This window comes from Amblyomma americanum, chromosome 8 (assembly GCF_052857255.1).
Source record: "Amblyomma americanum isolate KBUSLIRL-KWMA chromosome 8, ASM5285725v1, whole genome shotgun sequence".
Classification (NCBI taxonomy): Eukaryota; Metazoa; Arthropoda; class Arachnida; order Ixodida; family Ixodidae; genus Amblyomma; species Amblyomma americanum.
The window spans coordinates 90,132,457-90,276,635 of NC_135504.1; the positions used below are offsets into that span (position 1 = coordinate 90,132,457).

Here is a 144,179-nt window from a genome sequence, read left to right on the forward strand (position 1 = left end):
AATGGTAGCTGCATCAGAATCGTCGGCCTGCGCAGTACGCAGATCCGTCAAAGACGTCACTGGCAAGAGAAAATCCTGATGGGCGGAGCCGCAGCGATCCACGATGGTGAAATCGTAATCTTGTAGCTGGAGTGTCCTGAGCACGAACTTCGCATTCAAATGCGTGGAGGACTGGATCCAAGTCAGAGCGCAATTGCCCGGGACTATTGTTAAGTGGCTACCTTATAAGCATGGACGGAACTTAGCAGCCATCCAGACAACGGCGAGGCACTGAAGCTCCGACGAGCTGCGGCGGCGCTCAACATCCGACAGTTGGCAGCTGGCATAAGCCAGGACACGCTGGTCGCTAGACTCGTCATACTATATAAGGACAGCTACGAGTCAATCTTGGCTGACGTCCGTTTGTAAGATGTCTGGAGTGGACTCGTCGTAGTGGGCCAAAGTAGGGGATCGAGGACGGCGTGCTTGATGTTGACTAACCCTCGCTGTTGGCCACGGTCAAATTCCACTTTGAGTTCTTTTTCAGCAGGGCGGTTAATGACATGTTCCACTAGGCGAAGTCTGCAATGAAATGACATAAAAGGGCGCAAATCCACGAAAACTTTTGAAGCCAAAAATTCACTACGGGACCTCGTGCTTCGATCGCCGGGTGCCTAGTTTTCCCGTTCAGCTAAGTTAGTAGTCAACCATGAAGAACGTAAAAAAATTGAATCAATACCCATGACTGGGAGTCGAACCCGCGGCTGCGCGAGCAGATCTCGTTTAAGGGCCGCTCTGCGAGACCACTAGGCTATCGCCGAAGAGCGGGACAAGCGATGCGCCACGGCGGTAAGTGCCTCGAGAACACTGACGCTCTTGAAAAGTGGCTGCGTAGACAGTCATGTAATCTAAGCATACCAGCGCCATGATCCAATTCTTGTGGCCCAACAGGTGGGTCATGAGAGGCTGGAACGAGGTTGGGGCGCTAGAGAGGGCGAAGAGCATTCGGTTACAGTAGTAGAGCCCATCGAAGGTCACAAAAGGCGGTTTTTTCGCGTCTTCAGGATGGAGTGCTACGGCCAGTATCTCGAAAGGAGGACAAAGGCGTTTGGTTATTGGTACCGCTTCAATTGGTCGAGCCCGTCGTCAAGGTCAGGTAACGCATAGACGTAGTTTTTATGGTAGCCCAAGAAGAAGCGGTTTGCCCCGTCTTTCTCCCACATAAGGACAACGCGAGATAACCACGGTCTACACACATGTCTAGCAATTTGAGAAAAAAAAATTAAAATTGGAAAATCGTAAGATAATTGTAGGGTAAATTGAGGGTAATATTCTACTGATATGTAGCAAAATACTTCCTTTAAAATGTTTCTATCGGGCGCATCGAACGGTTAAGACTTTTATAAAAATCCAATGGGGAACGCTTTTTACGATAGCAAGAACGTTAACACAAGAAGAATTCAAGACTGCCGTCGGGTGATCTGCAGATATAATTATTTTTATAGTGAAATCTTACATTGTTGAAAACGCTGCGTTCATAAATGGTTTTCTTCTCAAAAATGACTTTGTCCAAAATTGCTTGGTGTAGAAGGGGAAATGGTTTGGTCGTGTATGTAGGCCACGTGTTGCTGGAAAACCCGCTGTTCAGCCGGTGCGATGAGACCAGGTTGGTGGAAAATGGGGCCGTGAATTGAGGTGTCGATGCGGTAGTGTGCCCAGGAAGTACCCCTGAGTTCACTGGCACAGAGAGTGAGACTACCGCGGTGTTGCTGCAGTCAGGCCTTCTGTACGGCGAACTGAGCGGAGGTCAGATTGGGGCCGAAATTGAATGGCTCCCTTGGTAGGCCTTCTGGTGTTGGGGGGAAGGTGCCGGAGACGCAGGCTGCACGAGGGCAACCGGTAAGCATGGGTCCAAAACGTGCTCTGTGCCCAGGGGTAACCCGTGACGCAGTACGAGAGGGTGGCCCCCGAGATTAAGTACGAGGAGGTCGGCCTTTCCTTTCGTGACCGATAGAAGGCTCCGAGGTGAGGTCCTCTCGTGGGCTCGTGCCGCACATCGAGCAGGCTCGAAGAGCACGTCGGCTGTTATCTTGCCCCCCAGCTGAGTTCGTACCCAAGTTGCCGCTCTCGGTGATATGGTCACGTAAGCAGCCGTCTACATTGTACACACGTCATACGTCCCTAAGGCGGTGCTCAGGTACGCCCCTGGCAAAGGTACGCCCCTGGACAAGTCCTGTAATTATGAAATGGCACACAGCGTGAGTTTCCAGCTAAAAAGGCTGACCAGTGCTGGTTTCCATGGGGAGTGAATCACCTCTGTGCTAGAGGCCCTTGCCAGTGAAGCCAAGGGCGTACCTGAGCACCGCCGTAGGGAAGAAGCGCAACGCAAAAGACCCGTTGCCATCCCATACTACCACAAGACCTCGCATCGCTTGAAAAAAGTGGCTCAGAAGGGCGACGTGCCGGTGCTCTTCACCGCACCCCAAAAACTGGCCGGCCTATGCAACAAGGTGCAGGGAAAGCACAAAGAAGAATGCGGTATCAAGCACTCAGAAAGATTTGTCACGTGCAAAAGGGGGGTTGTTTACCGTATACCACTGTCCTGTGGCAAAAGCTACATCGGACAAACTGGACGTTGTATAAAGGTCAGACTCCAGGAGCACCACGCAGGAGTAGGCGCATTGGTGGGGGGAGGGCATGTGGCCGACCTTTGTCGCCACTGCCGTGGTTGCACGCCTCGGTTCCGCGATACCACTATCCTCAAAAAGTTCGGGTCGAAACTAAGCAGAGAAGTGTATGAGGCCTACTGCATCAAGAAGGAATCCGGCTCGTGTGTCAGCAAAACCTCGGTTAACCTTTCCGATAAAGAGTGTTCATATCTAGATTGAATGATGTCTCGTACACGCCCGCGCACAAGTGTTACGTGATGATCGTTTGTCATGTTCTCACGTGATTACGATGATTGTATAATTGTGACGCACTGTTGTAATAAACCAGTTGAAGTTCCGCGCTCTCTCCTGTTGGTTTCTTCCTCGTCCCTTGTCCTTTTTTGCGCGGTTTCAAGATGCACTATACTAATAGTCACCAACTAGTCCGTCTCTCTCTATTAAGCGATATATACCCAAGGGAACGCCCACTGAATATAAACATAAAAAATATAAAAAGATAAAAACAGTAGCAAGGTTCTGCGCATGCTCAGCCACCAAGGAATCTAATCTCTTTTCTTTTCAGCGTTAAAGAGGGCGCGCAGACACAGGTTTTCCCTCTGCAATGAATAAGATAGGCTTCATGCATTTCGCGCACACGCTGATGCTTGTACTTTCTTAGAACCTTGCTTATGTCAATGTTTGCCGTGCGCTTGCATGTGGCCACGTGATCAGGTAAGTTTTTCTTGCGCCTTCTTTTAAGTGTTTGTTATGCTCCCGTAGCCTATCGTTCAGGCAACGTCCTATTGTACCAATGTTAGATGACCCACATGATAGTGGTATCTTATACACGACTTCCTTTTTGCAGTCAGCGAACTTTTCACTTTTATTTTCGCATTGTTTCGACGATGGGCGATCCTTGTTTACTAGCTTGCAAAGCTTTTCCAGCTTGTTGGGGGCAGAAAGGACGATCTTCACGTTGGCCCGGCCCATGACCTTTTTTAAAGGATGGTTTACCCCATTCATGTAGCGAATCACAACAGTGCTTGCTTGGTCTTCTTGCTGGTGGTTTACTATGCATGCTCGACTTAAATCTTTTAACATCTTGTCGCACACGCAGCGCGATGGAGGTGTCCATTTACCAAGTGGACCAGTTACACTTGCTACTCAGTGGCTTAACAAACATACAAATACAACACCGTTGAAACCCGGGGAGTGCGGCTAGAATTCCTTTCGCGATAGAAACGGAAGTTGCTGAGCTAGCAAAGCGACCTATATTCTAATCTGAAACCTGATCCGCCTTCTCGCGGACTTGGTGGAATATGTAGCACCCCATAAAACAATCTCTGTTCTTGTAAAAGTCCCGCAGATGTACCCAACACTTAACAGCGATAGCTTTTAGGCGCCCGTCCCTGGGTTTCGCGTCGTAGTCGTGCGCCGTCGGCGTAGCGGATGGATGCTGGCGCACCGACCTGTAGCGCCGCCGGTCAACTTTGTTCGCATAAGCATACGCGTGGCTCTGTTTGGGACAGCCGCCTGCCAGTGCAGGGGTGCATCACTTGACTACTACATCAGTGCGCCAGGAACACATCCCCAAAACTAAACACCTCAACAGCTATCGCTGAATCTCGCGTTACAGAGCCGGAACTGTGCTGAGGGTTTTTTTTTATATAAACCTCACCAATTCGGCAGAAATTTTTGCGGTGGTGTGTCCATTCCTAATCAACAGGATCAGATACTCGGATCAAACTGTGGCTAAAGCTTATCATCGGCAAAAAAATAAACGGCACCCACCAAAGGACCAATGAAAAGATGTCTTGGTTCCCTCACAGAACCCTTGCTCACTGTGAAGGCCAAAAAAAATGACATTGTTTTGGTTGTTGTCCATGATGGAGCCCGTGATATCGTGCGTTCACTAGTGGAATGTTCGCACATGCGCTGGTATACGCGATCAACGACCGGAGATAGAGCGTTATTTCCAGTTCTTTTCCTTGGAAAGCGCCCATGCGTGTGTCCAGCCAAGACTGTGGCGTGAAGTTATGGTGTCATGGTTTTTGTAACAGCCAGAACACGAGGACAACAAAGGAGAGGAAGAGAATGATTTTTTTTAATAGAGAACCTGGTTTTGAGAGTGGCGTGAGTATATCAGATGGGTGCAGTCCTTATTCTAGAAATTCAGGGGCCCGAGCTGCTTCACGAACCTTGTATCAGATGCTTAGCTGATCTTCCCAGCATACGTTAGACACTTGTGCCTCCCACTCTTCGTAAGACTTATGTGCTGTCTTTAAAGGTTCAGCCTTTCCCGCACGCCTCCACGAAACGTGCAAAAGTGTGAGACTTTCATCACACTTGGAACAGGTGTCAGGGTATTAACACATATTTTACTGCATTCATGCAGGTTTCGAGACGAGTTTGTATTTGCCGTCAGGCTCAGAATCTGCTGTGCTTAGCTTTTAGCGGGTTTACGGTGTCTCCTGAGGTTGACACGCAGTTTTGGTTTACGCGAGTTTAACGTCACAAAGCGGCTCAGACTATGAGGGACGCCGTAGTGAAGGGCTCTGGAAATTTCGACCACCTGGGCCTTTTTAACGTCCACTGACATCGCACAGTACGCGGACCTCTAGAATTCCGGCTCCATCGAAATTCGACCGCCGCGGCCAGGATCGAATCGGCGTCTTTCAGAACTCAGTACACGCGCTGCTATATACGTTGAGCGGATATTTTATCTTTCTCACTCGGTCTTACACGTCTGAACTTGCGCGTCGGCGCATACGCAGCATACATGTCATAGGAGGTCTATATAGTACGAATTTGCGAATAACACTATTACGCTTTCTCGGATGTGACGCCCTTCTTGAAATGAGCGCCAGAAAGCAGACTAATACCCCGGTCACACGGGCACGCTAAAGGCACTTTGAACTAATGCTCCTTTACGCTCCCAAAGGAGCACTACTTCAAGGGAGTTCGTCCGTGCTACACGGTCGCGGAACGACCTTCGCTAGAAGTTTTTAGCGCCCTCATCGGCGAAAAGCGTTATTGAAATTGCAAACCTCACTGTACATGTAAATACAGAAATGTCGCATTTTTTTTTAGTAAATTAGTTTTATAACCGTATTATGTTAAAGCAACGCAATTTTAACTGCAATAATGACATGATTTTCCAAGTACAGAGCATAACATCACAGTGCTGGCCACACTGAGCCGTGGCTACCGTGACGCTCGTATATCTGGAACGAGAGTATGGCGTGGTGAGACTGCCACAAAACAAATGATTTTATATTTTAAAACACCACTAATCTTATGAAGTGAATTTATAAAATTAAAATTGAACGTTTCTTTTCTCAATTTATTTATGCTGTTAACTCGCTGGGAGAGAGAGTACTCCCTTGAAGCCTCAAAGGACGAACTCGAGCTGCCTTGTTTCGAAGCTCCTTTGAGCTAGGTGTCCTTTGGCGCCTCCGTGTGGCAGCGCGCGTTCGTCCTTAGAGTAATGGAGCATTAGTTCAAAGTACCTTTACTGTGTCCGTGTGACAGGGGTATAATACGCGACAGCGTATACAGCTCTTTCGGTCGAAAAGGCATGGGCTTAGTGTACGGCACCGCGTGTCGGAAATAATCGGGGGCTGCGTAAACAAAAATCGGCTAGCTCTCTGCGATTTGTGGTTCTAGAGACTGATGATTGATCGATGTGTAACAGGCTATGAGGAGTTAATGAAATCATTGTAATTAACTCAGTAATTAAAGACATGAAAAAAATTGAAAAAAGGGGTTCAAAGGCGTCAATATGATCACAATCCAATTCTAATACTTGATTATGCTATATAAGAGAATTTAGCGTGTGTAATTGATTTATTCATTAATTGAGACAATGTAAAAAAAATGAAAAATGCATTCAAAAGGCGTGAAACTGCTCAGAATGGAAAGCATAACCCACTCCAATGTCCTCTCCATTTTGTTTCACAATAACGCAGTAGTTTTCCGGCACACAGATTGAGTCATCAGTGTGTTACCACGGAGCGACTCGGCTAGTTCTCTGCGAGAGTTGCCGCATGTGCACGAATGACTAGCAAGGGCGACCCGGTCTGTGGCGCGGCTCCTTGAGATGCGCGCAGCTCCGATTCTCTCCACCGCTTATCGCATTGCTTGGTATACCCGGCGGCGACCCTCCAGTGAGGACAAGTGAAACCAGCTTGGAGAAGGAGGTCCAGTGTTCTGCAAAGAACCTCGCTATCTACATTACTCTTTCTTGTTATATGAAAAGTTCGCCGACACAGCAATGCACGCGCAAGAAAACGAAAGGTAGCATAAGAGTCTTGTCTTCTAACTCAGATAGAGAAACGTATTGCTCTTCGAGATCTTTTTTCTCAAGCCTCTTCTTTACTTGCTTAATGTTGTAATGGAAAAACAAGCATCTGTTGCCAAGGTGGGCCAGAACCGTTTCGTAATCAGATGAAAACAAAACAAAGACAGTAGAAACGCTGATTGCGATATTAGTTCGTGAAACATTGAGCGTGATGACAGCAGCTGATGACACGAGGCTTGTGCTTTGAATTAGTCGCGCGTATGCCTAGCAGTGCGTTAAAAAACAAAAAAGAAAACAATCAGATGCTTCGCATGGCTTCAGGAAGTCTTGGCGGTCGTACAGGGCTGTGCTTGCGGTCCGTGCGGCAACTCTCGCCGATTCTGCCAATACCCTCTGCCAAAGGCACTGATGAAGTGAAAAGCCAAAGCTCACGTGGTATAGGAAAAAAACAGAAAAGTGTACGTATTCAGTTTTTACTTCTGAATACCAAACCTAACCTGACCCAACCTAACGTAAATATTTTCGCAGTTTTAGTTCATTTTGTGTCATTCAATATAAAGCTCATAGGTGGTCACTCAGACAGCCTACTTGTTATATTTTTTATTCGAGGTTTATACTAGTAGGGAAGATTTACCTAGTTAACGGACGATGGTACCTCACAACATATGGCTAAGAACTTTTTTCTGTACCTCAGGTTTTGTGATGACAAAGATGAATCTTGCCCGGTTGTTTGGTGTATTAATTAGCACTCAAAACGTCAAGTTCTAATTAAAACAATATGACCATATGAAGTTAAAAAATAACAATAATCATGCAGTGGCACTTTGAGAAAGGTAGATTTACATAATAACCATCGCCGTCAGAACCCCATAAATCGACATCAATCTTCTATAATATGTATAGTGTAATAGAACCAACCGCCAGACATTCAGGCGGCACAGCGAAGAGGTAGACGAAGAGCAGTTGAGGTCCTGAGTGACGCCAGTGGGTGTGTCCGTGGTTACGATCTTCGACCAACGACCCCCAGCCTGCGCTTCGCTTAAATACCTTTACACTTGGTGGAGGTGACTCGATCCCCTTTCCGGCCCTCATCCTGTCCTCAACTTCAGAGCCGAACGTTACTCGCCCCGGCCACTATTCCAGACAGCTACGAGCCAACCATCGCCGCCCATTGCTGCCACCGTCCTCTGTTCCGGGATGGACCTCCAGCATGACCCTTCTCTCATCAGTGGCAGCGACGACCATGACGTCGACGATTGGCTGGCCTCCTACGAGCGCGGCAGCAGTTACAATCGGTTGGACGATTCTGTTAAACTGAGTAACGTCCTATTCTTCCTCACGGACTTTGCTAACCTATGAGTTCGTAATAATGAAACCGACCTTCCCACCTTGTCCTCATTAAAGACGAGCTTCGCCGATGTTTTCGGCCGTCCCACCGTGCGGAAACTACCCGCTGAGCAACGTCTTCGTGCTCGAACTCAGCTACCGTCCGAAACCTTCGCTAGTTATTTTGAGGACATCGTTTGCCTATACAAACATTTAAACCAATCTATGCCCAATACTGACAAAAGTAATCCCACCCATAAAGGGATCGCCGATGACGCTTTCCATATGCTCCTGGCGAGAGACCCCCCGTTCCATCGCTACTGTCATTTTCTTGCCCGTCGTCTCGTCGTCTCCTTTTCGGTGAATGCCTTGGCTGTATTGAAGAACTGGACCTTGCTTTTGCTTAAGCGCTCTCCTATCAAAGTACCTGTCTCCAGGTTGCTGTAATAGCCTGTTGTGCGACTGCGCCCAATCCGCTTTCCGTCGGCGGCTTTCCTCGCGTCATCGCTACCGACCCTCCGCCCGCTCAAGGTGACCAGATATTGGCACTTCTCCAAAGCTATTTCTCGTCTTTTATGAGCTTTCCTCGAGCCCCGTGTTGGCGGTCTCTGACGAAATTGATACCGGCACGTATGCCCCTTCCCTGAGCCCACTGAGCGCCGCGTCGACCGTTACAATGTCGACGACATGCTCGGCGCCATACAGCCCCCTCGCAGCCACTGGGTGTCTCCTGTGTTCCTGGTGACGAAAAAATATGGCTCACTCAGGTTGTGTGTTGAATGCCACCGCCTCAGCATGATCACCCGCAAGGGTGTTTATCCTATACCTAGAATCAACGATTCACTGGAATACTTGCAGGGACCGGAATATTTTTAGACCTCATACTTAGGTTTCGGCTATTGGCGAATCCCGATGGCTGCCTCTGACCAGCCGAAAACATCCTTCATCAACCCAGTCGGTTTCAATGAATTCAATCTTATACCATTATATCTGAGCAATATCTCTGCCATACTTGAGAGAATTATGCCTAATATTGTCATGTAGGCTATTTAAGTAGGTACCATTATTCACGTAGGTAGTATTTACGTGATACCATTATGCCTGTGCAATACCTAAGCCGGATTTGAGAGAATTATGCATAATTTTGTCATGTAGGCTATTTATGTAGGTACCATTATTGACGTAGGTATTATTTACGTGATACCATTATGCATGTGCAATACCTCAGCCAGATTTGAGAGAATGTGCAAAATATTGCCATGTAGGCTATTTATCTGGGTATCATTATTTACGTTGGTATTATTTGCGTGATACCTTTGTGCATATGCAATACCTCAGCCAGATTTGAGAGAATTATGCATTATATTGTCATGTAGGCTATTTATGTAAATACCATTATTTACGTAGGTACTATTTACGTGATATCATTTTGCATGCGCAATACTTCAGCCAGATTTCCGAGAATTATGCATAATATTGTCATGTAGGCTAATTATGTCGGCACCATTATTTACGTAGGTACTATATACGTGACACCATTATGCTTGTGCAATACCTCAGCCAGATTTGAGAGAATTATGCATAATAGTGTCATGTAGGCTATTTATGTAGATAAATTGCCTTTCGTGTGGATCAAGCACGAAGCCCGAAGTATTAGGCCCCACAGCGGTCAGAAAGAACGGCCGAGAAGAGAACGCGAGCCGTACACTGCTTACGAAATCTTCGTCGCCCTCTTCAGCGCTAGTGGAATTAGCCCCCTCCCCCCCCCCCCCCCCCACCCCCGTTCGGGAAATATCGACCCGATGCTTCCCACTCTCTACACACACGACACCAGGTCAGTGCGTCCTAGTGTGATAAGCCTTGAGGCGGACCACGTGGACCACCTCGGAGCGATTGCGTCGTCGGGTTTCGGGTGTCTCGTGAGGGAAAACCTCATAGTTGATCTCGCCGACACGACGGAGGACTCTACAAAAACCGAAATAACGGCGCAGGAGTTTTTCCCTCAGTCCATGGAGTTGCATCGGGTATCAAACCCAGAGAAGTTCGCCTGCCAGCGGCTATATTCTCAGCGGGTTCGCATGTCAAACTTGTTTATGTTATTTTCCCTTCCCATCTACTGCGTCTTCAGCACGCACTCACATGCCTTACTGAAGCCGGGCTACAACTAAACTCGAAAAAATCTATATTCGATGCTACGAAGCTATGAATGATATTAGTGCATGTTAGGTTTTATTTTCCTTCATTTAATTATCTGTGCAAAAACAAAAGGCACAACAAAAAAGTCAGTGCGATGAAGAGACGACATGGAAGTTGCACGCCATTTCCCAATTAATTAAAAAATGAAAAAATGAAGTGCGTTTTGGGCCTCTCCTGGCACAGGCATGGCTGCAGTGCCAGCGGACGGGGCAAGAAAATCAGTTTCTCGAGAAAAAGCGTGAACAGCCTTTAAATTCTCACAGCTTTTCAGGGCTCACAGATGGCTCAAAATTTTTGAGAGACGATCCTAATGCCCTAAACTCAGCAATGGACTTAACTATTCAATATATCAAAACCTGGTCAGGGAGTTTTAAAATTACTTTCCGCGTCCAGAGTATTAAGTTAGCGGCTAATGCATCCAAGGGCAGGATATGTAAATGCGTCTTCAACAATTCCTTTCTTTTTTTTTCTTAAAACACAAGTGCACTTCCCATTTTTAATCAGCAGTACGATGACAGACACGGTGCTGTCAGCATTAGTTTATTCGTTGAAACAAAGTAAAAGAAGCATGTTTATTGTGATGCAGACTCTCCACTAGGTCTATAATTGACACAGCGAGTGGCATGAATGCAGGGTATTTCAACAAGTTACCATACTTCGGAGAAAGTGCTCATTTAATGTATTGACAACAGAAATTGCTCACAAATACATCACTCCCTTCAAAATGCCTGGCTGTATCTCTAAATAAAAATCAAAATAAAGACGACTGGATGCACGTCGAGGTGGTATATTTTAGGGCCCCAACCGGCCATGCATTTTGCTTGCTGTCATGGTCCACAAGAACCGGCTGGTGCGTGACATCGGCGCGAGGCTCGAGGTGAGTTTATAGCTGCACTTAGCTGTAGTCGGCTGCATGAGACAGCGTATGTCGCTACAAATTATGAAAGGGCCGGCTAAGAGAGCAATTTCTCTAAATGTATTGTTGTTCACAGCTTGAAAACCTGCGGTCCTATTGAAATTTTTAGTTCCAAGCACGAGGAGGCTATGCAGAGCTATAGAACGAGGTTTCATTTTTGCTATGTCGTACTGAGAGTAAATATCTCAAGACGCTCAAGCTTAGCATGAGAGCTTGCTGAGTATATAATTGGAAGACTGATATGTTTCTGTGGACTGTACATAAACATTTTACGCAATTGTAGCCCATCTTTGCAACTTTCGCAAAAGTGGACCTTGTACACAAGACGGCCCTAGTTCAAATGTTTTAAATACTAGCGGCGAGGAAGCAGTTCATACCGAAAACTATTGTAGAATACAAGAGGGAAAGAAAATATAAACAAATCAATTAGAGCCGCCAAGCAACTTTGGCACGGAAAGCGAAGCTATAAGCAATTTCCTCCCAACTCTGGCTCGCGAAGAGAAAGGATAAGGGCATTTTTTATGCATTCATGTTATTCCTGATTCTTGCATTCATTCATTCACACCATTGCATTGCGTCACACATCACGCCCTTCGACATCACGCTTTTTATGATAACAAGGAAGCCAAGAACAATGACACTTTCCCCTCTTGACAACATCGCTGCAAGAGGGCGCGACTGTGTTCTTCCCCAGAACAGTGCCGCAAACATTTAATGCTGCAGATTTGGGAGATAGTAATCCATAACGAGGTTTTTCAAGAGCAGTACACAGGAGTACATAGAAAAAGGAGAGACATATGGCGCTGACAAGGTTTTGACACAAACAAAGTATCCGATGTGCAGTCGGGAGTAAAAAATATTTCCACTCGTGACGTGCCACCAGAGCGGCTGATAGCAATGCTAGGCCCTGCGGGTGCGAACACGGCGGCAACAAAGGTGCCAGATATGTTCACAAAGCATGGCGCCATGCCCCAGCCGCGCGCTGAGATTTTCATTACTGCGCTGACGTCATTGTGCGAATCTTGTTTACTGGCGACTCTACAAGTATGGCATAATGGGTGAGTTGGGGATCCATAACGTTAAGACTGCATCATTATCTGAACGCAAAGAATGAAAATGGTAAAACTGCATTATTATCATCATTCATTTCATTACAGTATAGCGCGGCGGCCATTCCAGGCTGCGTCAACAATAACAGTCGCCACCGCGGTGGCTCAGTGGTTATAGCTCTCGACTGCTGACCCGAACGGCGCGGGTTCAATCCCGGGCCTGGCGATGACTGTGCATGTTAAAGAACCCCACGTGGTCGGAATTTTCGGAGCCCTCCACTACGGAGTACCTGATAGCCTGAGTCACGTTGGTACTTTAAACCCCCTAAGTCAAAGCCAACAATCTCAGTCCAGCCTCCACAAAGTGCGCGAGGGGAACAGCAACTACAACTGGAAACTACAACAGCAGGAACTGCAACTGTGGTCACTTCAGAAAGTGATGCGCTTCTGTGGTGTGTGCTATTCGCCATGCCCTCTCCTTGGCCATTTTTTGCAGTTAGGTAACAGCCGCAAGCGGCTTCCGGGCGTACACAAGTCGGGGAGACGGATAAGTTAACCCACTCTCTATCTCCAAGCGCGCCGCTGCGATAAGACGGCTGGGCTGATAACGAAAGGCCCCGGGAACACTGATTCCTGTCAATTATTTTTATCTCAGTCCTTTTGTTATTTCTACCTCTCGATGACCTTGCGTTTCTTCTTTCGCCAAACGGGTGAATTATAACATGCAGAAGGTGCCCACTACTAATTCATTTGTCGAAGACGGTGATCGCAGGCAACCAGCGTATTCTGCGATAAAACGTTCCCGACAACTTGAGCAGGATATGTCTAGGAACGTATCAGTGATCCTAGTCATCATTAAGACGTGATGGGGACCTGTGATATACGTAATAGCGGCTACAGCCCAGTGTTGCTGCCGCATCGCCCCCAGTCACTGGTTTTCCCTTTCATTTTAACGCGATAGCGTTAAGGGCCCGGTGTCGCAGAAAAGCTGGTGTAGGCGGTGCCGGCGGCGTTAGCCGTGGCTGGCGGTGGCCGGAAGCATTAAAAAGTAGAACAGAGCTGGAAATTTGTCCAGTTCGGGAATCGAGCCAGGCCCTCCAATGTGCGAGACGAGCACGCAAACCACTCCGCCACTCCAGCTCGACCGTTTGGAGTGAACAAAGGCGCGTCTAGTGAATACGGTGTTGTCTTAGAAGGGTGCTTTTCCTTCATTTACGGCGCGGTTTGGGAGTCCACAGAGATATATGAGACAGGCGTCATTTCCTTTCCTTAAAACCAATGTTATTTTAATTTTTCTTGCCTTAGCGCGGTTCGGGTGTCCTCCAAGATGTTTCCTTTCCTTAAACTGTCCGGGAAAGGAGTCGCGCCGAACGAACGATGGCCTTCCGTGGATACCTTGGCAACACACTGTCGCGTCCTGCTCCTATAGACGAAGCTTAAGCGTCCTCCAATTTTTTCACCACAGTTTCGCTTAACAAGTCGTTCATTTTATTTCTGTGCCATTCTTCTTCAGTAAGCTTATTCTCTGCCGGTTGTCATCGTCACATAGTAGTATAATATGAAAGTTTATAAAAAAGCATTCAGCGTTCCAAAAGCCATCGGATATTGCGAAATAAAATAAAGAGAGCATGTGAAATGGTTCTAATTTTGCAAATTATGTATTTAGAGGGTGATAAAGCTGCAAAGCTCCTAGTACCAGCGCGTCATCGACAATCCCCAAAGATTCTTATAATCCCCAAGCGAAAGTATTATGCAGCTTTATGTATGTCTAGTAGGGTATACTAGGTACACTAGATTAGACTACACTTGGTTACACTTGAGCATACTAGAGTGTACTGAGTGTGCGGGGATTTTCTTTCAAATGTGGGAAAAGGCGCGTCGCTAGAAGCCTTGCATGTGAATTGTTTCGAAAAGTGGATATTAGTTTCATAGTGCACCTCAAATAACACGATTACTTTTATAAAATAAATAATAGGCCAATTACTGTGGTTTTACGGCTCAATATTATATTGCGAAATTTAACGCCGCCAATATCGAAACTGAGCCTGTATTTTTTTTTTCAATTTTCAGAATCGCCAGCACAGCACCCAATAGAACGTGAAAAAAATATGAGTTGAAGCGGTCTGGAAGTTACCTTTTAATATTGCCCATTCATAGTTTGGCATCGGTGCACTCGTTGTCGTTCAGGAAATGTCATTTTTTGCATCATAAAACATGTGAAGTGCCTAAGGATCTCCTGCATCAAAAAATGGAGCGCCAGCATTTTTAATAAAATGCGTAGGAAAACAAACCGAAAGAGTTTTCAGAAGCTTGTTTCTCACGCTCTATATTTCAGAGCAGCGAATAGTCCGCCATTTTAAAAACTGAGCTCGCTTTCGATATTGCTGGCCTTCCATATCACAATATCAATGTGTGGTCTGAGACAAATACTTAAAAGTTTATGACGCATATATATGTAAATTATAGATATTTTAATTCCACTCCTTCACGTAAATATCGCCCGTCTTGCCAGGCAACCTACCTACACTGAAAGCACCGGAGTGTGTTTCATGCATTCAAAATAACAATATGTATTGAGTAATTTGAATCACCAACTATATAAACTTAAGCAATGTTGAAATGAAAGAGATGGCGTGTTCTGTGTCTTGGCCACTGCCCGCGTTCAAACCGACCCTGCACTGTTTTGGTGTGGCATTTTAAATGCCAAAGCTTGTCAAGTAAGCAATGCAGAACATAAGAAAAGAAAATAAACGTAGCAATCAAGCTACAGGCTTCTCACGTTTATTTAAAAGCATGTACTGGCGACGCGCCCTTCACTGACCCAAATACTTGGAGTGAAAGCCCCTTTTGGGGCCCACTTTCACACCTCACATGCGTACTCCTCATTAGATGCTCTAATAGATATACCGATACTATTCAAATTGGCAATATTCTCAGTGAGTGTCACATGAAAGCAGAACGCTGAGGCTGAAACTTTTATGGCCGATTCATTTCCGCGGGATATACATCACCACCGCGATAGCTGCCAGTTCGAACTCGGGCTCCGTTATTATTCTTAGTAATGTTGCTACTGCAGGCTCTCTGCAAAGACGTAATATGCGAGTTGGTTTGGTTTGGTTTTTTTGGGGAAAGTAAATGGCGGAGTATCTGTCTTATATATCGTTGGACACCTGAACCGCGCCGTAAGAGAAAGAATAAAGGAGGAAGTGAAAGAAGAAAGGAAGAACGAGGTGCCGTAGTGGAGGGCTCCGGAGTAATTTCCACCACCTGGGGATCTTTAACGTGCACTGACATATCACAGCATACAAGGCGCACAAGTAACCAAAACGCTGGTTACAAGACTCTGTACGGTATATTGGGCACTTCATTAGAAAGTCGTAGTCAAAGACTGTTCAGCGCGCGATTGCGCCGTGTCGTCAGCGACGCTCATTATCCTCTCGTCGCATTTTGAACAGGCGTGCAATAATTCCGCCTGTATTTAACGCCACGGATCTGGGGTTGGCACTGATAGAATATGTGCGGCGCATGCCGCTCGGCTTGAGAAAGGAAGCGCCAACCACTGCTTCCAGCGCGACTGCTGGGTGGCACCGCTTCATTGCCAATAGTAACTAGCTGGTGCTCGTCCGTCGGAAATAAGTTAAAGGCTGCGGACATAGGCACGGACAGCTGGACTCACTTCTGATGGTTCAGTAACCAGAATGCTTTGCCGATAATAGAAAAATTTTATTGTCAGTGGGTCTTCATAAGCTCTGCCTCTGAACTGTGGGGGCGTGTAACGCATAGGCGCATCTCTGTGGTAGGACAGTAACCAAACCAAACGCCGTGTGCATGATTATCACTACAAATGTGCGTACTTGAGGTGATGTGCATATGCACGAAGAATATTTTTTCAGAAGTAAAAATAAATTAATTAGTTTAATTCGGCATGGCACAACAGAGGCCGACAGAGCTCTTCTTGCCAGTGGTTATTAGTCAATAAAATAAAATAAAAAAGACAATATGCCAAAATCCACGAGTATTGCTGTCTAAAATCTTAAGCACACCAGCAGCGGCCGGCGGGAATAAAAGCGAGGGACAGAGGATACCGATGTCCAGTACCGAAGGAAATATAGTGAGACATGAGGAGTTACGTTGCGCTATATATACAAAACATAAAGTGTTGTGTTAGAAGTTTTCTGCTGTGTTGTGCTCTCTGTTGCGTCGCCGTTTCGTTATTTTGTCCGTAAAACGTTTACCGCGTTTCACCGCGATGAACAACCATCTATATAGGCCCAATTCTCACACTTGTAGCAATAAAAAGTAAAGTTGTCGCCGCTCGTGCGCCAGTGTCCAGCCACAGTTTGCATAGCAAAGCGGACGAGCGAAGACAGCAAGTAATTAGTATAATATGCCGTAAGGCGCCACTGGCGCCTTGACATCCCGGTCTGATGTCCAGGCGTTGGGCAGTGGAACACTTGTACTCATTATTACCGATGGCTGTCCCCGATTGCTCAGCTGTCAGTGTCTGTTCGTCTTTTGTCGCCATGGGTGTTTTACCGCTGTCTATGAATTTTAAACCAAATCTGTATAGTTTGAGAAAAAGCGTTCTCTCTGAAGCCGTTGTGCCATCGTGTTTTTTCTTCGTCCTGTGTTTGTGCACTGTTTTTCCTTCTAGACGCCTCGCTTGGTCAAGAAGGCCCTGCAGGTAAGTAATAAGTACATGAAGAAGAGGCTGAATATTATTTTTTTCTCTTCTGTCGTCCGTTCTGTATGGCACGTACCTCTAAAAAGCGGCGGAAAGAAATATTGCTGCATCTTCCTTTTCAATTTGTACTCGCGCCTTTGATGTAAGCTGGCCTGTACCCCAAGTTAACACGCGCATACATTTTTAATGTATCACACGTGCATATTAAAGGACTTGTTTGATCGACCTTCCCAATGCGTGCCGCTTTTTCACAAGGCCTATTGCGCAACAAGCTACTACAAATGTGCTATATTTCTCTTTCCAACATGGGATTTCGTGTTTTTTTCACACGGGCATCGCAGGCATTGTGCTACAAAAGTAGAGACAGCTGCAGCTACAAAAATCCTTCTCTAGAAAGCAATAGCATCACTTATGTGGAAAAACACCCATGGCGACAAAACACGAACACACACTGACAGCTGAGCAATCAGGGACAGCCATCGGTGAGGAATTGTCGTTAGTATTGAGTCCTCCTTAGAATTATTTCGCTTCGCAAACTGCAGGCGTTGCTTCTTTAGAGCAAGCGGGATTGAGAATCATGTAAGATTCAAAAAGACGAAGCCTGTAATGAATATTCCTGCTCTTGTCACGCTTCCCTAATTCCACCTCAACCTCGGTGTACTGAAGGAGAAACAAGATTGTCGCAGGAAAAATGTTACGAACGGACACATCTGCGTCAACTCTATCAAGCGTGGCCTAAATGTGTTAATAGCGCATATCTAGTCTTCGCCTTGTCTCCCAAGTCGTTTCCCGTCATTTAAGCTGTGCCAGCTGAGCCACACATTTGTGCGCTTGTCGTCCTCTGCCTGCTGCGTGTCTCCCCAAGCCTCAGAGTGGCTGCTGTCCGGGACCATCACGCGCTTGTGGCACCGCCCCTCAGCAATCAGCCGGCGGCGCGATATAGACTATCGGTGCTGGCAGCAATCCCGGGGCATTCGCTTTCTTGGCTCTAGACGCAGCGGCCTCCGAGTGAGTACTGCCGCTTGTTTCACGCTTTGGCTCACTTTTGTAGCCCGTTTAACTGCGGGTCCATCAGGCTCCAAGCATGTGCTGCATGCAGCAAAATATAGACACTGCTGAGGGACGTTTCTTTCTTAGTACTCCTAATTGGTCTAATTTTTAAAACCCACCCAAGGTGTCGCATTTTAGTCTAACCGTAATTTCTGTTAGCTCACCTTAAGTTTTCTAAATTGGTAGGCGAGTCTGCTCTGCAGCCAACGACCAGTGCATGTACTGTATCTGCTCAGTGTTTACTATGGGCACACAATTTAATATTCTACGAGAAGAACGAGAGCAGTGATGCATCCCAAATAAAATCGCACATGCTGCATATAGCAACCTTAGAACTGCCAACTGCAGACGCATATACATAACGCAAGGAGCACATTGACTGCCGAGAAATGGCGCGAATAGTAAAGCCTATGTGCAAAGCGGGTAAGAGTGCCAGGGAAACGGTCAGTGGAAAATCGTCATTATTAGCTTGAACGTGAACGACGATGAAACGCTGAAACACTTCCCCGAAGATGTACACTTCTCAATGAAGGCTAAAAAAATGTCGCACTGTGTGATGACAGACGAAGCGACTACAAGCAAAGCAGGCCTGAAACTGCCGAGACACACTTCCAAGGTATGTGTGCTGTAAGCCTTTCACTGAACCATTTCAGGCACCAAGATGAAACATCGAAGATGACAAACCATCATGCTTTAAGTAATACACTTGAACAAACGCAGATGGCAATGTGTCTTCTAGTGGCATCTCGCAGTGCAAAGAATATAAAGTCACCACTTAACTATGTGTTAAAGAGAAATGTCAACTAATAGCCAATAACCTGTAGCATATTATGTGAATGATGGGCGTCGCATCGTTTTTCTGTCCCGGAAAAATCTAGCAGCCTTCAGTGCGGTGGGAATTATTGGAGAAAGTGATTTCATTTTATTTCATTTCATTGTGGCGCGACATATTTGGACATCACAACCCACATAAGTGGTGCTATTGCTTTCTAGAGAAGGATTTTTGTAGCTGCAGCTGTCTCTACTTTTTTAGCACAATGCCTGTGATGCCTGTGTGAAAAAACACGAAATCCCACGTTGGAAAGAGAAATATAGCACATTTGTAGTGGCTTGTTGCGCAATGGGGCTTGTGAATCAATTCAGTCTTCTGGCTCGGACGATGCAGTGTGCTGGCGATAAAACATTCTTTTGAAGGTAATCAACTTGTCCCTCCCTGGTAGATAAAGTCCTTGGACGTTATAGTTCTTAACTGGCACTTTAGAGAAACAACGCGTTCACGGCCTTGCTACTCAACCCAAGAGTGCTTTAGGAGTTATTTCACGGTCCTACTCTGTGTCTTGCGTTTGATATGATTCCTGTGTAGAGCGGGCGCGTAAAATCTTCTGTCCAGGGTACGGGTCACTCATTCGCCGTATTTACTCCTCTAACCAGTAAATGAACACTTTGCTATGGTGAGTGGCATCGATCATGCAGAATGCAAGGTTGAATACACTGCGTAGCTGCTGCAAGTATAAAGAGAAATGAAAATGAAAATTGGTTTTTGAGGAAAGGAAACGACGCCGCAACCGTCTGACATCTCGGTGGACACCGTAAGCACGCCGTAAGGGAAGGAATGAAGAGTAACTGAGAGAAGAAAGGAAGAAAGAGGTGCCGTAGTGAAGGGCTATGGAAACTTTTCGACCAGCTGGGGATCTTTAACGTGCACTGACATCGCACAGCACACGGGCGTCTTTTTTTGCGTATCGCCACCATCGAAACGTGGTCACAGCGGTCGGGTTCAAACCACGGTACTCCGGCTCAGTAGACGAGCACCTTAACCACTGCGCCATTTGACGTGATTTTGAAACACGAGCAGTGTAAACGAATTATCAGCATTGTTTAATTCCTTCGCAACATCATCCTGAATCCAGGAAGAATACGGTGCCTCGGTGTTCGTTTAATTCTATAGGATTCAAAAATAGGGTAGCGAGCAAATTATTGAAATAAGTGTAGCTGCGTTCGGATCTCCGTTCTATATGGACAAAATTGCATAGATTTCACAGCACCGAACAGAATTATATTACTTCTGTGACGCATTGTGTGCTGGAATCTGTTGGGTTGGGGTGGATGGAGTTGCACTGCTACAAGTTATTATAAACGCTTTTACATCTGCACTAGTGCTCATGTCTACGCTTGCGTTTTTTCCACCACTGAAACTCGTGCCGCACTAACCCACACCTCTCTGTCACCTCCTGAAGAAAAGAGAGGCAATACGTGTGGAACTGTACTCTTCAGGTAGCACACAGGTCCTAAATGAAGCCGATAAATAACTTTATAGGACACTAAACCACTTTGTTACGCTGCTGCGGATGTGATTCCGTCGCCTTGTGTATTGCACAAATCTTCTATTGTCAGGTATAGGGAGGATATATACTTGTAGTGTCGATCTGCGACTGGTATTTTCAGCGTTTCTTTTTTTTTATGCTGCAAAAGATCCGCCTCGGCATTCAGTTCGCAAGCATTCTTCGTGTCGACTTCGAATCAACACTTCCGCCTTCTCTTCAAAACCAGCCAATCAAGCATGCTCGTCTATCGCTCCAGAAACAAGAACGCCTGTCTTACTGTGTCACCCTGGTTTCATGCTCCTTCGCTGGGGCTTCATTGCCTTTTGCAAAAAGGAGGCGCTGGCGCGTCGTTATGTTGCTCACTGGAATGTTCTGCCCACTCGTCGTAAGTACACAGCAGCAGGTAGGCAGAGCTTCAGGCAGGTGTTCACGACAATCCAAAGAGCACACTTTTTGACCCTTTCGTGCAAACAGTGCAAGCGCCCTTTAGAGTGAAGTTGCCATTTCATTGAACGCTTCGGTAACTGCAGTGAAAAAATTTTCAGCTGGAAGATGTTGGGTTTCTTGGTGAGTTCTTTTCGAAATAACGAAGAAAAACATGCACATGAAGTCAGGGATAAGGAAGAACAGATGCACGGAGTGCTATTCTGGAATTAAATTGATAGCGCAGTGTGTTTCTTACCTTGTTTGTCACCGTCTTTATGAGCGCTGTTTACTTTCCAGGTGGTCAGCTGCTTTTCCGATGTATTGTACTCCACTTGTTTCCTTGCTTTTTTCTAATTCCTAAGTATGGAGGGCAGGCTGACAGTCTGCAGCCCTGCTCTTCCAGTGCTCCAGCACATGCAGTCTGCACTGCCTGCATCCTCTCTGCGCACATTGTCCCTTGCTTTTGCGGAAACCCCACAAGAGCGCTTCAGTTGACATTTCCGCTATGTATGTCGGTATCACGCCGTGGAAGATTGTGAACATAGTTAGGTCTCATTTATTCTTAAGTCGGTAGTGCATTATTTGCCTTCTCGCACTTTTCGCGGCTGCAAAAAGGCGTTGCGATTAAGCCGCAGCGACACTATCTCTAATTCGTAACACAACACGGCATCATGCCAGGTGTCTCTATTCTTCTTTATTCTTCATTCAATGATTACCCCGCTTAGTCCGAGGGCGATACGGCAGTAAGATTGTTTAAAGCAGAAGTTTGCCACACATCTGTCACTTTAATAGACATAACGTTATTGTGATATGTGTTACTGACTGCGAGTGGCGCTGAAGTTAGGGCGCTCTGTGTAGGGTCCTGCACCAGAGGCCAAGTGCTAACATCTGTTGGGAGCGTAACAAAGGTCAGAGAAGTGCACAAGAGATATACTTCATCCCATATCTAACTTGCAGGGCAACCAAAGGCAGAGGCCTCCACAGCCAACCAGAAGAGCGGGTAATGTGTGTTTTTCCGCACCTTGTCTGCATGTCGCCTTCTCGCGGCATACGCAGATGTGGTTAGAAAAAAGTATATATACGCGCTGTCTACGTACCATAAGCATAAGCACGCTTACATACGCTGAACGCAAGCATTTTACGGGACGTTACACCATTTGTCACATTCGCACTTTAACTTCAGTCTATGTGAAGAGAGACGCCACGATAAGCTCCGCCTAGTGATACCACTTGGTTGCAAAAACGCAAAACATTTTTATCAAGAAACCGATTCTTCTACTTAGTACTACAAGTGTCAGAACCGTCACACAAACAAAAAAAAATAAAGCAAATTTATCGCTCATACGTTTTGTTAGAGGTGAGATGAGACGAAACGAAAGCTTGGTGCCCCATTTGTTGCCAGTGAACGTACTGAAAAAGGCACCAACAACCACGAATTTATTTCGGGGCGAGAGTTCCTGCTTCGAAGAGCATTGCCATTTTTAAAACGATAAGTAGAGCAAGCAACAGTCGCGCACGCTAAACTATGTAAGTATGTAACGCTGATATGTAATGCGAGCGTACGTTAAGGCACAATATGAAATAGCGTTTGGCGCATGCCCACATTAAAGAATGCTATCCCATTGCCCGTATGCTTGCTTTTACTGGAACTAGGTTCCCCAGCGTCAGAACGTTGCCTGTGCACTCATCGCAGAATTGGTGGTGCTGCGAGTAAGTGCTGGGCTGGAGTATAGTCGAGAGTGGTACCTGGTGTTATAGAGGGGCTTTGGTCCCAGCCAAAGGTTTTTAAAGAGAAATCGCGACGTATCGAGAGCCTGCTCAAGGGCGACTTATTACCTAGCAGGCAGCAGAATATGCTTCCCTGCGGTCGCGTGACAGATGCCATTCACGTAGGCAGATGGCAGAGACGAGGGGTCAGGCCATGCTTCCTTTTATGTTTTGTATGTGTGCCTAGGGTGCCCTGCTAATTGCTGTTCTATGCACTTGTTCTTGTCGGCCGTTTTTTGGTGAGCCATCGAGCTCAGCATGCTGCGATATCGGTGGTCATGAGTTTTATTTGGGCCTTCGGAACGAGTGCAACGAAGGGCAGGGAGCGTGTCAAATGTGTCCTTGTGCTTATTTTTTATGAAGGCTTTTTATGAAAGCCGTTCGTAGCCTTGGAAAATATCTAATTACCTTCCAGGACACAAAAGACGCCAGTGTTCTTGAATGTGGTACATTGGATTGCAAAGATCTCTGTCAAGGGGCACATCTACGACATACAGCATGAGTGGTTGAAAGGGAAAAGGTGTTGTTAGGACCTCAACTTAAAGCAATAAATAATGTATATCACCATGTAAGTGCCATCATTTTTTAATCTCGAGATAAACCTTTCGCGAGTACGACAGCAGCATTCCTGTGGACATCTTCAAATGAGGACCACAGAACTGTCTCAGACGGGTGCAGAATTAAAGTGGAAGCCCACGTGCCCATGCATCAGGATACCTTTGTAATAAAGAGCAAAGCTTTCTCTTTTATTTAAAACTTGATGCACGCTGCTGACTGCCACGAAAAGTATGGCAGTTCTTGTCCTAACAGGCTCATATACGGGAGTGCTTATTGGACATATCGCATTAGGTATTGTAACGGAAGAGCTGTGAATAATTCGTGCTGTTAGGTTTTGCTTGGTAATGTCTGTCTCGCAGCACAACCTCTATATTTTGTTCGCATCCCCTCCTAGGTCCCTGTAGACCAGTTACCAAGGTTCACTCACATTCCACAGCGTCCACCTGTGCCTGAAAACCAGTGCGCACAAAACTATACAATTAGACTGGTCTACAAGTCGTAGCAAAGGAAACTGGCACACAAAAACTATGAATAAGCTTTTCGAGCAAGCCGCTAAAGCCCTACCAACATGTAACCCTCTAAGGCAGGCAAGAAAACGAACGACGGGAAAATCAATACAATATTTTTCATTTAATATGGCGTTCAACGCCGCAAAAAAAAAAAAAACAGCGAGTAGGTCAATTGGTGTTTTAAATTAAACAGATATGGGTTTTGACATAAGTGTCCCAGTGTCTCTGAAAGGAGTCAAATCTCCCCGGCCGTAGCCGCTACATTTTCGCGCATTGAATATCTTGAAAACGGTTTCTTAGTTTGAAGCTAGAAGTTTAGTTAATTTCATAAAATACATAAAAAATGCAAGCATCCACTGATTGATCATACAGAAAGAAGTCCCAGGGCAATGTGCTGTAAGGGCACCTCTTATACTAAAATGGATAAACTAATGACAGTTTTTAGCAATAGCAACCGCGAACAGTAATGGGTCATAACATATCAGGTGAACACTATACCATATTAGATAAAAGAACATATTGAAACACAAAACCAGAGATATCACCGATAGGGGAAACACAAAACAATTAAAAAAATAAAACACAATTAGGCTAGCAGTTGGTAAGAAACATATTAAGCTGGCGTTTAAATGACGACCAAGACGGAGTGTTTTAGTATCATAGTGCAATGAATTCGAAAGTTTGATGAATGAAAATCCGACTGTATGAATTCCGAAGTTAGTGCGAACATTCGGAATCAAGAAGTTAATCCTATATAAAAAGCTTATAAATTTGAGTTCGTGATGTCTTTTAGAAGTATGATTTGCAGAAAATTATGATCATCAATTACTCTAGAACCAAATACACCAACATTGAATTTAATGCCGTTAAGTACATGTACTCTCTACAATCTGTGCAATAGTTGAACTGGTGGTTATCGGCCATCAAATGGTGTGTTGGGGCTACGGGCTTCGTGACCGCGCGATGAGTCTCTGCGTCTGCACAATAGTTGTCGTGCCTTGTTGCCGCCTAGGAAAACTGGGGATAAGAGAAGCAGCCATGGTCTGTTCAAATTCCATAGAGGTGAGAGTAGGCATTTTAGCACTTTTAGTTTGCAGCCGATTATAGTAAGTCTGGGCGTTGCTAATCCCACGTCAACAAGAGAAAGATGAGGTCTACTCCTGGACACGCTTTCGTTCCTCGGTTCGTTGGTGCGCAAACTATTCGATTTTGTTGTGTATCACGCATGATTTTTTTATGAGTTGGTCAGAAACGAGTTCATTGTCGCTCATCACTGCGAAAAAATTGCAGGTGGGGTGACGACTCCACCTATGCTGACCTGGTATGCACAGCCCTAAGCTGTGCTCCACTACGCCGTCATTTGTGAACTGCCTTGTTCTATGAGTCTTTTTTCGCATGAGTTTGTTGCTTCCATTTAGAGCATGGAAATATAGCTGAGTGCTGTCTACCCAGACGCCTCATGCGTTTACTCCGGACACGAAAAAAGATAATTTTGGTTTGTAAGTTTGTAGGGGTTTTAACGTCCCAAAGCAACTCAGGCTATGAGAGACGCCGTAGTGAAGGGCTCCGGAAATTTCGACCACCTGGGGTCCTTTAACGGGCACTGAAATTGCACAGTACACGGGCCTGTAGAATTTCGCCTCCATCGAAATTCGACCGCCGCGGCCGGGATCGAACCAGCGTCTTTCAGGCCGGCAGCCGAGCGCCATAACCACTCAGCCACCGCGGCGGCTCGAAAAAAATAATAAATTATCAACGGTGGTACAGTTTTTCTTTCTTCACCCATTGCTCACATCCAAGGGCAACATATAGTTTTAGAATGGCAGTTCCATGAACTATACGCTTCATCTTAACCATTGCTTGAGCCAACATCTAAACATTGTTAAACATTGTAAAGAATAAAAGCTGTTGGAAGTTAGCGCCCGTGGTGTTCGTTTCTGTTCTTCGTATTTTCGTCTTCTCCTGCGCTAGGGTGTTTTTCAAGATTGCAATTTTTTTAGTTGTCAATGCTTCTCGTTTGTGGAGCTTATTTTTGGATCCCGCCCCTCGTTTTGTGCATCCTGAAGCTTTTGCAAGAAACTATCCGGCCTTCTTCATCCTTGTTTTTTTCGCGCTGTTACGACTCAAGAATATCAACCAACTACCTCAGCTTGCACTTCTTACTCCCGCCTGCCTATGTGCTACGCAATCCAGTAAGTAGAAAGTTTGGGAAGTTCACACGATGAAATGAACAGCGGTGCAAACACGGACGCTAACAAGCAAAAAGACACCACATGCGCATGTGGTGTCTCTTTGCTTGTTAGTGTCCTTGTTTGCGCCGCCGTTCATTTCATCATGCACCAACTCGCCCCTCGGGCCGTTATTCTGAAGTTGATACCAATATACGTGTCAGAACGGAAGAAGAAATATTCATTATGCTCGACTAGCCCAGCATTAAAAGCCTATAGTTTCTTCAGAAACATGTAACACCAGCCAACGACAGTAGGCTCGGCGTACACGGTGAAGTGTTTTAATAAAACCTCAGTCGGCAGCCCTCAATTGGCAATGGTTCTCTCAGGAATTTTGTCCACAATGCCGGCTTTTTCATAGTGAAAAGAAGGTATCTCGGCAGAGAAAACAACTGCTCTTCTACACCGGCTTCAATGGTAGAAAAATTACCAAAGTCCTAGCTAACATCCATCTCCTCCTTTCAAGTAACCGGAAGGGAAGGATGCCATTTCTTGCCTGCAGGAAGTCAAAATGTTCAACGGTATCTCTGAAGTGACTATAAGTATGCAGGAAACATAATATCCCGGCGTTTGCCTCGCTATTACAATAAATAGGAAAAGTCAGGTCCATTTGCTATGCAATGTTTAGCTAATGCTGTACATAAACAATGTGCACTGCTAACAGCACAGCTTTTAACTTTTAGCTTTGTCAGTGAGTGTGAACCGTGTCTGGTTCTTCGGAGAGCTCTCGAACTCGTTTCCAGATGTCGCGGTCGTTGGCTAGCGCGTTGAAGTGTTTGCGCACAAATCGCGCATTTGAGCCGCCTGATACGATTCAGCGTGTTGGCAAAACATTTTTCTCTTTGTCCCTGAGGAAGAACCCAAGTTGTTTGAGTTCAGCGTGAAAAAAGTCCTCCGCGCCTGTGTTTTCTTTTCGTCTAGCATCTAGTAAAGAACCACGAACAAAGGCATCAGGGGCAGAAACTATACGGCCAAATCTTCTGAAGGGAAATAAATACAAGAATGTTTGTGCCATCATGCACGAAAGGTGGCCACACTCGATCAATTGTCTGCAATGGCCGATGGTCTCGGGCAGTCGTTCAGCATTCGTCGGTACGCTGTTTTCTTAAGACTTACATAGCGGGGAACGCAGGCCATGCAGGCACTGGTCTGTACGAGGTCCTTTATTGGCTTGTGTGCGAATCGTGATGCATTTAAGCAAAATTATTCGCAATTAAGTTCTAGTTTCAGAGGTCGCTCTTGATATTCGCGGCTAACTAGTAACTTCCCTATAAATCTTAGCGACTGGAATCGTAGTATGAGGTATAATCTTGAAATCTACGCGTTTTCAAATCCTTCAAATCAGTAGAGTAACGCCATTGATGCTCCTAGCCGTTCGTATTGAATGGGAGTAATGTAGAGGACCAGACAGATCTGAATGTCAACCATCCGTGCATAAATCTGCATATTTTCGGAAAATACGTGCAGGTGGCAAAGCTGTTGATGCTGGATTTCTATAAAAAGAAAAACCATCTGCTAAAGTAAAAGGTTATTTCTCACTTAAGGCGATTATTATTGCTCAGAGCTTTTTGCATATTTTCGACTAATTATTTACATTTCTGGTATGTGGGTTGCATTCTCTTCGTTTAGTTATGTTGCGCATTATGTGCTCAGTTTAACCGTGACTTCTTCTTTTATGTTAAATGGAGTAGTCGGCAGCGCTCTGAGGCACAAAGCTTCTCTTTAGGCACACGTTTTTGGAGGTGCGAAATACACGGAACTGATAGAAACACTTCAATATAGGACAAAGCACAGAAAAGTATGAATGCATATAATCTCACGGAGCTTTTAGTTTTATCTCTTCTAAAAGTCAGTCAAGAAAAAACAAAACAGTGCTCTGGGGAAAGGGAAGCAATGGATTTAGCGAATTCTTCGGTGCACAAAACTCTATTCTATTACTTTGCACTTTGATCAGTACTCTTATAATGAAGAAGCAAAGATATGCACGGAATTAACCATTCATAGGTTTCAACAGCCGCGCAAGAGCAGTTGAAATAAAGCGGTCCTCTTAAAGAGCAGACCTTAGATATATCAACGCGACTAGTGCAGCGGTGATCTTGCGAAGAAGTCTAATTCCAGAGGGCACACCACAGCTAGCTTGCAATGGCCGGTAAAAAAACTACGTTCAAATGAGTACAACGTTTGTTTTCTTATCTTTTCCCGCCCCTTGCAGCTGGCTGCGTTGAGCCTCAGATAAATATACAAAAAAACAAGTCCAAAGTTGCATAAACAAACCTTAGACAGACTTTTGAAACAGCGTTTATGTTAGTAAGTGGGCACAGATTACGCATTTTTACCCTCACTTGTGTTAGACCAACTGTGGATAAGTTTCGTGTGCAGAAAGAAATAAGTTTCGTACGAAGAGAGAAATAACTTTCGTACGCAGAACGAAATAACAAAGCCAGGATAGCCTCCAAGATGTATAGTATTGGTATGATCTTTGAGGCAATGCCTATGTGTGGTAATTACAAGCCGAAGCTGTATAGCTTCCGGAGATAGGGTTGATGCTTATGATGAAGAGCATGGTTGACTGGAGTTAGGTGGGAATGCCTTTGCTTTTTAGCAGTCGCAGTTAGGCGGATGATCATCATGATAGCAGTGAGGATGATAATAAAAAAAAACTTCTCATATGGTGCATGAATTGATCGGTGATTAAACTTTTTAGGCAAAGTTCTCAATTATGTTTTATTGCACGTCTTGTTTCTCTTAGCACAGTTGTTTCAACAGTAAAAAACAAGAAAATACAGGTAATCCTGCACTTGCCATGTCTCTAGCTCGCTCTATGAACTGCACACGGGCGGAAAATAACCTGACGAAATGAGAATATAACACAGTCGCCTGGATGCTTTGTTCTTCAGTTTCCCTTATCAATGCTTCGGACGCTTATCATCGCTTATCGCAGTCCACGCTGAAGCGCGGCTTTTTATCCTATTGAGAAAAGTCCGCATGACGCAAGTGAGGTTCTCGGAAAAGGCAGCAACCTCTTGTTTGCTGTTGAGCCGGAATACACTCAAAGATCTTTTATAAACGCAACATGATCTTCTAGTTCTTTCCTACACCATAAATGGACGAAAGACTGTGAGACGTGCCGCTACGCATATTTCTTTCAGAGCGCATCCTTTCAGCAAATGCTTAGAAATATATATTTCACTACAAATCATAGGAGTGACGCAAAACAATGTTCGCAGGTGTCGAAGCCGATCGGTAAATGCCGCATAACGGCGGACGTACCAGTGCTACTCCTGATATTTTAAGAATACGCACGCTGGGATGAGAATAACAGGCATCTGAAGGGCAATTATTTAACCTCAACGTCTACACTTATTTCTCCATGTGTAAGAAAACGCTGAAGAATCAATGAGCGCCAAGCTATTTCAGCAGCCCTGGGCGTTAACCTTCTCGAGCTTAATTATTTTTTTTTGTACAAAGCGCTTAATATTCGTGATAGCAACGTGATGTGAATGTCGGTGATTAGTGGGAAGCAAGGTAGGGTGAGCGGCAAATTATCGTCATGATACACCAACTTGCCCAAACAGCTACCCTGATGAAGTTAGCCGCCCTTCAAATCAAGAAACTTTTCTCTTCTTTTTAAGAAGTATAAATATTCAGGAATTCCACTTCACAATAAGCAAAACTCGTCACCACATATGACTAGTATTTGTACAGCGGCGCTGCGTTAGTTATGGTGCTTTTCGAAGAAAACAAAAAACTGCTCCGGCACACATCAAGAAATTGGCATGCGATACTTGTTTAAGGTCTTTACTCGAGTACACTTCATCATTGAGGATTCCGTACTCGAAAAAAGACATCATGCAGCATGAATGAGTCAACGGGAAAGCCGTCACGTTTATATTTGCCAAGTCTAGAAGGGAGACTCCACGTTACCTGTAATACATTTAAACAGAATTCAAACAAAGAAAATCCGTGTGAAAAGCGGTCGATTTCGCAATTCCTGATAATAACGTGTCAGGAAAATTGAAACCTAAGCTTTCAGAGTATACAAAACTTCCTGCGCTGTGAAGGACTCTTAACGTTCATGAAAATTCATTTCTTTCAATTTTCGCTAAAGCCTGCAGGTTTAAATATAGTTTTTTTTTTCAGCACACCAGAGGAATGGAATTTGTGCTGCCATATTGTTTTCTTCAAGACATTTTATTGGTGAACTAGGTTCTCTTAATCAGCTAAAGTTATATGTTTCTGTGTTTTCTGAATTTGGGTGCGGCTTGAATTGCGTGTTTTACTCATTTTATTGTATTACGAATTTTCGTATTCACTCTTGCTCGGGTCAAGCCTAGGCCGGGCGATTTTCAAATAAATAAATAAAATTTTCTCTGCTGTGACCAACACTTACTTCGAAGCTCAAATGGACCGAAGTGTGTAGAAAAACTTGCAAAAAAAAAAGCAACTGTCGTGAGGAGCCATTAAGCTTTTGCCTGGCGACCAAAGATTAGTGAAGCGTGCAGCAAAAGACGAGCAATGCAGCACATATTTTGTAAGACGGCACATGCAGCATAGCGGTTTCGCCTTCTTTTCCATAGATCGTGTTGCAGTGTTGGCGTATGTTCTTGATTTAGAGTCATGTCTATTCGCGAGTTGCGTTGCCCACATACCATGAACACCATTGTGAAAGTGCTCCACATATGCATTTATCCATCAGGGCACCTCTGCTAATACGTAATTAAACTCCGTCACAAACACGTTATTGAACTTCGTCACAGTGCCACGAATGTCGGCTTCAGGAAAATGATGATGATGATCGATATTAATGGCGCAAGGACATCTGCCGCCAAAGAACGCCATGGCACGACGTACTTTCAACTACTCGAGGTGTGGCCCAAGGCCCACTTCCCCAGCACTTAACCATGATTAACCGAGCACCAGGCCAGGGGAAGCTTGTACCGATTGTATCACCGATGGGCACAAGACGGCACTGGCGATCGAACCCTGCACCTCCGGCCTGCGAGGCGGCCGCTCAACCACTATAGCCTACCGCTGCACTCTTCAAGGAAATATTTGAATTTAAATTTCAACGCGAGAGTTAAATTGCCGTTCTGCCGAAAATCGCCGTTGTCGTCGGTGATTGCGGTGGCGGCGTGAGCCAAAAATGAGGTGGCCCACTTGCCAGCCAGTTCGCGGGACTTTGTGGCGTCCTCACAAACCGCCGAACGTATTGTGATCTAACTGCCCACGGCGGCAGGTGGCAGTGAAATTGATGATTCGTCGCGAACGGTTGCTCAGAAAGATCAACCTGGATCTTACTGGCCCACTGGCGGTTCTGTTTGCAAGAGCCACCTGCTACGGCAGGGGCGCATTGCTTAACCGCTGTTCTATATTGCGCCAGAATTGTTGTGCGGATTCTGAGGAATCTATGAATTCATTGTACAAAAAGACCCATTTCGCATATGTGGGCATTAACCCATTAACGTTATCGCGCCATGCCCTTAAGCTGAACTTAATCCTTTGACGCGCCATTTTCGCTGTCAATGAAATTCAATACTTTCCCGCCGAAATAGTATATTGAGGCTTTATGCAAGGCGATGCGTTAGTTTTCGAGTGCAGCATACTAGCAGGTGATTTTTTGCTGGCCCGTCGAAATTTCTGCCCTAAATTTCCCTAATTCATGAAAACAGCAACATCGAAACGCCGCTATTTGTCAAGTAAACATCCTAAGGGTTATGAAAATAATTTGTTTCGGAGGTGGACATTACACTGAAATTGAGAAGAAAAGTGATTCTAGCCTGGGCGAAATAGGCTTGCACAAAAATATGTACATAATTTTAATGAAAACAAGGCAGAGAGGTCGGCCAGAAAGATCGAGATCTGGCCTCGTACTCTGCACTGGGAAATGGCGGGCGACGTGCTGCCGCGCTCTCTCTTTCGCGAAATATGGTATTCACTGCGCTCTTATACGGCATAAAGACCACCTTATTAGCAAGAGGGATGATGTGAAATTAATATAAAGATATCACTGCTAGCTGCAGCCTACTCTAAAAAAGATTGGCGCTGGTTTAGCTCTGGTTAAATCTGGAGTGACGCGATAGATACAGCTGGCCGAGTGAAACTGGTCACGTGACAAACCACGTGACCAGCCATGGCGTCGCGCCACCACAGCTGCTCCGCACCACGTGAACAACCACGTGACAGCGTGGCGATGCAGCCACAGGCCGGCGCCGCCACGCTGAAGGCTCGAAATGGTAGTGTTCTAGCTAACGCTACAAAAAGTTTGCTTTGCACACTTTTATGTGCATATCATGTCAAAGGGTTAAGTGTCCCTTGTAGTTCTCGCATTCTGAGCCTAGCTGCGATGAGGTTCTCTTTGCAGTGTTGAAGGTCAGATCATATCCTAGATTGCTCTTCGTCGGGAATAAGGCATAATCGCAATAAGGCTTCCTACCTTTTGTGTGGTCCGAAGCATGGTGCCGTGTGCGAAACGCGGAGCGGACACGGTGAGGACGTCCAAGTTCTTTTAAACGCTTGTGATATTGATACTCAAGAGTTGGACCACACTATTAATGTGCCCAATCTTCATTTATTGGAATAATAGGTGTCCTCAGCTGCCCTGGTCGGGGCAATTCAAAAAGAGCGATCGTTAGCCACCCAAGGGAGAATTCCCACGCAGTAGGTTTGCACATCGTAAAAGGCGGCGAAAGACCGAGGTCTAGAGTGGGCTGTTAGTCGCTTATCACAATGCAGGGATAGCGCCTTTAGAGTCGCCCTTATGTGTCATACAAGGCTCGGGCTTGGAGCATTTACACATTTGCGAAATTCATGGAGTCTCTCATACGCCATTATTTCATTTAGTGATTTGCAAGTGTGGTCTGAATAAAAAATTAACGCAGAGAGAGATAATGAACATTTAATTGTAAAAAAATATCTTAGCGTATTGTGGGTGAGGTCCTCAGTGCAAGACTCCAGTGGCTTCCGCCGGCGCTTTGGCGATGGTGGCTAGCGCGTCCTGGTTTTCCAGGGTGCCAGCGTCACCTCACACTGCTCCAGCGCCGCCTTGTACGGCTTTAAGTGGTTTGGTTTATCTGAGCATGTCCATGTAGTGTGCGTGAATGTGAGAAAGTCGCCATACCAAAGGCATGTATTTGCGTATAATGCTGGGTGGATTCGGCGTAGGTGGTGGAGATTGAGGACAGTATGTGTTGGGTGCGTCTTAGGTGGTAGGAGCCCTCCGGGGAAAGTTTCCTATGTGGCGGGGGTAGAGACGCTTATAAAGGCGGAGGGTCTCTAGCGGGGTTGAAAAATAGGTTGGGAGGGAGTAGATAGTAGAGTCAGTGTGCCCCGCTCGGTTGGTGTAATCACGAGCTAGGGCATCTTCCATAATATTGCCATCGAGACCTGTATATGTCTTGGGACCGTGGTGATGACGTGATCGTACTGGAGATGGCCGCCCAGTACGCGGAGTGCCGTGCGCAGGATACGTCCACTCGTATAGGCTCTACAGGCGGCTTGGGAGTCTGTAAAAATGTTAGTGCCGTGGTGTTGGGTGTCGCTCATTTTGATGGTAATGGCTATTGCAATGGCTTCTGCGGTCGCCGGATCCGGTGCCGGGGAGGACGCTCCAAGAAAAGGGGTGTTGGCGTTATTGACAGCAGCGCAAGTATATCTCTGGGGCTGTGCATAGTAATCCGCATCCACATGCATAGCCGAGCTGTCTTGGCCGCATTGCCTACGGAGGCTGCGAAGACGGGCCCGACGGCGCGGGGCCTGTGACTCGTGGTTCATATGACGAGGGATGAGGTCCATGTAATTGTAGAAGTCATATGCATAATGCACTCTCAAGCTTGAATGCGGCTCATGATGACGATTCCTTTTGACTCACTTTTTTGCAGGCCATGAATAGGTGCAAGTTGTTACCCCTCCTGCTGCTGGCCTGCTGGGCACCTGCGGCCGCCGGCCACGGCCCGCGTTCTGGTGCGTGGAACTCTGATCTGTCCTGGAGGCCTAATGTGGTGAGTGCCCGAGGCTCAGGCAGTACATGGCCGATCACTAACATGGGCAGGAACTGCGACGTGGCGGTTTAAAATCGGCAGTACCCAAAGAGTGAAGTGGGAACCAAAGCCAAAAATACCGCACTAGAAAACTGCCAGCAATATATTTATTGTCATGGCAACTTTAAAATGCGATTGTTTCCATCAGTAAGCAAGTTTCGGGGTCTAGCTTTTTGTCTTGTGCTATCCGAATCAAATGTGTATGTCAATTTTCTTTATCTTCAAGTGAAAACAAAGAACATGCCTTCCTACACACAATACACATGGTGCCGTCTGGCACTATATGTATTGTATGTAGCACACATGTTTCCCTAACAGCGAAATAAGCAGCTACAATTCATTTCACAGGCACCCTGTAGTTGTCAGCATCAGCTTACTAACATCGTTTATACAAAAACTATAAAACAAATCGTAACTTGCTTGTTACTTATCTAAGTTCCCGAAACGTGCGTGCTAACGGCGAGTGAGTGGGCTGGTTATGCGAACTAAACACATACGCCATTGTGGGATTACGCAGGGTTTCTAAGTAGCGGCACAAAAGGTGCACGTGGTGAGAGCGTTGAAAGTTGCCGTGTTCGAAGTATGCTCGCATAATTTTCATAATGAATCCTTTGTAATATTCAGGAGTTACACGCTCATGTTTCTGTCCACACAGGAACCAAAGTGGCGATGAATTGAAGGAAAAGTTTATCGGAAGGTTATCGTTGTGGCAATGAGGATTCCAGCAAAAAATTTGGTGGTGCTTATTACCTCGAGCTCTTTATTACCTGCGGCCAGGTTGTAGAATATCTGTGGCATTCACGTCGCTACACTCGCGTCAGTGCCATGGGTGATCTGATCTCCTTTTTTCTGAGTGTGATGGAGCAGCGGGGTGTTGCAGCCAGTCATGGTACTGGGTCCTGAACCGACGCTATGTAAGGGGTCATGTGGTGCGGGAGGAGGGCGGCAAGCGGACAGTGACAACGAGAATGAACCCGTAACTTCTCCGAATGTTTCAGATACAGAAGTGATCAAGTGATATACGGCGGTGATAATTTTCAGCGCTATAGCTGCCGAGGATTGGCTCGGCTGCAGGGCGTCTGCAGAATTCTTAAAGTTACTCTTGCAGTTAAACGAACTCGAAATACATTTTAAACCATACAAAAAGAATACGTATTGAAATGAAATCCTCAGAAAAGTACGCGCTTTGTCTATTATATTGTGCAATAGTTATGACGTCAGGAGAAATTATATAAATGCTGTTTCCATGGTTTTGACAGAAGAGTATGCAGTACTAATTAAGAAAAAAATGACAGCAATCCCGAAATACAGTATATTGACTCCAACGGATCATTTCAGACTATCTCTGACTATTTCATGCAAATATACTGCGGACGGAACTGCGAGGCAATTGGAGAAAAAGACATGAGTAAGATTAAGAGCCAATAGCTAGAACAGGCTGTAACGATAAAGACGCTACGGTATTCAAGAAGGAATTATGGCGAACAAACTGATTTGGCCAGGACATGAATTGCAGGGAACGACTAACCAGTGGTATTTGAAAGTGCCGGAATGGAAGAGAATTGAAAGGAGGCGAGGATATGGCACAAGAATTCAGATAGAGTGACGAAATTTGGAAAATGACTGAGAAACTGAAGACGCGATCGGTTCTAAAAGTAACCAGTGGAGATCACTGCTTGAGACATTTGTCCTCTAGTGTTCATCTGTGGGATGACGATTAAAAATTAAATATATTAAGAAAGATCCTGGCTTCCTCTAATCTCGCGAGAAATGTACGCTGCAGGCAGCGTGTAGACAACCCCGCATCTGCACTTCTGTCATATCCATTTCATTATTTTTGAGCACGACAGATTGTACACTTACACATGTTCATTTGTCTTTGTTTCGATCAAAAAAGCTGCTACAATTTTTGTTTCAACTCTTTCTTATTTACCTGGAAATTTAGCACAGCATTGTAGCCGGTGCGAACATAGTTGCAAAACATTATTCCACAGTACTAAAATAATAGTCAAGCAGAAAGAAAGAACTGAAAAGAAAATTGTTGAAGCTTTTTTGGCAAAAGAACACATGTAAGCAGACCATCTGTCGGTCTCACAGTCAACGAAATTTATATGATAGAAGTGCACATGTGGGGCCGTCGTCATGGTCATGCGCATGAATGATGGGAGCGTTTGTGGTTTCGAGGCTGTCTACGTGTGTACCTATATGCTCCTCTTCGGTGAGAAATAAACCGCGTTAAGTTAACGCTTGTGTCTTGTGTAGTCTATCATTTAGTCTCCTCGTTAGTCTAAGTAGCGCATACGTTTCCTAATTTGACAAATTAGGCTACCAAAATCTATGGTAGAGTTAGTGAAGACGTTTCCGAGCATTCCAACACTATGTACAAAGAAATTCGAAGCACTGTGGTGGAATGCCACGTCTGAAATGTAACGTTTAGATGAATCTGGATGGCAGAAAATCTAGAAAGATGTTCCAAAAAAACCTAGCTAGTTAACAGAAATATCACCAGGCGTTATCTTTGCGACGAGGTACGCACCGAATGACTAAGGCAGAAGGTGCACACAAAATGAACAATGAGGGAAAGAGCCTCAGGGTGGTTTCCAGCATTTCGACACAGGGAGTTGTCTAAACAAAGCGTTGACCATGTATGGAGGTGTCTAAGTAGGGCTTTCACTCCCAGAAGGAATACCGGGTGAGGGTGAGAAGGACGTGCGGTGTGAAGGGTGTCAGGATTGGGAGCGTGAATACTGTCCAGGCATGATGACTGCCAAAGAGGATTAACCATTTGATCTGCACATCAACTGGTTAATCGACTGGTAAAGCCACAGGTTTACCACTGAGACTACAATTAACTGCTTTCCACCGCACAAAATACAGTCCCGCGGTTGCCCAAAACAGTTAATCACTACCTCTTGGTGCCATTACATTTGACAAGAAGGTCAGCCTACCACGTCGCTCTCAAAGTCACATGCCTTTCACCACTTTCTGTGTGGAAACTCTGGAATTAGGCATCTTTTCAGTGAAGTACTTAGTCTATCAGTCACATATATGTTTACAATACAAGTAATTTATTGTTTTAACAATTTATCACGTTTCAACCTAATAGCATGCATGAGAGGTCCTGCGGTGGCGTAACGAGTGACTAGCGTTTACCCACTAAACTCATTGCGAACGTGTACAACATTGAGGAAGGAAGAGCTGGACATATGGGCACAAAAAGAGTAAAGCTGGCCAATGCCGGCTAACAAATCAGCTCACGAGTAGTAGTGTTACACATGTAGAATTTCGTAGCCGCGTATTGCTCAAAATATTTTCTTATTTTAATGGGATAGAACAAAAACCACCAATGGGAAAAAACGCGCCATCGATCATAAAATTCGCCCATTGGAAGAAGAGAAGTAACGTTGCCAGGTAGGCTCATTCCGAGTGGGAGGAGGAAGTGATGTCAGCAGAGCGGAAGTGACTTCACTTCAGTTAAATGCATCAATAGCCTCGAACGCTCTTTTTGGGTGGCAACTTCGAAACGCATACTTTTGTGAAAAACTGGAAAACTTTCTTGCAGGTAGAGAAGTGCATACGGTAGTAGCCAAAATGCAGTTATCATAAGAAAGATGTTTCAGATTAAAGTAGAGCAGTGATCCAACTGTTAGGCCGATACCCTGAGCTAGGTTGCCTTGAGATGAACATTGCTGCGAGATACGATCTTTGTTCCCTCGCCTGCAGGTGGTGCCAACGCGCGGCGGTGTGTGGCCTCAGCCCCTGAACCAGACTACGGGGAGGAATCTCCTGTCGTTGGACCCGAATGAGTTTTCCTTCCAATACGACGGCTCCTGCGATGTGGTCCAGCGAGCGATCCAGCGCTACCGTGACCACATCCTGTTCGCGGGCTGCAAGGCTCCAGGCGGCGGCCAAGGTCGGCGCGGTCCCTGGCGGCGCGTGGCTCTCGCTACCCTCGACGTTCTCAACGTGACGGTCACTGGAGAGTGTGAAGAAATGCCCCACCCAGACATGGACGAGAGTTGTGAGTGCTCCTCGTTGAACAGACGCCTCTGGCTGGTTTGTCGGGTGCATGCGTGCCTCCCTACTTAAGAGCCGGCTAATAAAAGATCCAGGCTTAGTAGCTGGGAGGAGGTGCAACTGCTGCACTCACTGATGAACCGGCTCGAATTTGGATGCCATCAAAGCAGAAATCTGTCCGAAATAACGCGTGCACTTATAAACAGTCTCAGCGCTGCACGGGCTTCATTCCCCAGAGTCTTAACGCATAAACGTTATGGAGCTCGTGCCGCAGAAAATCTGTCGCCGTCGTCTGCGTTGTTGACGGTGAGCGAACACTACGCGAATAATCACCAGAGAAGTAGCCTAGAAGTTAGGTGGGCTACCCCAGAGCACGTGATATTCTGGCTTCATAGCAATCTGCCAACCTGCCCACCGGTGGCAGGTGGCAGTTAAATTAATGATTAGAGCTGAGAGGTTGATGCACCATGGCACCAGGAGTGGTAGTAATAGGATCTATGAGCTGAAGTGGAGAATCGCAAATTCCGCATATATGGGCACAAATACGTTATCGCTGTAGCATCATGCCCTTAAAGATGAGCCTAATTGTTCCCACCAGTTTTTTTTTCCGAAAATAGTCCATTCAATCAATGCCGGAACATCATAGCTGGGAATATCTGGGTGCGTACTCTGCCTCCCATTCAAAAAAGTCCTTTCATAAAACTCTCCTGTAAACGTAGTGCTTGGCAGCGAAATTCTTACCAATCGAGTGAAACCGTTAATGAAGTAGAAAATTTTCATACATAAGCATGGTTCTTAATAATTTTTGTACCATCCTTAATGCCGAAATCGCGTGTATTTATTTGATCTCAGGTAATAGTGAAGAGCTCCATGCTAGAATCTCAAGGCTGCTCAAAACGTCCGTTTAATGTTAGAACCCATAGAAATGGTCATGGTCTCTCTCCAGATACTTAGTCTAATGTCCCTGGCTTTATGCAATTTCGCCAGCTCTTGAGAACACTTCCGAGCATACTTATGGCTTTACGTCAACTGGACAGGCGTATGGATGCAATCTTAAGGCAAGAAAAGGCGGCTTCTTCAGTATCGGCCGATCTCACTACACTTTGTAAATGCACCTACGACAGGATACCCGCACATAAGGAGGCCCTCACGCGCACGCCTTTCGCGATGGTGCACGCATAGGCTCACGCCAAAATGACCTTTAAATAAGCTCGCGCCAGAAATGAGTTTTCGATTCAATGTTACCATTACTAAATTTTCACCATAGTGACATAGAGATTTTCGCTCGGAGGTCTTGCAAAGGGCTTTGCCTTTTCTGGGCCTAAAGCAGGGTATGGTGGAAGATGGGTACCCGATTAGGAAGCCGGTAGCTGAAACCTTGTCGCTAACAGCACGATATGTGTGGGGAAATATCAACCAGTGTGCGAGTGAGCTGTGGCCGTCGCTTAATTTCATGCTTTTTTCTTTTCGCAAAATTCAGCACATACCATAAGTCATGTCCATTATAGACGACCAGTGCTACCAAGCGCCGAGCATCACGACATACGCTAGTGAGAGCGGCCTGCTTCGAGCATTGTAAGAGAGGTTGACTGATTTACTACACGCAGGTATGAAAGCTACGAAAACGACCTACTTAAAGTCTCCACTTTACATGCATCCCGATCCCTCCAAATTTCCGAACAGCGCCTGAGAGCCATCCCTTCCTTGCAATAAAGGCTTCATTCATTCACGGTACATGAACTGCCCTCAGTTGGAGAGTGTGGGGGTAAAATACGTGTGGGGTAAAATACAAACACATAACAGGAATAAGCCTAGAGAAGAAGTAATAGCTGTGAAGTGCACAGGACAAGTAAAAATACATGCATGTTTGAAAAAAAAACTAGATTCGAAATTTCCGAATTCAAATAATGTGATTGTTAAGCAGAACAACTAGAACAGCAAGAAATGATACACAAAAAGTGCGAAAAATACAAATTAGGAAAGAAGGCAATACATCAAGAAACAGTCATATACATAAATAAATAGCAATAGGCCGTGTTAGATGTCGTAGGTGCTGTTCAAAAAGTAAAAAAAGAGCCAATGGAGGAAGGCAAAAGCTCTTAGAGTTTAGATAAATTAGTTGCCAAAACCATATTGTGAATTTTTATCATCAATTCTAGCAAATCTCGCACAATATATCGAATATCCCAGTTGCACTGTGAGTGAAAGTGGCATTCGAAAACTGTTTCTTCAGGACGGATGCAAAGGGAAGCGTATACGGCTTCTGTGTTGGAAGTGAGTGCGCCTATTAAGTGGACTTTTCTTTCGCGTTTTTACCTATTTATTGTTCTTTAATTTCCACGTGTACATTCACTTCTTTGCATTCAACCTAAGTATGTGATTCAGCCACCAGCGGAGAGTGCCTTTTAGCACCCAGCTACCAGCCCGAAGAATTAATGAAGAATATCAAAAACCTATTCAGGCACTGGATTAAGGAGTTCGACTCGTGCTGGACCTTACGAAATCTGAATCGTGGAGACAATACTGTTTTTGTTTGTTATTTCAAGCCCGTGGGGAATCTTCTGTGCATCTTTTTGTCTCGATATTCAGGCACTCGTAGAGCGTTTTTTCGGTGTTCAAAATGAAGATGAGCGTGAGTCGCCGAACACCGCTGAACCAGCAAGCCTCCAGGAACGCACATAGCTTACAGCTGGCGTAAATTATTTTTCAGATAAGCTTCTGGTGGGAGCGCACTCGGACTCTTTTCTCACTGCTGAAACAGTCTGGGGAGCGCTCAGGGCACTGGAGACATTCAGCCAGCTTGTCTACACGGTGGAAAGTGGTGAGGTGAGTTCCCAACCTCATATACTTAAAACAATCCTTCCTGTTAACTTCGCGTCGTCGGTGACTTCAATGAACGGTGAGTGGAGTATTGCTCGAAAAGATATACCCTGCCGAACCACTGACACTGGCATTCTGTTTATTATTAAATTTCTAAGATTCATTCGTTATGTCAGAAAAGTTAAATAAGTGTTGCGTATCGAAGTAGCGAGATCTACTGTACCGGAAAATAGCCAGCTATTCAAACAGCCGTTCCCCCTGCCAATGCCAGTGTACTTCATATGCCTTTCATGCTTTATACGCCCGAAAGTATTTCTTTGTTTCGATCTTGATAGCAGCGTTAGCTTTTTTTCAACTTTCGTTTACGTGCCTTTAAGCCATGTCTTTTAAGCCCTATTTACAATTTCGCACTGTTTTAGAGTTCGTTGGAGGCAAGGTTCTAGGAATAGGCAAGACATTTGCCAACTCGAACCCCGTACTTTCGCACACTTTCTTTCCAAATATGACACGAGTCGGGTAGGCTGACATTATGAAGCGGCAAAATGTTTTTAGAGCGCAGCTGTTAAGCACCCATTGGTCGGTTGAGCGGCCTCTCACGCCGCCGGTCTCCGCGCAACCGGCAGATCAAATGACCGTCCAGTGGCGGATGCAAAAAAGAGCGAATGCGGAGCTCAGCGGAGAAAATTACGTTGTTATACTCCGTCTCACAAGATGTTTGCAACACTACGGAATGCGAAAGCTATCTCGACCAATCAGGGCTGCAGGAACACAAAATATAGTCCATGAAAAATTTGAGCAGTGTGCAACTATTAACCAAACGATAAGCACAGCAATTAAAAACATATTTTCGACTGGTAGATATAAATGGTAGAGAGTGTTTAAACCACTGGTCGCATTAACAGTCAAACCTTGTATAGACAGCTCTGCGGATGCCTGCTGCGAGGGAGTGATGCTTCGCCATTTTCTCACATGGAGTCCGCCGAGTCGATTGTGTCGCCTATGTGCCCTACACCGACACTGCGCTGTTACCCCAAGCAGGCGAATTAATTGGCTTCTTGAAGCACTTCGCGTCGGTTGCGGGGGCAGTTCAACTACGTATGCTTTCAGAACTCACCCAGGTGAGCGAGCGAACGCTTTACCAGTGGACAATGCAGACGTTGAAGGTAACTCGAGTGTTATCACCGAAGAAGCTGGCAGCTTTATAGTGATGGACAACACCCCATATCATTCAGTAAAGCAGGATAAAGTACAACGAATGAGTAGCCTCAAAAAGGGCACACAGGCTTGGCTGTCCGGAGAAGGTGTCGCGTGGAGCAGTGACATGGTGAAGGCCGAGCTCATGGAACTTGTCCATGGCGTGAACACAGGTGGGGACCGATATACAAGTGGACTGCATCACTGAAGCTGCTGGCCATCTCGTTGTGTGCAGCTGCCACCGTAGCGCTGCTAACATAGCCACATAAAAAGATAGAGCTTGTTTGGAGTGACGTCAAGGGTTTCGTGGCCATTCAAAACAAGACGCTTAAGCTCCAAGACATGGAGCCTCTGGTTTGTCTGGACATCATGCAAGTGAGTACTGAGAAATGGAAGAATTATGTGGAGCATGTTACCAGTGAGAAAATGTACTGATAAAACTGGGCCAGATCATCGACGATGTTGTGGACCAATGACCGGCTATTGTTGTCAACCTGGAGGGCTACAAAACCAGCAGTGCTGAATGTATTTGTGACGATGACGATGAGATGAGCGCCTTTAACGGGCTGACATGATTCCTTAATTGATCGCGCCATAGTCGAAACCATTCGCAGTGAGAAATCTAAAATGAGAACGACATTGCGGAGGGCTCCAAATTAATTTTTGGCCGCTTGCGCGTTGAGTTTCGCAGAACACATGGGCTTGTTTTGCATTTCGCCACCATCGACATTCGGCTGTCCCAGCGTGCATTCGACCCTGCAAACTAGTGCAATGACCACGCTTGAGGAAATAAATTTATATGCACATGACAGGACCATCTAAAATAACTGTCTCGCGAGAGCAGAGGAGCTGATACGAACAGGTTCTCAAAGAAAAAAGTTCCAGTCCCTTTGGAACAGGCGTCCGCCTGTCCAAACACCAGCATACGAAAGAATAAAATGCATCAAGCGCCACCTTCTAGAGATAGAAAGAAGCTAATAGTACGCCTTCTCTCAGATTGATGAAGCCACCTTTCAGTCATTGGCAAGACAACAGGCGCGTAGACACACAGTGATGTCTTGTGATATGGAGTATAGCTATCAGGGCACGCGGAGGATTGAGGAGAAACAGGATACCACGCCGGGCAGAACACGGGCTCCGTGGCGGCGTCTCGCTAAGGCATGGCGCAAGGGTAGCGCGTGCGTTAGGGGTAGCGGGCGCACTGGAATGCGTTTTTGCCCGTTCGCACAAGGAGAGGCTCAGCGGCGGGGTACGCTGTTGGCTGGCCAAGTCCAAACCCAGAGGTGGCTCCGTTCAGCGTTGTATGTTCCGTATGTGTTTACGTACGGTTGAAATACCACACCAGCTCAGAAATTTGAAGAAAAGCAACATGGGTTACTCCGCTTACGCAGTGAAGCAGCAGCGCCTTTTTTCAGTTCCAGTTTATTTCTTTTATTCTGTTTCATTCATTGAACTCCGCAGTCGAGAACGTAGCTGCATTCGACGAGGCAGCGAATGTTACAGGGCGAAAGCAATCACGGGGGCGCTGGCGGCATAATTAACGGTAACATACGCGACCTAGACACGTTCAGCGCGGAGCACAGCGAGTGCGGTGGTTGTGCTAGCAATTTGCATCACAAAACATTGGGTGGCGTTTCTGTTCACTGACCGGACCGCTCTTTCGATTCAGGTGCCTCGCATCTGGCCTTCTTTCGTCCGTACGTCATTCTTTGCACCACAGAACGGTGACTTTCCTGCGACTCGACAGACAAAACGGCCGACCGACGCCAAGGAATGCTCCTTAGCGATGGCCTCCATACCGCTGCTGCGAAACATGGCGCCCCCTTTTTTCCGCACTGATGGCGCCTAGGTCGCAGGTTTTACTTCGCAGGGGAATTTTGCGCCGGCTCCCAAGTCTTTACTTTTCCCGCTAACAAAGGCGGAACCTTTGACCGTAGAAAAGTTGACGAGTTCCATGTTTGAGAGCACTGCTATCGCGGCGCGCGATCGGATTGTCACGTGGAATTTTTTGTCGTATTTCTTATGTTCATAGTGGACTTTTCATAGCAGAAAAACTAATATAAAGCACATACCCCGATGAAAAGACATAAATCAGTTGTTGAAAACTCATTTTTTTTTCGTGTATGTAGTAACTGAATGCAACAAATCAAACACAGGCTGGCATATCCAGTGGTCAACAATAAAGTTGAAGTGGCACCTCGTGATTGCGCAGTGGTTTATTTTTAAACTTTGGCTTCATATAGCTGGGACACCTGGCATACCTACGTGTTCAAAGGGCAATTTGTTTATTTATAGGGGCCGAAACTAAGAGCATTAGAATATCGGAAACTTGGAATAGTGTTTACAAATCGATTCAATTCGCACCGCGCTTTCACGACTCGAACCTCGTTAATATGTAGAAATTAGCAATTTCCATTAATCTAAGGTCGCAGCGAAATATCGTGCCATTAACATGATTTAACTTTCTCTTTAATTCCTCATAGAACCGAGTGCCAGCACGGTGCGCTTTAAAGACTTGGATAATATCAGTGCGCTGAAGCCGTCGACTGCTCTCGCGGTGCGGCAGCTGCACGCTTCGGGTCGAAAGATATTCGCCTTTTCTACACCGTGGTACCGTTACCGCAATACCGGGAGCCCGCCCACTAAGAGTACGCACGCGCTGATTGGTCCCAATGCGGCAGGAGTTCGCTCAGCTCCCGAGTAGGGTGCCTCGAGGCCAGCGCCAGGTAGAGACAACTTAAGCGACGCCGCCATATTGAATCACAACTGGCCTCTCCCATAGCTCTCGCTACAAAAGGCCATTCAAGTTAAAGCACTTTGAAGCGCGCCGAGAGCATGGACGGCGCCGTTACAAACGCTAGCGCCGCTTATCCCGTGCGATTCAGTATGGCGGCGCCGCTGAACTTGTCTCCACCCCGGCGGCTCTGGCATCGAGGCACCCTACTCCCGAGCACTACATGACGCCATCTGGCGCCGTCAAGACAGCCTGAGCATGCGCATAATGGCGGGCGGTCTTGCTTCGGTGACGGTGACGGTAAGTGTGCATACGGCATGCTAAGGGTGTCTTATGAAATGCACTACTTCTCCGTACGCCATTGCGTTGCGCCACGACGCATAATATACTGACTGTGATCCTGACCGGTAGCAAACCTCTGGGTTTAAACGCTACGATAAGAGACGACATCATCCGCTGATGCGGTCTGGCTTCTGGAAGATAGCCGAATGGGCGAAGTTGCGGTCCGTGCGCGCTGCTGCGTTACTTTCGGAGCACCCGCTTCGCTCGTCCTCAATTTCCTTCAGTTCCAATCTAGAAACAGCGTATTTCAGGCGCACAGAGGCCAAGTAAAGAGCGTGCGATAGAATAATCGAGCTCACATCCAGCCTGCGCGCAGCCGCAGCGCGTACATGAGCAGCACGGGTCGCGCTCTGGCGAATCTAAAAGAGTGACTTCGCTGCCTCACCTTCGGTTCGTGACAGCGCTCGGGGCTCACATGCGCCTTGCGGTTCAACGAACGGATGCGTTTCGGTCAAACGGCTACGTACTGTCGTGAACGGTGCGCTTGGGTTTGTATTCCACGACCAGCGCTTTGTCTTCAGGCGTAGCAAGGGAGCGTGGTAGGGATGGTTTCTTCCCTTAAGTCTCTTTCAGGAGCCGTGCTGCTGCGTTTCGCCAACAAATTTTATCCGTTTGACCATTCGATAACCAAGCAATGATGGCACTCCTCCAGTAAGGAGCTACCTGCGTGCCCAGCATACTATACCTCAGGACTGTATTCATTAGGATCTTTTGTCATGAGAGCATTAGATCAAACTGGGAAAAAGACTTTTCTCACTAAATGTGACTGTTGTAGAAGAAATGCAAACCAGGCATTAGTCTATAAAATAGTCATTTACTTCTTACTGTTACTTGACTACCCCCTCCCCCTTCCCCTTATAGAAAGCCTGGTTGGTTTTGGAGGTATAGTAAATTTTGTCGATGGGTTTTTCCAAAGAAAACATTTTTGACGACTTATGTTTCTGCTCATAGCTCTGTATTGGCGAAAAAAGTTTTTCTTTACTTTGAACCTCTTGTGCTGATATTCAAAATGATTAGAAAATATTCAAGATAAGTCAAATCGATCTGCAGCCGACAACTAATATTCCTAGTTGCAACGGAACCATACTTTAGATATTTGTACAGCTTTAGCAGAAACTGATTCTTCTGTGCCCGAGACTTTATACACGAATATCAGCAGTTCTTCACGCCAACGATTTGTACGGGACGCAAAGTAATCACAGCACTCTTTTACACTTGACACCTGGCGTGACTCTCACTGATCATACGACCCCTCAGGTGAGGTAACGTTCGGCATAGGCGCCGGGTATTAGGCACCGTCCGCAAAGATACAGGCTTGCAGGTTTGTCATTGTAATTGCATACAACGTACTAAGCGAATCGAGACAAAGAAGAGGAAGCTTCTATACCTGGACACAACGCGTCCTCTTGGCGCATCCTTAAATTAACGGCCGATTCTCATGCGCAGTTTGTCGTGAACGAGACGGCGATCTACGACAAGCCCCGGTTCTCGCACCGTGGCCTTCTTATCGACACGTCGAGGCACTTCCTTCCGCTCCACGTCATCGTCGAAACCTTGGTAAGTGGACCGGCCTAGTGCTTCCGGACGTGTATTTGTCCGATACGCATGGGCTGACAACGCTTTAGACGCGACACACTGTGATGCCGCAATTATAGCTCTTTGTGTCGGACGCGACCAAATTTAATGCCACAATAGATTGTTTTGAACACTGGAATTCTTTCTCTGTTTTCCTTCGAAGCCGCAGCAATAGGAACGATGCAGTCAAGAGTGGAACGAAAACATGCATACAATCCTAACACAACGTAAAAATGTGGACACCATACAAAAATTAGTTTTAGTGTAAGTTTAAAACCTGAGTCAAAGAATATGGCTATGAGGGACGCCGTTGCTTAGGGCTCTGATTCTTTAATCTGCACTGACATCTCAGAGAGCACGAACCTATTTCATTTCGCCTCCATTAAAATGCTGTTGAGGATAATTTCGCATTAAGTGATGAACCAGTCGTGGCAACGAAATAAGTGCATACCCAAGCGGCGCCTTCAAGATTTGCTTAGGCCACCACTGTGTTTCTTGTTTTTTTTTAGTCACTTTACTAAGTAAGCTCATGAAGCCTCTATTTCGTACAGGAGTGGAGCAATTGTTAACGTAGAGGAAAGCTCGATTTTCCGATTTCCTTCACTTGACATTTTAAATAGATTGGTTCAGGTGTTACAGTGACATGTTTTGGATCCCATGAAGAATTTAATACGCAATATGCTGTACGCAGGATGCAATGGCGTACAACAAGTTGAATGTTCTTCATTGGCACATCGTGGATGATCAGTCCTTCCCCTACGTAAGCAAGACGTTTCCGAGCTTGAGTAAGAAGGTGAGAACTTTTATTTCTTATTTTGTCTTATCGCCACCCATGATCATCAGCTGTAGCGACTCAAATGCTGCGATGTTCAGGCACATGCGCGAGTTCACAGATACGACCACTGTCGTGGCGACTATACAGTTCGTTAAGACCAGACCTAAAGCGCCCGTAAACACACACCTTCTAGTGTCCACACTGTATCTGCAGGAGCCTTAGGGAGCCTCATTTAGCAATCAGCACTCTTCAGTGTTCTTCGCTGCAGCAGTGGTGTTTCAGCAAGAACAAACTTTATAACTTCGTCACATAATTCGTTATAATTGCAGATATCCTCTGTAGGAGGCTTTCTGCACGATGAGTGGCAGGCAAACACAGGAATGAAAATCTACTATGCTAGGAACAAGTGTACCAAGAACGCAAAAAAAAATGTCTACCATATGTCTCGTAGTCGTATAAGTTCGGCAAGCAGCTTCTAGATATTACCGTTTGCCTTGAGCGATACCGGCGCAGGTGCATCTTTCTTAAATATTTCACAACCTGAGCGTATGCACTGCTTTGATGCCGTTCGTTTTAAATGCTGCACTTGTGATCGGCAAACAACCTGCGCAAGCGGATAACTAGTGAAAAGCCAGGTCACTGGCAAAACAACGAGGCTTCCGTTCATAAAGTGTTGGACCATGCTAATTGTACTTTTACAGGGTATAACAGTCACTGTTTAGAGCAAATGGACACAGTTTTCTTACTGCAAGCTTTTCCACAGTCAACTCAAATTGACCACACAATCAGCAACGCCATCGTGGGGAACGCGCAGCTGACATATGATGACCACAGGGCTGTCAATCTAATCTTTCTGTATGTTTGCTTTCTCTGTAACCTGCTTGTCGCTAAAACCTTCCTCATTCAATTTCATGGTAACTATCCGGACTTAGCACCACTCTTAACAATTAACGGCGCACTTTGCAGGGCGCCTACCACCCGAAGACGCATGTCTACCAGCCAGAAGACGTCCAACGTGTCATCAACGAAGCTTCCGTCAGGGGCATCCGTGTAATGGCTGAGTTCGACACACCCGGTACGAAACGAAAGGAGCAATTGGAGCAAATTCTAGCTCTAGTAGCTGCGGGACACGTAAAGACGCCTGGGCAAAAATAATGGGAGAAGATGATATTTTATATAATTCACTGCAAGCGCGTTTCAATTCTTTCAAGCTTCCGGTACGGAGGTAGTAGTCGACAAGAACTTATACTAGGGTCATGGTATGGTTCAAAACAACATGAAGTGACAAGTAGTACGCAAGATCAAGCACACCTCTCTGGGAGAACTCGCCTAATTTTCAGGCACTTATTGCGTTCCTGACATCGTAACCGTAGGCAAACGCTGCCGTTTATTATACATTGACAAAACATCCAGCTGTACACCTCCGACGTTGTTTACCAATCAAACGCTTACAACAGAACGAGACGAGTTTCACTGCGGCCTCGTGCACAATTTTTTCACCCAGTAAAATAATTTCGATTGCTGAGTCAGCTTGCAGAGGTAAGTATATTTTTGGGCATGTGAGAAGCGCCCCAGTAGTTACCCTGTGAGGCTGAAACTTGGAGGCTAAACAAAAAAGGTTCAACTTAAAATGAGGATATTACATTGAGCTATGAAAAAAAACTTATTGATGTAACACTTAGAGAAAAATTAGGGTGGGACTTTGAAAAGAAGGAAAAAAAAAGCGTCCCTGTCCGTAACATAAAGAGATAGGAAGAGACCAGTCCATGGCAGAGAGTAGGAAGATGGTTTCTGGACACATACACAAACTGAACAAAGAGGAAAGTCTGAGGGTGGTTGCCATGGCAAGCACCCTGAGGCTTTCCCCTTCTTTGTTGAGTTTGTAGAATGAAGCTGAGTCACTGAGGGAACAAGCAGGAGTTGATGATATCTTAGTCGAAATCAACCGGAAGAAATGGTCTCGGGCAGGGCATGTAATGCGAAGGCCCTAAAGGTCCTTAAGGGTAACAAATTGGATTCCAAAAAAGAGAAAGCATAGCAGGGGGTGGCAGAAGGTTAGGTGCGCGGATGAGATTAAGAAGCTTACGGGCATACGGCGGGCGCAGCTGGCACAGGGCAATGTTAAATGGAGAAATATAGGAGACGTCCTTGTGCTGCAGTGGGCGCAGCCAGGATGATGATGATGATGGTAACAAGGAGAGCCGCTTCGTTGCAATGAATTATGATATGCAGCGTGAGAAAGTATTCTAAAAAACTATTTGTTGATCAGAAGCAGAATTTTGCACTGTTGATTTGTAATTTGCACATTTGAGAAGTGCTTTACGGCCACAGATTCAACTTGATACTGCAGCCTTGGGTTATGTGTAAGTTACCGAGCAATGCCCCGCCCTAAATATTATGATTTAGGTGAACGTGAAAAAATGAGTGAAGAATTTGGTGAAGATTTTATATTTATCACTTTATTCTTCTGTGACCCTCAGGTCTCTGTGTCTGGCATGACAAACGTTATGGTGAAATAGGTGATATATACACACAGATAATTGTATTTTTTTATGTGCAATCGTAAAAAATCGTACACGAATCGCGCTTCTGATTTTCTCAGAATGTCGCACATTCCGCGGGATTCCGATAACGAAGCACAGCCACGATAGTATCACTTTGAATAGAAGAGATCACAAAATCTGCGCGTGGGTTGATATCAATGCCGCATGTCCCTTTCCAAATGCCAAATGATATGAGCGACAAACGATACAAATGAGGAAATAAACTTCAAGTTTATTTTTCCGAGTTTTCACATTTTCAGGAATTTCTATCACTCATCATTTCAGCATTTCGTGAAGAATTTTTGCGCAAGAACTCTGAGGTCATAAGAATTGCAATCAAGCTGTCCATTCTTCTACGTACACGTGCAGCAGTTTTTGAAAGTGAATTTTGTAAGAAATTTATTTAACATATATGCATGCTGAAGTCTATCTTTTGTAATCTCGACCACTTGTCGCATAAAAACAGAATTTGTTTTATTGCACTTAACAGGTCCTTGTGATGAAGGAGACATAAAAAACTTGTGCATTTTGCCCACAAATATTTAACGCCGTGGTGATGACTATATGAGCGTTTGCAGTAGAATTGGCTCACTCATACAAGGTATACAAATGCAGTTCTTATATCAGCATAAAAATTTACATAATACTGCCTAATTTCTTGACACTTTAGGCATAAATAGCAAAAATAGTTTCAGCTGCCACGTCTCCCCTTAGGACGTTTCCATACATGATGCGCACAAATGCTTTTGCGTTTTTTTATCCTGCTAATTCACCTGGTTAAGCATGCAAATGATTACGCATCAAAAGAAAATATTTGCTGCTGGTCTTCTATAATTTGATGAACCATAGCAAAGAACACTTTGAACTAGGCGCAAGGAGGGCGGCAGAGAAGGAAGAGCTTCCGTCCTCCTTTCGTCTAGTTCGTTCTGTTAGTTGCACTGCGCTGCGACTGAAGTCGAATTAGAAAGAAGCTGTGGAATAACAGGCAGCGTATAGTCGTACGTTATTAGCTTTCGCCATTTTGCCTTATATAAACATAGGGGAGAAAAAAGAAACACACCATGGCTTTTGCTACGCTGCAGGACACACCCGCTCATGGGGAGCAGCGTTTCCTGACGTCTTGACGACCTGCTACAAAGGCTCAGAACCCGATGGCGCACTCGGCCCCATAGACCCCACCAAAAACGGGTCGTACACATTCTTGGCGCGGCTCTTCAAGGAGATCGCGGATGTGTTTCCTGATCAGTATGTTCACCTGGGCGGAGATGAAGTCGGCTTCGACTGCTGGTAGGTGGTCGACACACGGCGAGTGCTTTCACATGTCACATCATTTAAACGGTTTAGTGTGTAGTATCTGGCTTGTTGCTTTAGCAAATGGAGCTTCAAAAGACAAGCAATGGGCGATTGGCGATGCCTCAAGAGCTGTGCTGTGGCAGCTGTTGCCGGTAGGCAGGTGCCACCTAAGCCCGGCTCTAGTTGTGCGCTGCTAGGAGTTTCGTACATACTGAAGCACGCTGAACAAAAAGCGGCGATTGCACTCCGACATACCAGTGCCCGAAACTATATCACGACAGACAAACCAGGCGGATTCGTCAAATGTGAGTTCGTTTTCGTAGACTCAGTTTTCGCCGTCTGACTATTGCGTGGCTACACCCGACCAAGTTGGCGCTTTGTAGTTTATGAACACGAACGGTTGAAAGAGCCGACGAATCTAAATAGTGCTCCCTTACAGGAAATATTAAGACGTGCCTCTGTCCCAGCTGTGAGGTTGCGTTGCTTCGGTGAGCGGGTCAGCGACTGCAGGACAGGGATTGTTAAACGACCTATGTTTAGCTTTGCCGCATTCATTGTAAGGCTTCCTCCCTGCAGTAAGTACCATAACCTATACGACTTCAACACATCACCCCATTTCACACGTGGGATACCGGTTCCAGGGAAATTACTTCAGCACAAATAATACTGAAGGCTGTCAAATTCTGCTCACTGTCATAGGACTGTTTACGGCAAAGTGGTTCGAACTGGACACATGCTTTTTAAAGAACTACTGGAAACAACTTATCGCGAATAAAAGTGGACACTTTAATATGTATCAACACACTTATTTGGAGACACGGGCTGTTTATTGAATAGTTGATTCAGTGAACATCCACAATTTAGAGCTACCTGTGTTTTTCGGCTGGAACCTCCATGCAAAGAATAAACGACGTGTGCTCTAAAGTAAACTAGCACAGTCCAGTGCGTCCTTTGTTCTTTTCATCTTTATTTGCAATTTATCATTATGCCACTGCTGACTAGGCGCGAGCAGGTCATCAAGGACTAACCTTCAATATGAGGCATAACAAGGTAGCTAACCACGGTCTCGCTGCGACGAAGGACACAGCGTCGCCTCCATTTACACTGATTGCCTATGGGCCCTAGTCGGCGTTATTCGCTGTCAGCCGACGTGCTCACAGCGTTAAACTGATAGAGAAATGCCTTTACTCTTGGCGCCCACCGTTAAGCGCGGAAGTTGTGCCCGCGATGATTTCTCTTTCAAAATTGGACTTCCAAGATTTGTCAGAAAGCTACGATTAACTGCGCAAATCGCTCCCGGACGGAGGTCATGAGACCAGACAGACATAAATTAAGATTTTGTTTATTTGTTTATTTATTTATTCACGTGCCCTTAAGGCCCCCGGGAGGCATTACATAGGTTGTTGGAGAAGGAATAATGCAAGGCATGAATGAAAGCAATAATAAACACAAATAATAAAAACCAAGAACGCGGCAGGTGCTTCACATATATAAAAAAAAACACCAGTTTGCGAACAAATTCATCGTGTCTTTCAACTGACGCAATGCTTTCTGGAAGTTTGTTCCAGTGGCGAAAAGCTATGAAAAGCGGTCAGTGATGAACTGTGTTAGTGCGAGCAAAGATGGGCTGGACTTTAAAGTTGTGATCAATGCGTGGAAAATTGCGATGAGCAGGCGTAATACGAGCGGCAGAGGACGAAGACGGTGCGTGATAATACTGATGGAAGCATGCAAAATAGAAAACAGTCTTCTTTTTTCCAAAGAGCGTAAATTTAGCGATCTTGTTATTCCCGTAAAACTAGATGTGCGGGCATAACTTGCTGTGACGAACCGGGCAGCTTTATTTTGAAGAGATTCTAGTTTATTGACTAAATACGCCTGATGGGGATTCCAGATTAGTGGAGCATATTCTATTTTAAAACGAACAAGTGTTTGGTATACTAGAGGTCTTGTTGATGCGTTAGAGTGATGTAGATTTCGTTTAATGAAACCGAGTGACCGAAATGCCTTGCTGGTGACTGTGTCAATGGGAGGTTGCCTTGTGAGGTTGCTTGATTATGTTGACACCTAACTATTTATGAATTCTGGCCGTTGCAATACATAGACTGTTTATAGACTAATCACTAGATGTAATCAATAGTAATCATTACATGTACAGTAATCATTAGATTAGAAGCATTAGATGTAGTGGAAAATCTCATACACTTTGTCTTAGCAACGTTTATTTCTATCTGCCAGCTCTTGCACCAATTGGCAAGTTCATTAAGGTCTGACTGTAAATAACACAATCGTGTGCAAATAATCTTATGGTGGAGGTAAGGTTATTAAAAATGTCATTGATATATATGAGGCAGAGAATAGGCCCAATGACTATACCCTGCGGCACGCCAGATTTAACATGAGCCAGAGAGGAACTCACGCCATCTATGGAAACAGACATATAACGACCGGTTTAGAATGTTCAATCCACTGAACAACGTTACTGTTGATATTATGGCCGGTAAGTTAAAATATCAAACGTTAATGTGGGACTTTATTGAATGCTTTGGAAAAAGTCAATGAATATGGCGACAATTGGCAAAGAAGCGTGGACTGCTAATGAAGGTCAGTTATCAGTTTAAATAATTGTGTTTCACAATATCGACCACTTTGCAAAACATGCTGGTTAACCAGAAGGTAATTTTGTCGCGTTAAGTACTTCATAACTACTGATGATATAATGTTTCTAGGAGCTTGCAAGGCATGCTTGTGAGTGAAATGGGCCTGTAGTTAGAAAGCTGAGAAGAATCACAGGGTTTAAAAATCGGAACCATTATAGCTAATTTCCACTCATCGGGTACTTGTGCTGTGCCAAAATATTGCTGAAAAAATGCAGTTAAAATATCACATATGGCGGGTTTTGTAATTTTCAATAATTTTGCACAAATACCACCAGGCCATGGGGCCGAGTTAAGAGCGAGACAATCGATGGCAGATGCAATCCTTCCGAGGTGATAATGATATCATCCATAGCCATTGTCATGCTCAAATTAGCTGAATTAATCTGAAAGCTTTTTAAGCACTGAGTTTCATGTTTTTATTTTTTTAACTTTCAGGCAAGGGTATGCTTCTGGACCACTCAATATGGTGCCTTTTTTTTAGCATCCATGCCCTCCTAGTTTTTCGCGTCTAATTTTTTTAATCGTTCTCAGTTCTTATGCATGGAAAGCGATGAAGATTAGCACGAAATTCCTCCGCGTGTCACCCAGCCGATGCACGTTGCATTTCATCAGCCGACAGCGCAGAGCATTAGTCTAAACTGATAACTGTTCCGCTTTCGATACCGGTTAGGAAAATCGAAGAAACGCTGTATGCAGCACTCGGCTCGCACAAGCGAGTTATTGCGAGAAAATTGTCACTATCTTGCATGAGCAATTACTTTAGTTGGGTTGGAAATTTCGAATATTTGTCTCAGAAATCCAGCTGCTTTAATTTTACTAGAAAACGGAATAAATCAGGAGGGCGCTACATCAAAACTGTCGTTGCTAGCACGCACACTAAACGCAGTGGCAACTTTTTTATGATTGCACTTTAGTTTCATAACACAGTGACGACGAAAATCACCCCCTCACTTTTTTTCGTCCAGGTAGCGTAAAATACAGGATATATTCCCTTTCGTTAAAAAAAAATTCATTTTATAATGATCTTTTTTTTCAAAAGGCATCTAACAAGGCACGCACGGTAGTCTTTTGTTGACTTTTTTAAATGTTTAAAATACTAAAAAGCTACTTCATGTTTCAGGAAGTCGAACCCGAACATCACCAGCTTCATGCGGAAAATGGGCATCGCTGGAAACTATGAGAAGCTTGAAGACTACTACATACAGAAGTGAGTTTGACTAGACACCGTAACAAGGCTGCAGCTCTAGAGGCCTGTTTTCACACTACGCCGGATGATGACGGCTCGCAGAGACCACACGTTTAGTACGTGGGCCCTTGAACACTGCCAGTGATGCCGCGGGCGAGCGCGAACTTTGGCTGTGGCTGTTAGCGCAAGTCGGCAGCCCCATGCACCGCAGCGCATAGAGGCAAACGTGGGCCGCTACCTCACCTCGGCGTAGAATTAATATTACGCTTCAGTAAGGAGGTGCAGCTTGTCTGCTGTCTTCACTTCGCAACTTGAGTAAGAGGAAAGTCTGCATTGGCGATAATTTGCCAACGTTCAGTCCTGCTGTCCTCTCGGTCCCGAGTTGCCTGGAGCTACTTGAGATATCAGGTGTCCCAACAGGAAACCGCAAAATTCATGAGATTCTATTTTGCCTCGATAACCAGTGCTTCCGTTGCTGTTTTCATGCATTAAAATGTCTGGGTCTCTACTAAAACCTGCGCTTAGTGATTCTTTCCGACTCCTTTCCCGGGGCCAAAGTGCCGGTGTAGCATCGGAACTTTCAGAAAGGAATGGAGAGAAGACTGTAAAAGCAGTAGAAAACTCGTCTTGTCGCCACTGTTGACTGTGTGTGATTCATGCTAAGCACAGGATATAGGATTCTAGCGAGAGAGAGAGAGAGAGTAATTTTAATGTGAAGAAAGGAGGAGAGCTCGGCCGGTGGTAACAAGACCCTGCCCTGCTAGTGCACACTGGTGGTGGTGGTGGTGGTAAGACCTAATTGAATGCACTGGGGCGGGTTTTAGAGGACAGTGGAAGGCTTCACCGCTCCCTGGGTGGTAGTCATCATTCCGGGACGCCATTGGCGCTGGCCACTGCCCGCGCTGTTTGGACCGGAACCCTCTGGGACTCCAGGTCCAAGCAACCGGACAAGTTCGCCTCCCAGCGCTCTCTCGTTGGCTGATTTACTCTCTTTATTTGCGGATTTTTCTGGCACGCCCATACTATATGTCATGCGTCTGCCCACATATCACAAAATTTACAGTACCCCGATAAAGTTGGGTCTATGTGTTTTTGAATCGGAGGCTTAGAAACGACTCCGTTTGCAGCCTTTTGAGGTGTCGTTCCTCAATTCTATCCAGGCCGTTGGCGGGCTCTAGGAACGTCTGCCTACTGGGGCGCAGATATGTTGTAATGCCCGCATATGTGGTAAGCGGATTCGATACAGGGTCCCGACAGAGTCTGGGAATTCAGTGGAACTCCGGGCGAGAGACGCTCTAGCGGCTGTGTGAGCAGCCTCGTTCCCTTCTATTCTCCTGTTTTCCGGGTACCCATACCAATTGTTTTGTTCCCTAGATGGAGCTATGTGGCGCGTTTGCTAAAATTCTGCTGGCAAGGGTCGCTATTCTTCCTCTTATATAATTTCTACAGGCGTGTTGAGAATCAGAAATTATGTGGCTGGCGTCGGAGTGAGTGGCTGCTAGCGCTGTCACCAATTCCTCGGCTAACTCAACTTTACTAGTTCTCACCGAGAGTCCATCCACCTGCTTTCCCTCATGTATGACCGCGACGGTGCACATGCCCTCTTGCGCAGGGCCCACCGCGTCTACATAATACATGCAATTTTTGCTGCCGCAATACTTCTCTACCGCTATAGCTCTGGCTTCTCTCCTACCTTGATTGTGCTCGGGATGCATGTTATTTTTATTGATTTAACTAGTAGTTTATCTCTCCGGTCCTTGAGAATATCACCCCTCTCATCTTTCGTTGGTAGCTGCGCTATGTGCAGATCGTCGTGGGCTCGTCTACTAACTTTGGGCGTTGATAACCGCATTATTTGCTTTGTTTGGGGAGTGTCGTGTAGTTATTCCACTGTGTTATGCATTCCTAGGTGGACAAAGCGATCAGTAGACCTCTAGGAGGGGAATCCAAGCGCCTTCTTGAAGTCCGCTCTGACTATTATTTCTAATTTATTCTGAGTATCTGGCAAGCGCGGTGGACTCATGGAAAAGGAGACGTTATGCCTGGTGCAAGCTTCCATACTGGGGAAAGGGGAAGGAGAGATTCTACAGTTTCGTACCTTCGCCGTGTGTGCGAACCTCTATAAACCGCCTTCTCCTCTATCGCGGTAGAATAAAGTTCGAGCGTTGTTATTCTGTAAACATGGTAATTAAAACCTCAAGAGAAGGATGTTGGTCATGCTCTTAGTTGTTCTTGTTCTTGTTGTCCTAACAACAAATGCCACATACCGACGTTTGGGGATTAGCCCAGTTGTTCCTTCTCACCATACTCCTATGCTTGTCTTAATCTTTCAGCCTCTTTTTTCATTCTTTGGTACTTTTCAGGCTTGCATTTCACTCTCTCAGCCCACCTTTTGTCTTTTTCCTTCTCTCTCGGCTCATCGCTCTGGTGTTCCTTTAGATTTTTGTTTCTTTACTTTTTTCCTCACCTCGGGTTCCTGCACGTATATGTACGCAGCGTAATAATTATATACTTTAAATTCATTTCAAATCCGTACTGTTACAGAGAAACAAGATTTATCCGCTTAACTTACCTGGCTTATGATTCTGCATGGGGCCGCTAACTCACGATTTTGTTGATTTGAAAACCGCTCGCTCAAGATCTGAACATAACCTTTTGTACACTATCTCCGTCATTTCTCTGAGCGGACGATGCATCCTACCTCCTGGCGCAGAACTTAGCAAAACATGGCCTCCATGCGTGTCCGTTTATGTTCTGGTCATGCGCATGACATGCCCGCAACCAACGTCACCACCTGCGTAGATACAGCACCACAGCGTTCAAAGGATCACTATTCGGTACCTGCTTTTGCCTGAACAAAAGGCATAGGCAGAGAGTGAACAAGAATTTCGTGTCGTTTCGTTTTTATTTCTTAAAGAACCCTTTCAGGGTAATAATTAAGGGGTGAATTGGAAAATTTTGCACTCCCTCTCGCAAAGATTTAAGCGGTTATGCCCCGTAGTTAGCCCATATTCAAATTCGGGCAAATATACAGGACATACGTTAAAACAAAAAGTAGAATATGCAGGATGCTTTATAATCGAAGATAAATGAATGCAGATAATAGGCATGAATGTTAAAGACACTACTAACCGGAAATTGCCCAGCATTTGCAACCGAGGGCCACAGAGAGGCTCAGCGTTGCCGACGAGAGTGCGACGGATGGTGGAGAAGAGTTTATGAAAAAAACCGGAAACTAGTGGTTCTCAAATAACAACAACATTGCGGCCCTGGCCTCCCAAGTGAGGTCAGCTAAGCGAAATTATTTCGTGTCCCTTTAATAGTTCATATTTTAAATCAATTTAAAAGAACTGATTACAGGGAGCCTACATATTATCCCTCGAAAGAAACGCAACTACCCGAATAAAAGCAATTTTGTGCGTTTTCTTTACTCTGTACGAGTAAATTAATATCTCGGCCGCCGCCACAGCACCCTTTTGTATGTGGCACCCAACATGGCATTTATTTTGGCCAGCTCACGGGGCGGAGGAGGCTGGCTAAAGCACACATGAAAACCGTGAGGTAGGTCGCAGAGCTCATTTTTTCTGAACTATGTATCAAGCAATGTGAAGCTGCGGGTTGATTGGCCACTGCGCATCTGCTACTTTGACGCAAGCAGGGCGTGGCGATATGCGCTTGAAAATCAGGGGTCCCATTTTCTCCTCAAATTAGATGAAGCTTATGGTCGCACGATAAAAGTAGTAAAATTCAGGAGAGAAAAGCACTACCCCGTCGCATCGTTATGCTTGCGAATGCAATGGCTATCGGCGTTTGAAACACTTTCTTGGATGTAGCTTCAGCTAGAGCCGGTACTGCCGAAGCCTTCGTCATGAACATCTCTGCAGTGAATGAAATATTCTGTGATGTAGCATGCCGCTTTCACAGTATGAAAACGCCGGACGGCAGTTACATTGCACGCAACAAGAACTAGTTTCCTTTTCAAACTGTGAAAGCAAACGGCTTTGAAGTTGTACCGATAGTTTTGCTGTAGATAGCTGACACTGCCATGGCAATTAAAGCTGCGGTTTTTTCACTCTCAGAGCCTCTAACTGACTTTCGCTGTGCTTGCAGGTTGCTTCAAATTGTGCGGCGCACGGGCAAGAGCTACATGGTGTGGCAAGAGGTGTTCGACAACAAGGTGGAGGTGAGAGAACTGGGTTAGCAGTGTTTGCCTTGTCAATCCACAAGGAATGTTTACTACTCCCACGAAAGGTTTCTTTGCACTCACACATGATATCTGTCGTGCTCTCCTCGGCACCGCTTTCTGATCTGCGATGAGACTAGTCGGGCGCCCGCCTGAGCCCAACCTATACCGCGGAATCACATATTCGTATCTTCATTCAGCCATAAGGATTGGTGCTCCCCCCCCCCCCTCTGTATTATGTTTTCCTTTTTCTTTTGTTTATTCATTTCAAATACTGCACGCAGGTCTTGGGGTGATGCAAGGTGGGCAAAATTACAGAACAACAAAAGCATATTGTAGAAGAAAGTACAAAACCCAATTCCTCTTAACTGACCCTAATGAGTGTTTGTCGTGCAAAATCATGCAGATCAATGTTGTCAAAAATATAAGTGTTGCTTTCGCAGGAGCACAACATCCTAAACTAACGCGCTATGGGATATCTGACCACCCATTCAGAAACGTCGACAAAGTAAGACATGCCATCTTCAGTTTGCGCCGTTTGGTTGGAGCGTCAAATTCGAAGCTGACGACTGTAGGAAGCGAGGGGACCCAATGTTTTTGTTACGTGACTTCGGATAAAACTGCACTGCCTTGGTATCAGTAGTTGCACGAAAAAGCGTAGGCTAGAACTTTTGTAACAAAGTTCATGGTTCATAGAAAACTTCCTAAAGCAGACGGAGGCAGCAGCATTTCATTTAACTCTCATGGGAGCCTTTTCGCAACTAGCGCGAATCGAGACCTGGTCGAAAGCGTGAATTTTCAGGTTTTCGGATTGCGAAAACGTGGGAATTTTAACCCACGTCCTGTTTGACTAGTTCACTTGGTACTGTCACAATAAGGGCACTGCTCTTTGAAAGAGTCGTCCGTTCCTAGTACATTTCGCGTAATTTTTATCTCTGATACCTGCGACAATAAATACATTCAACACGTCAGTCATAGCTAACTACGATAATTTATGCCCTAAAATACGCCAGGATCATGTAAAAGAAGCTGAGCATCTTCATGGACTGCGAATCTGCTTTAATAACATGCGACTGTCGTCGCAGCCGAATCAGAGGTTCTATGTGAAGGCCTACGCCAGGGGCCTTCAGCTTAGCGCTATTATTTTCACAGCTGATGCAGCCTGCACATCAAGGTTCGCACGAAAACATGAAAACACATCAAACCATCGAGGCTTTCTTTTTGTGCAATACGCGATAATTTGTATAGTGGCAGCCTGATTCAAGCAATGGGTTTATGCATCCCGGCATACTGACGTCGGAAACAACGTCCACCTTACGAAACCCAGATAATTGCAAACACCGAGAGGAGGCCATTATGTGCCAGACTTCCATTGGAAGGTACACAGACATAGCTCCGTTCTTCGTACGCCAGCTGCACTTATTAAAGACCACAGCGCCTGCATTTCACTACTCATTCAGCGTCAGCAATTTAAGAGGCAACTCACACATTCATTTAATGAAGATCACCACCTGCTGTCTCCATGACTTGTTAGCTGAAACAATTGGCGTGATATGGGAAAGGAAGGGCTTCCCATAGTGGTTCAGAAGTGTGAACGCTGTGTTCGCAAGTAATTAAAGCCAAGCTACAGAAATAAGGAGGCCTTACCATAAGGGTCTGCCCTCCAGCAATGTATTTTATTTGGTCAGCACTTTTTTCCAAGCGAAACTTCAGGTCAACATTTCAATCCTTCCTGTCACCACCCATCTCCTCTGCTAATAATCCGATTCATACTTCGATACTTAGAAGCTTTTTTAGGCCATTTAATGTGCGAAAGTTTAAGGACAACACTTTCCGAAGATAAAGATGTTTCAAAAAGGTGGAAATTTCGACGAGTCGGGAATGGTGAGTTACGTTGTGGAACAAGACGAGCATGCAGAAAAGCTCTCCATCTGTCTCTTGTTCTGCTTGTCAGTCTCGCAGTGCCATGACATCAAGGATGTTTACTGCAGCTGTAAAGGTGGCAACAGAAATTTAGCCCTGCTTGTCCACATTTCAAATTGTTAATTATCTCATAAGTTCAGTACTCAATCTGGTAGCCCTCACTTAACCTGTTGTGACTAACGGCATTACTCAACCACTTCAAATTTGCTTCTACGCGTTTGCTGTAGGTGGCGCCGGACACCGTAGTGCACGTGTGGAAGCAACCGTACTTGCCCGAGTTGAAAGCCGTCACGGCGGCCGGTTTCCAAACCCTGCTGTCAAGCTGCTGGTACCTGGACTACATTGATTATGGCGCCGACTGGAAGGTATACTATCACTGTGACCCGCAGAACTTCACAGGTGAGTGCAGGTCTTCTTGAACGGATTTTTCATTTAGGAAATGGAAAAGGTGGCGATGATAAACGGCTAGGAGTGGCACTTAGAGACATTTGAAATAGGCGGCCCAAAGGCAACAAAAAATGCCTAGGCCCTTGTCACCATTATGTGCTGCCAATAAATTTGGTGTTCTGCGAAAACATGTTTCGAGATATCGCTCGCGCAAATCTTTTACCGGCATGGGCCGCCGCATAATCTTCGCATAGAGAACAAAGCGCAAATTGTTCCTTGAACGATACCAAGATATCTTAAGCACAATGGCGCAAGAAGGGTTTATTCGAGAACATGATCAAACATTTAAAGCTTTCTGTGTTTTTCTTGGTACACGCCCTGGTGAAAGAACTGCAGTTTTTTCACGGTTGTGATATGAACAGTAATAATTATGTTATCTTGAGTACAATTCATTAAAACCAGTGTGAGCCAGAATGCCTAACATTTTGCCTAGAACAGTTTGGTACAGCCACCTTCTTGCTGCCAGGCAGCCAATAAGAAAACAAAAAGTCGCAGAAACACTTAGGATGGCTTATGCGTGAGAGCGCGTAGGCCCGCCCGCTCACTGTGTGAACGCCGTCGCCGCGCCCTCTGAGGCTATGTAACCCGATGCCACGAAGCTGACAATTCTACCTCTTCTTGGCTCTACGTAGCCGCTGCCGCGATGCCGCTGCACCCCTTCTGATCTGCTCTATAACTTTATGAAGGGGCAGTCGCCGCCGCACCGCTGCTCTCGGTTCGCCTCAAGGCTATGACGTGATATTTATTGGCTGAATGCGCATATATTCAGAATTGGGCTTTCTATACTTAACATTCAGAGATCCCTGAGAGTTCTCATACCACTCCTCACGCTGTGCTGCAGCAGTTGAGCTGTGCTCCACTGCCTGGATGCTGCCACCGGTGGGACTGGTGCAATCCATGTTACCCCGAGCAACCTCGCGAGAGCTACCATTAATTTTATTTAAATGCATCCTTCAAGGTGCATGAGTACGCTATCTTTAATGGGCACCATCGACTGTTAACACACACAACCAGGTTTTCGCTCAATGGTACCAGTAAGTCTTACACCCCCCAAAAAAAATTTGCGTTCCCCTGTGATGCCTACTAAACGGGGCAGTTGAATCACCAATTTCGGCGCTTAGTTAAGGAGGTAGACATATAAACTGATGTTGTTGATGATGATGATGATGATGATGATGATGATGATGATGATGATGGATAGTTATGGCGCAAGGGCGCCATGGCCAAGGAGTGCCATGGCGCAAGGTATTTTTCGGTTAATCGAGGTGCGGTTAAAGACCCATTTTCCAAGCATTTCACCCCTTACTAGCCGAGCACCAGGCCAAGGGAAAGGTGCCCATTGTTTAACCGGTGGGTACCCGGCGGCACTGGGGATCGAAGCCCGCACCTTTCGCATCCGAGGCGGATGCTCAACCACTCGGCCACCGCTGCGGTGCTCGACATATAATATCTGACCCGCAATAATTACTACACTTCCAGTACATTTAAGTGCATTATTGCCCTGGTAATACCTGGAAAGTCGTGGCTAGCGAGGAGCACTCGGCCACGCAAATACAGCAGCCAGCGAAGGCAAGGACCGGTTCGTAAATTGCACAGACAGAAGTTGAAGTTTACAGAATTTGTGTGCTAACAAACAAATTTCTTCTTCTACATCGGATACTCTCGACCACGTCCTCAGTTTTTTGGGTGAGCGGATGGATCATAGGCGTCCTCGTGTATATCTAGCGACCTTAGGAATGAACTGCTCAGGTCCCGTTCAAGGTAATTAAAGTTTAAAATCATTTGGAAACAGCAGCCAACTTGAAGCTGAAGATGAGAAAAAGCAAGACTGCGAAAAATGTGGGCGAACGTATGAAAAATATTCCGACTATTTCCTGGCGAACTGTAGCAGACTGAAAAAAATTTGAAAGAAATCGTGCTGGCTTAATAATGGTTGAGCAGCGGAGATTTTGCATGCTACTGCGGCTCGAACTGTCTTGCGGCATCCTGGCGACTGTAGCGCTCCGCGGAAACATTAGCCTGTTCTCGCCTCTTCTTGCATCAGTGTAAGGGACCAGATGGGTCAATTAGTAGCATGGTAAAGGGGCCAGGAGCGCGCTCAGAATATGCATGCTCAATGCGACGCTATAAGAGTGATTGCGGTAAACGGCGCTGCTTATGTTGGCGGTTCTTGTCACATTCGGACGGTTGATGGTTGGCGCTCAAGTCACGAACAACGCTGTTCGCGTCGCTGACGCTTGTGGCCATCGCAGACGACGGCCCCTTTTTGTAGCGACCATCACCTGACCGTTCATGTGAGGTAGCTCAAATGTCACGTGATGCCACCTAACCACGGAAGAGTTTCGACCTTGGAGCACCACTCAATGCAGGTATGGGCACTGAATAATGGTGCTGCAAACCACAAACCCCAAGCGGGATTTGAACGAATGGTGGTTCGAACATAGGTTTGTTTCCGGCTATTTACAGGAGGTATTTCGAGGCCTGTATTGGGTACTGTTGGGGGTAAGAGTTAATCGCGAATACTTAAATAATCTGACCCCGCCGCGGTGGCTCAGTGGTTAGGGCGCTCGACTACTGATTCGGAGTTCACGGGCTCGAACCCGACCGCGGCGGCTGCGTTTTTATGGAGGAAAAACGCTAAGGCGCTCGTGTGCTGTGCGATGTCAGTGCACGTTAGAGATCCCCAGGTGGTCGAAATTATTCCGGAGCCCTCCACTACGGCACCTCTCTCTTCCTTTCTCCTTTCACTCCCTCCTTTACCCTTCCCTTGCTGCGCGGTTCAGGTGTCCAACGATATATGAGACAGATACTGCGCCATTTCCTTTCCCCAAAAAAACAATTATTATACTTAAATAATCTGTGATTCGCTGATGACATCGCCTTGCTCAGTCACTCAGGAGATGAACTGCAAAGCATGATCAATGGTTTAGACAGGCAGAGCAGGACGGTGGATCTAAAAATTAACATGCAGAAAACCAAAGTAATGTTCAGCAGTCTAGCTAGGAAACAGCAGTTCACAACTGGAAGCGAGGTGCTGGAAGTGGTAAAAAAATATGTATACGCGTACTTAGGGCAGGCAATGTCCGCTGATCCGGATCATGAGAGGGAAATAACTAGAAGACTAACAATTTGGTGGAGCGCATATGGCAGGTTCTCTCAGATTATTAAAGCAGTCTACCAATATCCCTCAAGAGAAAAGTGTGCAACTGCTGTATAATACCGGTTCTCCCGTACTGGGGCAGAAACATGGAGGCTAACGACAAGGGTTCAGCTGAAGTAAGGACAACGCAGCGAGCTATGGAAAGAAATACAGGTATGACAGGTGTTACGTTACGAGACCGGAAACGGGCAGAATTGGTGAGGGAACAAAGGCAGGTAAATGACATCCTAGTCGAAATCAAGAGGCCTAGAAATGGGCTCGGGGAGGGCGTGTAATGAGAAGTCAAGATAACCGCTAGTCTTTAAGGGTAACGGAGTTGAATCCAAGTCAAAGCAAGCGCAGCAGGGGCGGCAGAAGGCTAGTTGGGCGAATGTGATTAAAAAGTTTACGGGCATATGGTCGGGGCAGCGGGCAAAGGACAGGGTTTTTTGGGGAGACATTGGAGAGGCCTTTGCCCTGAAGTGGACGCAGTCAGGCTGATGATAATGATGATGATACCTTTCGGCCATCAGCCCAGGCTCACACTCCGCATTGTGAATCGTAACATCTCGCGCTGTGCCTCTCATATTGCTGTCTTCGTCATCTTTCATGCAACAATTAAACTGAAACTAAAAATTGGTTTTTGACGAAAGGAAATGGCGCAGCATCGGTCTCACATCTCAGTTGACACCCGAACCGCGCCGTAAGGAAAGAGATAAAGATGGAGGGGAAGAGGAAAAGAAGAAAGTGGTGGCGTAGTGGACGGTTCTGGAATCATTTCGACCACCTGGCGACGTTTACCTTGCACTGACACTGCAGAAGACACGAGCGCCTTTCGCGTTTCGAAACGCGGATAGGATAAGTTAACTTTATTTAGCTCTAGGTCAGGTGCTTTTATGCGGTTCAGATGAGTCCATCTTCGCACCGGTCGGTTGCCCCTATTCCAGGGCTCCGCTGGATGCTGCCGTCAGCTGAGCTCGCCGTATCAGACCGGTCCGGTCGTCGCGGCAGTCGCTGGAGAGCACACCCTCCCATTGCTCCGCACTAGGGCCGCCGCGGCCGGGTTCGAACCTTTTAACTCTGGCTCAGTAGCCCAGCGCCCTAACTACTGAGCCACTTCTGTGGGTCAAAGCATAGAGATAAATTGTTTTCAGGAAAATAAGGGCACCGTGCTGTCTCAGTTTTCAGTGGATACTTCATCTACAATGTGAGAAGAGGGATGAAGAACGAAAGAAAGGAAAACGAAAGAAGGCAAGAAAGAGACAGAGAAAGGAAGAAAGAGGGGGAGAGAGAAAGAAAGGAAGGAAGAAGGAAAGATTGAAAGAAATGAGGACAGCACATGCAAAAACGTCCTATGGGCGTCTGTGGAAAAAGCTATGTCCGTCTATGGCCTTTTATGAACGTCTATAAGCACCCACAGAGGTGCTTATTGCCAGCTGTTCAAAAATCTGTGCCACTAAAGCTATAGCTTCGGAACCGTACAACTGTCTTAAGCTCTCTATAGAAAAATATATCAGCCTCTATATACAGCTTTATACAGAAATAGGAAAGGTTTATAGCTATTTGGGCCAAAGTCAGGCCATAGGATATTTTTGTATGGGAGGAAGAAAGAAAGAAGGAAAGAAAAACGAAAGATTAAAGGAAGAAAAAAGAAAGAAAGGAAGGAAGAAAGAAGGAAAGAAAGAAGGAAAGAAGGAAAGAAAGAAAGAAGGAAAGAAGAAAGAAAGGAAGAAAGAATTGCCGAAGTGGACTGGTGTGGATTAATCTAGGGCACCCGGGGTTCTTCAAACGTGCGCTCACATCGCACAGCATATGAATGTCTTTTAATGCTATCGCGTTATAGTACGATCCAGCAGAAAAAGCGGCGTCGTTTCGTCGGCGTTGTGCAGCGGCACTCACGTTACCCGTGACGTCACCCATGTATTCGTGAAATGAAAATGATTAAAAACCACAACACGTAATGCGATTTACAGGTCGCCACATGTCTTAATGATTTAACTATATAAAGTAAAGTATTTTCCTCTTCGGCACTGTTTTGGTACAAGCAGGGCACTGGAGAACGCTTCCACTAAGGCACCTTCTCTCATCTTTAATTCGCTCTTTCCTCCCTTCACGGCGCGACCGGGTTGCGTGGCCACAAGTGAGACAGTTACTGCAGCATTTCCCTTCCTGCTGACCGACATTTTTAGGACAAATTATCGCAAACAGATTGTGCACTAATGGACCACCTAAAATAAACTCACATGAGTTCTATTCAGAGCAACAGAAGTTTTGAGCACGCAAAAGACCATTGCGAAAATTTTAGTATTTCGTCGTCAGAGGAAAAAAGAGCACATTAGCGCGCTCTTTCATGCCTTGAGTCCAAGGGTGTATTCTGCAACTAGCTTCACAAATTTTTTAAGCAAGGGCAGTTACTGAGGCGAACATTCTGGTTGTACTCACATTAGGCTACTTTCTACAGATAGGGCATGATTACCTTTACTACCGCCTATTTTTACTAATTATGTAGGGTATTGTTGGAAGGTGCAAAAATCATCGCCGTGAGGGTAAATGCAGTCTACAACGTGACGATGAGAATATGTTTTCTGCAATTATAAAATATCAATTATGGAGCTTCATGTGCGAATGCAAGTAAGTTAAGGCGTCCTTAATGAACAAGGTTGTACAACCAAACAATAAAAGTACCGTTTAAATGACCCAACAACTGCGAAAAATTGAAGGTCAACTTCCCAGGCACCTGTCTATTAAAATGATAATGGTTTCCCTCAGCACGGGGCGCCATGAGAGCAACTTTTATTTGCTAATGCTCTTCATTCAATTGTACGTTAGTTGATTTTAAAGCACCTCTGGAAAGTGAGAACTGACGTGGCACAGCTGTTTTAAAAATATTGCTCCATTTTTCGTCATAGTGTTATTGATGCTAAAAAAAACTTCTACTCTGTACAATGCAATAATGCTTCTATTCAGTATTTGCACAAATTTCTGAGAAGCCAACTCTGGAAGTTTTTATCATTCTCGAATTAGTCTAGTGGTCTGTACTGAATCCTTAATTCAAACACATTAGTTCTCATTTTTGGTCAAAGGCCACCAAAACAAGGTTTCATGAAGGCAAGCCTTGAGTTTCTTGTTAATAGATGCCTATCAGCTCGAGAGCCAGGTCACATTAGAGGAGCCTGTCTGCTTCAAGAGACGCGGTGTCGCTTAATGGGCAAGCGGACTCAGTTTGGTACAATATCTGTGTCGTGGTAGTTTTTCCGCGTTTTTCTTGCAGCACCGTTGACATCAAGCATAGGCCGCTACACTCTCTGCGCCGTAGACGTCTGCCGCATGCATTGTCTCTGTAATGTGAAGCTGCTCACTTTGATATATTCTGTTTCGAATGCCTGAAATGGGCTGTGCTCATTTCAAACTTGCGCTGAGCTGTTTTCTTAACTGGCGAATAAACTGTCAGCAGTGATTAGATGCATCTTCTGCATTTTCTGAACGTTAGGTTGGGTGGAACACGAATATGTCCAAGTAAATAAACATACTAGAAATATTTTCATATTTGAAACATTCCTCATGTACTCATGCTTTCGTGCACTCTAGACGTGTCAAATCACATGAGTTCTGCGTCAAAATTGGAAGAAAAATGAGACGACTTGGAAACCCACGTACATAACAGCATTCACGCATTCATCTCATCTCGTGTATATTCTATACCTCCATTATGCTGGACGATTGGAACACAATCGTGCATATCGTGCGGTACTAAGAAAGATTGATGTTACAAATCAATACGGGCCATTTCCGATTTTATGTTCTGCAGCTGACAGCGTGAATACAGATGTTTGAATCGTTATATCACGTGTTCTTAGCAACACGATAGATATGCGCAAAATAAACGAATGTAAGATGTTAGCAATTACATCACATAATATTCAATGAAAAGTCTATTTCATATCTTTCCAGGTACACCCGAGCAGAAGGCTCTGGTCCTTGGCGGAGAAGCTTGCATATGGGGAGAGTTCGTGGATGGAACAAACCTAATCAGTCGCACGTGGTGAGTTGTAAGCGCTGACCACCACTCTTCACAGCACTCAGAAAATAGCACAGATTTTTGCTCCGTTAAACTGATAAAGAATTATGTTGGGCTAGAAGGTTCTGAAGGTTCATAGGCAAAACAAGACCACTAAAGACAGATGGATAGATGGAGTTTACGAAGGATATTCCACCAGCGTTATATATTGGAATTGAGAACAAACTTAAAGAACGAATCTTCTTAGTAATGATGCATTTGTGTTTATCGCGATCTTTCTTTTTATTGAAGGAATGCCACGCGGCATGTATTCGCTCCGATCTTGTGGTTTTGCGGTTGCATGCCTCTATTTTCTGGTTCTACTCCCCCCCCCCCCCCCCCCCGTACATTCCGGGGCTCTTTTTTGACACGTGATGAATTATGAGAGCGAAATTACGCATTTATTTTAGCTATTTTAGCGGAGGGCCCGGGAAATCACGTTACGCTGGTTGTCTAAGGTTCGCTAGACAGGACGGCTTCCCACGGGGCTTCCCACACACGGCTTCCATAGGGTGTTCAGTCTGTGCAGGTAAATGAGGTTAAGCAGAGGAGCTAAACGGCAGCATCATCAATAAATTGAATTGGTTGCAGCGGTGAGCGCGCAATTTGTGTGGTAAATGCGTGAGGCCAACAGCGCGTACGCTAAATAGGCACACCTAGCAAGCGATACCTGATAATAGAACTGTTGCCAAGCTTAGGGTGGAATAACACAGAGTGAGGCATTGACGAAGATGCTGCAGCTGTAGCCAGGAGGAATAGGAGAGCAACAAAGGGCGTAGGTTTCGACTTTCATATAAGACTCCTTTAAAAGGAAATCTGTAAGGCTTATTTGCCCCCTACGTATGAGTCGTCGGACAAATTGTGTTGGATGGACGACAGGGTTGCCGGGATGGCAATCACTGTGCATAACGCGCAGAACAGAGAAGCGGAGATTCTTGGAGACTGCAAGAATTGTAGGACGCATGATTGACACAGTAGGTTTAGGTTTAGAAACCCGTAATTTAGATCAGAAATGCTTCTCGCTGTAGATTAGTACACAGTGGCGAGAAATGAGAGGGGACTGTGGTCTTTTCCACCTGAAACTGCGCAGCGTCCGGAGCTTTTATGATAGGCCCCGTGTTGTCTGTCTGTCGGGTGCACTAGAATTTGCCAGCATACTGCCCACAACTAAAAGAAGGAGAATAAAACACGCCAAAAGTCAATCTAGATATCTTCTATTAAGTTAAATATATTTACATTGTTCTTTAGAATTTAATCTTGGCAATAGCCTATACGCTGGAGCTCTCAGCGGACTGGGGAATTATCAACTTCGCTAACGTTTCATGGCCTTGCTCACAGATGAGCTCGCTTTTGGTGAAGGTACTGTGTACGGAGTGTTTATCATCATCATCATCGTCATCATCATCATCATCATCATCAGTCTGACTACGCCTACTGCAGGCAAATTCCTCTCCTATGCCTCTCCAATTAAACCTGTACTTTGCCAGCTGTGGCTACCGCACCCCTGTAAACTACTTAATCTCATCCGCTTTCCTAACTTTCTGCCGCCCCTCGCTATGCTTGCCTTCTTTTGGAATTAACGCCGTTACCCTTAAGGACCTGCGGTTATCTTCCATTCACATTACATGTGCTGTCCCCCAAACACAATGTTCACCAAATCATGACAGCTGCGGGCTGAAGGGATCTGTGCTCATCCGGAGGAATTCATGAGGCGGATCTGTGCGGATCCGGGAGAGTACTCAGGGGAAGAGTGAGCAAGGGCGGCACGTAGCAGGTCATGCGTGGCATTCGTAATTAAATAGAATGAGCTCTGCATGGCGGTGCTGCCCATGTTTCAGACTATCGGATAAATCCAGTCGTTAGGCAAACAATCGCATGCACGCAATGGCGTGCAGGCCTCAGTGATTGAGAGCAGGTGCTGAAGGACAAAAACATCTTTCATGATGTAAAACAGGTTTTATTGCTCATGATATAAGCGGAGGGCACCATAGCTCAAACTGAAGGTAGATCATTCAGATATCTCTTTTAGGCACATAACAGCCGCGCAGAGTAGCCGTTGGAGGTCATATTCTAGTAGATAGCTTATGTACATCTGGCAAGCAAGGGCACTTTTGCTTAATTCCTGTTGCCCCCGAAGACACGAAACCACGCACTTTGGTGGCAATATTCATTTTCAAGTCCATAATCTATTAAATCTCCGACATGCTGCTTTTCTCATGTGATATAGTGTGCCACTTCTCTCTTTTGTGGGTTTTTTGCATTCATAAGTTTCAAGTTTTGCGTTATGAGCTACCGCAACTCAGTTCCCGTTCCAATAGGGGCCTGAGAAGGATTACGCTTGTGATGAATAATAAACAGCTAATTTCGCAATCATTTTAAATCAGGCATAATTTCTCGAGAATGCACGCATGTTCATAAATGCGCGATGTTACGGCATATTTGCGTTTCGCTGTTCGGTTATGCATTTCGAGATATTAAAGGAATGCGAATGCACGCATACTTACGTAACTGTTAAATACCTTGCCTGAGAACGTTGGGGAAAGAGCATGGTGTAACACCTAACGAGGCACTGGCACCGTGGATGTTCGTCAGCATCCCCAAACGAGGCTCCCTTGCACATCGCAGGCCCCGAGCGTGTGCCCCGGCTGAAAAACTGTGGAGCCCTGCCTCCGTGAACAAACCTGAGAAGGCGTCCGCGAGGTTTGAGGAGCAGCGCTGCCGAATGCTGAGGTGAGGACGCTTACTTAACATTTGTACGTCTCATTATTACGTGGGCAAAATGCTGGGCTTGCCGGCGCAAAAGTTTTCCGCGGTGATATTTCCCGGCGACCTTAAAAATGAACAACATTATAGCCCTAGCAACGCTAGATACAGTACTAAAGGAGACAGTGCATTGACCGGAACCAAAGAAATAAAAATTAAATTAAGAAATAATATTGTGTAATCTAGTATTGTTACCGACTTCTGGGTATAAAATCCGAGGAATACATTTTTGTGCTTTGCGAGCTCTATGAAGGCCTAGATTTTGTTTCAGACTTGACTACCACGACATGCTTTGTCCATCATAACCCTCACTATCCTTTTTTTTTCTACCAAAATTGCTCTGATTTTAAATCGCATTTCCAGAGATGACCTGTTTTGCGTGCAGATTATGTTCACACGACATGTCTTAAGAGAAAACATTGCGCTCGCCCGATGATAAGCCGCCCCTGAGTAGTACTACTCGTCCTGCTGTGCATTTCGTTCCTGCACGAAGCCAGAAACCATTAAACATGTGAATGTAGGAAAACGGTTCCGATGCCTTTAAAAACAGCATCCAAACCTCCACGGTCTTCATATATATATAAATGTCATTACACCCAATTGTTCCAGCAATGTTCTAACAAAAAGCAACATTTAAGAGCAGATTTTACACTAAAATTTGTGGCAGGATATATCAAGAAAAAAAAACATGGTCTAGGATTATTCAAAACTAAATAAATTGCAGGACAATAGTGAATAGAGGCAAAGAAATTTTTCGCTTAGTTAGATATATCAAAATTACTGAACACCATAAATTGCGCCTTAATTGGGAATCTAATACTCGACGCAACCCGTCAGACATTGCAAAAGTTATGAGCGACTGCTATTCGAAATAAGGTAGTGAGTATACCATTCAAGGTTCGATGTAGGCTTCAGCTATGACATCTTTGAGATGTAAAAGGTGGTTTAGAATTAGCGTTTCTTGACACACACAAAAAAAAACATAACATGGGCACTGCCTGAAAGATTTTCGCGCTTAGCTTGTTAGGCCAGATAGGCGGACACAATCAGAATGGTGAAGCCTTGTTGTTCACCGAATAGTAAGCCAAAATGAAATAAAGTTTTTTCTCGCTCCAGCTAGCGTGCATATTTATATTCCAAACTTAGAGGTAGTCGCGTTCCTACACCAATGCATGTCCGAGATTTCTGCTTTATCACGTGCGTGTTGCGAGACATTTGCATCGACATACTAAAGCCTGTCCAGGTAACTGCTGATACAAGACGCTGATGACTGGCGTAGTAATACCGACGTGAGGAAGATGTTTTGTCTCTTTTATCTGGCAATAGCATACAACAGTAAGTGAAGCTGATAAATTCTTCCGTTTTAATGCTAGCATGAAAAATCTTGCATACGCAATGCGCCACCGCGCAGTCACACTGGGGAAGATTTTCGCGTCGATCACAGCCAGGTAACTTGTGTAATTGCTGGTGTTGAACTGAACCATTTGAGAGGAAACGGCAGGAAAACGGGTGCCCCAAGAAAATTCTACAAAATGTTTTCGGTGTGAAAGTGACTGTCACTAAATTTAAATATAAATATTCACGGTAACCTGAATGGCTTTAAATTTCTCAAAGATATTTCAGATACTAATTACCCGATTGAGGGAATCGCTTATCCGTTAACTTTATGTCCACCTTGCGGCATAACCTGCATGCGGCAACGGGTTTCGTATATTGTTCATCTAGTGCTTGTAAAAATGCAGCGGTTCTATTTTTGAACACCTTCTCTTCAAGAAAGCAGAGCAGATAGCGTGCAGGCAGAACACATTTTAGCAAAGAGGGAGAGAATAAAAATATAATTGTAAAAAAGAAGACCGGAGCGGACTGTGGGTAGAGTCCTCAGTCCAAGACTGCAGTGGCTTCCGCCGACGCTTTGGCGATGGCGACTTGCGCCTTCTGGTCTTCAAGGGGGCCGCTGGCCAGCGTTACCTCCCACTGCACCAGCGCCGCGTTGTGCGGCTTTAAGTGGTTCGGCTTATCCGAGCATGTCCATGTAATGTGCGTGAATGTGGGAATTTGGCCACACCAAGGACATGTATCTGCGTATAATGTTATGGGAATGCGGTGTAGGTGCTGAAGATTGGGGAAAGGAAGTGTTTGAATGCGTCTAAGGCGGGGAGTAGAGACGCCTATTTAAGCGGGAGGTCTCTAGGCGGGTTGAAAAATGCGTTGAGAGGGGGTATAAAGTAGAGTCAGTGTGCCCCGCTCGTCTGATGTATTCTCCACCTAGGGCATCTGCTCTAATATTGCCATCGAGACTTGCTTGTCTCGATTTTAGCAAAACTATTATTTGCGAGGCAAATGACGGCAACGCCGTCCTAAATGAATGAACTTGAGTAGCTTGTTTTTCTTCTTGTGTTTGGCGTGTGTTTCTGTGCTCGCTCTGTTCTCCAGCGTATTTAACAAATAGCAGCCTGTACGAAGAGTGTTTCCTGGAATTCCTTATTTGTAACTCCGGTAAACTCACAAGATAGGGAAGCCTTTATCTGTAGTTTGTTAGCACTTTTTTATTACGTTACAATAAAAAAGACAAAGAAAAACAGGACATATTTCGCTTAGTGCCGAAGTTTCAAATGAAAACCCTACATTTGCCCGTAATATTTGCTGTCAGATGGCGCAGTTGCGTTATTAGCCCCCTTGCTCTTAATAAAAGTCGGCGTAATTTCCATGCGTAGTGCTGGTTTGGCCTGCACGATAAATCTGGAAAATAAGTCGGGTCACTGAGCTGTTTGCAGGTTTCAGTGATATGCCATGTCTTATCACTGTGGTTGCCAAGCCCAAATTAATGTACTCGTAAAAACAGCAAAACCAGTATGTTACGAAGATGAAAATACCGTTTTTTGGAACGAGTTGCTATTGAACAGGTGTAGCTTTAATTTCTAGTCAGTCTTTTTGTTGCGAAAAATTACAAGTGCTTTTTTGCCTTTTAATCTCGATATTTTCAATAAAGAATTACAAGTGAGTCAAAAGGCTCTACAGTGTCCAGAACTTCTATAATTTATGGTATTTTATTCAAAAAATTTTGTTTTCAAGGAGCTGCGCAAATAGCCAGCGGCAAATGTTGAACGTAACAATGGGGCCACTTGGGCAATGGGATAGCGACTTTGGCAGCGCGATTTAGTGTGCGCCACCTCGTTTGACACAATGGGAATTATGCATTACATGGGTGTTTTACCGACGCTTTTGCGCTTTGTCGAGTCGTAGAAAACTGACACAATTAACCAACAGTGACACCAAGCTCAATACGGCGTGTCTGTACGTCCAGCTACTTGTTGCTTGATGTGTGTGGCACGGCTACAGTCTCTATTGCGTTGGGTTGCGTTGTGTTTGGTGGCCCATAAGCATCTAGTATAAATGCTTCTTAATCGTAATGTATTATGAATGACGAGGTTGAGCCCCTCTTTAAAGCCGCGTAAGTCCCTCTACGCAAGTGTTTCGTGTACACTGATAGCTTCCTGAGAGCTGCAAGTCATCATGTTTGGACAGTGAATCTCGCCCCTCTATGATGCCCGGTAGGGTCGCCCCGCTAAAGTCTTGCCCCTGACTACCCTTAGGAACAGTTCTGCTGGCGGAGGCGGGAAGTGACGAAAACTACCTGTCTCTCAAGGTAGAGGAAAAGGGGGCCAGAAGCGAAAAGAGAGAATGAGCCTATGTGGCTCATGTGTATGCAGGCGGGGCCTCAACGTGGAGCCTGAGAATGGGCCTGGCGTCTGCGAATGCGACTACGTCATCTAAAAAGGACCTCTCAGTGAAGCTGGAGAGGTTGCCTCCAGTACACAGCGCAAGGGGGCCGTGCTGGTGCTTTCACAAGCAAGTCCGAAGATACGACGACGCCTTATCTCAGGCCTTGACTCTTACCTGCTCGGCTAGGCCGCGAATAATGGAAGCGCTGTGCGCAGAACACGTGGCTTGAATAAATTCTTGAAATCCTATTGCTGCTTTAGCTAAAACCCTACATGTTTTGTATGATAATAGGAAAACTCTCTTGATGGAGCCAGCATTTCGTAGGCAGCGTAGTTCGGCATTTTAAAAGAAAGCTCGATTCCTCTTCGTTTCACCAGCAAAAGAAAGCTTCATAAATATAAGGTCAAGTGTGATTTGTGATCAGGTACTGCAATTAGCGATTGCTAGCAGCTGCCATAACTTAACTCCCGAAATAGTTTCAGTTGAAACGCTTTTTGAAAAACATGGTTACGAATTCATGGCACACCATATAAACGCTACGTACTCCTTGACACCTAGAACTTGAACGTCGATCCGTTTCCATTCATTGTTGACTCGCGATCTCTACTCCACCATTCCGTGTCCCAGGGCCTCGACTTAATGCCTTCTGCCTCGAAAGCGCTGAAATTCTGCTCTTCGTTCGCTGGCACCTACGTGATCGGTCACACTCATGCGTACGCTGGAGTCGTTCTTCGGGCATGTGGCCTAATGTGGACAGTCCTTGCGCTTATCGTAGTCATGCTCAGAGCGACGGCGTGGAGGCCGGTCACTACAAATATGAAGCAGCCTGGTGCCATTGTCTAATAAACTGCGGTCATCTAACAATGAAAAGATAATCAGGCTAATTGCGGTCTCGTTGGTGTCCGGAACAGCCTGATGTTTGCTTATTAATCTGTAGTCGTTCAAGCTAAAATATGCATGCATGATAGTTCCAATGTGCAAGACCGGACTTAAAGTAGAACAGCTCATTCTTTGGCTGCCTTCCGCAAAAAGAGTGAAGATGCATTGATGTGCTCTAGTGCGGAAGGGATATTTACTCACAAATATTGTTATTGATTTACTCTATGTTGTTGTAAAACTAAGCTAGCTGAGTGCCCTAAATCTCCAACCCGACCATAAAAATCAAATAGTCCCTCCCTCTACGCTATTCAATGGCAAACAAGAATATTTATTAAGCCTCTGTTTCTCGAAAAAGCCAGTAGCCAACACCAATAGATTCCTGATTGGTATTGTGCTGGTGAAGTACGGAAGTATGCCAACAGCAATAGGGTATTTTGAATGGCAAATTTTCTAACTGGTACTCTTTTGGTCATAGGCGCCAGTAACCCAACGATAATGAGTGGCCTGAGTACGGCGGACAAGGAACGTAGTAGTACTGTTCGACGAACACGACACGTCGCCAAATCCAATAAAATCCACAAAAGTGCCTTTTATTGGCAGCATAATATTCAGAATACAAGCTATGGAGACAGCCTGTATCCCTATTTAGCCAGCACTGCTCCAGAAAGTTTGTTCTTGTTCCCTACGTAACTTGTTATGTAACAAGAAACCAATCAGAAAAGAATCCCTATCACAAAATCTAGCAGGTTTTCGGTCTTTCGGCTATCCTTAAAATCGGACCTTGTTAGTGTCAACCAACTTGTGTTGTTCTACTGGTGTCATCCTAATAGCGTCGCTATAATGGTCTCGGCCTACAGGTATTGGCCTACTGGTATTGTCCCACTGCTGTTGGCCTACTGCAACTGCACCATTGGTGTTGGCCTGCTGGCTTACATGTTTGAAGGCCTCCTGGTCTGTGAGGATAGCAGTGCGCTCACTCTAAGACACGTGACCTGCACCTTCACAGCGTTTCAATACATGGTGATGTGGACTTCTGTGCACAATTCAGAACCAGTCACCTTTATTAATGCGAAAGCATTTATATGCAATGTCGGTGAGGTCGTGTCCGCAAAACGTGTGGGAAGCGATTGTGACGTTCGCAGAAAAGGCATCTAACGAATGGTTGTAATAGGTAGCGGACGATGTGTGCATCCTGCGCAAAAAATTATGCCAATAGATGATTAGTTAAATAATTAGAGAGAAAAATGTCAAAAAAACGTAGAAGCACCTCGGATGTCGATGTAGTTAGTGGACGAGAAAACAGCACTCGACGGCAAAATAGTAGAACATTGTGTAGAAGAGTGAAGACAAACTTCGAAATGAATTGAAAAGTATTTCATTAATGAAAAGTATTCGATTAGAAAAATGCGATTGATTTAGAGGAAGTAGTTATTTAATTAAAAGCAAAACTCAATGGACGGTTGAATAGACTGAATTTTAAGTTCAGTTTATTTCTTAAAGTGCATCAGAAATGCATACTTTTACTAAATTGATCATACGAAAAGAGGTCCCAGAGCAATATACTGTAATTGGACTTCTTATAATGAAATAAATAAAGAAATGACAATTTTTAGCACAAGCAATCGCTATCAGTAATAAGTTAAAGTACATCAGGTAACCACTATGGCATAATAGATAAAAGTATAAATTTAAACTCAAACACGTGTCGTTTATATAGTAAGTGGACGGGAAGGCAACCACGGCGCCAAATTTGAAAGCCTAAAATGGATTTATTTATTTATTTATTTATATATATATTATTTATTTATTTATTTATTTATTTATTTATTTCAGTACCCTCAGGGCCCGAGGGCATTACAGAGGGGAGTGGGGTACAATAGACAAAATACCAAAGGAACAGCAGTCACAAGTAACACAAAAATGTGAACAAAAATATGGCTCGCGCAAATCAGTTGGTTACAGCAAATACAATCAAACAAATTAACAGTCATTTAACACGAAATTATCAGCAAAGAATAAAAGTAAGCATAAAAGTAAGCATACCACGCAGACCAGGTCTGTTCGATCTACCACATAAGCTGAAAAGAAAAAACGGCAATGTGCAAGAATTACATGTACTATGTTACCATCAAGTTAGTTAAAGCCGATTTAAACACAGAATGGTCACTTATTTCGACGACCGATCGGGAAAGGTGTTTCCATTGTGCCGATGGGCTGGGGATGAATGAGTTGTAAAAGTGGTTTGTTTGGCATGAAAGAATACCAACTTTATGACGATGATCGATCCGAGCTGAAACGTAGCAAGGTGGCGTTATAAATTTTCTCTTAAGGATGGGGTTATCGTAGTAAATCTTATGGATTAGACAAAGGCGGGATATATTTCTACGTTGCGACAGTAGTGGGAGTGATAAGCTTGATTTCATGGCACTGACACTAGAGTTACGGTGATAATTCGAGAGAATGAAAGGGGCCGCACGGTTCTGTATAGATTCGAGTTGGTATATTAGTGTCTCTTGATAGGGGTCCCAGATAGATGCAGCATATTCTAGTTTACTACGAACCAACGACTTGTAGAGAAGCAGTTTTACGGAGCTAGAAGAAAGATTAAAGTTACGGCGTATGTAGCCCAGCATGCGGTTAGCATTATTGCTTACATAGTCTATGTGTACTTTCCATGAAAGATTATGGGAAATGAAGACACCTAAATATTTGTAAAAAGGCACAGACTCAAGGCTGCAATTATTAAGACGATATGAAGGCAATGTGGTGTTACGACGAGAAACCCGCATGTACTTTCACTTTTTTATGTTTAGTTCCATGTTCCATTTGTTAGTCCATTCAAGAGCATGATCAATATCCGATTGAAGAAGAGCTATATCAGAGTCACTGTTAATTTAGCGGTATATGACGCAGTCAACAGCAAAAAGATTTATTGTTGAACATAGATTGTCAGGTTAGTCATAGATATATATATAGGAAAAAGCAGAGGCCCTAGAACAGAGCCTTGTGGTACTCCAGATCCAACTGGAGAAGTGAAGGAAGAAGCATTATTAGCGGTGAGAAATTGTGAACGATTAGTGAGAAACGAATGCAGCCACCTAAGAACGTTAGGGTCGAGGTTAAGTTTACTAAGTTTAAAAAAAAAAGCAGTTGATTGTTGATGAGAGACCTTGTCAAACGCCTGTGAGAAATCGAGGAATATGCAGTCGACAACGGAACCCCTGTCGAGGAATGAGTTTAGATCATGCGTGAAGGTTAAAAGCTGTGTTTCGCAAGAAAACCACTTCCGAAATCCATGTTGACTGTTCGTAAAAAAGGCATTAGAATCAAGGAACGATGCAAGGTGAGAGTTAAATAACATGCTCCATGATTTTACACGGAATGCTGGTAAGTGAGATGGGTCGATAATTATGCGGGGAATGTTGATCACCAGATTTATGCAAGGGAATCACCTTCCCAACCTTCCAGTCATCAGGTATACATGCTGTTTCAAGAGATTGCTGAAATAGGTTAGACAGTATTATTGCGCTGTATACTTCGGTTTTAATCAAGAACTTAGAACTAATGTTATCAACACCACATGATGAAAAAACCTTTTGTTTTTCGACTATTTTTTCTACTCCAGCAGGATCAAAGACAATAGAATCCATCGGTAAAAAGTCAGCACTGTTATATGCAGGGGTTACCGAACACTGATTTTTGGAAAAAGCTGAAACGAATACACTGTTTAGAACATTTGCACATTCATTAGGATGAATTAGTTGGTCACTGGAGTCTTTAAGGCTGATGGATGAATTGTCTTTTTGTTAACTACGCTCCAAAATTGCCTAGAGTTATTTATCAAAAGGGAAGGTAATGTGTCATTGAAGAACAAATCTTTGGCATCCTTCAGTGCACTTTTATATTCAAGGGCCGCGGCCTGATAAGCAGTCCAACGTTCTTGGGAACCCGTTAGTTTTGCAGAGCGGAACATGCGTTTTTTCTTATTACAGAGCCGTTTTAACGATTTAGTGAACCATGGTGATTGACGGTTAGAGGTGATGACTATGCGTGGAACATATTTTTCAGTGAGCGCAGCAACTTTTTCTTTAAACAGGCTCCAGTTAGCATTCACGCAGCGATCATGAAAGCTTAGAAAGTAATGGTCTAGAAAAACAGACAGTTCAAGGTGAATAGCATCAAAATCAGCATTTTTGTAATCATTTATATATTTACTGTGGTTACGTTGTGGGGAACTGCGCAGGTCAAAGCAAAATGGAGTAGGTGATCACTTAACCCTGGCAAGTATGATATGGGCTGGAAAAAATCAGGCGATGTGGTGAGTACCAGATCGAGGATATTAGACGCAGTAGGTGAAATTCGAGTTGCCTGCGTTACAAGCTGGGATAAGTTAAAATCACTGCACAAATTCAAGAACATGTCGCATTCACTTGAAAAAGGATCACAATAAGAACTCACATTAGACCACACTATGTTGGGGAAATTAAAATCACCCAGTAAGATAAAGGGACTGCTCGGATAACGGACTGTAATCATATGAATGACATCATGAAGATCGTTTACAAAGGTGGGGGAGGTAGACGGCGGACGATAGCAAACGCCCATTATCAATTTCCTAGAGCATGTGCGAATTTCAACCAGTACAAGTTCCAACGCGCTTACAAAATGGATCGGAAAAGACATAATAGTATCAGCAACAGCTACAAGCACGCCTCCGCCACATCTAGAACCCCTGTCGCACAGATAAATGTTATATCTCTTTTTACAGGTAAGAAGTTCAAAGCTATCTATCTTCGCCGATAGCTAGATTTCAGTAAGACATACAATGTCAGCATCGCAAGCATCAATTACAGAACAAAGATCATCTCATAGAGGTATTATGCTGCGAATATTTGTGAACAAAAAAGAAAGTGGGGTAATGGCCGGGGACTTAGTTCCACTGTCTCTCGCGCAGTGCTAATTGGTAACAAGTTCGGTCGTTCGCGCGGAGGCGCTGTGGGTATCATTCGTAGGGTCCTCAGAACGGTCGGTTGGCAACCGGAAGGCGCTTGTGATTTCATGAACGGAGTCATCAGAGTGATTTTAGGAGTAGCATTTATTTTTTATTTAAAGCTTATTGAAGCGAAGCTTGAAAGTGAGCGGCTGGGATTTGCCAAATTCGACCAGTTTTTTTCTAGCGTGAAGGGTGGCGAAAGAAAAATCCTCGCTAAGCGTAATTTTTTCATCCTTGAGCTTAGAACAGTTAAGCAGTACTCTCCGCTTTACCTTGAAGGATGAAAATTTGGCAATAACTGGTCGACATTTTTCAGATGCGAACCCACCGAGCCTGTGCGCTCTATCGATCAAAATTTCAGAGGACGAAATTTCCAAGCAGGATGAAAGAACCTTGACTAGGTTTTCTTCTGACTGAGCCCAGGACTCTGATTGCGCGTCAGGTATGCCATAGAACATAAGGTTATCTCTGCCTGTCTTCAAGTTCGGAGAGGCGCGCGCGCAGCTGAGAGTTTTCACTAGAAAGTTGGTCAACTAACTGCTGAAAAGGTGGTACTTCCTTCTCGGTTTCGTCAATGGTAACAGTTTTGTGCTCAACGTTAGTTAGTCTTTTGTTCATTTCGCTAAAATCTTCTTCTAACTTCAGCTGGGACTTCTTAAGATCATCAATAGACTTTATGAAAGCCTTTTGGTCCAGTTGCATTTTCGCAGTTAGCGTGTTCAAAGTCTCCAGTATTGAAAACATATCTTCCAAATGCTTAGACTGGACGTCAGGAAGAGAGTCCTGTACCTGATGCCTCGTGTTAGGCTCAGGGTTGAGCTCGACGTCCCCGGACAACGCCAGCAGTTGCTTTACAATATCAAAGCATTCACTGGACGCACAAAGCAAAACTCCCAGGCGTGGGAACAGCAACAGGCACACGTCATTATATTTCTTAGCGTACAGGGAACTAATAGAACTAACCTGGAAGAAGAAGCAGAGCGGATTAGGTGGCCGCATCCTCGTGCTGTTCTCACGCCCACTAAGGGCTCGGGGGGCCCGCCAGCTGTTCATATAGGCAGCAAATGATGTCGCTGTTGATCTGGATCTTTCATGCGATGGAGGGACGGCGATGAAAATGTGCCTGTCTTGAGGGCATGCGGCATCACAAGTGTCGTTGAAGTGGCAGGGCAGCTTGCTGATCTCATGGGTAGGTGACGATAGCGGCGCATTGCTGAACAGGGCCCATGCCGTAACCTGGACGAAGAAGCAGAGCGGATTAGGTGGCCGCATCCTGGTGCTGTTCTCACGCCCACTTTATTGAGATGAAAAGGTATAGTCAGAGTAAAGCTGGTTAATTATATTGAGTAATTATGGAAATGAGCATAAATGAAGAAATAAATGGACGGGAATGCAACCATGGCGCCAAACTTGAAAGGCGACGAGTGTCACTGAGACGTCAACGCTTTCACTTTCCTCCAATGCAGGTAGCTGCAGTGATTCCTAATTTTTCAGGTTTTACTTTTACAGCTTTATTGAGGTTCTATACCGCACACATGCAGCAGGTCCCCAAACTATTGCACACAGTTTTGATCACACTCAGCTAGCCCGTACTTGTATAGCCCATGTAAGGATGAAGCCGACTTGTATTAGATAGGAGGGATGTTAAAAAAGTCAAACTAAAGGAAACGTACCGTTACCAGGAGGGGAACGTATGGCCACTTCATGACACGTGTGATGCCACCTCAATGACCTTTGTGGCGGCTGTGTGCCCTTCCGCATTCCAAGAATTTAACATTATTTACATAAGAGAACTTCTTGTTGCACTAGTTTGGTATTGATCATTTTAACTGAAAGGCACGAAAACCACACACACAGGAGAGAAGAGAACGTGACAGAGCGTTTGACTACATGTATCAAATACATGTATATTATTAACATGTAGTAGCTAGTTTAAATAGAGTCGGACCTCGAGATCGATCACATATGGTGCACACATTGGTTATGTGTGACGTAGTAGCTCCTTTATACCGAAAATTCAACGTGAAAAAACTGTCAAGTGTACGAAATCTGGATCTGTGGCCTCTTGTGTGAGCGCTCGTCTTGGTTGGTAGAGTGTTAACGGAGATCTCCAAGCCTATACTATTAGTCTCTTCAGAGATGCGCCACCTGTAAAAGGCAGGCTGTGCCTTGAATTTCCCTACAACCAATGAGAAACAAGAAAAGATCACAGCTGAACTTCAACGACACGGTGGATTCAAGTTCTTCGGTGATTTAAAGGCCCATCACAGCAAAGGTTGCGTAAAATACTATTTTCCCAATCGTTTCGCCTAAGAGAAAGCCGAGAACCTGTCCAAAGGAAAGCATGTGCCTATTTCAAACCTACAGGTGCCCAGCGACACTTGGAAGAGAGCTCAGCCCCTCCAAAACCCGAACAAGAGGTGGCTACTCCAACTTATGTGCCACAGCTGTAGCCAAAAATTGAGGTATATACGATGCTCTAGGAGAACAAAATGGGCGAGACAAAGAACACATAAAGAAATGCAAGACGAAATCATAAGTTTGACTGCAAAAATTATTGTAAATATAATTTTTATTTTGTTGGTTTCTTATTCTCGCAGTAGGAAGGCAGTGGTAATTCGGCGTCCAGGAACGTTGCATACGTTTGTCCAAGTCAGCCGACGTTGCCCCGCAGGCAGTGCTGTTTTTCTTGTGGATTTACACTGCCCTGTCATCGGCTGTTTCATCCCTCCAGGGACCTTGCGTTGAGGACTTTGATCCGTTACATTGGCGTGATATTGTCACGTAGTGGTGACGGCAGTCGAAGCAGCGATGAAGACGGACGAAAGGGTCTTCTAAAAGAAAACTGTTTATTGGGGCTGACTTGCACCCATAATGGACTGAATCACTCGGCGGCGGCGAAGCGACAAGCGTGCTCGGCGGTCGTCGAACAGAATGCCCGCCGCTGTCGGCCGTGTTCAATTTAAAGCTGATGGCGAACTTTCGAGATAAAGCATGCAAAGTTACTAGAACATTCCGGAACAACGTAGAATCAGCTCTGCCTGGCTGCGATCAGTCGAGATAAATCTAGTCGCGTCTTGCGTCGCAAAGAAAGCGATAAGGTGGTGTGGCGGCAGATTTGAAAAACGAACAAACACTGCAAATATTCGCGGCAATATCAAGAATTCATCCACAAGTTTGTCAGTGCTGTGAATACCCCTTTAAGGACGAAAACTTGGGAACAAACAGTTGGTGGCGTCCACTGCCCCTGAACTTGTTCCTGTCAATGCGCGTTGCGGGCCAGTACGCCTTCAACAGTAGTGTGGATGACATTCAGCGGGAGGTCAGAGCTAATTCCTTATAGCGGACATACTGCGTTGACTGCACGAACATAAACGCAAGTGTGCCCAATAGCATAGTAAATAAGGTATTGTGGGATGCAGAAAAAATAGGCTGTGGTATAGCTTAGTGGCTTAGCTTAGCTGTCCGAGTGGAACTCGCTCAGTCGAATTGCAAAGTCAGTCTTTCGCCGCTCCGTTTCACTGGGCGTTCTTTCTTCATCTTCGTCCCTGGACGTGGATTTACTCTCTCCCCCTCTTCACTCTCCCTCTTCACTTCATGCGCACACCTGTTGCAGCTCGGTTTCACCAGCGCCCCGCACCGCCGGCAGCAGCAGCTGCTCCGTATCACGTGTCCAGCCACGTGACCACGTGACCACTGAGCCGCAACGGAGCTCAAGGGGTGCCACTAGAGATGGGCAAAACGGCTCACTTCAGTGAGCGGCTCAGAACGGCTCCGCTCACTGAAGTGAGCCGGATCATTTGAACGGCTCACCCGCTCACTTGGGTCGCTCAGGAAAGAGTCGGGTCTTTTGAGCAACTCCTTTAAAGAACGAGTGAGCCGTGGTTCTTTCCTTTCCACTCCCTCTCTCCACAAGTGCGGTGCAGGGACCATCACTTTTTTTTTCTTTTCCTTCCGCATGCTACCGGCTCCTTCAAGCGCGTCTCTATTCTTGATGGCGCCGAGGCGTCGCGGGCCTCCGCTATCTAATATTTCTGGGACGAGCCAGTGGGTTAGTGGCACCGCCAGTTAGCTGAGAAAAAAAAAGAAAGAAAACTTGTCACCCTTCGAGAGGCGACGCGCAGGTGGGACGGGGAAGGAAAAGAGCATCACGCAATAAAGGTAAGGGCTCCCGTAATAATAGGTTTTTCGGAAATTTTCGTTATGTGTTTTTCTTTTATCCAAGCCCTGGGCTCGAGGTTGTGTCAAACTTCAGGGCTGTAGGTGGCTACCTTCATTGGTTATCGAAACTTAGGACGGGCCTCGAAATACGGCCGCCCTAACTTCTTTGTTTATAAAACTTACAAAAACGCAAGCAAATGCATTACAAATCACAAGTCGGTATTGCCTAGTTTAGCTAGAGGCTCCGTGCAGTGGCTTGTAATTCTGCAAATATACCTAGGCTTTAACACGTGGGTCCATAAGTAAGGTCTTGTAGTGTATGTTCTCTGTGTGAGAATTACCTTTTTTAGTTACAGTTAGTTCGGCCGTCTGTGTGAGATCTGCTTCTGTAACTCTGTTTGCCTTTGTACATTTATGTAGATATATTTCCTCTCTTCATCATCTGCATTCGACAATCGTCCCCATCTTCAAACACTGCCTGGAGAGGCCCTGTTCCTCTCTAAAGAAAAGGAAGAGACCATGCCTGAATTTACTACACGGCTATTTTACAGATGCATATATTGTTTTGTTTTCATGAAAGCCAAATAACTAGCAGGTTACACTGTAACCTCTGCTATAGAGTTTAGTTATTTGGCTTTAAAAAACGATATGTGCATTAGTAGAATAACCGTGTTATAGGTATTTTTACTAATACCTTCGAAATGTTGCACCAGCTCACGATGCAAGATCGGTGGGAGTCGTGAGACATCGCTCGAACAACAGCTGTCAACGAACGGCGCCATCCTTTGCCAATGATTTGCCAGAACACACGTTTTGAGCGAAACAGCGCTCGCAGACAACGGACGACAACAAGGAAGACACAACACCGCAGGACAACACAAAGCGAGGACAAGCTCTGCGAGCGCTCTTTTGCTCGGAATGTATCTCAACCAACTCGCCCAGAAATACGCACTTTGCCAGAAGACCCGGCTCTGATTGAACGGTTCTTCTAACGGCTCACTGAACGAGAGAGAAGCGCCCCTTCAAAACAGCCGCACGGCTCACTGAACGAGAGAGAAGCGGATCTCCAAAAGAGCCGCACGGCTCACTGAACGAGAGAAGCGCCTCTCCAAAAGAGCCGCACGGTTCACTGCACGAGAGAAGCAGTTCAACAAAAGAGCGACTCTCCAAAAGAGCCAAACGGCTCACTGAACGAGAGAATCGGTTCACCAGAAGAGCGGCTCTCCAAAAGAGCCAAACGGCTCACTGAGCCAAAGACCCGGCTCTTCAAAAGATCCGGATCTCCAAAGGAGCCAAACGGCTCACTGAGCCAAAGACCCGGCTCTTCAAAAGATCCGGATCTCCAAAGGAGCCATTCGGCTCACTAAGCCAAAGACCCGGCTCTTCAAAAGATCCGGATCTTTTGAAGAGCCGGGTCTTCGGCTCAGTGAGCCGAATGGCTCCTTTGGAGATCCGGATCTCTCGTTCACGAGCGGGCGACCCGTTCACTCAACCAGCTTTCTCGCACTGCTAATAGATGGCGCGCAAATCGCACCCACCAGCTCTGACGGACGGTTCGACACGGCTAACTGAACGACAAACCAGCTTTCTCGCACTGCTAACAGATGGCGCAAAAATCGCACCCGGCAGAAGACCCAGCGACACAGCTCTGACGGAACAGACAGTTCGCCGTTCGGCACGGATCACTACACTGGAATACGGTCCTATGGATCAGTGAGCTGGATCTCCAAAAGAACCGCCGCTCACTTTTACTGAGCCACGGCTCACCCGCTCTTTTAAAAGAGCGGCTCAGAAGATCCGGCGCACTCCTGAGCGACCCATCTCTAGGTGCCACTCTGAAGGCTCAAAGAGGTGGCGTAGTACAGCTCTCGATACAACATATTTATTTGTCATCTCGATCTGTGGTTTATGATTCCCTCGGCATGGTTGAATGATGACAAACCACCAGCGGCAAGCATCTGTTGTCGCATCAGTAAATAAATTCATAGATTGGTTTCTACATCATTCTACTTCAATACAAAAATGACTGCCTGCCGTCGACTCTGCATCTCTGCTTTTCTGGCAGTCGTATTAAGAAGCGCAGCACAAAATTATTGTTAATGGCTGCGTTGTCTGCCGCCATCGGGCAGTGGCACACCGCACTTGAGGTTGTGATGCATTCGGTCTTGTTATCTACCCCACAACCATACTGGATTTATCCAGCTTTAAGCTACTGCTTAACGCACTGTTATATGCGTTGCGTGCGCTAACGTGTGTGCAAGGCACGCGCTTGAATAAACGATCGATCCACCATTCCATGAAGGTAGGGTTCCTTCTTAGGGAGAAAATGAAGGGAAGGCACTGCGGTTAATCATACATTTATCCAGCACGCTACCCTTAATAAAAAGAGTGGAATAAATGAAGCGGAGGATTAGACAGAGGACATGGCGGTCGTGTTGGCTTCTCTATTTGGAATAAAAATAACGAATGCCCAGGGTGTGTCTAAAGGTGGCCATTCGAACTTTTGATACTTGCGTATCTAAGCAGCGCTTTGATGGCAGTTCTTTGTGATAAATTTTTAAGGCTGCGCCAAATTTTGGCTTCGCGAAGCTAGAAATCCATCCACGGTGTCACTCATTTCTTCACTGCCGGAGTACGTTCGAGGCATGGCGGAGGTATTCTTCGGCAGTTAAAATGCTTTTCGAACAATCCATGCTGAATCCCAGAAGAAAAATACGACACACTCGGTCCCAAAATACGGCGGAATTATTTTTCCTTCTGTAGTTGTGACAGATTTTTCTCTACAATGCTACAAGCAAATGTTTTGTGTTTTTGGTAGGGGAGTGTAGCGTAGGGCATTACCTGAGCCAGGGTTGGTTTTTTGGAAGCAGGGTTCCGGTGGATTAACTAGGCGTAAAATGTTGCGATTTCTGTGGGTTTGTGCAGAATGAAATGATGAAAAAAATCAAAAATATTCAAGACAGGGTTACGAACCCGCGGTGGCCTGAATAGATCAGATTCGTCGGCCACTGGGCGAGTGCACTGGGCTATCGGCGCAGTTTTTTCTTTACTGCACGGAAATAGTGCCAAAAAGAAAACACTAAGCACGCTTACGCCACAAAACACCAGGCCACCATACCCCTGCATGAACACTCCTTCCAAAACATCAAAAGTCTGGGAAGCACACACATGCACCCAGAGAGGGGAGCCAACTAGGCGGCTCTTGCAGGGCAACATATACTCCCTGCACCAAAGCGCATTGTTCACGAAGAAAAAATTTCGACGACCATGGTGATTGGGCTTGGTGGAACATCATCGGCTCTTCAAGAGACTAAAGAGTCCCAGCAATATAAATAGATCATATGGCACAAGACTGTTTTTCTCCGCGGGCAAAAAACGAATACTGTATGGTGTGATGTCAATGACCTTCTTAATTGTTCGTTGTAAAATGTCCCAGAAGAATATAGCATCAATGCACAGAATAAAACAATGGTCAATTGTCTCTGCTGTATTGCACAGGCGAGAATTCACCGTCCATGGCGCAAGCATCTCCTTAACATGAAGCCATGCCTTCACATGCAGCGTTGACATGTGCAGCTTGAAAAGGAATGTTTTTGCGGCAAAAGAGATGCACATTTCCCTAACACGTTTTAGAACATGTGTCAATGAACACCAAAAAAGGTTAGCGGCACAACGGTACAGGGAACAAATGCTCTGTAAGTGTCTGAGTCACCTGCCTTCTAGACAGGCTATACAGGTAGTCTAAAGAAAAGCGCACAGTGAGGAAATTGAAGGTGTCAGCAAATTACTTAAGGAATCCCCATAAAAACCCTTCACAAGTGTGTCCCGTCGGTGCGAATAGGAAAGGCAAATGAGCACTTAGACGCTTAATAAGCACGACTACTAAAAAGGGTGGTTTGAATATTTGAAAAAGAAAAACGCAAGACAAGCTGATGCACGAATAAGTGAACAAGGCCGATTCCACCACACTCTAGAGAAAGAAATAGGTGGTCGCGACACATGGCTAGCCATTGGGATCGCCATACGAATGTAGCAAATATTCTGTACATCACCTGCATTTTATTCGTCGCAGAGTGGAGAACCTGCAGCACATATGCAAGTTTTGCAAATAAAAAAAGTGTTGCAGACTCGAGCCCGAGCAAACACTGATAGTTCCCTACCTATCCAAGCCTGGGTTTATCACCTCATGGAGACTATCTCAGCATCCCAGTAGGCGCCACTGTTGCAAATTTGGGGAAGAGGAACCCCTAGGTAGTAAAGGGGCCCGCGGTCCCAGCTTAGGCCACCATATTGACTTCGCGTTGTGCACCAATAGCCCAACCAAAACTCCTTGGATTTATCTAGATTAAGAGCCGCACCTCATACCTCGAAAAACTGTTGAGTCAAATGCAATGCCTAAAGCACACTCATTTTGTCAGAACAAAAGAGGGCGACATCATCTGCATAAGGTAAAATCTTAATTTCACTCTGCGACAAGGAGAAAACACGGATGTGCAGTTAATAATACTGAGGCAAAGGGGTTCAAGATATACGACAAACGACAAAGGCGATAAGGTACATCCTTGGCGAACCGATAATTTCAATGGAATAGGTTTGGGTAGCTCTTGGTTAACAATTCGCCCTGTATAGGACTCCTTATAGCACAGTCTTATGCCCCTAAAAAACATCTCCAATACTTACAGGCTCTAAGGCCGCCAACAAGAAATCGTGACGAACTTTATCAAAGGCCTTCGCAAGGTCAGTCTGAAATAGAGCTACGTGACCGATCTCATCTGATACTGTCTCCACTACTGAACGTGCAATATCAATATGGGTATAGATCCTGCGGCCTCTGGTACCGCAGACCTGATGCGCGCCTACTAAGTGAGCGACAACTAACTTCAGATGTTTGCAAAGAACCCTTGCAAAAAGTTTGTAATCTACATTAAAGAGGAAAAATGGACGATTTCCCTCAGCTGTTTTCAACCGATATGAATCTGTGCTTTTTGGAATTAATGTAGTATGCCCAGAATAAAAAGTGGGGGACAAAAAATCAACATCGTAAGAAGCCTGGAAAACCTCCATCAAGACAGGCGCTAGGCAAGTGGAAAATGTTTTATAGAACTCGCTAGTAATGCCATCTGGGCCAGAGATTTCTGAGCCGTCAGATCAGAAATGGCAGATTAAATTTCGTCCAAAGTGATAGGCCCCTCCACTACAGCACGCTGCTCATCGTTAAGTCGGGGCAGAGCTTGGAGTAAGTGACTGTAATCTAATGTCACGTTTGTACCCGCACAACCACCAAACAGCTTCCGATAATAACCAAAGAAAGCCTCAATAATATTTGGACCATCGCTGTATGTGTATCCACCATACTGAATTTCCAATATTTCTTTAGCTAGAACAGTCGGCCTTTCATTACTCAGGGCCCGACGAGATGGTTTCTCATCCAAAAATCTATGGGTCCTAGATCTTATCAAGGCCCCTTTGTGTCTTGCGGTTTCAAACTGCTGAAGCTCTGCTTTTACGGCAGTGATATCTTTACATAGGCACCTGGGCTAATCCTCTCTAACTCATGTAGCTCATCTAAAGTACGCCCGAGCTCGCGAAGGTGATGTCTTTTCAAAAACGCGATTCTTGCTGAGGCTTCAACAGCAATGTTTTTTTGTTGCTTGTTTAAATAAGTCTGATTTTGGCAAAACTGAGGGGTCACCGCGTGACCACGTGTCCTTCAAGCAATTAGATACAGCACGTTTGAAAATTTCATCTCAGAGCAGGCAGCTATTCAGCTTCCACAGCTCCCATCGAGGATGGAGTATGCGCCCACTGTGCCTTCCTATCAGAAGAGACACCATGCAATGATCACTGAAGTATATGGGCCGCAACCAGTAACCAAAAGCGCTGAATAACATGTCTGCTGAAACGTAAACTCTGTCAAGCCGAGCACTAGAGGAGCACTGAAAACGAGTGAGATGGATGTTCTGCCCTTTATCTTGCCCAACATCCACCAGGTTGCATTCGCATGCCAAGTCTGTGAGTAAAGCAGCACTAGGGTCACATCGCTTACTTAACACTGCTCGGTCTTCATCCCTACAAACACATTTTAAATCACCCAACAGCATAATTTTATGATCCGTGGACAAATGGTCTACTAATGAAAGGAAAAATAGCAATCTACGGCTCTGGTTTACAGGGGAACAAAAACAAGCAATTCGCCACTGTACACACGGAATTGTAGGGCAGACATCGCCCTGCGTTTTGAGGTGACCCTTCTCAATGCCACCACGTTAGGTGCGTTCTGCAAATCGCCATCGACACACACCTCATCATCTGCAGGACGCTTCAAAGGTGCACTGTTGTTCATCGCCTCTTCTGAAACAGCCAAGGCTTCGGCTCATAAAGCCGAGTGGGCCACGTCACTCGCAACCACGCTGGCAGCCGACGGGCACCGAACACACTAGAAGCTGACACTTCAGGCGACACACTGCTGCACTCCGGCGACGAAGGGTCATCGCGGGCACAGAATGCAAGTGGCACATTCACTGGCTGAAGCGCCTCCACTGACTCTACAGCAGAGGCGTTCTGCTCTCGTGATCGTTGGGTGACAGGTGGCTCCTGAGCAGCAAGCACAGGACTCAAAGTAGCAGACCCGGGCAGATCCGGGTCCGGTGGCTTTGGGTCTGGAGACGGGGATTTCTGTTTGTCCGTACTTGCAGGCGGACCCTTTCCCGTTATTCGGTGCAGAATCGTTCGGTCCATCTTCTGTTTGGAGCTAATGACTCAGTTCACCCGACGCTTCCACAACATCCAACACATCCATATAGTGCTGTGACACCACTTCATCCCTAGTGCCCAGTTGCCTTGGCGTAACCTGTCTGCATAACTCGTAACACAATTGTCTACTGTGTGCCCAAAGCGTCGGCACTGGGTGCGTCGAGGCGTACGACACTAACGCGTGTACATGGCCCACACAGCTACAACGAAGAAACAGCGGAGGCCTGCCTGGGATCACAACTAAAGCTTGTACCCCGAAAACATTGCGCGTGTGAGGTATTGTACTTGCTGACACTCTGTCATTGAGCGTGAGCGAGATTTCACGGTTCACTGTTTCCATGTGCTCCATTCAAGGGCACCGCCACTTGTCACACTCGATAGTTTGTACAGTTCCAAAAGGCTCCAAAGCTTCCACAATCCTCCGGTGCTCCATATAGCGCGGGAGCCAGAGAAGCTTACGCTTTACGTTTTGGTGTCCGGGTCAAACACGATACATTTTTGACATTTGACGTGGAGCTCTGCTTTGTCAATAAGCTTCTGTTTTGAGGAATTGCTCTCGCAGGTAACCATGCAAACGTGGCTCATTTGGTACTGGCCAATAAACAGAATCTCACGGAGGTCCACAATCTGCACAAGCGTGTCTCGGAAGTCAGGAGCACGGTATGGGCGACTCTTGAGGTCAGGGTGCAAAAGGCGGTGTTGAGGACATCCGGTGGGTACTCGAGGGAGGAAAACTTTGTACGAGTCGATGGCAACTTCATATGTCGGGAGACCTCGGCCAACGGCCGATAGGTTGTTTCCAGCTCGAAGCATTTCAACACAGCCGTTCAGAACGGCTTCCTCTCTCAAGGCAATCGCCGCAGCCGAACACGCCTTGTGTTAAACAGCACCCCACACTCGCGGTGTGCATTGCAGATAGTCTTTTTCATCCACTAATACTTCTGTAAAACTAATATTCGCGCTTTTGAGCTTTGTGGTGGTAGTGACAGAGAGATGTTCGCTGTATCCGTTGGCGTGGAACCGCTGTGGCTGAAACACCGCACTGGAGCAATACGCGTTGGCGTTGACAACATTGCTGCATTGACGCGGCACTGGAACAAAGGCCGTGATTTGGTAAATTGGTATTAACGATAAAAAGGTTGAAGGTAAACACAACTGGCTACCTGGGCCAGTGAACACCTCATCATGATTCCAGGTACGTGATGGTGGTATCGTCCTGCAATAAATTGTGCTTTCTCACAATATTTGATGCTTCGCACTGCTAAACTGCCAGCAAATTTTTATTAACGCCACCTTTACTAACCTAAGTCATTTGAAATTAAAAACAAGAAAAAGTCCTCACCTCACAAGCAAGAGCTTACTTATGACTTGGAAAAATATCACACCGACAAATAAGAAGGCCATACGGAAGGCATGCTCTCTGCAGGGACCTTCCCGGACCTTCCTGGGACCTTCCTGCAGGGACCTTGCTATTGAGACTGGAGGTGGCTCACAGATGTCACACTCTTCTCGTGCAGCCTTAACGGGCCCTAGCATTAGCCCAACATGATTATTTGCTATGTATGCTGACATTCTTCGAACTTTCCGTCTCCCAGGCTCCAATATATGGCGACGGCGAATGCTTTCAAGGACGTGCAGTATATTGTACATCGACAGCACCAGAATGGAGGTGCTGTCTGTTGGGCCAGTCATCAGCGGCTAAATGCATGGAAAAAGAAGTGTTCACATTACTTTACTGCAGAAACACTTTGACATCGCAATTAAACAAATTAATCGTATTTAAGAGCCTCCGGCGGATCTTTGAATAACGGTTGAAGAGCCGTCCGCGGTTTGGTCGCGGAATATACCGTTCCTGCCTACGTTTCCGAAAGTTATTCTCTCTCGCCACCGCTTATATGCTCAAGCGTACCTAGCCACCGTTATATGCATATGCTGCCACGGCAAGCTATCACTGAAGAAAAAGCGCTCGTAATTAAGCACATATTACCAGTGGGAGTGGTTTTTTTCCGCATCCGCTTAATCTAGCCGGTAAGCAGTGATTTCCTTGCACAGTAAGCATCATCATCAACATCAACAACATCGTAATCATCATCAGCCCATCATCATCATCAGCCAGACTACGTCCACTGCAGGGCAAAGGCGTCACCCATGTTACACCAATTAACTCTCTTTGACAGCTGTGGCCACTGTATCCCCGCAAATTTCTTAATCTCATCGGCCTACCTAACTTTCTGCCGTCTCCTGCTACGCCTGCCTTCTCTTGGAATCCACTCCGTTACCCTTAAGGACCAGTGGTTATCTTGTGTTCGTAATACATGCCCTGCCCAAGCCCATTGTTCGCTCGCCCACTCTGCCCGCTTCCGGTCTCTTAACGTTACACCTCTCATTTTATTTCCGTAAATCGCTGCATTGTTCTTCACTTAAGCTGACCCCTTTCGTTTGCCTGCATGTTTCTGCCCCATAGGTGAGTACCGGTAAGATAAAGCTTTTGTATACTTTTTTCTCGAGTGATATTGATAAACTGCCATTCATTATCTCAGAGAACCCGCCATATGCGCTCCACCTCATTCTTACTGTTCTAGTTATTTCTCTCTCAAGATTCAGATCAGCTGTCATGACCTGGCCCAAGTAAACGTATTCCCCTACTTCTTCCAGCACCTCGCTAGCAAATGTGAACGGCTGTTTCCTTGCTAGACTGTTTAATGCTTTGGTTTCCGCTTGTTAATTTTTAGACATACCCTTCTGTTCTGCTTAACTCATTGATCGAACTTTGTAGTTGATCTGTTGAGTGATTTATCAAGCCAATGTCATCAGCGAACCACAGATTACTTAGGCATTCTCTTCTAACACCTATCTGCAACTGTTCTCAATCCAGGTCTCGGAACTCTTCCCGTAAACAGGTGGTGAATAGCACTGCGAGATCGTGTTTCCTTCCTGTCACCCTTCCTTAATGAAATTTTATTGTTTACTTCATGAGGTATAAAAAGCTTGAACTATCCTCCAACGTAGCCTCTTTTTTTGGTCAAGGTATGCAAGGGGTAGACTTCAATCAATAAATATTATGAATGCTTTCCGATAGCAACGGAGGCCCATTCTCACCCGAAAGCATAGCAGCTTATGAAGTTAGCATGATTTTAACTGGGCGCCGCGGCTCATCTTCAGGTTAGCAATTATAGGAGATTCAAACGTCCGTTACACTCAGGGTAACTGCAAAAACTTGCATGTTTTGGATAGAGAGTCTGCTTACTTTGCTAACCACTGTCATTCGTATTTTTAGTGATAGAAATTTAAATCGGGGCTCGGGCGTAATACCTTTCTTCTGTTAGTTGGTGCTCTAGAGGACTGTTTACTACCGGTTTACTGCCTTATAGTGTAATCAGTGTTTACAATGTAGACACAACCTCGTTTTTCTCAGGGCAGCCCCTTAAATGATATTGATATTGATACGTGCCACTGTGGAAGAAGAAGAAAAAGCGCCTGCATCCGTGGAGAAAGATGTTTCTCCACCGCTCGCGCGCTCGGACCACTTATGGACCGACACAGTTTTACGTCTCGTCTCCGGAAGTTCTCCTTCGAATTGCTCGTAACATTTGATGGAGCAGTGCTGGGCAACCCTTCCCGACTACCGCACTCCACACAGCATCACAACGGACCTCACACCTGTCCACCAGCGACCCAGCCGTCTTATCCGCGGAGAGTCGCCTGAATTAGGGCCCCTTCCCCCGCCTAAAAGAACGACGCAGCTTCGGCCACCCAGTCTAACTGGCATGGCCACTGACACCGGGTACACGGCGCAAACCCAGCCTAGCCCAGTGAGTCCATCTGCCATGGACACTGACCCCCGGCTCCTGGCGCCGATCCTTTACCACCCACCACGAACACCGCCATCTTTTCGCGGTGACCTTTTCGAAGACGCTGAGGATTGGCTGGAGACCTTCGAGCGGGTCGCCCGCTACAACGGCTGGAGCGGCGAGCGCAAACTCCACAACGTATATTTTGCTCTGGAAGAATCTGCCCGGAGTGATTTGAAAACCACGAGACTACCCTTCGCTCCTGGGAGACGTTTTGCCACAATCTCCTGGCTACATTCCCCAACGCCGACCGCCGGGAAAATGCGGAAGCTGCTCTGCACTCCCGAAACCAGCGCACAAATGAAAGTATGCGCACGTACATCGAGGACATGGCCCGTCTATTTAAGCGTGCCGATCCCAACATGACTGAGGAGAAGCTTCGCCATCTGATGCGAGGGGTTATGTAGGAGCTCTTCGCAGGCCTCGTACGCAACCCACCCCGCACTGTAGAGGAATTTCTCACCGAGGCGACTACCATGGAGACGACGCTCCAACAACGGGCCCGCCAGTACAATCGGGACATCAACAGCATTGTGCCCGAAACCTGTTCGTCGTGCCTAGGTGGCAGTACAGACACATTACGCGAACTGATTCGGTCAGTTGTCCGGGAGGAACTCCAACGGTTCCGTCCGCCCCAGGTTGCGCCTGGGCCCCTGGCAGCACTGAAAGAATTCCCTCACGAAGTGGGGCAGGCTGCGCCGGCGCCTCCTGTTCCCGAAGCGCCGCCCCAGTTCGATGCCCGGCCCACACATACATCCGTTGTACGTCGCTCGGCTGGCTACGGTCCCGCTACTCCGACACCTGCCATGAGCAGCATTGGCACATGTCACGCAACCGCACCTGGCTCCGCTGTTCCCTCGACGTCTGCTGTCAGTAGCACCATCCCATATTATGCAACTGCCCCTGCTACAGCTCAGCCACGTCCTCGGAAGTCAGATTTGTGGCGTACACCGGACCGTAGGCCTCTGTGCTACCACTGTGGGGAGCCCGGTCATTTCTACCGAGCCTGTCCGTACCTCCAAGTGGGTCTTCGCGGTTTCCGTCCTGACGCACCCTGTCCTCAGAACGGTGAACGACCACCTAAGATTGCGGAGCATCTCTGGGCGCGCCAGAACCATGTTTACTCTGGAAGGCGCGAGTCCCGTTCGCCTTCGCCTCTCCGCTATCGTGCGTCCAACCCCGGCCGCCACAGTAGTTCCGCTGGCCGTCCCTCGCCCAGCCCTCGTCGGGAAAACTAACACCAGCGACCTCTGCAGGCAAGGCCGCTGACGTCGAGATGTGTCAAGATCCTCCATCGCGGAACCATCGAGCCTACGATACCTGGACAGAGAGAGGCAGCGACAGTACCCGCTACGCTGCATCCAATTTGCGGGTGACAATTAATGGAACTGAGGTTACCACGCTGCTAGATAGCGGTGCTGATTATTCCGTTAGGAGCCGTGCCTTTGCTGGAGACCTTAAAAAAGTTCTGACACCGTGGACGGGAACCCCCATGCGCACCGCTGGTGGCCACTTAATTTTCCCTGTTGGCAAGTGCACGGCTAGGGTTGTAATTTGTGGTTTTTGCGTACGTTGGTGAATTTGTCATGCTCTCTGAGTGTTCCAGAGACCTGAACCTGGGGATCGACTTTCTGCAGGCGAACGGTGCTGTGATTGACTTTACGGACGCTAGTGTCACGTTCTCGACCAAACATGTTGTGGCCCGCTTTGACTCCCGAGATCCTTGCAGCAACGCTATGCGCATTGTCCAGAATGACGTCACAATGTCACCGCGGTGCAGTGTCCTGGTGCTCGTGCGGAACGACCTATTCCACGACTACGAAGGCCTGGCAGATGGCCATACTCCACTGCTGCTTGAGCGTGGCCTTGTAGTTGCCCGAGGTCTCGTCCAATTACGTGACAGCCGTACCAACGTCCTCCTGACCAACTTTTCCAACCAATACAAGCACCTCGTCACAGGCACGGCTATTGCCTTCCTTCACGATGTTGCTGAGGTCCCAGGTTCGTGCACCGTGGGAGGACCCACTCCAGAGAATGCTGGCCCACACCACGCTCTTCAGTCAGTCAAAACAAATCCGGCCTTGCCATCTGTTCATAAGGATCTTCTGTCGGACCTCTTGGCAGACTGCGGACTGTTTCGCTACGTGTTCGAACGTCGGCCGCACTCCACTCGCCAAGCACCGTATCTTCACATATGCGACTACGCAACCCGTCTGCCAGCGCCTCTACCGTGTTTCGCCGATGGAGAGAGAAGCCATTCAAAATCAAGTTGCCAAAATGCTTGCGGACGATGTAATTCAGCCGTCAAGCAGCACATGGGCATCGCCTGCGGTTCTTGTCAAAAAAAAGGGCAACACTCTGCGTTTCTGTGTTGACTATCGAAAACTTAATAACGTGACCAAAAAGGACATTTACCCACTGCCCAGGATAGACGACGCGCTCAATCGATTGCGGGACACCCGATACTTCGCGTCCTTAGATCTTAAAAGTGGGTACTGGCAGATCGAAGTGGACGAAAGAGACCTGGAGAAGAGAGCTTTCGTGACTCCCGACGGCCTTAATGAGTTCAATGTGCTCCAATTTGGTCTGTGCTCAGCACCGGCCACGTTCCAACGCATGATGGACACCGTTATCTCCAGCTTGAAGTGGCAGTCCTGCCTGGTGTACCTGGACGATGTCGTTATATTTTCGACCACGTTTGAACAACACTTGGAGCGGTTGCGCATTGTGCTGCAAGCACTCAACTCCGCACAACTCACCATCAAAGCCGAGAAATGCAATTTTTGCTTTGCAGATCTTCGCTTTCTTGGTCACGTTGTCAGCGCACAACGTGTTCGCCCGGACCCTGACAAGACCGCTGCCGTCTCAGGTTTTCCACGCCCTTGTGACAAGAAGGCCGTTCGCCGGTTTTTGGGTCTGTGCTCGTATTATCGGAGCTTTGTTCAAGATTTCTCGCGAATCGCCGAACCGTTAAACTCACTGACTCGAGACGACACGCCCTTCGTGTGGGAAAGCCACCAAGGGGCTGCATTTGTAGAGCTTCGCAACCGTCTACAACGTACTCCGATACTCGCCCATTTCGATGAACACGCTGCGACGGACATCCACACTGATGCCAGCAATGTCGGCCTTGGTGCGGTACTGATCAAGTGGCAAGACGGTGCAGAACGGGTCATCAGTTATGCCAGCCGAACACTTACGCGCGCCGAGACCAATTATTCTACAACGAAGAAAGAGTGCATTGCAGCGATATGGGCCTTCAGCAAGTTCCGGCCGTACCTTTACGGGCGACCCTTCCGTGTGGTAAGCGGCCACCACTCCTTATGCTGGCTGGCGAGCTTCAAAGACCCCTCAGGACGCTTGGCTAGATGGAGCTTACGCTTGCAAGAATGCGACTTAACAGTCGTCTACAAATCGGGCCGTAAGCATCAGGATGCGGATTGTTTTTCGCGTGCGCCTCTCACAATCGGTCCCAAGGAACCCGCCGATGCTTTCCTTTCCTGGGCGCTATTAGTACCACCTAAAGGCACAGCTTCAGCGGTTGGACTCGGAGTTCGCGCCGCTCATCGAATACCTCGAAGGCGTCGACGCTTGCATCCCGCATGTTTTTCGTCCCGGGCTCCACACCTTCACTCTACAATCTGGTGTTCTCTACAAGCGCAACATTTCTAGCAACAGAGAAGCGTTTGGAAGAAGTCCGTATGGAATAACTGCAGAGCTGAGCTCTGCCGAGCACCGGACAAAAGATGTGAATTGTGTCAAAAGAGTTAAGTATGAAATACCTTTGTCATGCGCACGCACATACATTAGTCAAACTGGGCGCTGTTTAAATGAACGGCTTCAAGAGCACAAGAGAATCCTAAAGGGCGCCATCAGCAGCGAACTAGCAAAGCATTGCCGAGAGCATGGATGTGCTCCGCAGCTTAACAACGCAATTGTCATTGTGTCATATTTTGATCAACGGACCAGGGAGATAGAAGAAGCCTTCAACATCAGAAAAAAGAGCGGCGTATGCGTCAGCATACCTTCGATAGCGCTTCGTGACAGCGAAATTGATTATCTGGGTGCATAGTCCTAATCTATTACCACGTGTACATCTTATATTTTTTTCTTCTGTCTTTTCCTAGTTGCTCGAGCGAGATGTATATATTCGATGAACGTGCATTAAAAATCTGGTTGTTAGCGTCGCATCCCGCCTGTCCCTTCTTTCTCTCGTGCTGCGCTGTTCCTGCCACAAGATCATACAGCAACCAGCCCAACTCTTCACCTTGCTAAAGTACCTTTCTAGTTCAACGGGCTCTTTCCTATGTCCTTCAATGTTTCACCCTTCTTCCTTATATGTAAACCTTATTGCCTGGTCAACTTGCAGAGCTCGGCTATACAGTTATTCCATACCGACTTCGTTTGTTCCACCCGACGTAGCCCTGCTCTTCGGAGGCCTGTTACCATCGCAAGGCCACGCCAAGATAGTAGAACTTTCTGACGGGCTAGTTGGTACATCTCTATTAAACAGCGTGCGCTAACAAGACGTACACAAGAAACTTGGAGACTGAGGAAAGAAGCGCTTTTTTCCTCTCTCTCCAAGTTTCCTGTGTACGTCTTGTTAGCGCACTCTGTTTAATAGTCAAGATAGTGTGCCGAATTCTCCGTTCAGAGGCGTGGAAGCAAGCTCGCTTTTACTCTGACTGCATTCTAGCTGTGAACATTAACTACACCCAAGGCGGACGTGAGAACAACCGTTTTCGCCAAGATCGTCCGGTAGCCAACCAAAACGGCGGATATCCTTTGGCACCAAATCCTAATGCAGATCCCGAAACAGAAGGAGAGCCCTTCAAGACCTTAAGGGCACGAGCTGGTGGTCCTAGGCGCAGCCCCAGTTTCTGAAACAATACCCAAGCTGTTGAACATGGGACCCAAGTTAAGCGTGCAGCCACGTTCCGGACAAAACTGAGCTTCTCGGCCTTGTGAGGGGGATCGCATCAAGGGCCAAGATGGACGGCGCAGACATGTGCATTGACAGCGCTGTGGAATGACTCCCTGGACAAACACTTGGAGCAGGTTCCGAGCTTTTGAAGACAACGGTGGTGGCCCTACGTGAAGCTGGCCTGCGGCTACTGCAATCAGATAAGGAAGGAGGATTTGTTCTAGCGTCGCTTTTTGTCTACAAGGAAAAAGCGGAGAAGGCAATAGTTGACAACTTCAAACAGCTGGTAGGTGTGGAGCCCACAGGATTGAAGAAGGAAGCAATGACGATGTGCGAAGACATGGGCATGACAAAGATGGCCTCCGCCATAGACAAGTGCGAAGAGACAAGCCTGTCTGTCTTCTCCACAGCCAAACCCACAAAAAAGAGTGCCCGTTCAGAGCCATTGTATCAGAAAGAGGAACCTGGCAGAGGATTCTGGGCGGTTTTCTGCAAAGGGTCCTATCTGACCTCTTGGTAGACGACCCGTTCCTAATAAGAAAAGTGCATACTGAGGACTACTTCCTTCAGGGCACCTGTCCGCCCAACGTGAGTGGCTTTTCGATAGCGTAAATGACATATACTATTCGCTTCCGCAGAACTTAGTGAGCCGAAAATTCGAAGCATGCATTGACCGACACGGCGTTGTAAAATTCCAAAACTCCACTGGGCTTTCGAAAGGAAATTTTGTCGAATTACTTACCAGCTACCTGCATTCTACTATCATTAGCCGCAGGGGGAGTCTGTACATTCAACGGGAACGTATTTGCATAGGGTCTTCGCTCGCCCGCATTTTCAGTGATTTGTTTCTCGCGCATATTGACAAACGTCTAATGACTGCTCTTCAAGTGACATGCACCGTAAAAGTGTTCCGTTACGTGGACGATTACCTAGTACTGTACATATTGGACAGGTCCGATGGACAGCCGCAGCCCCTTGACCAGATCATTGACATCTTCAAAGAACTAAAAGGACTAGAAGTAACGAGTGAACTCCCGGAAAACAACGTTCTCCGATTTCGAGACCTGACGCTGACCTTTCGAGGCACTCACATATGCTGGCGGTACGGACCTAAAGGCAAGAAGTGACAGCTGCCCTACACATCGGCGCATTCCAACGTCATCAAGCGGGGAATAGCAAAAGCAGCAATGAGAGCCGCATTGACAAGATCCTGTCATCATGAATTTAAAGGCAGTTTTGACGCCCAGGGCCGTCGGCTGTAAGCAGCAGGTTACCCAACGAAACTGCTAACCAGTGTCGCATAAGAGATTCTGCAAGTACTTAGAGGCAGGAAATGCACCACAACCACCTTACATCCATGGCATTTCCCACAACCTCAAAAAGGTAGGCGCAAGACCTGGCATTAAAGTGCTCATGTCAGCACCCAACAAGTTAAGAAGCCCTTGCGCCAAAGTCAGCAGTGAGCAAAGGAAAAATCAATGCAAGAAAAAGCACCGGACAAAACATGTGGATTGTGCGAAAAGCGTTGTGTATGAAATACCACTGTCATACGGACGCACTTACATTATTCAAACTGGGCGCTGTTTAAATGAACGGCTTCACGAGCACAAAATGTCCCTAAAGGGCGCCGTCAGCAGCGAACTAGCAAAGCATTGCCGAGGGCATGGATGTGCTCCGCAGCTTAACAACGCAATGGTCATTGCGTCATATTTTGATCAATGAAACAGGGAGATTAAGTAAGCCTTCAACATCAGAAAAAAAAGAGCGACGTATGCGTTAGCATACCTTCTATAGCGCTTAATGTCTTCGATGTTGATTATCTGCGTGCATAGACCTAATCTATTCCCACGTGTGCATCTTATGGTTTTTCTTCTGTCCTTTCTTTCTTGCACGAGTGAGATGTATATATTCGACGAACGTGCATGAAAAATCTGATGGTTAGTCAGCGTCGTGTTCTGCCTGTTCCTGCCAGAAGATAACAATTCTGTCTTGAATTTGTGGCTTAAAGATGGTGCATGGAGCCTTCTCTCCAAATGTCCACTTCAAAAAAATCTTACGATAAAAGGGCGGAACTGTTAAGATTATTTCCGTATTTCTACATTTGTTAGGCTCAGCGATTACGCGTGGTATGTTCGCCATGAAGTACGCGCGCACGAAAAGCGCAAGGTGTTATAACAGGTTGTAGTTCTTGGCCTAAATATGAAGTTAAAAGCTATTCAACTTATTGCAATATGTTGGCTTATTACTTATGATTGCTTGTTTCTCCTGGTGATTTGGTATAGTGGAAATGAAATAAATCAGTGAGGTTTAATATTAGCGTTTCAATTTGGAGCCAAAATGGCGCTGCGAACGGCTAACTAATAATAAGGCCCTCATCTTAAGGTCCACTAGAAGTGCAGGAGCATTTCATATCCTCCTGCGCCAGTTGACAGCGCACGGGTCGGTCCGTGTTGACATTTGATAGGTATGTGGTGCGGACGCTTGTTTCGGCGCTCTTCGGATTAGGCGTGGTGACCGGGACCGGACGAACGGACGACAGCAAGAGCGCCGTGACTACGACAAATAGATGAGCCATCGCCTTTAGTTTTTTGAGAGTACAGATTTAGGATATAATTATGTGAAGTGCTCGACAATGAGCAGGTCAGTGACCTAATGGTCAGGTCTTTTCCGGCCGGCAGCTATAGATCTGTAGCGCTCTTTTGTGAATTAACTATTTTAGACAGGCATTTGTTCGTCTTTTTTAGGTTATCGGCGTTTGCCGTAGCCAGAAATTTATTTGAGCACGTTCTTGCTGGCGTTTTTTTATCCTGTAGATATTCTAGCAATTTGTGGTAACAATAATCGAGTGCTGCCAAAATGGTCAAGCAACTGAAGGTTAAATGCAAGGAGTGTGAGGCGTCGGTGAATTTGAAGGAAACGCAGTTCGAATCTGTAGAGGAGGTCGAAGACGCCAATTTTATGTTCAAACGCTGCGTAATAAGCGCACGCCTGGAGAGGGCTGACCAGGCGAACGCCAATATAGCGTTACTTAAAGATATTCTAGAAAGACAGGTACAGGTAGATTGGGCAGAGAAGCGCAAACTTCAAGAACAGCTTCGTCAATTTTTGGACGCAAAAATGGCTGACACTGCCAAGCAAAGCCATATTGGCGGACATTCCAGCGCCAGCCACGTCGATGGGGCCTGCACTGGCATGGACAGCGTTAAGGAAGTTGGTTTGGCAGGTTCAGAGAGGAACAGCTAGGCACACGTGGCAGTTAGGAAGTCTGGAGGCGATAGAGAGAAGGAGAACAAGCCAACCCCAAGGAATGAGGTCACAGTCATTAATAAGAGACAGCATGATCTGGAAGTTAGGAGGGAGGAAGGGTGTGCCCTAATGCTTATCGGTGGTGACTCAAATATTAGTAGATTCCAAAGAACTATAATGGAGCCTGTAACGGGTGATAAGCGGGTAGCAGTCGGAGCATTCCCAGGCGGGACAATGGACGCAGTATTGAGAGAGACAAAAAGCCAATTTACTGAGAATGTTGCAGAGCGCAATTTGGTACTGGTAGCGGCGGGGTTAAATGATGTCCTGAACTATGAAGCCGCAAAAGTAGTGGAAAGGTTAGTGGAGGGAGTTTAGAAATTAAGGGCGATAGCACAGCAAGTCCAGATCGTGCTGTGCACTGTGCCGGAGGTGCAAGGCCAGAACGGAGAAGTTGCCAGGGACGTTGTGGCTGTTAATTGGGAGATAAGGAAGTTAAGCCAGGAGAAGGGCTTTGAAGTGGCAGACATAAGCAGGGAAGTGCACAGAGCAGGCTTTGGCGGAGGCTTTACACGAGATGCCATCCCCTTTAATGGAAGGCTAGGAGCCGAGATCCACTGGCAGGCCGGGCAGTAGATTTTTTACAGGGTCCACTGCGGCTCAGAGCGTAAGGCAAGGTAGAAGCAAAGTTGAGAGTGTAACAATGGCCGCTGACCCCAACAAAATGGCTCTAAGATGTCTAGGAAGAAAACTACAATAAGAAATTTAACAGCAGGATGAGGTGCAAAACATGCAAGGCAGTAGAAAGAGAGCGAAGTGATTTGAAATAGAACACCAGTAAAGGACGAAGAAGTAGGTGTATACGCGCTATGCGACACACATCTAGGAAATTATTTTTGAAAAACTCTCTGTGCCCCCAATTCTTGGCCAATCCCGCTATGTGTGCATGTGCTTTTGTATGGGGGTAACAACAGCAACAATACATCTCAGTGATCTAGAAGATCTCCCGGTTATTTGATGGCTACGTCTGGGAAAGGAGCAACAAGGCAACAACGGAGAGGATGGGAGGAGGAGCACGTATGCTGATTAATCAAGGAACAATTTGGCAACGAATAAAGTCATTTTGCACAGAACATGTAAGGGGATCAGGTACAATTGCTGGTGAAAAGACACGGCTAGGAGTAGTTTATTTAGTGATAGGGGACAAATGCAGGCATGAAAACAAAGATCTAGTTAAGTGTCTCAATGACGATATAAAGCAGTTTGGAGGAGGTGCCGATTACATTCTGCTGGGTGACAGAAATGGCCACATCGAGGATCTGAATGGACACATAGACTGCAAAGGGAAGTTGATGCTAGAATTCTGTGAGCGATGCAACTTAGTTATTGTAAATAGAAAAACTAAGTGGGAGGGACAAATCACGTGGGAATCCTGTTACAGGCAAACGACCATTGACTACTGCTTAATGTCGCAGGGGATGTATAGCAAGCTGGCAATAAGGAGATAGACGAAGAGGGGGAGTACAGCCTCGGAAGTGATCATAAGTGTATTAGTCTACAGTTGGGAGCCCTGCTCAAACGAGAAATGCAGGAAAGTGAAAAAGAGTACGCAAAATTAAATGAACAAATAGCCCTATTAGCAGCCGGCCTAGAGGAAGCAGGAGAGAAACATCTAATGAAAAACAGGATTATAATCAATTAGAACTGCTCATTAGTACAAAAATCAAAGAAGTAAAAGGAGTAAACCGCTGGAGAGGGAAGAGGAAGCCACGATGTGGGTCGAATAAGGAAATCACGGAGCCCATCGAACAACGACGGCTAGCTTCAAGGGAACACAGAGACGCAAAGAGGGCGCAATTATCTGAAGATGAAATAAGCAAAAACTAGGAATCTTACCGACAAAAGAAACAGCAAGCGCAGGTCCTCGTCCAGGCTAAAATAAAGCACTCCTCATATCGCTGGATGGCTGAAGTTCACGATGCAACTAAAGGAGGGCCAAGAAATTTTCTGGAACCATAAATGCTGGCTGGTTAAACCGAATCACGGAAAGCTGGAACAGATTCATGATGATGGGAGAAAATATTTAGAGGGAGATGACGCTGTGAACTACATTGCATCAGTTATATCTGAGTCATTTAGGAACTACGATAAGGTAATCGCCCCAAATAAAGAAGCAGCACAGGACAGCACAATATAAAACAGCTTAGAACTGTGTCACATATAATTTGGAGTCTAAAATAAAAGTATGAACGAAAGAGGATTGAAGAAGATGAGGTTGGCGATGAGGATGACGTGGATTAACCGAAGACTAAAGAAGAGGAAGAAGCATTCGGTGAGGAGTAAAAAGATTATTGATGGAGACGAGAAGAAGAAGAGGACGACGACAAGAATAACGTGGACTAACGTCATGATTATAAAAGGGCGAGGCCGAGCGTGGCACTGTGGGGAAGAACATAGAAGCGGAGGCTCCGGCGTGTCGGGGACGCTTCGGCTGGAAGAGAGCGACGCCGGCTACTGCTCCGGTGAACTCGCGTTCTACGGCTTCGCATCGTGGGCATTCTGCCGTTCCTGGGACCGTTCCGGGGAGTCAACGGAGGACGCTACTACCTGCTACGGCCAAGCCTGTCTCCAGCGCTGTTGTCACCGATCCGGGTGGTGCCCCCAATGTCAACAACACCGTCATCAAATCCACGGGCGCTTGGACCGGGAGCTTGTATGACGCAGCCAGCGACGCCGCCAGCGACGCCGGCCGCAGCACGTCGAACGCCATCTCGACGCCGGCTGCTGGACCCACACAACGCCCCAGCCGCACCGAGCCGTGAGCACGAACGCCGACCACTACCAGTAGACCGCTAGAATATACGCTGGTAGCAGTGTTCCTGGGTCGTGTGTATTTGTAGTCTGTGTTTTTGTGTTCGTTTGTTAGTCAGTTTTGTGTGTTGGTGTGTGTCACGTACGGTGTATTAAATGTGCGTCTGTGTGGGTGCACCTGTCGCCTGGTCTATTATTTCGATCCGAGTGTTCTCCGGGGAGATTCGTGACAAGGTTATGTGGCGAGCCTGCCAGCATTCATTTCCTTGTTTATTTTTTGCTTCGTCTCGGATCTTTCCGATCTCTCGGCGGCAGAAAGTATGGATTTGGCAAAAACGTTAGAACTGGCGCTCAAGCTATGGTTATGCAAGGAAGAGGCGATGCGTCTCTATGCCGAGGATGGAAAGAGGCAGAGAGAGGAAAGGACGAGAGCACGCGCAGACGATTGCGAAGCAGAAGTGCGCGACGATAAAATAGCTCGCCAGGCAGAAGAGCGAGAGGCTAGAAGAGCTCGCGAGGCAGAAGAACACGAGAGAAGGATAGAACGGGAGGAGTTTCTTTTGTGGAAACAGGCGCATGTCGCGGGAGGATATGAGGAGATCACAGACAATGATCAGCGTTCCTTAGCGGGTAGAGAATCTCCTAGACCACCCAGAGTTTGTCCCAGAAAGCTTATGGCTCCTTCCGATGACAAAAGAGATGATCTGGACGCATATCTGCAACGATTCGAGCGGGTAGCTTTGGCGCAAGGCAGGGAGTGCAGTGAATGGGTCATGGCACTGAGCATGAGTTTAGTCGGAGAGGCGCCGAATGTGTTTGGAAGGATGCCTGCTGCTGATTCCATGGACTACGAGAAAGTCATAAAGGCACTCCTCCAAAGATTAACGCTTACGGCAGAGGGTTTTCGTGAGAGATTTCGTACCACGAAACCTGAGGATTCTGAAACCGCTAAGCATTTTTCCTGCAGGCTGACCAACTATTTTGATAGGTGGCTTGATATGTCAAACTCAGAAAATAGTTTAGAAAGGGTGCGTGACAGGCTGGTCACAGACCAACTTTTAGCGTGTTGCAGCTCAAAGCTAGCGCTATTCCTGAAAGAAAGTTGTGTTCACTACCAGAGTTTGCCGATACTGCAGGCCAATTTCTCCAGGCTCAAGGGCTGAGAAATATGAGTAAGGCAAGAGAGGATACACAAAAGGTCCTAGAGGCAAAAGCGCCAAAACCAAGAGCATATGGTGGTGCATCTAAGGCGCCAGTAACGTGTTTTCTCTGCGGAAAGGTGGGACACCGCGCAGTTGATTGTCGGACTAGAAGCATTCCCCAAAAGTTACTTGTTGTGTGTCAAGGTTGTAATAGGAGGGGTCATACTCTGGATGAGTGCTGATACAGAGCGCAGGAACGAGCTGCATGCGTAGTCGACTGTCGGGCAGAACTTGTCACACCTCCTGAAGTTCCACCGCTAAATGGAGAGCAAACGCCGCTGGTAAATGAGGCGGTGAGTGGAACCCCCAAGTCGAAAGCAGCAATGCTGGTGGTGGTTGGGCAAATAGGAGACCGTCCTATATTGGTGCTTAGAGACAGCGGAGCCAACATGGTTTTGGTTCGGGGAAGCCTGGTGAAGGACGAGGATCTTACAGGTGATGCGTCCGCCGTCGTTCTTGTAGATAGCACAGTAAGGTACCTTTCCGAAGCCAGGATTCTAGTGTCCACGCCATATTATACTGGACATGTAGTGGCAAAATGCGTAGAGCAACCCATCTACGATCTCATCTTGCGAAACATTACGGGTGCAAGAAGTGTCGAAGACCCCGATCCCGAGTAGAGAATGATCGCCGTTGAAGAACACCCAAAGGAAGAAAGGCCCTCGACAGCTCAGGCGGGTGATGGGGCAGTCAGTTTCTCGTCAGCAGTGGAGACAAGAGCTCAAGCGACTGCCCGAGCAACGCAGTGTCCGCTCTCTACTCCCGTTACGATGTGCCTGAGCGTAAAACCGGGTGCAATTGGAATTAGGCAAAAAGAAGACCCGAGCTTCAAAGCCTGCTTCGAAAGAGTTGGGGAAAATGTGAAAAAAAAGAGGAGTCGTACGTCATTCGAATATCAATTGGTAAACGGTCTTCTGTACAAGGAATGCATATTTAGCTCAGGAAGGTGGGCCCAACAGCTGGTGTTACCGAAAGGTATGAGAGAGACCGTGTTGCGCTTAGGACATGACGTCATTATGGCCGGACACCAGGCTGTTCAAAAAAGGGTGTCTAGGATCATCGAGGATTTCTTCTGGCCCGGTGTCTAAAGTGAAGGTAAACGCTTCGTTCGCTCATGTGACATGTGCCAGCGCACAGTTCCGAAGGGAAGAGTTGGTCCTGTACCTTTGGGCCATCGACCAACCGTTTCAAAGAGTGGCCATTGACATTTTGGGGACTATCTCTCCAGTTTCCGTCATAGGCAATAGATAAATGCTTACTCTGGTCGACGTGGCCACTCGTTATCCTGACACTATTCCATGGAAGGCTATTGGCAGTATTCAAGTGGCGGAGGATCTTGTGGAGATGTTCTCGAGTTATGGGCTCCCGAGGGAAGTTTTGTGTGACCAGGGCTCGAAATTCACATTGGAAATAATGAAGGAGGTTAACCGGCTTTTGTCAGTAAGGCAGTTACTGACAGCGCCTTAGCATTCCATGTGTAATGGGCTTGTAGAGCGGTTCAACGGAACCTTCAAAATATGATGAAGAAAATGTGCCAGGAGAGACCTACTGATTGGGATAGATATCTCCCAGCTCTTTTGTTCGCTTACCGTGAAGTACCGCAAAACGAGTCCTGGTTTCTCGCCCTTCGAGATGTTGTATGGGAGAACCGTTAGAGGGCCACTTACAATACTCAAGGAGCTGTGAGCTAATAAGGAAATTGCATCAGATCTCAAAACAACATACACATACGTTCTTGAGTTGCGGGAAAAGTTGGAGGAAACACGCAGGCTGGCACATCAAGGCCTGGAAAGGGCGCGCGGACGCTATAAGGAATAATATGACAAGAAAGCCACTCACAGAAATCTGAATGCGTGTGACAGGGTTCTTATCCTGCTACCTACAGATCATAATAAATTACTAAGTTAGTGATGCAGTGGAAGGGCCCTTACCTTGTGACGGTGAAGAAAAATTGCATGGATTAAGAGTTATTGATAAACCACATCAAGAAGGTTTTCCATGCATACATGTTGAAGAAGTACGAAGAAAGAGTTCCCGTACAGTGCGCCCCCAAGGTAGCATGCTGGGTAGTAGCCGAGGAGACAGATGATGTTGCCGAGGTGCCCACGTGCAGTGGGAAGACAACTGTAGGATGGGATAAGGTGCTAATAAATCCCAATTTCAATGAAGACCAAAGATCACAGATAAAGGCCCTACTCCAAAGCAAAGGAGATGTGTTTTCGAATGTGCCGGGCAAATTGGATGTCAGATGTTGCAAACTAGGTCTCTCTACAGATAGACCAATTAGCGTGAGGCAATACCCACTACCTTTATTAGTTTAAGAATCAATTGAAATTGAGGTGCGGGATATGTTCGAGCTTCGTGTTATTGAGAGGTCATAGTCAGCACACAATGCGCCTCTCGTGGTTGTCAAAAAACACGATGGTGCAAAACTGACTGTGCGTAGATTTTCGTCGGCTAAATGACATCATAGTACCCGATGCCGAACCTATACCAAGAGCGGAGGTAGTGTTCGCTAAGGTGGCTCAAAAAAGATTTTTTCTCGATTTGACTTAGCTAAACGGTATTGGCAAATACCAACGGAAGATTCGTCTAAAGAAAAGACTGCCTTTTCGTGCTCGGCGGGTTTATTCCAGTTTAAATTCATGCCTTTTGGTTTGAAGACAGCATCTGCAGTATTCACGAAGCTGAAGAGGAAGGTTTTGGAGGGGCTACAAAATGTAGAACACTATATTGATGACATTCTGGTGGCAACAGATACGTGGGAAGAGCATGTAATTACACTATTTGATAGAATTCAGCAAGCCAGGTTCACCACAAAACCGGTAAAATATGAGGTGGGCTTGCAAGCGATTTCTTTTCTCGGGCACAAGCTGGGGATGGCCCCATCGCGACGAAAGACGACATCTTAGTCAAAATACACCAGGCCCAGACGCCAACGACCAAGAGAGACGTACAGTCGTTCCTAGGTTTAACGGGATACTACAGGGAATTAATTGCCGATTATGCCCACATAGCCGATCCGCTTGTCGAACTCACTAAGAAGGGGGTAAGCAATAAGCTGATTTGAATTGCTGAACATGAAAATGCATTCGTGATGTTAATATTGCATATGGTAAAACCGCCCGTTCTTCTTGCTGCGAATCAGGATAAAGAGTTTGTGCTTCGTACTGATGCATCAGACCGAGCTTCAGGAGCCGTAATCTTGCAAGAAGAGAATCGCGTGCTACATCCGGCATTTTTTGCAAGTAAGAAATTATCGGCTAGTGAACGCAACTACGCAACTGTTGAAAAGGAATGTTTGGCGTTGGTGTGGGCGGTAAAGAAATTTCACATTTATCTTTATGGCAGACATTTCAGAATTCGAACCGATCATCAGCCGCTTGAATACTTGACCAAGGCCAAAATGAAGATGAGCAAAGTCATTAGATGGAGTTTGGCCTTGCAAGACTCCTCATTTCATGTGGAATATATTAAAGGCAGAGATAACATTGGAGCGGCATTCATGAGTAGAGCCAACTGAACAGCTCTAGATATCTCTGGGATGTATCTCATTGTTGTTGCTGTGCTAATGTATCTCTGGGATTTATCTTGTTGCTGGTGGTGTTATGCTATTATATAAGGGAGTGTGTTGTGGACATCAACATGCTTACTAAGGGCTCTGTACAGACAACGGCAGTGGTGTGTTAATGTTCCGAAAGTGCAGTTTGGTGTGCTGTATTAATGGTGTGCTTTTGCTGTGTGCCGGACATCTGCGGTGTGTTGTGTGCTGGGTCCAGAATCGCCACAGAAGACAGTCGGTTGGCTGGATGACTTGAAGATGAGGATGACGTGAGCAGTTTTTCATGAAAAACCTTCTTAGAGAGGGGGCCTTTGTCACATAATTGGGAGTCTAAAATAAAATTATGAACGAAAGAGACTTGAAGAAGACGACGAGGTTGGCGATAAGGATGACGTGGATTAACCGAAGACAACAGAAGATGAAGAAGAAGCATTGGGTGAGGTGGAAAGATATGATTGGTGAGAGGAGAAGAAGAAGAGGACGACGACAAGTATCATGTGGACTAATGCCAAGGCTGTAAAAGCGCGAGCGAGAGCGAGGCACGGGGGGAAGAACTGAGAAGCGGAGGCTCCGGCGGCTCAGGGATGGTTCGGCTGGAAGAGAGCGACGCCGGCTACTGCTCCGGTGAGCTCGCGTTCTGCGGCTTCGCAATCGTGGACTTCCTGCTGTTCCTGAGCCCGTTCCGGGTAGTTAACTGTGGACGCTACCACCTGCTACGGCTAGGGGTGTCTCCAGCGGTGTTGCCACCCATCCGGGTGGTGCCCCCAACGCCAGCAACACCGGCATCACCTCCACGGGCGCTTGGACTGGGAGCTTGTACGACGCCGCCAGCGACGCCAGCCGCAGCACGTCGAACGCCATCTCGACGCCGGCTGCTGGACCCATACAACGCCACTGCCGCACCGAACCAACCGTGAGCACGGAAGCCGACCTCTAACATTAGAACGCTAGTAGTAGACGCTGGTAGCCGTGTTCCCGGGTCGTGCGTATTTATAGACTTTGTGTTTTGTGTTAGTTTTGCTGGTTTTTTGTTCTAGTGTGTGTGTCACGTAGGTTGTTTTAAATGTGCGTCTGTGTTGGTACACCTGTCGCCTAGTCCGTTCTCTTGGTCCGAGTGTTCTGCGGTGAGATCCGTGACGGTCTGACCAATCTTAACTGGAAAAATGCAGAAGCAAATATTTCACACTGCAGATCCGCAGGGATAAACGAAATTCCAATCAAGCAAATTAATTATCTTAATGAGAAATTAATAAAATTAATAAGAGGGAAGAATTCGCTGATAAAAGCATTGGAGGCAGTCATAAGAAATCAGCAAATTCCGCGCAGCTGGAAAAAAAGTAAAATGAATTTTATTTACAAAAGAAAAGGCGATAGTACGAACATAAAATCATTAAGGCCGTTTAGAATAACATCAATTTTATACAGGCTGATGATGCAGGCGGTGAAGTTAAAAATGCAGTCATGGGTAGAAAATAATAGAATACTCGGAGAACTTAAGAATGGGTTCCGAAGTGGTAGGCGCTTAGATGATAGCCTGTTCGTGCTTACCCAGTGCCTAGAAACAACTAAGGCGGAAAACAGACCTCTGTATTTAGCCTTCCTGCACATAACATAAGCGATGCATACGAATACAACGTGAACAAAAAACTCCTGCGGAACATATTAAAAGATGAAGGTATCGGTCATGAGGTACTTGATTTTCTACAGGAAATATATCGATAAAATAAATTAGAAGGGTGAGGGTTCGGGCTAGTGGGTAGTCAACATGCACCACACAAATGGTAGAAATCAGGGGCCGGGTAATTTGGCTCGTCACTGCCGTAATCACAAGTGCACGCCTAACTTCGAGGAGTGTTCAGTATTAGGAAAAAATAGGGATCAGAAAACAAGGCAAATAATTGAAGCTGTAGCAATGAAAAAAGAGGAATTGGAAAATTGTATTAGTGTTCCTTCGGTGGTATAATCAAGGAAAGACATAGCTTTCTTAGATTCAAGGAGTGGGCGATAGGGCGAAACTTGTTCACTGATTGGTGGTTTTCATTGTTTTCCTTTGACACATCATGACTTTGACAAGATAATTATTGTTGCAGGTTATGCCTGTACCTTACGTGATCTTTATAAGGCTGTCAGTGCCAAATAAAGTTCATTAAGTGGAAGTTTAGCGCTCATGTTGTGTCCCCTAAATTTTGTGCGCTATGGATCTTCATGATAAAATAAAGTTGAAATCGCATGGGAATGAATTAAGAGTATCACAACTGTCGAGGTGCACAAAGGATTAATGAAAGGTTATCCTCTATCATCGCTGGTGTTCGTGCTTTATATAATAAGTATGAAAAAAAGCTACAAAGAAGCAATCTAGGTTATAATCTGTCGTACAGATCAGGCGGAAATGCTGTTGTGCAACGACTACCGGGTCTAATGTATGCGGATGATATCGTACTGTTGATATTGTACGCCCGAGGAAATCGGACGATAACAAGTGGGCAGCTAAGGTCTATAAATACCTACACAGAAAGAGCGTTGACTCACAACGGCGGAAAATAACTAGGAAGCTAACCACTAAGTATGCCAGACACGAGGACGGAGAAAGAAAGAGGTTAAAGGTTAAAGAAATTGCCAGTAGCTTAGCTCGGCTATGCCAGGATATACGTAGCGAATAGCATGGTTTGCCTTGGCTAATCTTTATTGCAAGTCCAGGTTGCTCTGATTGTCTGGCTAGTTGTTGTCACGTGGTTTGCCGCACGGTTGGTCACGTGACCAGTCACGTGGTTGCTCACGTGGTTCGGTGTGACCACGGTGGGAATGTGAGCACTTCGAAAATGCGAGCACGGCGAAACTGCGTGTTCGTGGCCAATGTAGCTATCGCTACAAAACGCTGAAATTAAAAATTGGATAGATTCAATGGAAAATAAGCATACTGTAGAACTATATCGATACTGGAAAAGGCAGATCAGGAAGGAATCGTTTTTTTATAACTCAAGAGGCAGTGCCTCTCTCTTTGAAGCTAGGTCAGGGTGTCTTATAACGCGCAGCTACAGAAATAAATTTAACGTAGAAGATGACACATGCGCTGTGTGTGGTAAATCTCTAGAAACAACAGAACACCTCATACTAAAAAGTCATTCTTCCTGAGGCCCTACGGTCTACAGATAAAAATGGTCATGTAAATAAATCTGCGGTGGAATTTAGCAAAAAGCGATTGGATGATTGGGGGCGCATAAGCAGAGAGGTGACTTAAGATTTAAAGTGCAAGAAGACGTATTTAAAGAAAATTGCGAATTTTAATAACTTACAACGCAGTAAACAGAAATGAAGGAAAAAAACTGAGCGTGGCCGCAACGGCCATCACACCATTTCAAAGGGGACGCTCTTACCTTCCATTTATCCATGCTCTCCGATTTTCGCGCGCCGCGTTGCTGTTTAATGCAACGCATTATTTTGCGTGGCGGCAGTACTACTGACACATCGCACACTTTACACGCAGCCCAGAAGTGAATGTGTTTGAGCTCATCAAGGATGAGTCGACCCCAGCGTTGATCTCATCGATGAACTTGTTTATGGGTACAATCTCATGCGGCAAGACTGAAACACATTCAAGGCTCAAGCATCATCATCATCATCAGCAACGTCATCAGCTTGACTGCACCCGCTGCAGGGCAAAGGCGTTTCCCATGTCTCTCCAATTAACCCTGTCCTTTGACAGCTGCGGCCACCCTATGCCTCCAAACTTCTTAAACTCATCCGCCCACCTTACCATCTGCCGCTTCCTGGTACGCTTCCCTTGCCTTTGATTCACTCCGTTACCTTTAAAGAGCAGCGCTTATCTTTCCATCGTATTAAATGCCCTGCCCAAGCCCATTTCTTCACAATGATTTCGATTAGGACGTCATTAACACACGTTTTGTTCCCTCACCCACTCTAGCCGCCTCCGGTCTCTCAACGTTAGTGCACGATTACAGTTGTTTGCAGAAGGCTTTAAACTGTGAAACCAGCACTACACTAAATGCCGCTGTTATACGTAGCCTGTTGAGCTTAAAAGCAACGCCAGGTACTCCGTCATGCGTTCAGCTTTACACATTACTTCCATTACAGCTGCTTAGAACAACAATCTGGATACTACAGTGATGAAACAGCTTAATTTATTGCCTTTTAGCCATCTCTTTGACATGTAAGTTTTGAATAATTTTTATCACCTCCAAGCTTTTATTCTTAAATCAAGTGGAGATAACTTGCGCATCTAATTACATCTTGCCTGGCTGTTCCCCGACTGCTGCCTGCGTAGAATACGACGTAAGTTATCGATCATTTTGTAGTTTGATATTTAGGGGGTATATATATATATATATATATATATATATATATATATATATATATATATATATATATATATATATATATATATATATATATATATATATATATATATATATATATATATCAACAGGCAGTCACAGCAGCTGTGCGTCGATGCTTTTTTAATGTGAATCTGCCACCATTAAAAGCCACTAACACAGTCTTCCTGCCATTCAGAAAATAGCGCTACCTGAATTAATGCGAGGTCATCATTGATGTGAGGTATATCTTTGACCAGTGTTTTCAACTGATCATCCTCCTCGCTCTTAACCTGCCCAAAACAACTGCACCATGGGGCGGCCAGTTCACTGCGCCCGCATGGGAAAAAAAAAGAGAGCTTCATCCTATATCATTAACCTGGAGCCGTAGCAGTTCTATGCGGCCAGATGTATATTTTACATTTCCAATGCTGGCACTTTCGTGTACGCCTCTCACTGCAACTCCTTTAGAACGGGCAGTTATTTTAATTTTGATTTTTCCCGCTGCCCCTGTTACAATCAGCGCTGTTTTGCGCCCCTCGGTGGCTCAAGTTTTTTTCAGATTCTCGGACAGAGCACCCAAACTTTTCCAGTAAGTATGAACTCCCGCTGCAGATGGCCGGCCACTCTATTCTTTCTTTTAGATGCTGATCGGGACGATGCAAGGGGAGGGGTATCTGCCGAAGCGTCTTTTGGAACTCGACTTTGTCTGAGTTGATGAAGGCAGAATGTTGTGGCGCTGTAAAGTGAAACAATATATCCAAGCAATGTGTTCTGTGAAAGGTTGATGACGCGTTTAACGTTATCAAGAAAATATAAAAATGATTCGCTCTTCAGCAAACTGCAAATGATTTTTTAAAGTTATTTTTGAATTACACCTTTGTATTCCGACCTAGTCGACGCTCTTCTGAACACTTCAAAGCACGACGGAGGTAACCCTCAAAATATGACAATGGAACAGACGTGGGATCCACCGAAAGCAGGGCCTTCTTAAACAACACATTACAAATCGCACCTCTCCGGCGGACATAAGCGCCCTACAGGAAACCGGCTCAATCACACTCGCCAGATACTTGATCTACGAAGGGCAGAGACAAAGCAAGGTCGCCACGCTGGTTGCCAAAGCGGTCACCACAATCAGACACGACATCGACGGTACGGACGTTGGCCAGGTCCTTATTGAAATCATTGCCCAAAAGAGAAGCCAAGAAAGCTTCTTCCTACTTAACGTGTGAAGCCCGCCAAGCCAGAGGAAAGCCAAATTCATCTACCTGCTAGGCAAGGCAGAAGCAGCAGTAGGCAAAAACGGCATCGTCATCGGGGGGAACTTATCGCCTGGCATAAAAGCTGGGGCTACGTTCTGGAAACCCAGAAATGCTGGGGTCTAGCCATAGAAGTTTATTTTAAAAGGCTCACCCTCATCACAGACCACACCCAACCCGCGCGAGCGGGGAACAGCATCAATCAAGATTCGTGCTTAGTCAGCTTTCGTCAGAAGGGGAATGCAGGCAAGATGGGAAAACGACAGGCAAGCTCTAAGCAGTGACCACTGCATTTTAAGCTTCCATATGGAAATCCTCCCTGTTGTGAAAAAAACATGGCGAGGCTAGACTGACCATCTAGGAAGCCTACAGAAAATCCAGGGCATAGTCCGCAGACGCTGAGATCACAGACATTGAACGCTGGGTCGCAGGGATCAAGAAAGGCTGGCAAAAACTATCCCAAGAGGGTGCCCTCGCTACCAACCCGCCCGAGGTGGGTAAACATCTCTTATATCTGTGGGACGCCAGACAATCGAGGGCTCCTAAGAAGATGGAAAAGGCAAAAGCATAAAAAGCAGCTCAAGCTTGAAACCGGACAAGATGAATAATATGCGACGGAACTCTCTAGGTGCGACCGGGACCAAAAATGCAACAAGCGGCAGGGAACATTAGCTTTGGCCAAGAAATAGGTCTTGGAAAGGGCTCTCATAGACCCAACCAAGACAAAATCCTAAACACGGAGCACGACCCAAAGGATCGCGCACCAATTCCAAGGCACTGACCAGGAAATGCTAGAGAACATCAAGCAGCGCTATATCGGTAATGCGATACACGCCGACAGCAGCTTGGCATACACGGGCGAAGAAAATCGCGCTCTGGAAAAACCCCTTACCATAGATGAACTCAAACACGCTGTGAAGTCCGCCACAAAGAATACAACACCAGGAAAGAATGGAATCTCCAGCGCCATGATAAAGAACCTAGATGACAATTCAATTAAAGATCCAAATAATGTGTCAACAAACACTGGAAATAGAGGACCATCCCGAACCACTGGAGACTTGCGGAAAAAATTATTATTTCGAAGTACGGAAATACTCCAAACTTCGAAAATCTGAGACCCATTTTGTTAACTTCTCGCTTGAGAAAAATATTTGAGAGGTGTGCATCAGAGGTGGAAGACTGACCTTCAAGACAGCGAACTCATGCCGCATACTATGTTTGGATGCCGAAAATACCTATCAGCACAAGAAGTTCACCTTCAGATCAAGGAGGAGGTGATCAATACTGTTTCAAAATATGGAGAAAACAACTTGCTCGCTCTCGATCTTAAAGCGGCCTTCGACAACGGCAGTCACAGGGCTTTGCTGGAGGGGCTCAGCAACCTGGGCTGCGGGCAGAGAATATACATCTATATAAAAGCCTTCCTCAGCAACTTAACCGCTACCATTGGAATAGGACGCATCAAGACTGAGAACCTTCATCACCCCCCAAAAAAGGAACAGCGCTAAGCTCTGAGATATCGCCTATGATTTTTAACATTGCTATGATTCGCTTAACAAAGAATATCGAAGAAACCAAAGGAAACAGGCATGCCATCTGCGCAGACGATATCACAATCTTGGTGACAAGGGAATCTTTAGGAGAAAAACATGACCTTCAGCGAGCAGCAGACACGATTAACGCACACGCCGAACACTACGGACTTTCATGCTTCCTGAAAAATCCGAGGCGCTCAAAGTCTAAAGAAAAGGGTATGATATGCAAAACTCCATTGACATCTACATAGGGAAAACGAAGATTTAAGGAATATACAAAGTAAAGTTCCTTGGCATGTGGATACAGAGTAACCGTCGTATAGATCACAAAGTCAGACTGCTAGCAAATATCTCAGCACAGATCATAAGGATGATTGCGCGATTTTCCAACAGCAGAAGAGGTATGCCGGAAAACGACACATGCAGGCTAGCACAGGCCCTTGTGATAAGTAGGACGTTATACAGCATCCCCTACTAAACACAGCTCGAGCAAGAAAAGGAACAATTAGAAGTAATTCGAAGGAAAGAATACAAATGCGCCCTCGGACTGCCGGTCAACACTTCATTGGAGAAATCTTTTAAACTGAGCATAAACAACACAGTGCAAGAAAATATCGAAGGCCACCTTCTCGCGCAGAGAACCAGACTCATGCTCTCCTGAACGGGCATAAACACGCTTTGTTTACGCGGCATCAGGGATGCTTTTAGACAAATCAACAGCACAGCGAGCACACCGAATGAAATATGGGGGATCATTGAGGTCAGCCCGATTCCGAGAAACATGAATCCAGATATACACGAGGCGAGAAGAAAGGAAAGATCGGAAAACTACGAAACCTTCGCCGGGAAAAAACGCGTATAATACGTTGACGCAACCACATACAAAAAACGATACGGCTCGGTAGCCAGCGTGGTAGATCACCAGCTCAGGGAAATGATCCGCGCTTCGGTGAAAAGCAACAACATCCTTGAGGCTGAGGAAGGAGCCGTCACACTCCCCATCGCCCACCAGGGTGAGAAGCCTCATGCATACATAATTACTACCTCGCAAGAGGCGTGCAGAAGATAAAGCAGTGGACACATATCCACCGGGGCCATCCGCCTATTCAAGGCGAGAACAATCGGCTTTACGAGATGCTTCATCACATGGACACGAGGCCATGAGGCTGTCAAATGGAACCAACGTGCGGACGCCAACGCCCGAGCATACGCCCACCGAGAGGCGCACACGGAAGGGGAACTGGACGCAGTCACTAGACGGTATGGAGCCACCTTGGAACACCAAATGGCCCTCAGGAGGACCAACCCCCTCCCCACAAATACCTTATTAGTGTGTCGTCGGTTGCCTGGAGAAAATTGCAGACTAATACATACCCCGATCTCGGTTTACTAATAAAAATCTACCTTTCTACTTATGACAGTAAATTCCCGCTCTGACAGGAACACTCAACGTTTTATCACGTTACACGGACCAGTAAGAAAACATAGGTATCACCAATAAACACACATCAACACAGGAGCAGTGGGAGGCAGCGCTGTCCTGCTCGAAGCCTGAAGAACAACACAAGCTGATCGACAAGCTTCGCAAGAATGCAAAGGCCACTGTGGCCCTCAGCTGAGGGACCCACCTACGCCACCAGATTCCTTCTCGAAAATAAAGTTTTTCAGTTTTTCATTCATTTATTCCCGGGTGCGAATCCGGCCGCGGAGGCCGCGTTTCGGTGAAGCCGAAAAGCAAAGGCGCCCGTGTGGTGTGCAATGTCAATGCACGTTAATGATCTCCAGGTGGTCAAATTTATTCCGAAGCCCTCCAGTACGGGCCCTCTTTCCCTCTTTCTTCTTTGAATTCCACCTTCCTTCTTTCCCTTACGCCGTGGTTCGGGTGTCCCAATACTTTGGGAAAATTACTGCACCATTTCTTTTTATTAAAAAACAATTTCCGATTTTCAAGTATAAGAGATGTCACGAACCAATAAAAACATCAAAACAGGTAAGGTATAATTAACCCAAACCAGGGTTATCTAACCTAAACCGACCCGCCGTGGCAGCTGAGTGCTTAGGGCGCTCGGCTACTGATCCGGAGTACCCGGTTTCGAAACGACAGTGGCGGCCACGTTTCAATGCAGGCGAAACGCAAAGGCGCCCGTCTGCTGTGCGATGTCATTGGAAGTTAAAGATCCCCAGGTGGTCGCAAGTATTCCGGAGCCCTCGACTACGGCACCTCTTTGCTCCTTTCTTTTTTCAGTCCCTCCTTTATCGCTTCCCTTACGGCGCGGTTCAGGTTTCCGCCTAGATGTGAGACAGATTCTCCGCCATTTCCTTTTCCCAAAAAAAAACAATTTCCAATATAACCAGAGAGACAGGGGTAATTGGACGGATATGCAAGAGGCCTTTCTCCTGCAGTTGCCGAAATTAGGCCGATGATCTTGACGATTCTGAACCTAAACCGAAAGCATTGCCAGCACCACGAACTCGAGCGGCCAGATCAATCGCGATTTGAGGTGCTTGACGGTTGTGTATACACCAGAGGCGTATACGTAACGCGTTACACGGCTGCCATTGCACCCCCTGAATGGCTCCTACTAAATGGCATGCACAAAGCTATTCCAGCTTTCGTTGTAAAAGAGTTTTACTGCTCTCCACACCAAGCGTTAAGCGGGTTTTGCTGATGCGTTGCACGGCTGCCGTTGTACACCGTAAATTGCGCTCAATTTGAACCAAGCTATTACAGCTTTCGCTATGCAAATTCACTGTACAGTTACTAGGCCCTAACGAGAATTTGCTAAGTAAGAGGGTGCGGAGTAAAAAGAAAATCCAAAAAGAGGCCTTAGTTTGAGGGAGAAAGGGGCAGTGGGAGTAAGTAGGGGAGATTTTGCTTCTCAGGTTTCGGAAGCATTTGGTGCACATTCAAGAAGCGGCTCTCCCTTGTCCTGGAGCACACTGAGTGAAACGTTACTCTAAGCTGTTTACTACACTTTTCGCAACCTAGGCAGCCCACCAATTAACAGTGGCTCCCACCTATATACTACCTGTCTTCGGTGTCAAATTGCTCACTACAGCCCGCTGCCATCTGGCTGGTTTGACAAGTTCGGGGAGCCATTATTAGGAGGGCTGAATTTGGACGCGTACAGAAGACGGAGCGGGCTCTAGTCTGCGGCCTACTCGTCTGAGCATCCGCCACGCTTGCAGGAGGTGCGGGGTTTGATCCCCTGTGCCGCCGGGTACCCACCGGTAATACAAAGGGTACAAGCTTTCCCCTGGTCTGGTGCTCGACACAAGGTATTTTCGACTTAAGAAGTCGAAAATACCTTGCGCCATGGCGGCATTTGGCCATAGATGTCCTTGCGCCAAAAAATCCATAACCACCACCATCGCATGTCTTTATGTCAAGATATTCACCTCCAAACAAACTTAAGTTATGTGACCGAATAACGGTGTACAAAATATAGAAAAATAGCGCCAACTTTTTCACTACGCGAAGCAGTTCATGTTGAAGCAGACTGGTATCTTAGCACTTCTTTGCTAAAACCTGCGTTGTTCTTGGCACCTTAAGGCTGTGTGACTTGTGTTTATTCTGCGCCTCACGCAAAAGTCTCCTTGTTTTTTTTTTTTGAGACCCTTCCCTGCGCAGCCACATTTTATCATAAACGCTAACTCTATCTTGCACTTTCACAGAATAAAGTTCATTACGAACTCTATGATGAATGTCAGAAACAATCGAAGATGTACGAGTCCTCGGAAACCACCGGGGGGTAAGTCTGCCTTCTCAATACTTGTTTGCACTTGACCGGCAAGGTGGCCTTTAAAGGTTACGTGCGACCGCGAGATCAGACCATGAAACTTACTTCCTTACAAAGGAAGTGCTTTTCGCTGCATATATAATGCACACAAGGGGCACAAAAATGTTTCTATTGTGCATATGCAAAGCAGAATTCTCTTCATCACCAGCCAATACTCGAGTTGAGCTCAGCATAACTGCTTCGTCCGTATTTTCGTTCAAACATTAAAAGAAATGGCGCTGCTGCTTCTGCAAAGTATGATGGGTTCTTCTTTCATCGCACGAGCTAGAACAGCGCGCTTAGATCCCCTATCAATGCTCTCGCATTAAAACAATAAATATTTCTAATGGTAAGTCAATGCCTTAAGCACAGGTTTCGTCAGCAAACACCTGTTTCGGGCACCATGCTATGGACGCATTAACCGCAAAGTGTCACAAATCCGTAGACATATGTACACATATATATTGTTGCAGACTTAATGTAAAATGTGGCATATCTTTAACACAAACGTGAAAAATTTTTAATTAAGAAAGCTTGGTTGGAGACATCTCTCCGCTTACTATGAATTATTAAACCCAACCAGACAGGCAATTCTGTCAAAATGTTTAGTTTAGAAACAAAAAAGCGGCGCTAATGAACCGAACCGAATAGGATAATGCATTGTTTGGGGCGGGTATACTGTTTTTCTTGTACTCTTTTGTGTCAGGTATCCATTTTATACAACATGCTCGTACCAGGTGCAGTGAAAACGGTGGTTACGATGGTGCAACGATACCAGATGTTTCATGAAAGCCGGCCACTAAGAATAGGGTTTGAGAAGTAAAGGGAAGTTTTTTTTCCGCACAGTAATGCCAGTGTTCGTGAGCGTCAAACAACAGGTAAATCATGGCAGCTAGAAAATGATTACATTGTTTCTAACAGTTAACCTTTCAACGATTACCAATGGGCTCCTGACTTTAATTACAGATTTCTAGACAGCTGTTGGTAATAATCATATCAGTTTTCATAATTACGAAAACATCATTACCCTTACCGCTCTCGCTGAACTAATTTTGGCAAATTCTTGCGTCATTCGAAAACCGCGCGCTTTCGGAAGGGCGCAAAGTGACGCAATCAAATCGCGACACCCCTTAACGAATGTTTCGCGCGACAATCTCGGTTCGCTTCACGACATTTCTCTTCTCGAGCGTGGACAATTAAACGGCAAATTAAATTACAATTCATTTGTGTTTGCTTCTCTTGCGTATTCGAAGCTTTTGGTCAGCCGTTGTCTAATATGCGGTTTTTTGTTTTTTTAACCGCCCCTTTTGGAAGTGTGTACTCACTGGTTTGCATATTGGACGTGGTTGTGTACCTAACTCATGAGTGGCAGCGTTGAAATTTACAAAACTCCTCTTCTTGGCCACAGTGGGAAGGTGGCACTGCAAACGACGCTCTGTAAAGCGGTGGAAATGCGCTTGCATGTCCGTCTATCAGTACGTCAGGTACCGCTTCCGCTTAAACATGTTTGGTTTGTTTCGTGTGCGTAGTACAAAGAGGATGTAAAGGTCGGCAGCACATTTTCAGTGTCTTGAATATGATTTTCTTGCAAATACAGTAGAATTTAAATATTTCGTTATGCTAAGCAAGGCGTATTAGAATGGGCTACGCTCACAAAAAAAGTATTCAGTTTAGCAGGCTCCGGTCCCTTGACAACGGGTCGCCCAGTCTCCAATAAAATTTCTCACGGATAACGATTATTTCACTGTGCTGTTCAGCTGGTGGAGGCTTGAACTGAGTACTGAGGTGGAGGCTTGAACTGAGCGAGGAGTTCCCAAATCTATTTTATTTTAAAGCAATATATTTCGATCTTTGGGGTACAAGGGTGTCCACTCGGAAATATTCTAGACTTCGGTTCAAGTTCAGGCATACGCCTTTCCAATTCAATTCCAGGTTCGGCTCCGGAGCGACATTCCTTTCAAGATCAGGCCGATTCATACTGAATCGAACTGGTTTAAAAGGGTTCACGACTAAAATATGTCAACGTAGCTTGGTTTTATCCACTTTGTTATGCTCTTTACTTTAGTCTATGACCTTGGTACCACAAAATTGCAAAAAACTGTATATTGTTACGTCTCGCCTACGACGCGCGGTATAGCCGGCGCGGATGCAACGGACGCCGCGGCATCGTTCAAAGTGGCGGTCATTTTGGGCCCGTTCATCGCTGCCGCAACGCCTCCCGCCAAGCGCGTCCAGACAGGTTTCAGTGCCACGTGTCGTCGTGCGTGCGTGTGTGTGTGTGTGTGTGCATGTTGGTGCCCACGCTTGTCAAAGCGCGGCAGCCGGGGAGAGGAGCTCCCCAACTGGGAGGCGAGGAGGTCTGACCGGCGCCGGCCCGGCGGACGCGCCCGTCACGTCTGGACATGTTCAAGCGTCGCCGTATCGGACGCCTCTTCCCAAGCCGTTCCTTCTTGCCCTCGACTCCGTGGGTATAAAGGGAGCTGCCCCGGACGCCAACGAGAGACTTCGATTTCTTCCTTCGAGTAACGTGGTCGCCCTGACCAGCTGCTCTTTTGCGACGCCAGAATAAACAAGTTGTTCTGTTGCCAGTCGACTCATCCTTTGCCGGGACCTTCGGATGTTTCCAGCTTTGCCCCAGGCCGCCAGGCCAACGCTACCCTTGGGGCTTGCAACCCTTTTGCAAGAATATTGTGAGCACCTTTCTTTTTATCCACTTTCATTTAAGGTCCGTGGCGAAAAAAAAGGTGCGAATTTATGGCAAGAACCACAAAATCATGTAAAGGCTGTGTATCCACTCGAACTTATTGGATTTGCCGCCTGCAAAACCCTCCAACTTCAGCAGTTTCGGAGACCCCGTCACGCACTTAATAAAATAGGTCAATCCTGAAGCTAGTGTCAGCCGGAAATTTCTCCCGCGCACAGTACTTACGCAGGCGCCGTCAGGACCACCGGATGCGCCTTCTAAGTTGCCTCACGCTATTCAGAAAGGAGATGTTGTGTATCAGGAGCTATATACGGACAGACCCCTTCCCGTACCTTCATAACGGACTCGCAAGCCTATAAGGGTCGATGAGTCAGCATGTGTGCGTTGGATGGTGGGAAGATAAATTTAGCGCTCCGTCGCAGTGTAGGAAGGGCGGCTGGTACCAGGTAGGCATATATACGTGGGCGCCCGACGGTCGGACAACGCCGGCAGCCGTTGGCGAGACAGGCGCCACCGTGTGGCCGTCCGTGAACGGCTCCTCAGAAGGCTATAGGGCGTTTGTGCGTTCCCTCGACGCGACACCATCCGTTCAAGAGACAGCCGGCGGCACAAGGAAGCAAAAAAGACCCCCCCTCTCCCCGATCCCCGAGTTGTGTGATGGCGTGTTTATCTCAGTTTTCTCTTTATTCTTTCCCTCCCTCCTTTATCACTTCCTTTACGGTGCGGTTCGGGTGACCACCGACATATGTGACAAGGTTATTTTCGTTTGCGCGTTCGCCACGCCATCTCGTGTGAAGTCACTCCGCGCGGCTCGCCGCCGCCGCCGTTTTATATGACGTAGCACCGCGTTTCTTGTTGCGCTCGCCTCCGCTCTCTTCACCAGCTGCGTCGCATGCCTGATAACATGTCGGAGGATTGAAAAGGAGAGCTCGCGTGCGCCTCCACCACAGTTGTGTCGCCTTTAATGCGACGACGACATAGCTAGACAACCAGACTAACCTGGACTTGCAATCAAGATTAACCAAGGCTAACAGCTTTCGCTGCGTATATCCTGGCATAGCCGAGCTAAGCCACAAAGCCGCAGCGTTCATTGGGTGACCAACCTCTCGCGATTAATCATTAATTTAACCGCCACCTGCCAGGGTAGGCGCGTTGCCTATCCGGTGTGCGGAACGTACTCAACTTTACAGGCCAAGCCGCGTCTAGTTACCCGATACACTGCAGCTTTCGCTCTCTAACAAGATTCAGTACTAGTTGAACCGCAGCACTTTTTTTGTCTCCATTTCTGCTTGAACAGCGCAAGTGCACCTTACCGTATAATACTAAGTCAAAACTAAGACAATAGTCCTAATTGTACGGCTGCGAGTGGAACCTACGCGCTAAAGAGCAGCACCCTCTCCGTCTTGGCCCGACACGTGGAGTGGTGCTTGTGGTGGTGGTGAAAACTTTTTATTCAGTGAAGAGAGTTTGCAGGCCAAAAGCGGCCCTTTACATAGGTGGAGTCCTTAGACCGGGACCCCGCTGGACGAGGCCGCTACTCGCGCCCATTGGACTGGAGCCCTTTGAGACTCAAGCCCCGAGCAATTTAGCAGGGCTGCCTCCCACGCTTCTCGGGAAGAGGAAGTGTTCGGGGCCAACGAACGATTCTTCGGACAAGCCCAAACCATGCCGAAGTTATCGGACGCTTCCCCACAGGGAGGACAGCGCCCATCAATTTCGAGGTCAAAATGTTTTGCTATTGCAGGACACAACAACGTGTTGATCAGTAGGCGCCTGAGAGTTCACTCATCGCCTTTACTCAGGCCCTTGGCAGAGACCGGGAAAGGCAGATGCTGTTCGCAATAGATTTCCAGAATTTTCCTGAACCGCAGAAGCGGCTGTTTAATCTCTAAGCCGTAGGAGCCTGGATGAGGCGCCGGTGCGTATCCGCTAGGGATGCCGCGTCCACCGACTCGTTAGCTCTAAGGCCCTGATGGCCCGGAGTCCAAACTATGCGTTTCGGTGAAGGGTACGATCCGAATTCGAAGGTAATTATCACAGATTCACGTCGAGCCTGTGAACGCTGCCTTTCTGGCTTGGTTTCTACTTTAGCCTACCATATTCTAAAGTTGGCAGTAAGCAAATCGGACACGTGAGGCGGGCTGCCCGCGATTTCAGGCTGATGAGGGACCGCGCAGTGCTGTATCCACGCTCTTTCAGTGTTACTTTGCAGGATTACAGAAAGTACCATTCAAATTTATTTCAAATTTATTCAAATTTATTTCAGGCCCCAAAAAGTTTTCAACGTTTACATGTCACCTTGCATAAATGCTAGAAATCGAATACGATAAATTAGAGGCAAATGCAACGATCTTTCGCTTTGGCCAGAGTGCCTCTGATTCTTTTGGTGAGACGCAAAACTAAATGTGGCAATTTTCACTTTTTAGGGAGCTACCTCTGTTGTTATAAGCGTTTAAAGAGCTCTATAGCAGACAATGCTTGAAGGTGGCCGGCAACCCTCAGTTAGTCAATTTACGGACATGGCGTAGGTAAAGGTTACGGAGAACCTTTCACAAGCAAGACTGATTGGGAATGAACGGAGTAAGGAAGGCATGAATCGAAAGGCTGGTGACTGAAATGCACCTTGGCAAAACTGGTGTGGCACTGTGCATAAAATTTGTCGGAGTTTAACTCCGCTTGAACCGATGTGTGACGTGCGAAACCGCAATGATGTAAATGGTAAAGCTAGACCATAGCTACTGGATGTCGCAAATCTCAAATTTTTCAACAACTTTTTCGCCGGTGGCCCGGATCAAATTTGTGGTCGCCATCGTGTCGGGCACGCTCAAATATGGTTGGACATCGATTTTGGTCCAAATCGACGAAGGTAAATTTTGGGAATGTGCCGGGCCAAATTATTGCCGCTTGGCGCCACGGCTAGCCATAAAATTGCGTGATAACTTGCTGTGAAATCCCTGTCGCAAGCTTCAATAAAATAAGTTGGCAGTAGGTGCCGGTCCCGATCGTTTCTTGTCTTTCGTCCTTGTCTGTATATATATACATGTATATTTCATGAATAAACATAGTTGACAGCCAGCGCTGTGTGTGTCATGTGCGTCCCTTCTGCGTCCGCGTCTTTTGCGCTTTTTAAAAGAAGTATGAACCACCAACTAGCCCGCACGTCTACCCTTGTAACCTTCATTTCTCGTTTGGCGGGCCCTTTTCAGTACGTGTCCTCTGATCCACATTTCATCGTCGTGCGTATAGCTGCCGCTGTTTGCCGAGCACGCTCGCTGTCATACTACAGAAGCAAACAGTTCCCTGAAAACGTCATCGTAGTGTTTGGCGGCTTGCTGCCGTCATTGGGCCTCTGCGCTCGTATCTGCACGATATTAGGATCATAATGACAGACAAGCTCGTCTGTACAGAACGTCCCTCTCCGTACAGCTGTACAAGAACCTGGAACCCGCGTCGGCCAAGTGTCATCTACAAGAGCTGTTGCTAACCGCGGATCGCACAGCTTAATTCCTCTGGCAACAAATTTTGCTTATTTAAGAAGACGCCAACCACCGAAGCATCATGCGCCAAGCGGGCAGGTTCACAACCAGGAAAACCTGGAGCTCCCCAAGGACGTCACCAAGGTACTTAGCCTCGGCCCAAAATTCGCTGTTCAGCCGAAGAAGACAGCGTCTGAGCTCCTGTCGCTGGTGAGACAGGTTTCCAGCAAGGTTCTTGAAGAAACAGAATTGACATCTGAGCTAGTTGGTTTTCCATTTTCAAAAATTATATAAAGCGCACTTAGGACAACAGAGAAGGGAGACCAAACAACACAAGCGCTTACTCGCAACAGGGCGTTTATTCGAGAAACTCACAAAAAAAAACAATCACAAACAAAACAAAAGCCATCGCGCAGGCGTAACAGGAAAAGTGCTCATGCAGGTGCGTCAAGATAAGAAAACTCTCTTTCATGCAAAACCACCATAGGGTCGGCAACACACGTGTGCTGATTTTTACGGATGTTATAGGCCTCTGAAATCTCTCTGGTTAGCTGATTAGGGTGTGGGAACAAGATTTTAGTTTGGTCAAGCAAAGGCTTGCAGCCGCTGCATTTCGAACAGTGCTTAGCGAGATTAGATGAAGGCGACTTATTCAATGACAAAAAATGCTCTTGCAAGCGCACATTAAGGCAGCGGCCCGTTTGACCGATATAGGTCCGGCCACAAGAAAAGGGGATGTGATACACCACTCCTTTTGAACATCTGACATAGCGATTCCCGTGATTCACAGTGCACCGCTTTCTTTTATCACATACACGGCTGCTAGAGCGCGCAGCAACTTTCGCACAAACACTACTAACTTTCTGAGGGGCAGAGAAGAGAACATTAACACCATATCTGTTAACCACGTTTTTTAGTTGATGAGAAAACCGATGAACGTAAGGTATGACTGCGATATTTTTCTTTTTCTCCTCAGAACCCTTAAGAAGAGACCTATTGAACTTTTACTTTATTGAGCACCTTGTTAGAAGCTAGAAACAACACGCCCTCTGGAAATCCAGCCAATCTTACTGTGTTCACTTGCTCGAAGAAGCTTTCCTTCATTTCGTGAGGGCACGACTTGAGCAAAGACGATTCTAGACAGGAGACAGCAATGCCGCACTTCACAATTTTTGAGTGACTTGATTTATAATTTAAGAGTGATTTTTCAGACCTCGGAGAATACCTCCAGCACACATGATCCTGCATGAAATGAAGTTTTGTGTAAAGGAACTGCAGGCAATCGTTTGTAGGAGTTTCAAAGGTGAACTGCAATCCACACCCATATTTTTTAAAAATCTTAATAATGTCAACCGCCCTCCTTGTAAATTCATGTCGGTCAACAAACACCAGATAATCATCGACATACCTGAAAATCTTTTTTGCAAGGCCACTCTGATTCTTTTCAATATAAGATTCAACTCGAGACAGGAAGATATCACTGAGGACGGGCGCTACTTTGGATCTGATACAAACACCTGTCTTTTGAATAAACAAATGCCCATTCCAGTCAACAAAAGTAGAAGCCAGATAAAACGACAGCACTTCTAAAAACGAAGGAACGGAAATACCACGGGCATTGACAAAGCATTGTTCATCATTATCCTCGGTAATGCAATCACTAACAAATTTCATCAGTGTGTCATGTGGCGGCGGGTAGAAGAGGTCCATAACATCAATACTAAATGCAGACGCTCCTTCAGGATTTTGATTCTTGAGGTATTTGACAACAGCCAAAGAATTTGGCGTCTGATATGGGTCCGCTAAGGTAAGACTTTTTAGGTGCTTTTGCAGGAAGCATGAAACGACATGTTGCCATGTAGACCGCTCAGTGACAATAGCACGGAAGGGTATGTCGTCCTTATGCGTTTTGGCCGAAAAGAAGACTTCGAGCCTTAGGCCTTTAGCCTTTTTAACGCTAGAGCGCAAATTCTGTAGGTTTAAACGCGACAAGAGTTTCAGAGCATTTTCCTTGACATTTGTAGCTTTGACTTTAGCAGGTCTAAAATGTGCTTCCATTGCCGAATAAACCTTTTTCTTAAACAAGTGTTCGGGTAACACAACGAAGTACCCCTCTTTGTTGGACACAACTACCGGCTGCTCACTGGATGTCAAAAAATCAATCATAGGCTTCAGGCAACGGTTGCTCTTTTTCCCACCCCCACATCTTTTCATCACATCTACACATTCCACTATGCATCTGGAACGGTCCTCCTCAGGAACTTTCCTCGAAATGCCTCTTTCAGTTGAAATCTTTTCCACCTTATGAACGTTTGGATGTAGGCAAAACTTCGGTCCGAGCTCCAGCACCTTGTGATGAACATCAGGAAGATGGCCTCCCCCTAAGACCAAGAAGAAGACCTGAAGAAGACAGATTACGATACATTTCTCAAGGTGTTTACATCTTGACCAAGTGCAAGCCCGGTGGTTCCCGCCTTCCTGTTCGTCGCGTGATGAACTTTCTTAAAGAGCAGTCTATAGGTTTTGTTTTAGCGGACAAAGAGGGTGGGTTCACTGTTTTGTCCTATGGACTATTTCATTATAAAGCTGTAGATGCTATTGCGGATGTTTTTCAGCCTCGTAATATTGTTAAGCTGTCTAAGCTCAAAACAAATCCATAAAATTTATGTGGCAAGTTGAACCTGCAACATCTGTTGAAATCGATTGAAAACAGCAATAAGGATCACATAGATTTATTTTTTTCGCAAAAACTCACAAGCCAAAATGCCTTTTCTGTGTTCAAATATCCTGTAATGAATCTTGGCAGAAAATTGATACACTGTTTTTCAAGAGAAACTAGCCCTTCTGAGTATTAATGATCCTTTCGTGGTACAAAAGCCTGACGAGGTCCTTGACTTTTTGAATTCCTGTTCCGATAAATGCCTCAGCGCTAGGTCCATTGACATCTAAGACCTGTATTATTCCCTTCCTAAGGATAAGCTGTTAGAGTGCATTTAGGAATGCATTGATGAACTTAGAATGGTTGTTTTTCAGAATTGTGCAGGAATATCTGTTCGTGAGTTTTTAGAACTTTTAACCTTTTATCTAAATTCAACTTTTGCTAAGGGGGAACATAGCTTTTATCTCCCAAAAGAAGGAATTTGCATTGGTTCCTGCATGGCTCCTATTCTTTGCGCTGAGTGAATCATCAAGGAAGTAGAAAAAGACAGCAGTAATCCCCTGCATGCAGCATTTTCCCACAACCTAAAGAAGTTAGCGCATCGTTTAGATGTTCCTGTAGCCTTTTCCGCTCCGTGCAAGCAGTCTATGCTTAGCTGCATTATCCGTCCTGTGACTAAGCTAAGGTATGCATGTAAGATAAAGCATCAAAGTAGGTTTGTAGATTGTAATGAGGGGCTCGTTTATGAACTTCTACTATCTTCCGGCAAAATGTGCGTGAGACAAAAAGGGCGTTGCCTGCATGAGAGATTAAGGGAACACAAAAGGGATTTGACTAACTCTAATGACCGCAACCTGCCGCTTCACTGCTTCGATTGCACAAAGGAAAATAGGAAAGTCTGCAAACCCATGTTCGATAGGTGCCGTACTTTCAAAGGAAGCAAGGACCGAACCATGAGGGAAATAATTGAAGTTCAAAGGATTTTAGCTCTGGGTGACCTTTGCGTCAGCACGCCTTCCCTTTTCCTGTCAGGAAAAAAACGGGCATGCTAGGATAAGCACGCAAAACGAGATTAGCATTAATTCTTTCTTGCTTCTCTCTTTCTTTGTGCACTTTATTTGTTTTCCAACTGTCGCTCATCACGCCATCTGTATATATACGTGTAAAATTCATGAATAAACATAGTTGGGAGTCAGCGCTGTGCGTGTCCCGTGTGTCCCTTCTGCCTCCGCGTCTTTTGCGCTGTTTAAAAGAAGTTCTTTTAATGTCGAGATAACCGATGTTGCACCTTTTAATGGCGGCTATCATGAAGCATTTATTAATGTCAAACGAAAAATTTCAAAGAAATCAGAACACTTAAGCAAATGTTTTATTACAAGAATGAGGGGATTCCTCAAAAACACCGAGTGGTAAGGAATACGCAATTTCTCGTTTCTGAATAATATGACAAGAATGTGTTCAGGAAAAGCAGCGAAATTAAAGAACCAGACTCTTGCATCATAAAGCCTCAGCTCAACAAAATCCTGATGGCAAACGAAAGGTGTTTACCAACGCCCACAAAAGAGCAAATTCTCGACCTCAGTTCCTCTGTGGAGTACAGAGAATGCTCCTTGTGTTTTCTCTCAACAAAAATGGTAGTGTCTGGGATGAAGATAATGCGACAATTCGTTTCGCTTTACCCTCCGCGGTGGCTCAGTAGTAAAGGAGCTCGGCTGCAGGCCCGAAAGACGCGGGTTCGATCCTGGTCATTGCGATCGCATTACGATGGAGGCGAAGTGCTAGAGGTTTGTGTACTGTGCAAAATCAGTGCTCGTTAAAGAACTTCAGGAGGTCGAAATTACCGTAGCACTCCACTGCGGCGTCCGTCATAGCCTCAGTTTCTTTGGGACTTTAAGTCCTATAAACCAGAAACGACTCATTTCACCTGGGAGACATTTTCCTTTCTTTAAGCACTCTTGCTGCTTTCTGAATAAGTAACTAGGTGACGAGCCCAACTAATAATTTATCAAAATATGAGGGCAAGTTTATGGGTGAGGTCATTTATGACATTGCAGAAGAAACCAAAATTTAGGATGCAGTAAACATTGCCTATCAGGGCGCTACATTATGATCTTGGTATCAGAACCCCCGTCGATTGGTCACATTTCTCCGCTATCTGGCAAAATCTCCACGGCAGGCGTCGCATCGGTCACAACTTTAGCGTTCCGCGGAACGCATCAAACTGCAGCGGCGTTTTATGCAGAACCCACTTTCATCACCGGCGCTTGCGATGCCATTTGATGCTTTCCCGCTTGACCGGAGGTCAAGGTCAAAAGCCAAAGTCAAAGGTCAAAGTCGAGATTGTTCGTGTAACAGCCGCTGGTGTCACTGCTGTAGCAGCTACACCAGCGGCGATTGCTAGCTAAAATCAAGTCAACAGTAAAATTTTACAAGTCATGGCTAGGTGGCTTCAACCACCACCCAATTAAAAGGGTTCAGCCATATCCATCATCCATCCAACCGTACGGTCGTCCGTCCATCCAGGCCAATCCGCCATCTATCCATCCATCTATCCATCCATCCTTCGACTACCACCCGTTATGCTCATTTTTTGACATCTACTTACATTCAAGTTGAAAATAGCACCCCCCGCGGTGGCTCAGTGGTTAGGGCGCTCGACTACTGATCCGGAGTTCCCGGGTTCGAACCCGACCGCGGCGGCTGCGTCTTTATGGAGGAAAAACGCTAAGGCACCCGTGTGCTGTGCGATGTCAGTGCACGTTAAAGATCCCCAGGTGGTCGAAATTACTCCGGAGCCCTCCACTACGGCACCTCTTCTTCCTTTCCTCTTTCACTCCCTCCTTTATCCCTTCCCTTACAGCGCGGTTCAGGTGTCCAACAGATACTGCGCCATTTCCTTTCCCCAAGAACCAAGAACCAAGAACCAATATATATATATATATATATATATATATATATATATATATATATATATATATATATATATATATATATATATATATATATATATATATAGGTGAAACTAGCGGCCATCGTGGCCTCTAGCTGCATTCAAGGTCAAGCTTGCGGCCTCGCTGACGGCTCGAAAAGTTGGCTTAGTGAATCTTTTCTGTTCTTGCTGCTGGTGCATTGAAACACGATGCATAAATGTAACAAAACCTGCAGTAAACAAACACCTTTATAAATAGCGACATCATTTCTGTAACCTCTAATGCTAAATCTGAGCCAAGCAAGTTCATAAGCTGAACCGTCAGAGACAGTCATGTCCAGCTTAGTGGAACAATGCAGCCAGTTTTTCGGAAATGTTGTAGCGATAGCTACATCACGGTAGCATTTCGAGCCTTCGGCGTGGCGGCTCCGTGGCGGTGGCGGCGCTGCCACCCTGTGGCTGCCCCGCTACGCTGTGGCTGTGCCGCCACGTTGTTACATGGTTGGTCACGTGGTGCGGAGCAGCGCAGCTGCCGGCGGTGCGGCGCCGTGGCTGATCACGTGGTTCGTCACGTGAACAAGTTCCACTCGGCCAGCTGTAGCTATCGCGTCACTCCACGTTTAACCAGAGCTAATAAGTTTTAGCAACCACAGTTGTTTCACTCTTTCTTTTCTCGCTCTCTCCTTCATCCCTTCCCGCACGGCCCACTTCAGGAGCCCAGATGAACTTAACGTTACACCCCAGCCCCAAACATTTTTCTTTCTATTTATAATTTTGGTTATAATGAGTTAAGCAGAGCGTCTGTAAATATGCCGATAGTTCCTGGCAGCCGAGCAGAGTCGCCTCCCAGTCCTCTCGGGTAGCGCAAGGGGTTGATAGCGGGGAGAGAAGTATTTTGCCTGCATGCCCAAACCATGTCAAAGGTGTCGGCCACCTCCCCAAAGAATGAGCAGCGGCCGTCAAATAAAGAATCAACGTGCTTGAGACCCACCGGGCGCAGCAGTGTGTAAAGAGCCTAAGGAGAGTTCATTCGCCAGATTTACCCAGACCCTTCATAGGAACCGCGTAGCGCCGGTGTTTACAACGTATTTTAGCAACGTATTAAAACGTCATCATCATCAGCCCTACTACACCCACTGCAGGGCAAAGGCCTCTCCCATGTCTCTCCAATTAACCCTATCCTTTGCCAGCTGCATCCACCCTTTGCCTGCAAACTTCTTAATCTCATCCGCCCATCTAACCTTCTGCCGCCCCCAGCTACGCTTACTTTCTCTTGGAACCCACTCCGTTACCCTTAAAGACCAGCGGTTATCTTGCCTTCGCATTACATGCCCTGCCCAAGCCCATTTCTTTCTCTTGATTTCGACTAGGATGTCATTAACCCGTGTTTGTTCCCTCACCCACTCTGCCCGCTTCCGATCTCTTAACGTTACACCTATCATTTTTCTTTCCATGGCTCGCTGCGTTGTCCTTAACTTAAGCTGAACTCTTTTCGTTAGCCTCCACGTTTCTGCCCCGTAGGTGAGTACCGGTAAGATTATGCTGTTGTACACTTTCCTCTTGAGTGAAATTGGTAAACTGCCACTCATGAACTGCGAGAATTTGAAATATGCGCTCCACCCCATTCTTATCCTTCTAGTTATCTCCCTCTCATGATCCGGATCAGCTGTCACTTCCTGCCCTAAGTAGACGTATTCCGGCACAATTTCTAGGCTCTCGCTGCCAATTGTGAACTGTTGTTCCCTTGCTAGGCTGTTGAACATTACCTTGGTTTTCTGCATGTTAATTTTTAGACCCATCGATCTGCTCTGCCTGTCTAACTCGTTGATCATGATTTGCAGTTCACCTCCTGAGTGACTCAGCAAGGCAATGTCATCAGCAAATCTCAGATTATTTAGGTATTCTCCATTTATTCTTATTCCCAACTGTTCCCAATTCAGGCCTCGAAATACCTCCTGCAATCATGCGGTGAACAGCATTGGCGAGATCGTGTCTCCTTGCCTGACGCCCTTCCTTATTGGAATTTTATTGCTGACTTTATGGAGGACTATAGTAGCTGTGCAGTTGCTATATATATCTTCCAGTATTTTGACATAAGGCTCTTCTACCCCCTGATTACGCAATGCCTGTATGACTGCTGAGGTTTCCACTGAGTCGAATGCTTTCTCGTAATCAATGAAAGCTATATATAGAGGTTGGTTATATTCTGCGCATTTCTCTATCACCTGATTGATGGTGTGAATATGATCTATTGTAGAATATCCTTTACGAAAGCCTGCCTGATCATTTGGTTGATTAAAGTCTAACGTTGCCCTGACTCTATTAGCGATTACCTTAGTAAACACTTTGTAGGCAACGAATAGTAAGCTGATCGGCCTGTAATTTTTTAAGTCCTTGGCGTCTCCCTTCTTATGAATTAAGATAATGTTTGCATTCTTCCAAGCTTCTGGTACAGTCGAGGTCATAAGGCATTGCGTATACAGCGTGGCTAGTTTTTCTAGCACGATGTCCCCTCCATCCTTCAACAGATCGGCTGTTACCTGATCCTCCCCAGCTGCTTTTCCCCTTTTCATTGGTTCTAAGGCTTTCTTTACTTCATCTTTCGTTACTGGCGGGATGACGCATTGCTGTGCACTGCTGTCTTTCTCATTAGCGTTCTGATTACATTGGCTACTGTACAGGTCTGTGTAGAACTCTTCGGCTACGTTAACTATCTTATCCATATTGCTAATGACATTGCCCTGCTTGTCTCTTAATGCATACATCTGGTTTTTACCTATGCCTAGTTTCCTCTTCACTGTTTTTATGCTACCTCCGTTCTTTAGAGCATGCTCGATTCTCTCCATATTAAACTTCCTTATGTCGGCTACCTTGCGCTTATTTATTAACTTTGATAGCTCCGTTAGTTCTATTCTATCGGTAGTGTTAGATGCCTTCATGTTTTGGCGCTTCTTAATCAGATCTTTCGTCACCTGAGATAGCTTCCCGGTATCTTTTCGAACTGTCCTACCGCCTACTTCTACTGCGCACTCCGTAATTATTGATGTCAGGTTATCGTGAATTGAATGAACATCAAGATCATCTTCCTCAGTTAAAGCCGAGTATCTGTTTTGCAGCCCTATCCTAAACTCCTGTGCTTTCCCTCTTACGGCTAACTCGTTAATGGTCTTCTTCTTCGCTAGCTTCTTCCGTTCCCTCTTCAAGTCTAGGCTAATTCTAGACCTTACCATTCTATGGTCGCTGCAACGCACCCTTCCGAGGACGGCCACATTCTGAATGATGCCAGGTTTGGCGCATAGTATGAAGTCTATTTCATTTTTAATCTCACCATTGGGGCTCTTCTAGGTCTACTTCCTGTTTTCTCGTTTGCGGAAGAAGGTATTCATGATCCGTAAATTATTTCTATCCGCGAATTCGACTAATAACTCTCCCCTGCTATTTCTAGAGCCTATCCCATAGTCACCTACCGCGTGGTCGTCAGCCTGCTTCTTGCCCACCTTCGCATTGAAGTCGCCCATCAGTACAGTGTACTGCGATTTTACTCTATTCATTGCTGATTCTACGTCCTCATAGAAGCTTTCAACGGTCTGGTCATCATGGCTGGATGTGGGTGCGTAGGCCTGCACCACTTTCAGCTTGTACCTCCTATTCAGCCTAATTACTATAGCTGCTACCCTCTCGTTAATACTGTAGAACTCCTCTACGTTGCCAGCTATATCCTTATTAATGAGGAAACCCACACCTAGTTCTCGTCTATCCTCTAACCCGCGATAGCACAGTATGTGTCCGTCCTTTAGTACTGTATACGCCTCACCTGTCCTCCTAACTTCGCTAAGCCCTATCACATCCCATTTAATTCCCGCTAGTTCCTCGAACAGCACTGCTAGGCTAGCCTCACTAGCTAAAGTTCTAGCGTTAAACGTTGCCAGGTTCAGATTCCAATGGCGGCCTGTCCGCCATTGGATATTAAAACGTATTTTAGCACAAATTTGTAAGGCAAAGCATATGCTAGGTTCACCTTTGTTCGTCAAGAATCAACGCAGTGTTGTGGCCTATGGTGTAAGTGCTCGCCTCGCAATCTCAAAGTCCTGCGCTCTATTTCCAGCACTTCGGGAAGAAATTTTATTTTCCTGTGCTGGGTCAACGAGTTTTGGGACGCCACTGTTTGTGGACATTAGATTTCTTAGCAGATGAGCCATATAAGGCATTGATATTGAAAATTGTTTCTTATATAAGCTTTCTTTACACAGCATTCACTTTAAGACCTTAATTTGTTTAAGGCAATTGGATATTGCCGTCCGCCGATAATCGAATCGCCTTAGATGTTGCCAGGAAATTTCTTAACGAAAGTTATCTACTACATCCGCTGATTATTTCAGACCGAACTTTTCTATGCTTCGCTCAACTTTGGGACCACCCACACACTGTAATTCAAAAGAAATGCCCTTATATCAATGCAGTTTTGGTTTTTCGCTTTGATCATTTCTACCAGTTGTTGCAGCCGCAAATGGTGTCCATGAATTTCAAAGAGCAAAGTTTGCGTGGATAATTTGTCCTCGGCGTGCAGAAGACAGGGTTAATTGGAAAGAATTTGCGCCTCTCAACCCAGTCGGTCAAGGAAGTGACGTTGATTAGCGTGACCATGAGTCGGGAGCTTGGAGTGCAGCATATCGCGTGTGCAAACACTTCCTTGTCTTGTAAGCAACCTTAAGTCGAATTTTAAGGTTTCCTTGCGTTTACTATTTATTTAAGTGCCGATATCGGTCTTTAATTCAAACCTGACATACTTAAACATTGTCCATGGCATATAAAAAATTGATTTTTGTGGAAAGGAAGAGGCGCAGCATCTGTCTCACATATCGGCCGACATGGAACCACGACGCAATCAAAAGGATAAAGCAGGGACTTAGAGAAGAAAGGAAGAAAGAGCTGCGTAGTGGTGAACCCCGGAAAATATCCGACCACCTGGAGATCTTTAACATGCACTGACGTCGCCCAGCACACGGGCGCATTTGCGTTTCTCCTCCATCAAGAGAGAGAGAGAGAGAGAATAAATATATAATTGTAAAAAGTAGACCGGAGCGGATTTTGGGTGGGGTCCTCAGTCCAAGACTCCAGTGGCTTCCGCCGACCCTTTGGCGATGGCGACTATCAGCTCCTGGTCTTCCAACGTGCCCCTGGCCAGCGTCACCTCCCACTGCACCAGCGCCGCGTTGTGCGTCTTTAAGTGGTTCGGTTTATCTGAGCATGTCCATGTAATGTGCGTGAATGTGGGAATTTGGCCACACCAAGGACATGTATCTGCGTATAATGTTGGTAGAATGCGGTGTAGGTGTTGAAGATTGGGAAACTAAGTGTATGGATGCGTCTAAGGTGGTAGCAGTCCTCCGGGAAAAGTTTCTCATGTGGCGGGGAGAAGATACGCCTATTTAGGCGGAGGGTCTCTAGGCGGGTTGAAAAATGCGTTGAGAGGTGGTAGGGAGTAGAGTCAGTGTGCCCCGCTCGGTTGGTGTAATCTCGAGCTAGGGCATCTGCCCTAATATTGACATCTAGAAGTGCATGTCCTATGATCCAGGTGATGACGATCATAATGGAGAGGACCGCCCAGTGCGCGGAGAGCCGTGGGCGGGACATGTCCACTCGTATAGGCTATACAGGCTGCTTGGGAGTCTGTAAAAATGTTAGTGCCGTGGTGTTGCGTGTCGCTCATTTTGATGTTGATGGCTATTGCAATGGCTTCTGCGGCTGCCGGATCCTTTGCCGCGAAGGACGCTCCAAGTAAAGGGGTGCTGGCGGGATTGACAGCAGCGCAAGCATATCTGTGGAGCCGTGCATAGGAAGCCACACACACAGCGTAGGTGTCTTGGCCGTATTGCCTACGGCGGCAGCGAAGACGGGCCTGACGGCGCGGGGCCTGTGAATCGTGGTTCATATGACGAGGGATGGGGTCCATGTAAAGGCGTGAGTGGACAGTATTGGGAAGAACTCCGGTCAGGGCCATTGTCCTGGTGGCATGCGGGTCACCTATCCCAGAAAGGATGGCTCTACCCACCGAGGTGGTGAGGACAAGAGTTTATTGGGAGTTCAGAACAGCCTCCTGGATTTCCGCAAACGTATTGTGAATCCCAAGTGCAAGCAGTGTAGTGGTGGATGTATACATGGGAAGGCCCAGAGCTGTTTTATACAGGGTACGGATAAGGATATCGATCCTACTCTCGGCGGTGCGATCAATATTGTGGTGTGGGAGAGTGTACTGGATTCGGCTCGTCGCCAGGGCCGTGACGAGGCGGATGGTGTCACCCTCGCGCATGCCGTTGCAATTTCCAGCGATGCGTCGTACCATACGTGCGATATTGAGCATAGACGTGCGTAGAATGGCAATAGTGAGGGTGGGCTTGCCTTCATGCTGGACCGAGAGGCCAAGCACTCAGATGAACGATTTTTCTTCTAAAGGGTGGTTGTGAATTCTGAGCATGATTTGGCCGGGAGAACGATAGCGGGCACCATGAATACGGATGATTTCCGATTTGTCCGATGGATACTGCATACCGCTGGTCCGACCAAAATGCTCGACCACACCGATGGCTATTTTTAAGGCTTGCTCTTTGGGGAAGAGGGATCCTCAGGTTGGACCAGATGTTTGTCATCCGCATAGATGGTATATCCCATGTCGGAGAGTGTTGAGAGCTTGTGGGTGAGCGGGCCATGGCCATACTGAATAGGAGTGGTGATAATACGGCGCCTAATGGAGTGCCCTTTTCAGGTGTTTAGAAGGGAGACGATATAGTAAATCCGATGCCTCTCGCGGCCGTGCGGGCTGTGAGGAAGGTGGAGATATATTGGAGGACGCGAGATCGACAGTGTATCTTATTTAGACCTTCTAGGATTGCATAATGGGAAATGTTGAAGGCGCCCATAATGTCAAGCGTTAGAAGAAGGTACGCTCCGCCAGGAGCTATCCCCGTCAGGACTTCACGTTTGATAAGAAATACCTCTAGCGTAGAAAGACCTGCTCTAAAGCCGAACATAAAAGGGGGAAAGAGGTTATGACCTTCAATATAGTTTTGCAGGCGTGTCTGGATGACTCGCTCGTATAGCTTGACCAAGCAGGAAGTGAGCAATATGAACATGAGAGCAGGAGGGGGGGGGGGTGGCTTGCTGCGCTTAGGGATGAGTATAACTTCTGCGTGTTTCTATTGAGGGGGTATTTTGCCTTGGGTGCGCAGTTCATCATTGATTTATTGGGTAAGTGCTTAAAAGGGATCATTGCAGGGGTTGCGTAGAATTGCGTTAGTGATTTTGTCCAACCCAGAAACTCTGGTTCTTTAGCAGAGCGCCCGAGCCACCTAGCCACTGAGCCACCGCGGCGGTGAGGGTGTCGACAGCAAAGCTCAACGGTAAATAAATATGCCATGACCGGAATGCATTCATGCCGATTTTTCAAAGAATCCAGTAGGAACTAAGTTATAAACAGGGACACGACTTAACGTATGTAGGGTGCGGCAAAAAACACAGAAATCATCAAAAGCAAGTAAGCAAATGCTCATTGCTTTAATTTGGCGAATTTATTTACCGATAAATCAGGACAGAAATGGCAGTGAACGTTGTCAACGTAACTTCTGTTTCTGTACATGCCATAACCTGAATCGCATACGCAAGCTTCTTTTAGACCGGCCAAGTTCTTCGTTGATATGTAACTAGTGCCTTTCTCTAAAACCTCAGAGCGAGAAACACCTCTCGTCGGAGTAGGCGCCCAAATCAATCGTCTTGCATGTATGGCCACTGATATGCGGGACCTTTCCGCTCCCGGCGTACGCTGCGTGTGAGAGCGTCGAAGTGTGTCGCGGGATCCTGATGCGGTCCCCTACCCCTGACCCATGACCTTTGTTACCACGTCCCCGAATTCGCCGTTGTGCTCCTGAAAGAACGTTGTCTCTCCCCCTGCTCGTCATGAGCGCGGAAGGAAATGGCAGAGTCTGTAGTCGAAATTCAGTTGTGGTTGGAACATGCCCCGTCGGCGATGAGGTGATGTTTTGCATAAAACACGAACCTCCGCTCATCAGGGGTTGACAGGAAACGAGGCAGTAGACGCAGCCGCCTGCGCGCTCTCTCACCGGGCTGTTTTCTCCTCCACGCCCGATCAGGAACCCGATTTTAATCCGGTCTACACCTTCAAAGATGTTACAACCTACTACCAAGATAGTCATCGCCTTTACCCTCGTCCATGTAAAGGCATCAAGAAGGCGGCTGAGCGGCCTTCACACCAATATATTGCTGGGCCCGGCAGCATTAAACATTTTGACCCCACCTCTAACGGCAGCTGCCCGCACTGTGGAGCGGTGCCTTCGGACACCTATCACATGGTGTGTGTCTGCCCCTCGAACCCGGCTATTTCGCCCATCTTCAACCCAACCCGAGAGAATTGGGAGGCGACCCTGCTCGGCTGCCATGACTTAAAGGTCCAACAAGCTTTGTCGGGCGCGCCCGGGCGGCCACCGCCGCTTGGGTCTCAAACTAGGGACCTCCAGCCAGTGCTTGTAAGGATCGGTCCCTTTCGGGGTGATCCGAACATGCCTCCTGTCCCATCCTAATAAATGCATTCACCGCCACCACCCACTTATACGTGATCGACACTGACTAGATACTTAATTTCTTCTTTCATTTCCCTCCCGCAGAAGCTTAGAGCAAAAATTAACCGGCTCGTCTCTGTGGAGCGTCCAGTTCCGCTGTCAGGACTCTGTCAGAAAACACAACTAAAAAAGCCCCTGTCACCACAACATCTTTTCTGTAATTTTTTACCAAAAACGTGAAGTAACAACAGCATTTTGTCTAGTCACTTCAGGAAAGTACTACAGACTGCAGTAAAGCTACAGTGCTACAGAAGAATACTACAAAACAACAGAAAAATTGCTCGTTACGACAAAACTAAAACGCATTTTGTCGTATTTCTCGCACGGTTGTGTCGTTTTTAGGAGTCGGTTTCATTGCCCTACTTTGGTGACTCGGCATACAAATTTTTTAAAAGAAAAGAAAGCAAATGATCGCATAGTGCAAAATGCTGACACCGTTTTGACTTCTGCGAATTTTTTGAGGAAAGAAGTCAGAAACGCAGCGAACAAACGAGCGCCCTTAGTTACTGGTTTCCAAATAAGGACCTTAATTTGTTACCTACCACAAAAAGATTGATGGATGCTTTTCAGCGACGACTTCAGCTGTGGAGGCGCGTACCATGCACCGGTAATTAAAAAATGGCAGTGGCTTAGCTCAGTTATGCCAGGATATACGCAGTGAGAGCTGCATTCTCTCCCCCCCCCCCCCCCCCTTTGGTTACGCATGTTGGCGAGCTTGTTTTTGGGCCGATTATCGCTGAAGTAACACGCAATTGTCTCAATGCTTCCTACACAGTATTTAGTCTTATTCGTCTCTCTCAGATACACAAGCTTGTAAGCGCCGCTTGTTGCGGTCCGCCTTTTGGCGTCCCCGTTTGTCAAGACGTTCTTCTCTTTGATCAGGCGTCTCCGCCGCTCGTTTAGCCTTCGGATGTTCTTTCTTTGCAGAGCGGCCAAGTTCCAGGAGACGACTTCTGGGTCCGAATAATTGATCTTCTCCTGACGATACCCCGCATAGCGGTGGCTGGAGTCTCTTTTTCGTCACCCATACGACGCGATTGCGATAAACCGAGTCGTATCACCTCAGCTTTTATACACACAGCCGTACATGCGCCTCATATCCACATGAGCCCAAACGCG

The 144,179-nt window shown here is 46.1% G+C and overlaps 1 protein-coding gene and 1 pseudogene across 2 annotated transcripts; one reads left to right on the forward strand and one right to left on the reverse strand.

The window, feature by feature from the left end:
* Positions 1-17,899: 17,899 nt before the first annotated feature.
* LOC144101992 (beta-hexosaminidase subunit alpha-like) lies at positions 17,900-75,618 on the forward strand. 2 transcript variants are annotated; one of them, XM_077635238.1, is made up of 14 exons: positions 17,900-18,106; positions 33,838-33,957; positions 37,720-38,017; positions 40,724-40,839; positions 46,550-46,660; positions 47,370-47,471; positions 48,420-48,528; positions 51,079-51,283; positions 55,070-55,156; positions 59,246-59,318; positions 61,469-61,640; positions 68,779-68,869; positions 71,510-71,614; positions 75,358-75,618. In XM_077635238.1, the coding sequence occupies exons 2-14, from the start codon at positions 33,841-33,843 to the stop codon at positions 75,419-75,421; spliced, it is 1,650 nt and encodes a 549-aa protein (XP_077491364.1). In that variant the 5' UTR covers positions 17,900-18,106; positions 33,838-33,840; the 3' UTR covers positions 75,422-75,618. The 2 variants fall into 2 exon arrangements, with proteins under 2 accessions (XP_077491364.1, XP_077491363.1); XM_077635237.1 differs by lacking the exon at positions 17,900-18,106 and adding an exon at positions 21,874-21,898.
* A 5,587-nt stretch (positions 75,619-81,205) lies between these two features.
* Positions 81,206-82,948, reverse strand: LOC144102601 (uncharacterized; annotated as a pseudogene).
* Between the last annotated feature and the right edge of the window lie 61,231 nt (positions 82,949-144,179).

What these genes read in the sequence shown, in the direction of transcription:
- LOC144101992 (XM_077635238.1), top strand. Translation starts at nt 33,841, where the DNA reads ATGAATAGGTGCAAGTTGTTACCCCTCCTGCTGCTGGCCTGCTGGGCA. An exon ending in ACACGGTGGAAAGTGGTGAG is followed by an intron (nt 40,840 to 46,549) that starts GTGAGTTCCCAA and finishes TCTCATGCGCAG; the next exon opens with TTTGTCGTGAACGAGACGGC. An exon ending in ACGTCATCGTCGAAACCTTG is followed by an intron (nt 46,661 to 47,369) that starts GTAAGTGGACCG and finishes TGCTGTACGCAG; the next exon opens with GATGCAATGGCGTACAACAA.